Genomic DNA, 139,792 nt, shown 5'->3' with positions numbered 1-139,792 from the left:
TTTATTTGCTGTTCAGACTTATTCAATCAACCACTTTTCACTTTTTTTAATTTTCTGCTCTGCACATTGATATAAATATTCCAAATCTGAGCTGTGTTGGTTAGTTGCGACCGCACAGCTTGGAAGAGTGCACAAGCAATTCGGACGTGTGTAAGAGAGAGAGAGTGAATGAATACGGTGCGTGAGACACTGGGACACCACACCATGGTACAGTAATGTAGGGCCAGGCTCTGGGGAACTTACTGAACGGAGCAGATCTATTGAAGTTGTTGGCAATATGCCTGTGAATAACTGCTTCCCATTGGCAATCGAGAAGTTGCAATCTGGACCCTACATCAAAACTTTGAAATTCACTTTCTATGAATGCTTCTGGCCAGTGAAAATCTGTCATTCATGTTTACACGGGGTGGAATTCCCCCCTGTGCAGAGGTCTTTGCCTGAGTGGGAAATATGCTGTATACAGGTCTCATGTTGGCTTTTCACACAGGGGTGAAGTGCATTTAAAAAAAAAAAAAAGCGCGAATGTGGCTGAAACCAACTTTGGTTAAAAACATACACAGAGATTTTTTCAGAACAGTCCTTTTCTTACCATGATTTTCCCTGCTCTAATTAGCAGGCTGGCTACAGAAAACCTCCCATTATAATGTTCATGAGAGTGGGTTTACATTTGTTTTACACTTCTTAAGAGGCCTCTTCTTAAGGGGGTTTAATGTTCTCTCACCAAGAGGCGTGGGTTATGAAGCTTTAAAATAACACGCATCTGGAAAAGCCAATTAATAAAATAAAATAAAACAAAACACACATCTGGCGTGGCATTCTCCTAAATTAACAATTTATAGATAATTTACAATTCTCATGTCATTAGGCAAATGTACTTTAAATTGATTTCAAATTAGTGGGTTAATGATTTCCCCCAGGTATCATTTAAAATGGGCAACAGGCGTGGTGTTTTTTAATAAAGGGGCAGGTTGCAATACCCAACTCTTCATTCTGTAATTGAAGCAATAATTGGACTGATGGTCACATTCGAAAGCTGCATTGATCTGCGTCAGGAGAAACTGCTGACTGTCTCTATTGATAGGACCAAGAGGGGGTGGGGAGGAACTCCATGACAATACTGCAACCTTGGCATATTTTCTATTTTAGAAAATAACTTCCTTTTGCTTTAACTCCAGGAAATGGGCTAATGCATCCGATTGATTTGATATTGTTAAATAACCTTGCAATTTATAGCACTATTAAAAGTTATTCAGCAACACAGCAATCCTAGCTATAAGGGGACAATACTCCCCAACAGCATTATAATAATTCAGTGGTTGTCACATGGTTTCCGAGCTCTTAGGAATAAGAGATCAGCCCAAGGCTATAAGATTTAGAAGGCCACAAGCAGAAACTAGGTCAGTTCTTTTGTGGGGCCATGCATTATTTTGTCATCTAAAGTCTGAGAAACTAAATTTAATGCTGCAAAAACAGCATGGTCTGGTGGAGTGGGCCCTGGGCTGGGAGTTGACACCTGGGTTCTATTCTCAGCTCTGCAAGTGAGCTTGGGTAAATCACTTCACCTCTACGTGCCTCTCTTTCTCTCCCCCCTGCCCCTTTGTTCCATCTTGTCTAAGTTGTAAGCCTTCTGGAGCAAAGACCAAGTGTTTATACAATGACAGAAGCTTGGTTAATCTAGGTGCCGCTGTGATGCAAATAATGAATCTCTCTCAGTTTGGCCAGTTATTATGGGACACTTACTGGTCCTGCTAGTGTAAATGCAGAGTAACTTCATTGCCTTAAATCGCCTTACTCCTGGTTCACACGGGCAAAACTAAAATCTGGGCACCCTTGCCATGTGGTTATATATGGTGTCCATTAAAGAATTGATCCTCTGGGAAGCAAGAAATGATCATCCTCATTTTACAGAGCTGAGGAGTAGAGAGAAGAAGGCCCAGATCCTCAAAGGTGTTTAGGCTCCTAACTCCTATTGAAATCAGTGGGAATTAGGCACCTGACTACCTTTTGAAGGTGTGGGCCTAAGTGACTTGGCCAAGGTCACAACATGAAGTTTGTGGCAGAGCTGGGAACAGACTCCTATCCCTTGAGTCAAGTGCTGTAATCCCAAGCCCAACCTTCTCCTCAGTGGGACTATGAATTGTGGTATAAGTTGGGAACAGCCTGAGCAGTGTTGGGCTATTATTATTCAGCACCATGGATGGAGACTTAGGTTTAACTTAGAGTTATGGAGGATTGTACTTTTAGCACCATGGACAGTGACTTGTGAATTAAACAGCTATGGAAATGGATTTTGTTGGCAGTACATATTTGTGAAGTGCAATCTCCTGATGGCTTGCTGTTTACACAAACTCTATTACTTCCAAGCTTTGTATAACACAATTAAATTCCTCCTGTATTAAAAATTGATATTGGATGAAAAGATCAGGTATTGCGGGGGCGGGGGAGGAAGTTGGAGAGAATGTTCTGCTCCCCCTCCCCTTTCAGGCATATCGTTCCCATAAAAGCTACCATAGAGATCCGACCCACAGTTCTTATGATTAGTTTCTATCAGTGCTGTTCACAAGGTGAGAAAGATGCCTTCAAATCGGGGTGATCCCGCTAAAGATGAAATGCATGCAAACTAGGAGAAAAGCGCCCCTTAGCATCTCCTGCTCTCCACAAGTGTTGCAAACAATTTGCAGGGATAGATTTATGAGCAAGTATCTCCTCACAATATGTTTGAGCTTCAAGGACACCGAAACGGTCTATCGCTTATTGCACAGAGCCACTGCTGTGAGTACGCTATTGAGCTCATAATTATAGTCTTTCATCTTATTAGCATATGTAAGAGTTTTTATATAAATTTTATCCAAACATTCTTAATGTATTAGGCGTCCTCTTCGTGTCTGTTGTACCTTCAGGGCATAAGGAATGCTCCGCGCTTGGTTTTTTTAATGTAAATTAGACCTTAACGATGCACATAAATCTGGAGACATGCTCCTACCATTTAAAAAGGATGCCATAAGATGTATATGAAGAGGAGCTTAATGATTTAAAGCCCCATCTCTGCACCATGCAATACAATTTATTTTTATATAGATATCTCTTCCTTTGTGTGAAATATAACGACATGCTTTACAGTGAGTCAATTAAAGCAACATGGAGAATTGCGGGGGAGGGCGGAATTATGGTGAAGAAATTCAAGAGAAGTGGCATGGTGCTGGGGGAAGACATGGGCTTGGTAGATAAGATGGGGGAGCAGGAGCACCCCAAGCTGCAGAGAGCCCAGAGGAGAGGGGCAGGCAGGAGAGCGAGTTGTGAAGAGCAGGAGATGGAACTAACCCCAGACTGGAGGATCAGCACAAAACCTACCTAGGCACTACCTAAGTGGCCCGCAGGCCACATGCTGGTGCTCTGCACAAGGGTGGATTTTCCACAGAGTGGGTGGGTAGGGGGAGTTGCGGTGTTCCCACTTAGCTGCTGGGTCTGGGATCAGGGTTGGTTCTGAGGCTAGTAGCTGCATCCGAGTTCAGAGGGGCATGATGGAGCCTGTGCAGTATGGGTTTTGATCCCTTTCTGAAGCTGGGTAAGAAGTCGGTGTATCCGCTTCGTTCTTCCATTTCCCGCAGCCTGAGTGCTCCAGCTGCAGCAGTTCTCACCCTGCATAGGTGAGCATGTGATGGGCTTTGGAGCAGGCCCTTGACCACAACTGGAGTCTTCCTGTTGACTTCCATAGGCTTCCTAATGGATTAGTCCTGTCCCTGGAGAAGCCAATGACATAACGCCCACTGACGTCACTGGGTGCAGCAGTCAGTGGGCTGGCCTGGTGTAGCAGGGAGGAGAATTTGCCCTATGTTCCAGATGTAAGTGGCTGAGTTTCTTCGTGAAATTGTGCCAGGGCCTCCCGCATGCCCTAGCAGGTGACCGAGTGGTTTCTCAGGTCATGCCGATATTTCATTCTCTATGTAGATTCCTTCTCCCGTTAAAATGCATTTGATTTATTTCTGCCTTTTTGGCTTCAGACATATATTCCGAGTCCACAGGAATTGTGACCTGATGGGACTATCTGTCTTCAGCACAATGCAGTTCTCTGGCAGGTACGATGTGTGTCTGTATGCAGAGAGAGAGGAATTGCAGTTTCTGTAGGCTACCATTGCTGAAATTTATTTGCTTTCTTAATGTATAAAGACTGTCTCTCGGGATTAGCCAGGGTAGCCAACGCTATTGATTTCTCCTCTGGGGTGGGGAAGGTTGGGAGAAGAACCAATTTCAAAAGCTGCGTCAGACGTGCTTGAGCGTCAAAAAGCCTTCGTTAGGTAATCGAGGTTTTTCGTTTTGTGTTTATTGAGGCCTGATCCAAAACCTATTAAAAACACATGGAAAGACTCCCACTGACTCATTCCAAAGAGTTGGCTCTACGGGAAGGTAGAAGAGGGGAAGCATGGTCCAGTGGCTAGGACCTCTGGGTAGCTACTGCTATAGGAGAGTCTTGCAAGCAATTGACATTTAGCATCAAGGTAAATACCTTGCAACTGTGAACAAGACAAAGGCAGAGAGCTCATGCCTTAAACAACCTCCCCTTGGTTTCACCACCTTTTCCAGCTGATTTTAAAACTGCATCTTTCAGTACCCAAACCAAAGTGTTCAAGCATCAGATTTAATACATAAGAACCACCATACTGGGTCAAACCTATGGTCCATCTAGCCCAGTATCTTTGTCTTCTGACAGTGGCCAGTGCCAGGTGCTTCTGAGGGAATGAACAGAACAGGGAAATTATCGCGTGGTCCATCCCCTGTTGTCCGGTCCCCGCATTTGGCAGTCAGAGGCTTAGCCATCTTGGCTGTTAGCCATCAATGGACCGATTCTCCATGAACTTTTCTAATTCTTTTTTGAACCCAGTTACACTTTTGACCTTCACAGTGTCCTCTGGCAATGAGTTCCACAGGTTGACAGTGCGTTGTGTGAAGTACCACATGCATACCCACACTGTATTGCTCCGGGAACAGTGTGCAGCAGTGCCGATGGTAAAACTGGGAGGCAGAAAGCAGGGAAAATGGGAAGGAAACTTTATTTTACTTCAGCTCTTTCTGTCTGTTTGTTTCTCCGTCTCTCTCTCAGGTCAGGACTGATGGTTAGTTGATGCAGGGCTGGTGCTGAGTGGTTGGATATGTAAATGAACTCTCATTTTCATCGGGGATCTTGGTAACAAGAAAAAATCATTAACGCCATCAAGGCTCATCTCTTTTAACACCAGGCTCCTCTCCGGAGAATAGCTAATCGTTTCTTATAAGACTCCAGTGACTTTTCCTTAAGAACTGTGCTTGGGGGGACAATTTCCAAACCATTTTCTTTTATTTCCCAATTAAAATCTGTCACTTTTTTTTTCTCTTCCCCCTTCTAAATGAATAGCTTTCACTTCTGCTGTGCTCCTGGCCTGCAGCCGCCTCTCTCAGTTCATGCTAATATAACCCAGGCTGATTAACACAGCAGTGAAAATACAAGGTGAGTCTCATCCCCAGTCCCCGCCCTCCTCTCACTGAAATCCAATGGGGCTGCATGAGTGTAGTGGTGCATAGAATCAGATTGCATGGGCTAGCTGTCAGATGGTGCAAATCTGCAGGATGGAGGCAGTGTGGGCTAGTGAGTAGGGCAATGGGAGACCTGGGTGCCATTTCTGCCACTGCCTGCTAGGTGACCTTGGGCAAGTTGCAACTTGTCCGTGCCTCAGTTTCCCCTTCTGTGAAATGGAGATAATACCTCCTTTGTAAAGCACTTTGGGATCTATGGGCAAAAAGTGCTATGTAAGAGCTAGGGATTACTATTGGCCATTGTCTTCAATGGACCTCTGCTGATTGGCTCCAGCCCATGGGAGGATCATGTGCTTGAGCTTGCAGTGAGTTGGTTTGTTTCATGGAAACCTTGAGCTAGGCCAGAGCTGTCTTCTGAATCAGCCGTAAAGGTGATGAATGGCTTTCCTGGAACAATAGTTTTTACCTGAGGATTGGAGGAGGGAGCGGCGGGAATGGCTGGTCCCCTTGGAACAAAGGGAAGAGATCTAATTAGACAATTTGCAGCCTCATTCCTTTCTGTAGCTGTGGTGCCCTTCACGAGAGGGAGGGAGAGCGGGGGAGAGGGTGTGGGAAGGGTAGAGCTTGCGACAGGGGGAATGCGGGCAGAGGAGAAGCCCAGACACCGTGAAGGGAGGGAGCCTCGGTGAGTGGTGGAAGAGGAAGATGTGCATGGGGAGAGGAGGAGGAGGAGGTGGGGAGGAGGAAAGAGGGTGAAGAAAAGGGGAGGAAGGGAGAAAAGAGGAAGAGAATCTCTCTGAAATATCTTCTCCATCCCTCCAGAAGCCTCTAGCCTCCTCCCTGCTGAGCCCTGGCTTCTGCCACTGCTCCAAACCCTGGGGGGGGGGGGGGCAGGTATGCTCCTGGGGAAACCTTAGGAAATGTCCCGGAGAGGCAGGTCTCTCTCTAGCACCAGCATCTCTGCTGGTCACTGGAAGGAATCTTCCCTCTACGACCAACTTCAGTCTAATCACTGGGGAAGCGCTGTGGCCACCAGCCCTGCGGGTACCAGGGGAAAGACCAGAATATCCGTATAGCAGCAGCTCCACCAGCCCCTTCTGTGCCCCCAGGTGGTCCCTGCACACTGCAGCAGGGCCCTGCACTGCATGGGGGCTTCCTGCTCTCTCTGGAGCCCCAACAAATTCTGTGCCCCCTCCCAGTGATACTTCAGCTGGGGCTCTGCACACTTGGTGGAGGTAAGGACAGGAGAGGTCCGCAAGGGAATCTGACCTCGGCACCTCTGCTACTGTCCCATCCAGAAAGCCCCTTTCTGGATGGGACAGTAGCAGATGTAACTGTCCGGGAGTGCCTCCGTTATTGTATGGCTGTAACCTGGGGGAATGCGGCAAAGATCCCATTAGAAAGCCGGGTACCGGACCAAAGTTTTGTTTTTGTGCTTTAAAGGGGGAGGGGGCGCCTTGGCTGGAGCCATTGTCGCTAAATAGCTTCTTGTGGCCCTGTTGACCTCTTCTTAAATTGACCTTGGCCCCCCGCTCTCTTCCTTGGCCTGAGGGCAGTCGTGGTGCCACCGAGAACAGTGGTTCTCAGCCCACAGGCCACTTGCAGCCCGATCAGCACACAGCTGTGGCCCATGTGACATCCTCAGGTCCATATAGAGAGTATCTATGTTGTGTGGATGCGGCCCACATAACATACAGAGCTGCATATGCAGCCCACAATGGGAAATAGGTTGAGAACCACTGACCTAGAAGGACCCTCTCCCTAAACAAAGGGCCCCCCTCTCCCACCCTTGTATGGCTCGGCCTCGATACGGAAGCAGAACGAGCTGCTGCTGCTTCCTCCTTCCTGCTCTGTCGCTCCGGGAGAGCGAGCTTGACGTTAGCATCTCTGCTGCAGTCCTAGCAGGGCATGCTGCCAGGGCCGTCTTCGCTGCAGCCCTCCCTCCTTCCCTTGACGGAGGCATTGGGTCCGGCTGGATCTGTTCGAGCTCTGGACAGAGGACCGGACGCTGCTGGGACAACGGGTGAAAGATGGCCCTGGTCGAAGGCAGGTGTCCTGGCTAAGGCTGCTGTCAGAGGGCCTGGCATGCTGCCTGGGGCTGTCTGGATGAGCTTTACGTCACGCTCCCAGAGGAAAGCGAGCCTTGGCCTGTCTGCTGAGTTGTAAAGGGAAGGGGAGAAGCTTCTACGTTTTGAGAACCTTTGTGCAGCAAGCACAAATCCGGCTCTTCCCCGCGTAACGCGCTTGTGCCCCATCCCTTACACCCCCAAATGCAGAACTCTCACACCCGTGTCCTACTTGTGCAGGGCACACCTAGAGGGAGGGCGTCCAGTGGATGAAGCTCATGTGGCACATTTTGCTAGGCAACTGTTAGGTGCCTTGTTTTCAGTGCACTGTTCCTTTAATCTGATTTACTATCTGCAGCCCTTTCACGGTCAGCCACGCGTGCATTGTGCACGTTCTGCCTGGTTTTGGTGGCCTCCTTATCTGAATAATTGGCAGCGCCTGTCTGATCTCTGACTGGAGACATGCAACTGTTCTGTGTGCAGCTGCTAAAGTGAAGGCCCCGGGTTGGAGCTCTGGCCCTGCCTGGCTGCTGTCCACTGGTCGCAGTCAGAAGGTCCCCTGTGTTGGCGCTGACCTATCATGGAGCAGATCCTCAGCTGGTGGAAATGAATCTTATGCTGTTGACTTCAAATCATGACTGATGAGAGCTTGGTGGTTTGCACTGGCTAAGGTTGCAGCCCCATGATTCCAGTACCATTTTTACAAAGAGTTCTTTGTTGCCACAGCTAAGATTTCAGCGTCCTTGTTGCTGCTCCAGTGTTTGCCCTCTGGTAAAGGCCAATGATGCGCTCTCCAATTGAAGAGGCTCTTCCAGATGGAAGATGAAGGCCAACAGTCAGTCCTTCCCCCCCCCCCCCTCGAAAATCTTCACAACCCAGCAGCATGTCCTGTCCTGGCTCACTTAGAGAGATGCAAACGACGACTGTTGTGTGCAAGCCACGGCGCTCATGCTTTAATGGCACTGCAAATTACACTCATAAATTTGGAGCACAACTAATTGTTTTATAGAGTAGATGGTATCTTTTTTTTTAATCTATAAACACTCTGATACCCTGTTGAGCAAAAGGCAATTTATACAGGGTGGGAGGGGAAATCCTGCCAGAGCCAGGAAAAGGGGGTGGGTGTAGTTAACTTCTGAAGAGCACTTTCGGTGCCTTTGGGAAGAATCCGCTGAAGACCCATTCAGCGTTAGAATACAGCACAGCTGAGCACTTCCAGCAGACCGCCGAACGCCGCAGGCTTTGTGAATTGCGCTGTTGTTTATGTGACGGTAGTGCTCAGAGGCGCCAGCTGAGACTGGGGCCTGGCTGGGTTAGGTACGATACACCTGCATTGTGAAAGACTCCTGCTCCGAAGAGCTTGCAAATAGATGAGATGGGTGAAGGGAGTGTGGTGGTCCTCCAGGGTACAGATGCGGAAAGGTGTGTAAAGTATCTGTCAGCATGAGTCAGTGTATTGGACTCTGGCCCTAAGTGACTGGCTTAGGGTCGCACAGGGGAATCGGTGGCAGAGCCAGGACTTGAGCCCATATCTCCAGAGTCCCAGTCTAGTGCCTTAAGCACTAGACCATCCTTCCCCCACAAGGGCTGCATCCCACACTCATGGAAGCAAACAGTAAAGCCCCCATCGATTTCAATGGTGGTGCATCCACCTCTGTAACCCTCCAAAGGGAGATTTTAGTCCTTCTCTGCTAGCCACCTCTTGACAGCTACCAGCACTCACATCACTCGACGTTTTGGAGTCTAAACATTTTCCATGAGAAGGACTCTGCTGCAGGGCATGGGAATCCCATCTCCTCCCTCCCCACCTTTGGGATCTCTCCCTCTCTTCACCGTGAGATCAGATCATTTAAAAGACATGTTTGGTGCAGCCTCTCTGGGTCTCCTATTTATCACCTTCCCTCCTCCCTTTTTTTTTTTTTCCCTACCTGGATTCCCTGCATTCGATTGGCTTGCTCTCTTGAATTTTAAGAGGAGTGACTTTTTATGACTGACTGCATTTTAATTCTGTTTTTACTTGGCAAGACAGTTTATAAATAGAACTCCTGTATTTTATACTCTCTCGTGGCCAGGCTCTGATCTCGGTTACTCCAGTGCAAATTGGGGGAATAATTCCACCAAAGCTGATGGAACTGCTCCTGACTTAACCCTGGCGTAACTGAGCTCAGGATCTGGCCGTGAATATCAGACCTTTTGAGGCTGTGGGTTTCCTCCGGATTTTAAATAGGCAGCGAATGTGCATTTTAATAACAAATCTCCACCGTGAGTGCAGCTTCTGCTGAGTGTGCACGATTTATTTCCACATTACAAGAGCTGGAAAGGTTGGCGCTGGCTGAGCTTGATACACTGTTTTGGGTTTTGGCTTTGCGTCGGTTCAGTAGCCTCTGGCATCGCTTTGCGCGTGGGTGATGGGCTGACCGTGAAGTCAGCAAATATGGCTCTGAAAAGGAGGGGTGGTAAGTGGGGGGCTTGGATTTCAGAGTGAGAGATGCCTAAGAACTTGCCTGGAGAGAGAGGAATGTAAGAAAATGTCCTAGAAGACTAAATATGACACTTTAATAATTAGTAATAATAAAGCTTAGCGCTTAGCCACTGATTTGTGTTCAGAGCATGTTCGAACCACTTGTATGGAGTAGGGGAGTGAGTGCTAGGATCCCTGCCCGCTGTGCCCCCAGTGTGTTTGGAGAGGTGCCTAACACAAGAGGATTCTCTTGAAAATGTTACCCTGGGTCTAAATTCCATTTTCAAAAGGGATGTGGATACTGAAGCTCTTAAATCACTTAAAGGCTTTTGAAAATACTTAGCCCTGCATTGAGTGCAGGGGACTGGACTAGATGACCTCTCGAGGTCCCTTCCAGTTCTATGATTGTATGAAAATGTTCTACATTGTCCCTGCCCCAAAGATCTGGTAAGCAACGTCCCTTAGGCACATGCTTAACTGGAAGCATGTCAGTAATCCTTCTTCTGAAGCTGTTTTCTAGATGGAGGCCCCAGGAAAGAAGTAAAATCTGAAGGGTGAGGAGAAGAATGTAATCCAGATGCATGACCTTGTAGTAAATAAATACGCAGCCGCCTTGAATATCATAATCCTTCAGGCTCCACTTCAGCCAACCCCTCAAATACATGCTTAATTTCCACTGAAGTCAAGGGACCTAAGCGTGTGTATAAGTGCTTTGCTGAATAGTGATGGATGGCTGAATTGGGGCCTATTGGGCTGCTAAGGGGGTGTCTGTGACCTGGTGTGGAATAAGATGTTAAATCCATTGGTCACGGTTGCAAAGCCCAGCAGTTCAGAGCGGTTGGGGTTTAGTGTCAAGTTATTGCTGGAGACTCCCATTGGAACCACCACTGTTGTAAAAGTGGGGGTGGGGGGGAGGAAAAACCATGCTAAGAAGGGGGTGGCAGCAGGAACCCAAATCTCTCACCCCCGGTGCTAGTCAGGATTGAGCCAGAGCTGGTGGAGATTGGAGCCAGGTGATCTCACCTGGCTCCAGGCTTGCTCTGGGCTGGGTGTCTTGGGATCAGGACAATAGGTCCAGCAGTGGCAGTGTGGGTCCTGGAGGATGGTGGGAGTGGCAGCCTTGATGGTTTAAAGCTCACTGCTTCCAGTCTACCCTCCCACTGCTCCGTCTGGTGACATGTTCTCTTCCCCCACCCCAATTAAACAATGCCCCAAAAGGAGTGTTGGCCTCATCCCGTTAACATTCACCCATCAAAACACATTCTAGTGATTTCAGCCATAATCATTTCCTACCTTCTGGCATCTCTCTGCTCGTTACTGTGCTCTCCAGGCCTGCATACCGGGAGCCTTGAAGAGCCCTTAGCCCAGATCCTTCAACTTAGACTGGAATGAACGAAGCTGGTTTTGCTGAATTTTCCAAACAATTCTCTCTAACCTTGGACAACTTAGAACCCAGGCTTCTGCCCAACCGACCTAAGAATGAAACTCCCCTTTCACGCAGCCTGACTATTCTGTAACCCTCGGGTCTTGTCACTTATGAGTAACGTGAGTCGTGTCCAGTCCGGTGTCAGTGTGGGAGTCTGAAACCCCGGCTTCTACTCTGTGCTGCCGGTGTCCCTGGGTTACAATGAGGCTGATATTTACCCACCTCTGATTGGAAAGCGCTGTGTAAGTAGCTTACTGCCCGTGTGAGCTGTCGTTCGTGTGGCATGAGTTCGTTATGACTGCATTACTTACCGGCAGCATTTTACCGCTTGGATGCCTACGCTGCACTAAAACACCCAGGGCTGGCCCGTATCCGCTGTCTCCGGCTGGGGCTGTGGGGCTGTAACCTTGCAGTGTAGACCCCCGGGCTCAGGCTGGCACTAGGTCTCTGAGCCCGAATGCCTACGCTGCAGGTTTGAGCCCGGCAGCCTGAGCCAGCTGACCCAGGCAGCAGTGGGGGTGTTCTGTTGCAGTGTAGACACGCTCGGTGAGGGTTGCAGTCGATTTGCAAACGAATACTAATAAAATCTTTAGCCCACGCAGCAACCTCATGTCTTGTCTTTGTGCAGCATGTTAAGGGGACGTTATTTTTTTAAAATGTATAACGTTAACGGTTTTGGCTTGGTGCTGCTTTCGCTGTTCCTCCTCCTCCAACGCCAGATTCCCTTTTTTACGAGGTGGGTCATTTGGAGTAGCAAAAGTTAGTGCTAGAAAAATATAATCCCCTCTTGGCAGCAGGGTTGAGCTCTGCTATCTTGCAAGCTCCTGGGGCATAGCACCGTACAGCAGGGAATTTCAGCTTCTCAGCAGTGTGCGCGCGCGCATGTATAAATGTATGAAGTGGGGGAGAGGGCCACACGCACACACTCACTTTGTAATTAGAGCTTGTTTTGAAAACAATTTATTGTAATTTTGGAAAAACTTGAATCACTCTGAGGTGCTTAAAAGCAGCAGCAGCGGCAACTTTTGATTTAAAAAAATCAAAATATCCCAAATTGGCACATACGTCAACCAGCTCAATTATTTTTATATGTTAAAAAAACACTGGAAACAGCTGATGGGTGTGTGTGTATAGACATGTGTGGTGACCGCTGAAGGTCCCTTCCAGCCCTACATTTGTATGATTCTGTGATTAAAACCCAAAGCAAAACCATCCAAATCAAATCAGGTGTTCCCAGACCTAGTGACATACCAGATATGGCTCTTCAATCTGCCCCTAAGGCAGGACTGAATATGTCTAATCCTGCTACTTACACTGGTGCAGACTTCATTCTCAGCTTTTCCTTGATGGGCTGGTCGGGGAGGAGGCAGGAGAGAATTACTGGCTGGTTTTGAAAACGACTCTGATGTCTGGCATGTTAGAAGCCATTACACCAGCATAAAACTGTTTATGCCAGTATAGTTTACTCTGGTTTATCAAAGAGAAATATGCTGTAACCCTATAAAGTGCCTTGTACGGGTATCACTGTGCCCACATGAGGGTTTTTACTGGCATAACTTTGTTGGTTAAAAATCACATCCCTCATTGACCTAATTATGCCAATAAAACTTTGGAAGTGTAGTCCAGCCCTTAGTGGGCAGTGGGTGGGAGAAAGTTTGGCCTTTGCACACAGTGTCCCCAGTTCTCCAAAGCATATTTAAATATATGCTTAATGTCAAGTGCATGCTTAAGTCCCATTGACTTAATGAAGTCAATCAGTACAAGTAGATCCAGGTTTTTAAATGAACTTGGTTTTGTGACCTTGATAAATGCCCACCCACCCACCTGGCCATGATAATCGTGGAATAAGTGCCTATAAGCAGATGCTTAAGTGCTTGGCTGAACTGTTGAGGCCATGATTCATCAAGTTGTGGAGTTTATCCCATGATGGCAGAATATGTGGGTGGGTTATGGGTACACATGTGCTCCCTCTCCTTTACCAAGATCACAAAATAGAGTTCACTGGAATAAACCTGCCTCTGTTTTTCTGGAACAAATTCCAGACACTCTATATAAAGCAAGAAGGAGGCAATCAAAGAAATGAGGTTTAATGTAGTTGTCATTAGCATTCAAAAGAGGAAGCTCCTCTTTTTCCACCCCTGGAAACAAATTGTCAGCCTCTGTCTAAATACCCAGCAATGCACTGACGAGTAAATAAAAAACCTCTCAGGATGTGACACTTCTACCGCGGCATGATCGTGTTTTTATTTACTGCTTCATTTAGCTTTTTAGCAGTCGCTTTAGCAAGGCTCAGGGCTGGTGTCTGTGCTAACTTATGGCCTGTGCGATTCCACTGACTGCCGTGGGGTCTCATGGGCAGAAGTATGGTGGCTCTTATTAAAGGGCCCCTGCTGGAATAGGTGGGACTGAAATTTCTGCTGCTTAGTGGGTTGTGGCTCCCACTTACTAAAGCTGGGCTAATGGTGTGAAGGGCCAGACAGTGTGTTGCTCATGGGCAGCGGGGGAGAGCAAGCCCTACTCTCCCCAGGGAGGGGTAAGTCAAAAGGGGGCAAGGTTAAGGTGGGGCAATCGCTGCCCCGCCCCCCTCCAAGACAGGCTTGCAGCGCATAGAGCATGCTGGCAGAGGGAGAATTGCATGAGATCCTGTGCTCTGGGAACACTGTGTTTGTCTGCAGTGCAGCCTCCTCTGTGCAGCATCCAGTGCAGGGCTAATGGCTAAACCCAGCCCCCAAGCATTTTTCCTCCCCCTTCCTGGTAATCCGACTGTTTGAAGGAGTTTGCTGTGACGGTGCTTTGTCACCTCCTTGGGTGTGGGCGTTTCCCGCAACTACCCAGGCCGTTGGGTTTTACTCGTCTGCTTTGCAGCATCTGATTCACACGCGTATTTGTGGCAGAAATCAGGGAACCCCAACGATACCGTATGGCTCACTTGGCCAGTCATAACTAAGCAACACAACTCAAATGTCCGCTATTTGTGGTCAATTGAGGGGATAATCTAGTGGCTGTATAATTCTGAACATCTAAATTGCAATCTGCTTAGGGATGTTCCGTGAGCAGATAGAGGCGAAATCCATCTGGCGTGACTTGCTGGGAATTGTTCTCTCAGGCTTGGCACTTCCACACTGCCACTTGTGGGCAGGTCGGAGAGTGAAACGGCAGAGAGCAGGATTGCTTGGGGAGTGGCTGAGGGGGTGTGTGTGTGGAAAGAAACAAGGACCTTTTTGTTGCTGAGAAAGGTGTTGTCTGCCCTGGAGCCTGACAATGTCATTGGTGTGTCCAATCCAAGCAGAGCAACTGACCCCGCTTGGCCACCATACCAGTGGGCCTCATCCCTGGCCCTCTGTGGGGATGAATGGGGAATTCTGGATCTCTGGCCCCTCTGCTGAGACACACAACCCTCTTGCTATGGTGTAAATGCCTCGGCACTAGGAACAGGCCTGAGACCTGTCAAACTCGTTTCACATAGTGCACTGATGAATAGCAGCAGCTCTGTGCCATGACCCACCCAGCTGGATTTGAACTGGTGGTGTATGGGTGATGGGCTCTGCTCCCTTGAGCCATCCGTTTCACCCTCCCCTGCCCCTGGATGCTTGCAAGTGTGAGTCTCTTTCCTGCTCGCTAGAATGAAGCAGGCAGGTAGAATGAAGGACTGGGGGGATGCACCACCATATCCACATGCAAACCTGCCCAAATTGGAGCTGGCAGAGGGGCACAGTTCCCTGCTTCAGCTATGTCACTCTCACTCTCACTCCCGTCTCGTCCCACCAACCAGTCCTGAGCAGGGTGTCTCCCCACTTCGGGGAGCTGGGATCAGAGGTGAAAGGGAGCCGATATGCAAAGCGGCTCCTTGACGCTTCCTTGTCACCTCTCTTCAGCCTCTGAAATTGCCAGTTTATAGCTGCTAACAGCAGGAAGCGCGGAAATGATGTTTCCTTTGACATTTAAATTGTAGACCGCATTTCCAGTGAAATTTCCCTTCCCTGCTAGATGTTGGTTCAGGTGTTTTTTAGCCTTTTTATTTTATTAGGATAATTATTATTTGTTGTCAGGCTGCTCATGATTCGGAACTCACCGTCCTTTTGCTAGGAAGCTTGCAGAAAGCATTCTCTGCTCATAACCTTTGCTGGTGCATGGGACTCTGGCATTGGGCATCCAGCCAATGGGACAGGAACCAGCCTCCCGGCTCTCGTGTGCTCGGATCTGCAACCCCCACCAAACACAGAGTGTGCATCAGTCCAGGTGCTCTTTAGCTACTGACTCTTCAGCTGTTACCGCAGGGACTAGCTGCTAAATGAGAAAGCAGCCAGGTCTCCTGGGAGCTCCCCTTTCAAAGGGATAAAGCCTGGGATTTAGAATCCAGCCTTAACATCTCTTTATTTTAAATCCATCATTCTGTGGGATGGATAAAGGTTGGCTTGTGTTTTTGTTTTTGTTTAACGCCTCATGATGAGAGATGCTTCTTGTGAGTGCTGTTAATCGGCTGGGCTGGGAAACCATATTGTACCAGTGCAGAGAGAGACTCAGAGGCTGGAAGAGTTTGGTGGGAGGTTTGGGGATGGGGGAGAGAAAGAAAGAAGCCTGACAGAATGAATGAAGAAGGTGGCAGGCAGGTGAGGGAGGAGGGGCGGAGTACAATGGGGAGTCTGTGTGTGTGTGTGTGTGCGCATGACCATGTATAATGGGATGATACTGATTTGTGTTTTGTGTCCCGCGCTCTCAAGCCAGCCTCGGAAGAAATCCTGGGGGAAAGACCTAGTGGTTCTGCCTCCTCATCCAGTTATTTCCCACCCTGGGCTGACTGGGATTCAATCCATTGGCCCAAAAGTTCTTTGCATCTGTATCTCCTAGGGAGACCTCTGGCTGGTGGATGGCATTGCACAGTGCTGACCCTAGGAGGTCAAATGAAGGGGAGGGAAGGGAGAAGGAACCCCCACCTGCCTGAAGGCTGTTGGATGCCCCACTCCTGCAGAGTGGGGGAGGGCTTTCCGTTCTGTTGTGCAGAAGTCCGGCTGTGCAGTGAGGTCTAGCTGCCGCTGGGGAATAGCTGTCATAGTGCTTATTGGATAATAACCAGCAAAAGCTTTGGATCTGCCAGCAGGAGAGTCACAAAACACTCCGAGGAGTTTGCCATGTGCCTCGTGTTTGCTTTCTGCCCAGCGCGTTGTGTTGCGGCTTTCCTGAGAGACCCATGGGGCCTTTTCATCAGCCCAGCTTTACGGGAGAGGCCCTGGGATCCAGCTGCACGGCCAGCTTTGGCATTGCAATGAGTGTTGCCACAATTTAGCTTTGTGGGGAATTGTAGCTAAATCCCCTTCTGCTGCTTTGCAGACGTACCTCTGGTCATGTCACATTACTGCTGCTTCGGTCAGAGCCAGCTCTAGCCCAGCATATTCAGGCAAGGAGAGCAAGGGCCCGAAGCGCTGCTGGATGTTGCGGGCCCTCCTGCCGAATAAATGCTTGTCGGGATTCTTTTAGCATCAGAATCACCTGCTTCCAGTTATACGAGTGCAAAGCCAGTGGGGTGCTTTGTGAGCACGTTTTGGCCCATTGCCTTTGTTCTCTAGTATCCAAAGTGTATAGATGTGAGGAACCACATAAAACCTCCTGTGGGATCCCTTTGAAACAGACGCCTCTAGTGCTCTTCTTCGGCCACCACAGGGTACGTGTCCATCCCCTAGCTGTGGGGTTGACTGTAGGCTGCTAGCAGCTACATGGCACAGGGTGTTTGCCTGGGAACTTGTTCTGAAGTCCCATGGTCTCGGCCAGGCTTTACAAATGCCTCCTGCCGAGCTGGTCTGGGTCTGAGGAGATGCAGCTGAGTCTCATTAAGCAAGTCAGCCAAGCAGGGCAGGTAGCCTCTGTTTACACTAGAAAGACGATTTAAAAAGCTGTGGAAAGGGAGTCTGTCTGGTCTGGAAAGGAGTGAGTGATAGTGTTGCCTGGAGAAAGAAGATACATAAAGAGCTGGGATAACATGCTGGATAATTAGAAGGGATTTTTAAAATGCTGTTTAGTTCTCAATAGGGTTAAGATGTATTGGATAAAAATACTGCAGGTAGGTTCTGGACAGCAGTGCTTTTAAGTGGAAGGCTCAGTCTGCAAATGAAACCAAACCCCTTTCACATCCTTGTTTCTGTGGTGTTGAACAGCTGCCCTGTCCCGTCTGCCCTGTCTGCCAGAAGTGGTTGCATTTTAGTGGTGGGTGAGCCAATTCTTGTATAGGTGGCCTGATTTAGTTGGTGTTGGTCCTGCTTTGAGCAGGAGATTGGACTAGATGACCTCCTGAGGTCTCTTCCAACCCTAATCTTCTATGATTCTATGGAAAGATTCAAAGTGCTTTGGAATCCTTCAGGATGGGAAGGGATTCATCATTGTGAGAGGCCTGATTCTCCTTTTCTTATACCAGTGTAAACCAGTAGTAATGCCATCAAAGTCAATGGAATTACCCGGGGCTAAATCAGACCCCAGCTGATGACTGAAGTGTATGGTGTGTCTGCACCGAACAAACAAAATATTGTAACTGCAGCAAAGATGACCCTTTGCATCTATGCAGCCTCTTTCATCGGCGTCTCAAAGCACTTGACAAACGTTAATGACCTGAATCCCACACGTCCCTGCAGAGTAACATAACCCCCAGCTCACAGAGGAGGGAGATACGACACTGAGGCTCAGGTCACAGCTTTCACAAGTGTCTATGAAACTTTTAGGATGCCCAGCTTGAGTTACGTAGGGTCTGATGATTGTTTTAATAGGTGCTGAGCACTCACAACCGCCCTTCACTTCAGTCTCTGGGCCTTCACTCGCCCCAGGTCACATAGGAAACTTGGAGAACAACCAGAAATAGAACCCGGGCCTGCTGATTACCAGCTCTGTGCCTTTAAAAAGTGCTCTGATCCTGTGCTCAAACCCCGCTTGCACCCCACTGACCCTATGGACTTACTCCTGACTGACGCTGGTGAGCGAGAGGAGAATGGACCGGAAGAGCATCAGTGATGGAAGAGCTCCATTGAAATCAGTGGCCCTATATTGGGTTCCGTTCAGCAGTGCGGACTGAGGGCCCTCACGTACAATAGAAATACAATGGTGTTTGAGCGTAGCAGAAACGCTAAAAAACTAATCAATTTCTGTTATAAATTTATTACGGCTACTTATCTTTTTAAGGTTCCCCCCCATATATATTTTCTCTTAATTGACTTGGCTTTATTTAAAAATTCTGTCTCCATAAATCTTGAGCGACACTGAGTGTTGTGGAATAATGTATATCAGCCCGTGGTAACATTTCCGCTTGGCTTCTAATACTAGATGGGAAAGAATTATTAGGCCAGCTAGCTTGTCTCCGCTCCCTACAGTATATTTTCCCTTATGTTTTGAGTGGTCCAGGCTTAAATGAATTCAGGGCTTGGGGATCCCATACTTCTTACAGGAGAAGATTCCCCAGTGTTACAGACTTTTTTTTTTTCCTGATGCCCTGGGTTATTTATATTCCCCTTTACTCCGCCGACTACCCCCTGCTCCCTCCCTCTTTAGATAAGTGTCTCTCTGAGGGTTAGTATCTGAGAGAGGACGGATGGTCTTGGGGCTAAGCACCTGACTGGGGCTCAGGAGAGCTGGATTCAATTCCTGGCTCTGCCCCAGGCTCCCTGCATGACCTTTGGGTAAGTCATGTAGGGCCAGGTTGTGTGACCCCTATGCTCCCATTGGTGTCCATGAAATACTACTGATTTACTCAATAGAAATAAGAGGCTCATATTCTGGCCCTTACTGCCCAGTGTCCCTGTTACTAGTGGGATAACAATGCATTAACTTTCCCACCCTTTGTCTGGCTGGTCTATTTTGACTATAAGTTCTTTATGGCAGGAAGTATCTTACTATGCATACAGCACCTAGCGCATTAGGGGCCTTGATCTGTTGGGGCTTCTGAGCACTACCACATGGCAGATAAGAACGGGTCCAAGCTCGAGATATTTAGCTCTCCGAACCTTCTCAGACTCTGCTCCTCCAGAGCATAGTCAGCTTCACAGCTGTTCTCTGCCACGTCTGCACTTTGTTCACTTCTTTCTGGTGCGAAGAACTTTACGCTGCCAGGTTCTTATGGCTTTTCTTGTCTCAGTGACATTGCATGGTGGTCTAAATACAAGAACGGAGGTGGATCACTCGAGTCTTAAGTATTACCCAGGTCCCCGGAAAATCGAGGTTAATTGCTGAGGTTCTCTGGGGTAGGAGAACACTTTACATTGGGCAAGTTCTATGGGGACTGGTGCAGGGAGGGGCCCACACTTCACCCCTGGCTAGGTCCAGCAGCACCATTTCCAGCGATCCGCTTTTCAGAAGCGTGGCCGGCAGGCTTCAGTGGTGGTTGTGGAGCATGAGATCAGGGTGTCTTGGGACACAGCTGGTGTTGGCTGGTAATAACCGTGGAGGTCAGTGACAGCTCTGTCTGTAACTGATCAGTGAAAGAACAAGCTCAGAACTGCAGGTCAAGAACCAGCAGCTGTCCTTACCCTGGAAATCCTGATAACATAATCCTCTAGTAATACCAACATCCAACTAGCAGCTGTTGGGAGAGAGGGGGAGCAGGGAAATTGGAGCTCTGAACTGGGGGTGGAAGGAGGTGGGAGAGAAGAGGTTCAAGAAGTGAATGTCCCACTTGCTGGCTGGAAAGATGTCTGGAATCAGAGTTTTGGGATAGGGGTGGGGAATGCTCCAAAAGTGAATCCCTGAAATGAGGAGGCTAGTTCTGGTTCTGACTTACTGTGGTGGTTTGGGGTCACATTTTGAGTTGGCGTCTCCCTTCCCTGCTGAATCCCACATTTGTCGCCTTGTCCAACAAAGGAGATGCACAAAGCACTCTATGGGTCCGCTCCATGGGCTGGCTGGCTGCACTGGTTCTGTGTGTGTTAGAAAACTTCCCTCTCCCCTGAAAAGGAGCCATTTCAAAAGGACCATGCTGATCTGCTTGGCAAGGGGGGTGACTGGAAATCAGCAGTGACCCCTGGGCTGGCAGGGCTGGATTAACGCAGGGGCTTTAGGGGCTGCAGCCCAGGGTCTCGGGCTAAGGGGAGCCCTGCAGGCCCGTGGGCCGGATGGGGCCTACTGCTTCTTTTCATCTGGCCTGCGGTGCTGGCAACAGTCTTTCTAGCTACTTCCCTGAAAATCCGTTACAGGCCAGGCTGCTGTTCCACCAATGTGCATGCAGCAGATGTAAGCTGAATAATATGATTTGTGGCATCAAATCTCTCATTAACCAGCAAAGCCAGGAAATAACCCTCTGAACCATTGGGAAGCTGGGACTCCCAATGTCTCATAGCAGGTGTTTCTAACACTAGTGACTCATGAGTTATCAGACTATCCACTGGTCCCTCAGGCCATGATGGGCCACTTACGAGGCTGGGATGCTTCCAGCATTCAGGGCCGATGGGGACCTGGCTTCTCATGAGACATTAGCCCAGGGTCCATCTACAGAGCCTGATCTCATCTGTGCCTCTATCCGTAAAATGTGGGTAATGACACAGCCTCCTTTACGAAGCACTTTGAGATCTGTGGATGAAGAGTGCTCGGTATTACCATTAGGATTCAGACGTCATGAACAGTTTCCCCCTTCTTGCCTTGTTCCCCTCCCCTCGGGCCAGAGAAAGTAAGCAGGCCTGCTTAGGCAGCGTCTCTTGCTGGGATATCCCAGGATAGTCAGGGCACTGTGCGCCCGGACATACCCTGCTCAGAAGGGAGTGAGAGGCACGTCTCCACTTGAGAGGCGATGGCCAGAGAGCCTGGAGTCTAGAGTGGCTGCCCTTGCTGGACCATAGAGGGGAAGCTCAGATGCAGTTGGCATGAATTGTGACAGAGGGAAGGCTGGTTTTGGTGGGCTGGGAAAGGGGTGGGGGTTTATTGGGTGCGGGTGCATGTTACATTTTTAGCATGTGGCTATTTTTAACTCTCCCCCGCCTTCCTTAGCACCCTCCAGCCCATGAGAAAATTGCCATCAAATTCAATGCCACAGCATATTACTCACCAGCTCACTGCTGTTTAATTTAATTACCAAATGTCATTTATCCTTCCTCCTCACCAGAGAGCTACCGATTTCTTTTACGTTTCAAAGGAATCGCTGCTTATTCTACCATTCTGGGGGTTTCATGTGTAATTGTAAATTGCTGAGCCTGACCAGTTGAAAATGAGCCCTGGCGCGCTCCTCCCACGCACAGGTTAATCTAGGTCCATCTCTGGATTGTTCACCTCCAGAACCAAGAGACCTGCCCCACAGAAAAGCCCAGAGACACTCTCTCTTCCTCCCTCCCGCCCTCCTGTGTGTTCCATTAGGACTTGCTGTCTCAGCCTTTCCCTGCCGCTGCTCAGCTTAGAATGAGCTGCTTCACTCGGCCATGCCTTGCCGGGCTACGGAGCCAGATTGGGCCACGCTTGCACTCGACACTTCCTTGCTTTGCATGCAGCCTTCAAGCAGAGCGAAGTATTGCCCAGCATGAACAAGAGTGGCACAATCTGGCTCAATGTGGCAGACCCTGAGCTGCTGCCCTGGGATCTCTTCTTTGGAAGCTGCAGCCAAAAGTCGATTGAGAGAGCTGGCTAACATGGCCGCTGGGGCGCTCAAGGCAGCAAACGTTAAGTGGTAGATGATATGCTTCCCCTGACACCCCTCCCCCAACAACAACAACAAGAAGTGCAATTCACCTGTGGATCTCATTGCCACTGGATATTAAGGAGGATAACAGCTTAGCAGGATTCCTAACCAGGACTGGAGGCTTGTGTGTAACAAGCACATCCAGAGTGACAGTATAGCAAGGATTTTAAAAAAACATTGGCAGGGATTTAAATTTGTCAACATCCTACCTCCAACTAAGGGGATTAGAGTGAAATTTTCCTTTTGCATAGGTTGTCCAGCAGCTGCCTACTGCAGGGTTTCTTGCCTTGTCCTCTGAAACACCTGTTGGAACCTTTTGCTGATCTGATCCAGCAATGCAATTCCTGTTTCCGAGAAGCCCACAGCTCCTGGCCCCCCTTATTAATTGGGTCACATTCTTATCTCTCCCTGTGTCGCACTACTAGATACTTGTATCATCCTCCTCATTGATTTGAGCACCCGTCCTCTTTTTACCATGAGACTTCTTCCACCTCCCGGAGCTCCACCCTCCCCAGCCAGTGCAATATTGTTGAAAAACCAGTTTTCTATGGGGATGATCTTTTTATCTGCCAATCCAGCTCTCTGCTCCTTGAGTCTGTGTCCACTGTCCTCTGTGCAACTCGGACCCCTGGGTCCTGAGCCTTGCCCCCTATTAGCTTGCTGGATCAGCTCTTCAGAGCTGAAGAGACTTTGTTTGTTTGTTAAGGAAATTCACAAGAGGCCAGATGCAGGCAGGCACTAGAGAGAGCAAGAGCAATAGTGAGAAATTTGCAGGACGTGAAGAGGGGATTCAAAGAAGCCGAGCACTGCTCTCCACTCAGCGAGAGCCAAGTGCGCAAAACCCACTGGGTCTGTCGTGCTTGATACTCTCCCTGCTGCTTTGACACAAATCCAAAGCATCTCATTGATTTTCTGTTTTGTTCACTCTGAGCTCAGCAGTATCAAATTACTCCTGTTTGCTAGGCTGACTTATTGCCAGCCATTTCCAATTAAACTCCCTGGCAGAAGAGACTCTAAGAGGGGGGCAGATTTGTCCTCCCTCCCAGGTGTTCCCCTCCCCCACTTTGCAGTGGGACAAAGAGCCACAACAAAGAGCCCAGTGGATTAAGATCACGTTGCAGAACCCGCACAGCATCCCAGTAGGAAACCAATTCCCTTGTCTGAGCTTCCTTGTTAACGCTCTCAAGCTAAACAGGGCTGGGCCAGGCCAATGGTTCAATGAGAGACCTTCAAGGGACTTGCCAGCACTCCTGGAAGCGGTGTGAGTGACTGGAGAGGAAAGGTGGGGCTCTCAGCACTGAACTGGTGCCCTGGCATGGCCCTGGGGCCCTGTGCGGCTGGCAGGGTTGTTTGTCACATGAGGCATAATGAGACTTTGACAGACTATCTAGATGGTAAGTTCTTTGGGGCAGGGGCTGCCTTTGTGTTCCGTGTTTGTACAGCGCCTGGCCCATGACTCTGGCTCCTGGGTGCCATGATAAAATTAATAGTAATAACTTAAGTACTTGGACCCCCTCACTGCCATGTCAGAGCATTTCACAATCTTTAATGTATTTATTCTCACAACACCCCTGTGAATGCAGGGTAGTGTTATGCCCATTGGACAGGTGGGAAACTGAGGCACAGGCTAACTGACTAGCCCAAGGCCATACAGGGAATCTGCAGGGACTTGAATCCAGGTCTTCTAACCCCTGGACCATGCTTCCTCTCTGTCACTAGAGTTCCCATGACACTTTTTTTTTTTTTTTTAAGACTAAGGGACATCCTATGTACTGATCTCATTGCAACTTTGCTGACTATCCCGCCACCCTGAACTTCCTCTGAGGTTTAGCTGAATGTGGTATTCTCGCTAGAGGGACGTGGCACGAGGTGTGTTCTGTGATTCTACCTGCAACACAAGTCTGTCCCCAACATTTTGTTTCTGTGTTTACACTTTGAATGCCCCCCCATACCCTACTTATCTGTGGCTTAGGCAAGATGGATTATGCAATGTATGTCGGTATTTTCCCTTGTGAATCGTTCCTTCCAACCCCCTCATGGTCTTGATGTTCCGAGGAGATCAGCAACTCATAAAGACCGTAACGGTTCCTACAGTAAGTTTTATCTTGACAGCACCCCTCAATGAAAGGGGGAGGGAACCTGGGCGTGTGGCTTACGGTAACTTCACCAATGTTATGGGGACTCTTGCAGGGCCCGCCGTCTGCCATGCAGAGTTAGGGGAAGAGGAACAGCAATAGGCACTAGGTACAAGTCTGCTTGATTCAGTAAGCACCAGGGCACGAGTGGGCCTTTAAGGCCATCTGGTCCGCCCCAACGCTTGACTTTCTCGCCAACTCGTTCCATTTTCAGTCAAGCCCCTTTGTGTTCTCGCCCATGTTGCCCCTCGCATTTCAAGGAGCTCCCTGTAAACATCTGCGAATCTGCCTCCTTGCCCTCTTTAAAACTCTCCTGCCATGTGCTCGGCGGCTGGTGCACTGAGACAGGTGCCATGTGCTCGGCTGCTGCTGACCCATGTCGCCTCCTTCTTGCCTTGTTCTCCCCCATGGCTGTCTCCAGCTGTTGTCTCTTGTCTTATGCTTTCGATTGTCAGCTCTTTGTGTTCTGTATGTGTACAGTGCCTGGCACCATGGGTTTCTGGGCTACGGCTGGGTCTTCTGGGTCATTCCTGCAACACAAGGGACCCTGCAGAGCATCTCCTACTGTGCCAGTACTGGAAGCTTTGCAGCTTCCCAGAGCTGTGATCTATCTTTTTGTGCTGGGCTTTCCTCTTCAGCTTCTCTTTGAAAGCCCAATTTTTTTGTTGGCTGCGAACTGGGGGAACGCTATTTCCCGTCGTTTACTGCGAGCACCAGAGACACAGCCACACGCTGAGCGTTTGTGGTTCTTGGTGAACAATCTCTTCGCAAACCTTGTTTCCCCAACCTGTTGTCAGACTTATTTATTTTTGGACCTAATATATTTTTGACTCAGCTCTAACTGAATGTGTGTCCTGGAATTTTTCTTAATGATCTCCTCTGATTCATCCATGTTCGTGCTTAATTGGAGATTAATTGGGGAAAAATGGTGTTTGTGCATCCCAAAAAGGGAAACGGATCGTCCGCATATGTCTTGTGCAGCCCTGGCAAACAGCAGGGAGGAGTCCAGCAATATTTCTGGCTTGCCCTCCACCTTGATTTCAGCATCCCCGTTGCTCACCCACCCCTGTCTAGGCTTCAGAGCCTGAGCGCCAACCCAAGCTGCAACGTCTACACAGCTATTCTGAGCCTCACTGACATTGGCTGTGTAGACATACCCTGGTGGCACCAGCTTAGGTGAATCTTTTAAGAGTCACTTAATCGATGCCCAGCTCCTTCTCTTCCCTATGATCTGCAGGATTCGACCCCCACCAACATTTGGGGCTCAGCACTGAGTGCCCATGCTGGAGAGTAAGGAGGCATAAGGAACCCTTTCGCTTCCCTGCATGGGCTGCCCGCATCACAAGACCCTAGTAATGGAAGAGCAGCTATTGCCTGACTCCTAGTCCCCTTCCTGCATGGGTGGGGAGGGAACCCCCCCCCCCCAGTATGCTGCCCAGTGCTGCTGAGCTGCCAGAAGGGGATGCAAGCCTGGCCAGGAGTAGGGCTGGCTCTGGTTACTTCACCCCATGGAGCACTGGGGAAGCGGGGACCAGCCTGAGATTCTAAGTGGGTCTCGATCCTGCAACCACAGGCTGTCACTGCCGCGCATGTAGCCAAACCCACGTTAGCTTCCCCTCCCTCGCTCGGGTACCAGAACAGCAAAGTCACAGCGGCATGGACCTCAGCTGCCCGGAAGCCCGAGTCCTTGCTCCAGTGTCTAACCCGCCTGAAAATCCACGCGGCTTCGCGGCTCCAATGCCCGAGCTGGCCAGATGAAAGCTAGCTCAGCCATGCCTGCACGAGCTGTAGACACGCCCCATGGTTGCTGCGCAGACCTACCCTTAGAGTACAGGTCAATGCCTGCCCTGCTCCCCGGGGCGGGGCAGGGCAGCTGTGCACAGCCCCTTCCTCGGGCTAGGTTGCCAGCTTCATGATCCAGCCCTCTGGAGCAGCCTGTTTGTGGTGTGCTGTTGTGTTGCCAACTTCTGGTTGCGCTCAGACCCACCCTTGCACCGTAACGTCTTAGAGAAGGGCTCATGCTGCAAGGTTCAGACCTGGCTCCCCATAGCTTGGAAGGGTCTGGATTTCAAGGGGTGGCGGGAGGAAGCTGAGACCCTCGCTGGCGTCTGTCAGCTGCCTCCAATGCAGGAGCTGTAATCCCAATGCAGGGGGGCTGGAACAATTTGTACAAGTGGAGTGCTGAGAGCCATTGAACCAAACTGTAAACCCTGTATAGGGTGGAAACCACTTTGAGCTGGGGGGACAGCAGCACGCCTAGCTCCAGCAACCATGTCCCAGTGTGATCTGAGGTCCTTGGAAGACAGGTGCAGGGTGTGTGTGTGTGTGTGTGTGTGTGTGTGTGTGTGTGTGCGCACGCACGCCCAAAGGTGGCTTGGCTTCTGATTTAACACAGCTGCCTATTTACACCTTCCCCAGGAGCTCCTCTGCTGGATCGGCCCTAATGAGGGAAGAGGCAGCTTCCGGCCCATCTGCGGCTGGGCATGAGCAGACCAAGGGAGACGGGCTGCGATTTCTCTGCCAAACCTCAGGGGCACTAGCCCGTTGTGGATAACCAGAGACTCATGGTGGAAGCAGCTGAACAAAGAGCTGCCCCCCCGCCCCGGTTCTGGCCACCTACATGAGCCTCTAGCCCCTGCTCTGCAGCCCTGTAACGCTTGTTCAGTAACTGTCTCCTTTCAGTTGCTGAGTAGGGAAAGAGAAAATAGCAGAAGGGCAAGAGGGTGTTTGGCAACACGAGTCGCCTGTCGTCCCCAGCTAGAAAAGCTAAGCCAGAGGCCTGCTGGGTATTCCTCGCTCACCTTTATCACAAGCAAGGGCTAAAGGGATGATAAATAGAGGCTTATTCCAGCAAATACACCATTATCCATTAAAAAGCAGTTAATGGCACAGCGATTCAATAACCATCTCTCATAGCAGACAGGGCATTCACACTGACAACATCTTGGCTAAATGCAGAGGTTGGGCTTCTGGGGGAGGGTTGGGTGGGATCTCTTGCTGGAAGAGGGTTTGGGGGTGGGGGAAGTTTTAGGGTTGAGTGAACCTGGAGGTTTTAAACTCCTTGCTCTGCCCCAATCTGGTGACTTAGGACAGGTATTTCACTCCAGCGGCCCACAGCTCTGCCATGGTGAATGCCGACCTCCAGCATGCTGCAGCTCTTTCTCGCGCTCCCCACCTCCCCAGTACAGGCACTGGCTTACAGGCCCCGCCGTGGTCCCTGCATGCCCTGGGTGGAGAGGTATGAACACAGGGCAGGGGAATCCCTAGGTTGTGTAAATCCACCAGAGCCGGCTTGATACCACCCACCTCTGGCACCGGGGGTGTACCGGGGTAAGGCCAGAGCATGCTGAATTCTCTTGAGCCTTGAGGCTGCTGTAACCAGTGGCCATACCAACACACCCAGGTACCGTCAAGATCCGGAGGTCCGAAAGGTGGGAAGAAGCCAGCTGTGCCTTTCTCCAGATGTGCCAAGTCCAGCTCAGGTGCACCTGAAGATCTAACCCAGGATATTTAAATCTCCTTCAGACTCCTGAGGCCTGATTCTCCACAGCCTACAACCTTGGGACAACAATAAGACCCAGCTCTTGTATAGCTTCCCCCTGCCCCTCTCCCAGGAGCCCAGCTGAGTGAATGCCCTACCCGTCTGAGATGGTAGAATAGTGCCTCTGTTTGCACTCCTTGCACAGGCGCAGGGCAATGGAGAATCCAGCTCTGGGGGAGGCGTGCTTGGCAACACTAACTCTCATCATTCATGCCTGTTGCCAATTTTAACTGGCCACGCACTAGAGAAAAGGAGCACGTTTGAAATATGAAGCTCCACGTTCCTGCTTGTCTCTTAACAATTCCCATTCTTGCTGGAGCTACGTGAACCAGCTTGTCACCGAGCATGCCGGGTAGAAAATAAAGAACCTTGCAACCTCTCCCTTCACTGGTAAGATGTGGGGGAAAGCTTCAGTCATTTTTCAAGGGAGCTGAGAGACTTTCTTTAGTGCCAGTGGACGATGCACTTTTGTGGAAATTGACATAAAATCTGTTGCATGCTATTTAACCAGAGGGAATTTGGTGTAGAGGAATTGGTTGTGCTACCAAAGTGCGTTCATGATGGTGGGTAGTAAAATATTCAGGTTTTGTACTTGAGTAGCATCTTTGCAGGTGCTCACTGATTTAAGCCTTGAACCAGCCCCGATAGGTGGTGGTGGTCCCGTTTTACAAAAGGCAACCTATGATATTCAGGCCAAAATCTTCACAACTGTCCATTCGCTTTAGGAGCCTCCATTTTCAGCCTCCCCGCAAACATCTTGCACTCAATTATCAGAGGTACAGAGCCCTCAGAATTCCCGCGGACTTCAACTAGAGTTGTAGGTGCTCTGACCTCTGACAATCCGACCCCTCGGTGTCTCAAGTTGGGTACCCAAAAATGGAGGCACCTCCAGGGAATGGGCACTTGGGGCCTAAGGGACTCAGGTCCTAAGGTCACTCAGGGTGTCTGTGGTAGAGCTGGGTCTTGAACCAAGGCAACCTGCCTCCCGGTCCCTTTCTCTAATCACTAGGCCATTCTCCAACAGTGCTGAATTAACCAAAATGTACTTTTTACTGGGCCTTTTTACTCTCTCCCCCTATTCTTGGAATGCTTCTAAACCCAGATCGGGAGGGGTCACCCCATAATGGAGCATGAGGACTAGACTGTCTCCTTTACCATCTTGGGCTGAGCTTCCCTGTGCCTACTGTCCCACTAAGGAGTTTAAGCCATGACCCAAGTGATGAAGGCACCATCTACACTTAACGGGGAGACCCAAGTGTCTATGTTACTGGAGCTTGGCTTGCAAAACTTGCTTTTGCTGGTAGCTCCTTTGTACCAGCCCCACAGCGTTATATCTCGGTGAAGTCCCAAGGGATATAGTTGCTTAGAAGAAGAATTCATCTCCTTCCCTTTGGTCAATGAACATCTCTAGAGAGTCACCAGCAGCAGATACTGCTCTGGGAGGGATGCTGGCACCGGAGCAGATTTCAAGCAGCTGCAAGAACGTGGATGAAGGATTGGCAGTGAATTGACTCCTGGATTGTCTTCTCGCCTCTTGTTCATAGCTGGTTGGATCTACAGTCGTTGGCCCATTGTGAGAGGTTTGGGGTTGAGGGGAGGAAGGAGAGATTCTTGCCAACCCCAGTTCCATCAACAACCTCTTCAATTGTATCTCCCTAGCCCAAATAGTCTAATAATGTATCGATTTCTGTCTTCGCGTTTTATACAGGTTGCTGTCAATGTTGGGCACTTGAGTCAGTCAATAAGATGTGGGCTGGGGACCTCAGCCAGGATTTAATCATTACACCATCAGTGGTGACATTTCAGGCGACAGATTGCTCATTAACTGGACAGCCCCTGTTTGGCTTTTTCCTGAATTGCCTTTTGTGACCAGCTAATACTTTGTTTTTTGTTAATTCACTTGGAAATGTTGGTTCCGTTGGGCAGGAGCCTGGGATGGCCTATGGCCGTGGGGTGCAATGGGGGATGGGGGGGGTTCAATGCCTGAGCCAGGGCATTTCCAGATGAGGACCAGCACTGCAGTTGTTGAGGTCTCAGCGCCTCTCCCTGTCACGTTGCGAGCGTCATAACGTTTGGCAGAGACTGATGAATGTGTTCTCAGCTATTCCGTGCTGGGAAGCTGCATGGGCACCCCAGATGGTGATGCTGCGCTATCCTGGAGAGGGAGGGTGCGGGGGGGGGGGGGGGGGCAGAGAGATGAATTTCTCTAATCCTAACTGTAAGTGGCTAACAGCAGCATTTACTGTGCGCTAAGCGTTTAATTGTGAGGCGCTGAAGTCCATTGAGTCACCCGTGATAAAAGACCGGTACGTGCAGATGGCAGAGATTGCCGCTGATGAGCCTGTTATGTAATCGCTGAGCAATAAACAGATGAGAGGGGAGCAATGGCTCATGCTGATGGCTCGTGGGCAGGGCTCCTTGCAAATGCCGGCTGCGCCTTTTGCCTAATTTGTTTTTTGGTTTTTGATTTATTTATTTTTCCCTCTTAGGGTTTTTTTAATGTTGCTGCTAATTATTTGTGTATGCGACAGTTCCACACTGCCCTCTAAGCGTCAGCATCTGTGCATCCCACAGAGCTGCCGGTAGTGAGCTTTTCTCTCTCAGAAGCATAACCTGATAACTACAGTCTTGATTGCTGAAGAGACACTGACCCAGACCCCAGTGAGAACTATCCCTGAGACAGAATCTGTTGGGGGTCCAGGTCCAAAGCCAGTGCAGTCAAAGTAAAGATTCCTGGGGTTCCTGAGGTACCAAATGGTCTCAAATCCTCATTGAAGCTAGTTGCCAGAGGGGGCACTCGACACTTTCCAGAATACACCCATCAGCTCCCAGGATAAGGTCCTTAGTAGATCCAATCTCTTGTTTGTCCTGCGTAGTGCAGTATTGTAACACTTATTAGCTGGTCAGACCTGCAGAGACCAAATCTCTATTCCAATCCCAATTGGAATTTCCCAACATTCAGGGGATGTGCATCAGGGGTTCTGGCCCAGACCCATCTCAGCTTTCAGGATTTGATTTCCTTGGTTTCCCTTTCCCTGCACAGGATAAGTCTGTAAGGAGTCCTCCTGAATGCAGGCTTGCAGGCCCTTGGGAGCGATTCCGATGGCTAGAGAACCATGGAAGAATAAATGGCTCAATCAGTTGATATCCATACAGTGAATTGAATATGCCTGGGGCTATGTAAGTGTTAGGCATGTGATCCGTGCTGTGTGGTCGTGTGAAAGGCCCAGTACGTACTTCTAGAACAAGGCCATTCCAAGATGAGGGCGCTGAGCACTTTTCGGGATAGAGCTCGTTATGGCACGCGTGGCAAATTGCCGGTACGATTATGATGGGTCCCGCGCTTCCTCTTCTCGGGGGGGGTCGGGCGCAGTTTCCTGCCCCTGAACTAGGGTATTTACTGTCCCACTAGTAACCCAGAGAAAGGTAGTGGAGAGGGAGGGACCTGGGCCCGCCCTCTACTCCGGGTCCCAGCCCAGGGGCCCTAGGGATAGTGGTAAACCACTTGAACTAGTGCTTCCTTCCCCTGGGCTACTTCCCTTTCCTGCTCTTCAGCTTGTGGGGCTTCCTGCCCTCCCCTCCCTCTCTCTGCACAAGCTGGGTGTCTCTTTACCTAGGGCCTTGGTATTAATCTATAGAAACCTTTCTTCCCTCGACAGGGAAAAAGGCTTCTCCTTATCCTGGGACTTACATATCTCTCCTATGTTACTCTCCTGCTGCCTTCTGGCCATGCTGTATCACACACGATAGCCCGAATCAGGAAATCGGCAGGAGCAAAATGCCTTTTCCAGGTGAATATGGATTATAGCTCCATGCTATAATGGCAGCTGATGTGCCACTTTTTGGCCTTGGGCAACATTTTCAAAAGCACCAAAGTCCCATTGACTTTCAGTGACACTTGGGCTCCCGAGCACCTTTTGAAAGTGGGACTTAAGCTGCTAAATCACTGAGGCAATTCTGAAAATCTTGCCCCTTGTTCCCGTTGTGACATCACAGCTGGCTGCAATCTAGGATTAAGACACTCTGCAGTAAAATTTGCAACCCTGAGAATAGGGGGTAAGCGGGGTGGGGGTTGGCCTCTTTGTTCTGATTGTGTCAAACAGGGTCCAACCTCCTAAGATCCTTGAAGTGTTGCCATGTCCCTCCGAAAATGGGACCGTATTCAAAAATGATTTGATTTAGTAAAACCCCTTGACACATCCAATATTGGAAATGTCATTTAGACAAAGCTCCATTTTCTCATTGAAATGTGCAACAGTTTCCTGGCCTGCCGCTCTGCGAAAACTTCTAAAAGCATTCGGTCACTAAGCACCAGGTAGCGCTAGTTACTGGGTTAATTGTGCTGGCCTAATGCCTGGTGGAGGGGACCTCGTGCGGAGAAGTGCACTGAGGAGATGTCTGCAAACGTGCTTGAAGGGGGAAGGTAACCTAGGAAGTGGGCAAGCTTAACTGGAAAAAGAGTGTAGCCAAGAAAATGTGGTGTGTCCCCATCCTCCACCAGTTCAGCTCCCATGGAGCTCTGGCTGTGAAGCTAAATCTGCCCCATATCCTAGCAGAAACCTCAGGGATGGGTGGTGACCCTGCCTATCCCCCCCAGGGTGTCAATGCCCCTTGCCTCGCTGGGACAGTGTCACTTCTGCCTTCCTGCATCAACATTAGTGAATCTGGCTCTTAACCTGGAATTCCACCAGACTTTTTAAACTGATTTGAACTTCTTGGGGCGAGAAGATGGTCTTGTCCAGTGCCTAGCACAGCAGATCCTTGATTGGTGCCCCTAAGCGCACCCACAACCCAAATAATAAATCCCCTGTTTGATTCCTCCCTGAGACTGAGCCTGTGTTGTCCCACCAGCTCCAAAGACCTGGCTTTGTGTTGCTGAACTAATTAAAAAATACCAACCAACTTCACGACTGTCCCTTGGACCCGGGTTCCCAGCAGGATGAGCTAGACCTGCCCAGTGGCCTGGTGCTAACTTGTTGGTCCTGGCCCCTGCTTGCTGTGGGGAGCAGAAAGCCCTCCACTTTTTGTCCTGTCTTTTGTCTTGTGGAATCTGCCGCTTCCCCACTGAAAAGTCGTCCTCTTCCTGTTCCCGGGTGGTCCAAGAGCAAGGCCAGCCTCCTGCTCCACCTCCACCTAGAGCTGCCTCTGCGGAACGGAGCCCACGTCATTAGCAAAGCTCGAGAGACAGCACTTGCTTCCCTTCCGCTCTGAATCCTGCTGTGGCGACCGAAGGATCGGAGTGGTACTCCCTTGTATGACTGTCTGGAGGGAGGAAAGCAAGCCGGTGCAGTGTCATGTGCACCTTTGCTGGCCTCCTTCCCTGGGTTTAAATCCTTCGGCATTGCCTCTTGCTGTCCTTGCTTCTCTCCCCCCCCGTTGGGTCTCAACAGATGCTGTGAGGAACACTGGCACCAAACATGCAGAGAAAAGTTCCCCTCCAGCAAAACAGGCCGGAGAACTTCGTGTCTGGCAAACCTTATGCGCCTGCCTCTTTGAAACAGCTTCAGCATTGATTGATCCATCCATCCCCTTGCTATCCTCCGTGATCATTTTGGTCTCAAATGGCTGATTTCATGTCTCCCTGACTGCTTTCCGCCCCCCATGGTGTCCTACTTACTTTAGTATCCCTTCTTTGCTATTATCCGGTGTTTTGCTGCTCTTTCCGGGATGCCTGGCAGCAGATCACTTCCTTTGCGTGAAAAATGAGTGAGATTATTCAGCAATTTTCACAGTCCTTGGGCCGCCCTTGGTCAGGCCGGGGAATTAATATCCTCTCTCGCTATGGCCCCCTGGCACTGGCCCAAGTCTTCACGAGACATTGCAGATCTTATGCCCAGGCCTTTCTCTCCGGCGCTTTCCATGAGCCCAGTGGGCGCAGCCTCCTTTTGCAAGATGGGTATGTTCTCTACGTCCCGTTGGCGAGGGAGAGCTCTGCAGAGGCCGCTCGGGGACTCCTTTCCAGGCTGTAGAATAGAGCCAGTGCCTTTGGTTCAAAGGTCTCCTGTGGTTTTCCACTGGGTTCTCCCTGCTACCTTGAAACCTTCCTAGGATGGAAGGAGCAAAGGACAAGAGTGCCCCACTTGTTCCTCCCCGTGCTCCATCTCTGCTGTTGGTGCTGTCTGTGGGCCTCCTTCTATTCCATCACGGCTGCCATCCTGCAGAGTGTCTCTTCAAGCCAAACAACCTGTAAGTTTCTGCAAACTGTCACTCTTCAGGGGAGAAAAAAGAACGAGGAGGAATTGTGGCACCTTAGAGACTAACAAATATATTTGGGCATAAGCTTTCGTGGGCTAAAACCCACTTCATCGAACGCATGCCGTGGAAAATACAGTAGAAAGATATTTTGACAAAGTTCCTGCTCTACCTTGGTGGGTCTTGCGCTTATTAGCGGATTCGCTCGCCTTGGAGCTTCACGGCAGCCCTCAGCTTGGCCGTTTTTCTGAACCCACAGTCCAGTTCGACTCCTGTGTCCGACCAGGAGTTGGGAGGATTTGCAGGGAAACCAGGCCTGCCCTCTACTCTGGGTTCCAGCCCAGGGCCCTGTGGAATGCAGCTGTCTAGAGTGTCTCCTGGAACAGCTGTGTGACAGCTACAACTCCCTGGGCTACTTCCCCATGGCCTCCTCCCAGCATCTTCTTTATCCTCACCATAGGACCTTCTCCTGGTGTCTGATGATGCTTGTACACCTCAGTCCTCCAACAGTCCGCGTTCTTGCTCCCAGCTCCTCATACGCACACCACAAACTGAAGTGAGCTCCTTTTTAAACCCCAGGTGTGCTGATTAGCCTGCCTTAATTGATTCTAACAGCTTCTTGTTAGGCTGAAGGTGCTCTAATCAGCCTATCTTAATTGTCTCCAGAAGGTTCCTGATACCTTATCCAGGGAAAAGGGACCTACTTAGCCTGGGGCTAATATATCTGCCTTCTATTACTCTCCTATAGCCATCTGGCCTGACCCTGTCACCCCACACACACACACACACACACACACACACACACACACACACACACACACACACACACACACACACACACACACACACACCATGAAAAAATGTGGGGTGTGTGTATATCTTGCTATTGTATTTTCCACTGCATGCATCGAATGAAGTGGGTTTTAGCCCATGAAAGCTTATGCTCAAATAAATTTGTTCGTCTCTAAGGTGCCACAAGTCCTCCTTTTCTTTTTGAGGATACAGACTAACACGGCTGCTACTTTGAAACCTGTCTTCAGGGGAGGGAAGACATGGCTGTCTTCATCCTGGCAGCACCGGAGAAAGCGTTTTAATCTTCTTTCACAGCTTGGTGGGCATGTGTGTGTGTGTGTTCTCCCCATCATTTGCATTCCTCTAGCACCTCTGACCTCTGCCTGTTCTCCACACTCTTCTCCCAGCTACTTGGGACAGGACTGAGGACCAGTGCTGACCTCATTCTGAGGCTTTGATCCATTAAGAGGTCAGGGTTGCCTCTCTGGGTACCCAGAGCTCCTTAGGTCAGGGCATTGATCATGTCTGCCCTGCCTGGGTGGTCCCAGCAGCAGTGGGGTCAGTGTAAAACATGAGCTGGATACTCCAGTGGGGGAAGGGGGCTTAGGTTGGGTTGCACGGGGGCTCTGCTTGGGAACTCTCTCTAGGCCATTACTCAGCTGAATTTAAAACCCTGGCGGTGAAATCCTGGCCCCACTGAAGCCAATGGGAGCCTTGCCATGGACATCAGTGGGGATAGGAATTCACTCAGGGTGGTAGCTGAGGGTTACTTTTCTCCACATTCAGCCTGTCCCTGTTATGCTGGGAGTTGTAGGAAAAGGTCTGATTAGGGCAGCCTTGCCTGGTGGATGGGTCACGGGACTGGGAGTTGGAGACTGGGGTTCTGCTCCTTGGTCTGCTACTGACCCGCAGTGTGACACTCGGCTAGTTACTGCGTCTCCCTGTGCCTCGTTTCCCCTGCCCCCTTCTGTCTGGTTTAGTTCGTTTGCAAGGTCTTGGACAGTCCCTGTCCGTCTCTTACAGGGTGGGTGTGGGCAGGTCTATGCGTGCACCTGCAGCGCCTAGCACAGTGAGGCCCTGACCATGCTTGGGGAATCCAGCTGCTGCTGTACTAGAATTTAATAAGTGGAAGATGGTTGAGATTTCAAAAGCAATTAGTGCATTTCGTTGTGGGGGAGAGGAATGTTGACAAGTTTTTTATGGCTCCTTCTGCTCATGGTCGAAGTGATCAGCAGGGTTGAAAACCCCAGTGTCAGAGGTTGGCTGGCTAATCCAGACACATCTACCCGCTCCAGCATGAGTGGCCAGCTTTCCTCATGGACGACAGGCTGCACTGAGCTCTGTGGGGGCCATTTGGGTCCTGCTCGCAGCACAGGGACATGAGAGAAACTCACTTGCGTGCTTTGCCCAGGCTGCAACTGTGCTATGGATCAATAAAAGGCTTACAGCCCCGGGGCTTGTCAATCAACACGTACAAACTGGGGAAGGGAATGATGGTGCTGGGGGATCCTTTCTAGAATTCAACTAGCTCGGTACAAAGCTGGTTGGGTCCGTCCTGTGCAATGCAGCAGGATAAATGACCAGGAGCCTGGCTAGTTTATCACAAGACTCATTGCAGCACAGAGCCACGTAAAACTTGGGGACCTCTCAAAAGTAGATGACTTAACCCCAAGGAACTGGTGCCTTTGTTTTTAGCTCTCCCTGGCAGCAAGCTGAAAGCTTCCTCTGAGCCTCTCCGAAGGGGAATCTGCTTCCTTCTGTTTTCCAGGCCCGTCTCCTTTCTAGGGGAAGGGAAAGAGTAATAGAGCCTGGAGATGTAAATACATCTCTCACAGTCTGGCGCTGCTCTGCAGAGAACCCTCTGCTTTCCGACTGACCGGCTGGAGCCACACTAAGGCAGCGGGGTCTCCACAAAGAAACAGCCTGGCTTTTTCTCCCCAGGCTGAGACAAATCTAAATGAAGATGAAAGGCAGGTGCTGCCCAGAGCAAACATTCAGCACAGGTCTTTGCTGCCCTCCCATGCAGGGCAGACTGTTTGATCGCAGGCCACATGTGCAGCGAATGTGGTGTCCTCTGCTTTAAGGTTTGAATGTGTATTAGAAAAACAGCACCAGGGCTTCCTGACGACAAGGGCAAGGATTAGAGCAGGGGCGGCTAACCTGAGCCTGAGAAGGAGCCAGAATTTACCAATGTATATTGCCAAAGTGCCCCAGCAATACGTCAGCAACCCCCCCCCCGCATCAGCTCCACCCCCCTGCTCCCAGCGCCTCCTGCCCACCGGCTGCCCCGCCAATCAGCACCTCCCAATCAGCTGTTTTGTAGCATGCAGGAGGCTCTGGGGGGATTGGGGGAGGCACAAAGGCATGGCAGGCTCAGAGGAGTGGGGGGGGAGTGGGGGGCAGGGCCTGTGGCAGAGCCAGGGGGTGAGCAGTGAGCACCCCCTGGCACACTGGAAAGTTGGCATGTGTCGCTCCAGCCCCAGAGTCGGTGCCTGTACAAGGAGCCGCATATTAACTTCTGAAGAGCTGCATGTGCGCGCGCTCTCGCGCTCTCTCACCCATCACTTGGATTCTCTCTTACACGTCTCCACGCTTTCACATGCTGCCCCTAGTGCACGTAGAAAACCCCCGATAAAATCAGAACAGCCACTACCTCACCTTCCTTCTGGCCCTTACTCCACCATAAATATTTACTGCTCCGAAGGGCCTCACTGTGCTAGGGGCTGTACAAACCTAGAATGAAAAAAACCATCCTCTGGCCCAAAGATTACCGCTGTCCAGCGGGCGCTCTGATACAATGCGCTGTTGCTGTTCGGTATCCCGAGATGCACCACCCCATCCTGTCTCTTTAATCCAACTACAGTGGCCCACGTGTTCAAATCTGGGAGATTAGCTGGGCATCTCAAAGTGAGATTTAGCTGTCTAACGAAGTGATTTGATTTTCAGAGGTGCTGGGCATCCAGCACTCTAGTTACAGCTGCTCCTCCCTCCCCGCTCCGAATTTGGTGCCTAACTGCAGTCCTGTAGGTTGGAAAGCTGCCATCTGACCCAGTCAAACTCCTTGGCCAATAACGAGGAAACGAAGTAACTACAAGACAAGCAAGTTAGCACAGGGAGAGGGTTTCTTGTCCATAAGCTGCATCCACTCTGACTTCAACCCTAAACTAACTCCATCTCCAACTGGCCACTCCCTAGATCTGTGCATCCCACTAAATTCTGAATCTGTAGCAACCAGTTGCAGGCATGGCTGTATTTAAAGCGCCATAAGCCACAGCTGGTTGGAGCAGACGTTTCAGTAGCTTATTTTGGTAATATAAGCACTATCCGGTGTCCTGCCACCACCTCCAATAGGCTGGCCCTGGCCCCTTTGACTGGATGGAGGCCTTAGCATTACTCTGACACGAGAGGAGAGACACAACACACACGTGATCGCGGCTTCCCCAGGCTACGCCCGCATAATCGCTGTTCCCCTCACTGAGGCTGACACCCCACCCAGCTCCTGCTAAGCTAGGGTACGGTCAGACCTGTGGGCCCTGATTGCTTGTTGCTCTCCACCTGCTTTTGGAATAGCTGTTTGAGTCTTTCCTCCCTCCACGGGCCTGTTTGAGTCTTTCCTGCCCTCCAAAGGCCGTTCACGCCGTCAGTTGCGTGCTGGTGACGTGCTCTGCACTCTACAGCGTGCAGAACCAAAGACAGACCCTGCCCCAGGGGGCTTGGGCTCCGATTTTTAAAGCATTTTAGGCATTGCTGTGCTCAGTGTCACAACGCTTAACTGATTTGGAGCCTAAATCTCTTCAAAAGGGATTTAGGCGCTTAGGAGTCTAAATCCCATCGACTGGAACCCTAGAAGCCAGGACAAGGGAAAGCCAAAGGAGGGGGCAGCTCAGTGCAGGGTTCTTCGCATGTGGGGTGGGGCGGGGTTGTTACGTACCATGTATTGGTATCAGGGTCGTGACTGCCCTGCCCTTTCCCATATTGCTGAATGGGAGGGAAGGGCCAGTGTGGAAATGGCTTAGAACCCGTGTGTGTGTGTGAAACTCACGGGGAGGGGCAGGGGTGGGAGGGGAGCATTGTACAGTGCTGCCACAGGTCTTGTGGGCACCATATAATGGGCCAGATCCTCCATTGGTGTAAACTGGCAGAGCACTGCTGACCTCAGCTAAACCACTGCATGTTGACCTTGGAGGTGTGACACCAATTTACACCGGCGGTGGCTCTGGCCTAGTCACTAGCAGTTGCTTGTGCAAAGAGGCTGGAATGGGCCCAATTTTATTGTACCGGGCGGCTTTTTAATGGGGATCCAGCTGTGCACGTTGACAATCGGCATAGAAATAAAAAGCTCTCTGTGAAGAGGAGCTCTTGAAGACGTTACCCTAACCATACGAATGCTCTCTTCATTAAAGCCTTACTGTAATGAGAATTGTGTCAAAGGCTTTGCTGGAAAACCTATTAAAACAGATTAGAGCATCTATCTGTACCATAAAGAGTCTTTCTAGAAGAACTGCCCATAATTTCCAGCTGTCACACAACAAAGACACTCCTGAAATGCCCTCCAAGCAGACATTAAAACAGGGGAAGGCTCAGTGGCATGGTCCTGCTTTGATTGTTTTCAATGCGGAAAATTCTTTGACCCTTGGGCTGTCATTGTCTGTGGAATATCTGCCTGGAGGAATTACGGTTGCAGGGGTGTTGTAGCCGTGTGGGTCCCAGGATAGTAGAGAGACCAGGTGGGTGAGGTCATATCTTTTATTGGATCACCTTCTGTTGGTGAGTGAGACAAACTTTCGAGCTTACACAGAGCTCTTCTTCAGACCGGAGCCCTGTGTATGATCAAAAGCTTGTCTCTCCCCAACAGAAGTTGGTCCAATAAATGGAGCAATTAATGACCTTTCACTAAACCGAGAAAATTGTCACCTCAAATCGCAGCTGACTGTAGGGAGGAGGAGGATACTGCTCTTGCTTCCCCACTTTCGCCCCCAAGTTGCAATTCCTAGCAATTCCTTCCACCGATGTTTCAGCCAGACAAAGGCAAGTCCGATGCTGAAACAATGGGAGGAAGTCGTTTTCCCAGAGCTTGGACAAAGGATCCTAGAGTAAGAAGAGACCTTCAAAAATCAGTCGATAGTATCTGTAGTAGGGCATGGAGACTTTCAGTGAGAGCTGGTTGGGTCATGTCTCTCTTACCTGTGAAATATTGACACTATAGAAAAATTTTCAATTACAGTTTTCCATTTAAGTGTTTCAGATTTTTATATACATAAAAAAAAAAACCCCACAACCAACTTCCCCCAACAAATATCTGAATTTATTTGTACAAAACTGGATTATTTTTTTTTTTCTGTGAAAGGTTGCTACATCCGTGTCCTCTTCTACTGGGTTGAAAAAATTGATGGGGAAAAAATCTTCATCCAGCTCCGGTTGCTGCTGGAACATGAAATTGGAGAGATGAGGACAAATACTGGATGAGGGCCGAGTTGTGAGGTATCGGAGGGCGAATTTAGGAAGGTTCAGATCAGCATCTATCTTTCTATCTTTCTTTTTCTTTCTAGGTCCTAATCTAATAACTGGTAAAACAGTCCCACAATACTGGTTTTGATCCTTTTGAGTGTGGAATATAAAAGGAACACTCCTCCATATTCGGCAGCTGCTTCTGCACAAGTAACAAAAGGGGAGAGAGGCAGAGAATCGGCCTTTGTTTGAAGAGATGAGAGTGTGAAAAGGACCTTTTTCTTTTTATATAAAAGTTTTTGGAATTTAAAAAAAAATTTTCATCTCCCCCCCCCACCCCCCGTTTAAAAGTCTCCTATTGTTGGTATTTATATGGTGCCCATTACTGTTGTATCTGAACGTCTCATAATCTTTAATGTATTTATCACCCCACGCGCCTCTGTGGTAGGGCAGGGCTGTTATAGCCATCAGACAGAGGGGAAACTGAGGCACAGAGAGCCTAAATGACCTTCCAAAGGTCCCACTGGAAGTCTGTGATGGAGCCGGGAATTGAATTTCTCTTGAGGTCCAGGCTAGCACCCCAACCACTGCACCATCCTCTCTCTCTCTCTCTCTCTCTCTCTCTCAAGCCATGTTGAGGAGATGCCAGGCTGAAGAACAGACTGTCCAACGAACATGGGGCTTGGTTGTCCTGTTTCCCCCCAGGATGAGGGTTAGGGTCCCTTTGAGGAACATCATGTTGGAACGAGGGAGACCAGTGCTTTCCTAAATCAGGGCCTTCAAGCATCCCTGTACAGGACAGCACTCAACTCTGTGTTTAACTTCAAGCATGTGCTTAAATCCCTATTGAATTCATTGGGACTTTAAGCCGGTGCTTAAGTGGTATCCTGAATAGGGATGAATCTGGGCCTAAATTCCTCTTTCACCCATGAAGAGCAAAGCAATAAAAGCCTTGTTATTGTGCCAGTCAGTTGGATTTTATTTGTATGGTATGAAATGTATTTTCTAGTTAATGAACCTGCCACATTTATGACCTTCCCATTTTCAGTCCAAGGGAGAGAGAGAAAAGGAGGGAGGGGAAAAGCCAGCAGTATTTTGCCTGCAGCCAGCCTCCTGACAGCAGCAGCTGCCTGGGAACCTGCGTTGAGGGGTACGGAGAGGTACAACCGTGGGCTGCAGCCCATGGTCCCTCCCAGGTCAGCTCCCAGCCTGCCTTCAGCACACGGGCTGCCTTGATTTAATATGAATATTGAACCCTGGGGCTAGCATTGTGATGGCCAGAAAATGTGTTTCTAGAGAAACAACAGCCGGGGAGTTTGCATCGGCCGAAGGGAGCTTTAGAACCACACGGATGGGCTCAGAGGCCCAGTTACATGTTCCTAGCATGCTCTGTGGGTTTTCCAGGCTCTGTCAAAGGTGAAGAAGTGAAACAATTCCCCTGCTAAAAGAAAAGGAGGACATGTGGCACCTTAGAGACTAACCAATTTATTTGAGCATGAGCTTTCGTGAGCTACAGCTCACTTCATCGGATGCATACTGTGGAAGCTGCAGAAGATGTTATATACACACAGAGACCATGAAACAATTCCCCTGCTGTTGCCCTGCCTGGGAGCCCTTGACTCTGTCTCGCAGGGTCACGGCTTCGCAAGCTGCAGAGGGTTACTGGTGCCAAGTCAATTTGTTGGGTATGGTGACAGCCGGTTGCCTGCTTTCTGTCTAAATGGAGAACCGAACCAAACAAAACAGTCCCCCTCCTCTCTCTCCTCTGGTATGACGGGCTCCTTCTCCAGATTATCAGGCCTCTGCTCCTGCACCCCCACCCACATCTCTGCGTCATGGCCTCCCGTGCTCCGTCTCATGCCCTACCTCGCTCCCAGTGTCCCGAGCATTCAAACACTAGGAGTTGGGTCTCAAAAAAAAAAAAAAGAATCATCATGAGGTTGGCGTGAAAATCCTGGGGAGGGTTTTCATAACAATTAATAATGAATGTTGGGCTCTCTCGGCTTTCCGAGCCTTTAGGCTACACTCGGGGTCACATTTTCAAACTGAGAGAGCTGGAAACTTACTTAAAAACTGAGCCCAGAGGCTCACTGAATCACTGGTGTCCTGGAGCTGCAGCTTTAAAAAACACACCCAAAATTGTGAGAGGTGGCAATGTCCTTCATGTCGGGTGCCCTTGGGCCTGCGGCGGAAGGGCACTGCAAGGGCTAGGTGCCATTTTGCTCCTGCTTGAGCTCTCAGAACAGGGCAGCAGTGATGCAGAGGCTGCTGCAATGGGCAATATTCACCTCTGCTGTGACTCTCTTCTCCTGCATCATCCCCTGGGATGTTTCCTCCCAGTGTCGTCTCCTTACGCCTGGAAGAGCCTCCCACTTCCCCTGGGAAATGTGCCCTCCTCAGGCATCAGATCCCCTCCTTATGCCTTCCCTAAAGCCCCTCTCTGCTGGTCTGCGCAGCGTGACCTCAACGCCTACTTGTTCCTGAACTGTTGTCGCAACTTAGCTGTGTTTGAGTTAGTCTGAGCTGTTCGGGGCAGGGACTCTCTCTCCCCATATATTCCATGGATACTTCTGCTGCCCATGCTGCAGGGAGTCATTTGCTGGAATTGTCCGGGCATAGCTCACTTAATTCCCTGACGTTGCCAGGGGCTTGGACATTGGCACACCTCGGTCCTTCCTGCTCAGCCTATGGAACCTACTAATCTAGTCTCCTGAACGCTGTAAGACTTTGGCCTAATTCTGGTGGGCATGGGGTTGGCTGGGGGGTGTTAGTGGGTTGTGATAGGCAGGAGATCAGATTTGGGGAGCGCTTCTGCCCTCCAACCCTGGCACTGAGGGAGCACTATGAATAAGGCATTGGAATGAGTAGAGATGAACCCCATCTTCAGCTGAGACCTTGCTCAAAGTTTGGGGGTGTTTGTATCTGAGGGTTTGGTGAAGGCCCCTTCCTAGTACCTATAATTACTACCTGCTAGTGAGAGCCTGCGGCATGTTACCTTTGCAGTCTGCTCTAAAGCCTATTGGAGTCAGTGGGAGATCAGGCTCTCGAACGACATCATGCAGGAGAGGATTGGGGCTGGAGTATAGCGAACTCTGCTATGAAAGGGGTGTGTGTCACGGGAGCCAGGCGGAACGGAACCGCCAGGTTCCTTCAACACGTGTAAATGGCATTTCTGGTTGCACCGAAGCCCCTGTTTGGAATGAAGTTCTTCTGTAAAAGAAAACCCCAGCACTAGGCATCTGAGCTGCAGGGCTCTGGGCAGGGGCTGTAAAAGGCTGTCGTATTTTATTATTTTCCATTTATAAAGTTAATTGACTGACCTGCATTCTGCGTAGAGGCAGCTGTAGGATTCTGGTTGAACGAGTTAGTGGCATTGAGGACAGAGGCAGCTGGCTCCTCTAAGCGTGTGTGACAGAGAGGCTCATTTATGTGGTTTATGAATTATGTTTCACTAAAATTGACGGGACCATCTATTTAAAATAAATTACCGTTTAAAAATATGAAGGCTGTGTGATTTGTGAGATTGTCTTACGCGCACACACATGACCCAGAGTCTCTCCTGGGCTAAGATCTGCTCCTACAAGATGGGAGGAGGTAGCATTAGGGAGTAAGTTGCACTTCTCCTAGTGAATTTGCCTGCTCTGACCCATCCATTTAAGAGCACCCTAGAGGCTGCTCTAGGTTTAACCATCTATGGTCTCTATGGGCCTATCTTCCTGTTGTGCTTTAGCTCCAACACACGTACTCCAGTGGCTTTCAACCTGTGGTCTGTAGACCCCTGGGGGTCTGCAGACTAAGTTTTCCAAAGGGATCCGTACCTCTGTTTGAAACTTTTTAGGGGTCTGCAAATGAAAAAAGGTTGAAAGCCACTGCCCTGCAGCGTGTGGGCAGTAGGCATAGGCTCTAGCTACCCCATTAGGAGAGGATGTGTCTGAACAATGGGGTGTATTTCTGCATGAGCTAAGAGCGCTGGAGGGATCTCAGTGGGGTTGCATGGGGTGCACAAGGCACGGAGGGCAGAATTTAGACACCAGTAGGGGTCTAACCCAAAGTCTCTTCTGCTCTAGGCTTATCTGCCCATCATGATGTGTCTGTCAAATGTTCTGCCTCCTTCCCTGGTCCTCATCCCCTGCCTGTGGGGCGAGACTAACTCTGATTAACCTCTATTGTCCACACTCTAAGGCAGAGGAGTGGGGCAGAATGGGACCTCAGACTGTAACGTGTAACTGTGGGGGTAGGCAATATGCTGTTGATCGCTTCAGAGGAGCATGGTGGGTTGTTAAGGGACAGTGAAGGGGGTCATTGAGGGGCATATAGGGTTGTGCAGGGCAGTATAGGGCAGGAGAGTTTAGCTGGAGTAAGATTTTTATCCAGATCAGAGGAAACCCCAATGTGACTGTGATCTTGGGACAAACACTCAATGGTGGTCAGGAAACCGTGCCCACAGGGCCTCTTCCCATAATCCCTTGGGGCTCGATCACAGGTACTGAACTGTGGCTGCAGGAGATCCATCTGTGTCAGTGTGAGCTGGAGTCAGTGGGAGGGTCTCCTTTATTGGTGCTGCTTGCTCTCAAAGGCAAAGCTCGAGCCGCCATTACCAAGGAAAATGAGGCTGGTTTTTGGGTTGTCAGAGCCCTGAGGAAGGCTTTAGTGTCTGTGGAGGCTCCAGGACTGGCCCTTTAATCCAGGGCACTGCTGCATTCGTGCTCTGGTCAGCAGCTGGCTATTAGGAGATGAGCTAGGTAGATCCCAGCTTCAGTTGTTCCTGCAGGGCTCCAGATTCTAGACTGTCCTTAGTGCAGGACTGTTCTTGGCGGGGGTTGCTTGCAGGGCCGGCAGTGATGGCTCTCCTTTGTACTCAGTGTCTATTGTGCACTGCCTTTTCCCACCTGAACAGCTCTGTGACACTCCTCACCTTGTTCCCTGTAAACGTCTCCGCTTTCTCGCCTGCTTTCTCAAGAGCACCCCATCAGTGCTGCACTATAATTCCCAGGGGCAGTCTCCCGCCAAGGTGAGGGGTGGGGAGCTGAACTGCAGCCATGTGTCAAGGGGGTTAGTAAAGTCACCTGGGCATCCCAGATAGGAAACTGTGTCCCACAGAGCCCACATGGGGGTGTAAACTGGGCTTCCTGCCCCCGCCCTGCAGCAACCATGTATCCTGCACCTCCAGGATGATGCAGAGTTCCAGCACAGGGTGGGGATGCACAATTAGAACCTGCTCCAAAGCCCATTGAAATCAATGGGAGGGAAACGCCCATTGGATTAGGCTTTGGATCAGGCCTCTAGGCAGGGTAGGGGGCAAAGTGAGCCCCCAAGAGCAGGATGGTGGCGTACTGGGGCTGCCCACCGCCCAAGAGGTGTGTTGGCCACATACAGACAGTATATTGGCTGTACAGAATTATCAATGGACTGCGCCTCTTAGGCTGCGTGTAAACACGTCCTCAAGTCAGCAGAGCCCTTGGTTTTGCATCACACCGGTCCCACTCCTTACCTTGCTGGGCAGCTCTCCTGCATTGCAGAGAAGAACTCTAAAGGGACGTGCTGCTCACGTGAGGCAGAGAGAGAGGGGAGGCAGGAGAATGCCAAAGCCATGGTAAGTAAAATGCCACCTTGGGTTATTGTATTTTCAGGGCAAGGGGCTGTGATCCAGGACTCTTGGGTTTGACTCCCAACTCGTACCATGGAAAGACACATGGGCCAAAACTTTCCAAAGAGTCCACTAATTTCAGAGTCCTCACCCCTTTTTAGCTTTTAATTTAAGGCCTCCCATCACAGTCTTTGGTGAACCAGAATGCGCCTACCAGGATCAGGATACACCTGTCCCCCCTTGTCACTGGGCATTAAGTGCTGCTTAGGCCACAGAAACCCGTTTGGTGGGCCTGATCTTCAGCAGCGCTCAGTCATCCGCAGCTCCAGAGGAAACCCACAGAGGCTGCAGTTGCTCAGCAATAAAAAAAACAGGCCTGGGGGGGGAGTCCTTCAAACTCAGGCCAAATTAGAAGGTGAGAAACAGGAGCCTGCAATGCCTGTGGCTAAAGCCCAATTTCCAGCTTCTCTCTCTGGTAGTGGTGGGGCAGCATCTGCCATCTGTGTCACCAGTGTGTGCCATGCTCAGGGTCTGAATAGCCCCCTTAGTAACTCTGCTAGGAGCACAGCGCATGATTCCCCCCCCCCCCCCCGCCACTGCTTTGTAACATCAAAATAAATCATTTTCTATACCAAAGAGCCTGCAAGGTAATTAATATCCCAGCCATTAAATTTGGCTGTAATACGCTCAATGTTAATAAGCTAGCTAAGAGCTCTGCTGGAAATTAATAAGTTGCAAATGACCCAAGGGCTGCTGCTTCTTACCTCCTTTTCTTCCCTTTACCCACAAAAAAAAATTTTTTTTAAATCAGAATTTAAATGGAAAAGCAATTTTCATTTATGAGCTGGTATCATTATTAGTAATGGAGAATTGTAGGGACTAAAAAGCCTTTCCAGTTAATTAGAAACCTGAGCATCTCTGGGAAGGAAAGAAGAAATCCCAGCACAAGCTGGAGAGGGGGGGCAGATATATAATGCAGATCCAAAGGAAAGAAAATATAACTTACACCTATGAGAGAGTACTTTCAAATGTATGATCTTAAGGGCCTGGCTTTCCCGCAATGCGGGACTCCAGCCACCTGGGGAGAAGAGGGCTGAAGTGCAAGGAGCTGTCTCCAAGCTGTGATTGCTACATGCCCAATGTGGGGATTCCCCCTACTTCCCATGGGCTGGTCTCACTCAGGAGATTGAGAAGAGGGTGACCAATCAAGAGGATGACTGAGTGATGATGGGGGGCCAGAGAGTCGGAGAGGGAGCGGTTGCTGAGAGTAAGACTTAGGGAGAAGGCGCTGGTGCTCCATAGCAGTCTGGACGTTCTGACCCATGCTGCTCTGGCCTGCGTGCACTGGGAAGTCCCGGGGAGGGAGGCTCAGGTGGCACGTGATGGCTTGCGAGAGACGTCAGGCAGAGTTCTTAAATCGCGCAGCTGCCTGGCATGCTGTATTCGCGGGCACAGAGGCTTGTGGTCGCTCTTCTCAGAGCCTTATGCAGCAGTTTTGGCTCCTAGCTTCTTTAGTTGGTGTCCAGGTGGAGTTTCAGGTACCTACAAAGCCCGCAATGGATTGGAAGCAGCCTACCTGAAGGACTGCCTCTCTCCCTGTCTCTCACTGCCACAGCTGTGATAAGCAAGGATGCCAAGCCTGATCCCCTTTTTTAGTGGTCTGGGACTTGCTCTCCTCCACCCCCGGTCCAAAATAGCCTGAATTTGGTGACCTTCTGGGCATGTGTAACTGCTGAGTTGTGTTCCCAACTAGTAGCTGAAAAATAAGGAATAAAGCCAAACTGAATTCTTTAAGGTTTGAGCTTCCAGGGCACTCACAGATTTAATTTAGCAGAGGACTGTGAATGACATGAGTGATTAAAATTAAAGACTTTTATATTTTAAATTAAAGACTTTTATTTTAAATAAAAGTTAGTTAAAGCAAACAGACATCCCAATATAACCGTACATCACATTGATACCCACGGTCTGAGATGGAACGATGCATCTGTCCCTGGTCATCAGTCCACGGGTAAGAAAACTGGTGTCATCCTTTTTCTAATGGTACCGTCTGCCTACAAAAAGGGAGGTATGCTGATTTTAAACGCTCACAGCAACACCCCACAATTAATTAGGATTACACCAGAGCTCTTCTTCAGGTCGGTGTAAGCTCGAAAGCGTGTCTCTTGCACCAACACAAGTTGGTCCAATAAAAGATATGACCTGACCCACCATCTTTCTAATATCCTGCGACCAACACGGCTACACCAACACTGCAAATATCACTGTAGACTGTGTCCAAACTATTCACATTTCATCTAAAACTCTTATTAAACCAGGTCAAGTCAACCATCTTTACGACATCTCCTGGGGTTATGTCCTGCCTTATTTCCAGCTTGCCTCTGAGCTGTCTCACTTCACTTGACTCCTGTTTTACCCGGCCTCACTTGATTATTGTCAAGCCTATTTTTAGGAAATAAAGTTTTGGGCCTTCTTCCATTTCAAGACATTTCTCTCTAGCGTAAGCAAGCCACATTCCTCGTGGCTGCAACATGCTGTGAGCGTCTGTTCTGAGAGTGGGGTTTTGGAGAAGGTAGAGGGTGGGTCTCCCAGAGCAATGGAGTGGGGGCAAGGAGTCTTTTGGTGGCTGGCTAAGTTCCTGCTGAACTGATTCGTTTAATGCTGTTGACCTTTCATTGTATAATTAATGGTGTATTAGGGCTTTGGGTAGGCATCTTTTTAGTATGCTATAAATCAACATAAATAAAGACTGTTCTGATTAAACTCACTGCTGGAACACACCACCGGAGACTGACGCCTCTTTGGATGAGAGGAACTGGGAGGGGAATTGTGGCAGATTGTTAGCAGAGGTTAGTCTGTCCTAGGCAGTCCAGATGTGCATGTATGTCCCTCCAGGGACAAGAGCAGATCAGGGTAAACTTTTACGTTCTCCTAGGGTGACCAGAGAGCAAGTGTGAAAAATAGGGACTGAGAGGGGGGCGGGGGAGGGTATAATAGGCGCCTATAGAAGACAGAGCCCCAAATATCAGGACTGTCCCTCTAAAATTGGGACATCTGCTCACCCTACATTCTCCAAGCAGTGCCAGGATGTGTGTCTGGTCACTTCTTCTCTGACCTGTTGGCTTGTGGCTACGGGGAGAGGAAGAGCTTCTGCAAGCCCAGGAAAAGCAGCCAGAGCTCCCCAGTGTGCCTGTCCCTCTGACCCTCTCCTGTGTGCAGCCTGAGGTACCAGGTGGCAACTCACATGACATTTGGAGGGGGTTTTGATAGCTGCAGCTCTTGGAGTCACGTGAATCAGGTGAGACTCTGGTCGTTTGTTTAAAAAGAACAAAGTGAGTTTCTACCTGATGGTTGTAAAGAGAGGCTGGAAAATGTGACCCCGAATAACTTTGGAAAGCAGAAGCAAAATAAAAAACAAAACACATACTTTGGGGTTCTTTTTTAAGATCTTACGGTTTTTTAGCCAGCCTCATGATGTTTGGGGGCCCAGCTCGTGGTTTTGAACCCACAGAGTTTGACAGCTGCTAGTGCTGTTTTTTCCTAAAGTCCATGGGGCACTGCTTTGGGTGGGAGAGGCCCTTTGCTTCGTGTCTGATTCTGCTAGGCTTGCATGATTCCACCTTGTTTGACGCCCTGCCCTATGCTAGGCCGTTGCAGTGACGTTTGGACCCTTTCCTTGTATCTGGGGCTGGTTTCTCCTTCCCGTTACATCCTTGTGCAAGGACCATGGGACTGCGCCGTGCCTGCTATCAGCAATCGGACCTTCTTCTCCGTAGAGTCCCCCTCTTCTGGGATATGTTTGTGAGCTAGGCTGTGTTGTGCCCCTCTCTGTTAAACCTAGTTGGGGGGTCAGTCAAGTGCTGCTTTCGCTCAGGCCATTCTATGGGCTGAAAGGTGTCGGGGGGGGGGGGGGCGGGGGGCTGTGAGCTTGGAAATCCTCTGTGTTGCAATCGAGTCCAGGGGCCCTGACTGCAAAATGATGGTTCCTGCCTCAAAGAGCTGCCACCCTCTCATGTGGCAATGATAGAGTCGCTTTCTCCTAGCTCTGAACAAGGAGATGTATTAGGATAAGTTAAACCGTATCCTCCCTTGAAGCCGCTCTGCGTTTCCCTCTGCGTCACTGTAGAGCTTTTTGCCTTGAATCTTCCTCCACCCTCTCTCCTGCCTGGCCGCCTGCTACAGATTTCAAGAGTTAGATTGTACCTTGTGCTTGGTGCAGCTGGCATCGCCAAGCTGCTAGTACAAAAGTCAATAAAGCCAACAGCTGGTTGGCTGTTGTCAGCTGCAATCCGCTGGTGGCCGGTGATCCTCTGCCTGTACCACACAGGCTGCCCCATAGAGCTGGCTGTGGCTTTAGACCCTTTGCTGAGCCAACCCCTGTGCATTAAAGCCAGCCGGCTCTGGCCCTTCTGCCATCCCACCACTGCTTGTTTGTGCTGGGCTCTGCAGGGCTTCGCTTTAAGGTGATCAAAGAGCCATAGAACCTGCTCAGCAGGAGAGGAGAGAATGGCGCTTTATCGGTTTTGCCTACGTGAATGCAGCACTCGGCAGTGCATCGTTAGGAAAAGTAAACGGGATTGAACTGAAAGATGAAACCATGTGGGGGGTGGGTTAGTACATGTACTGCATTCCTGCTTCTGGGCCAGTCCCTTGCCTTAACCCTGGATGGGCCAAGTCAGGGCAGGATTGTCTTCAAAGCAGTCTGTGGTCCTCCTTCTGCTTTGCTATGGATACGTGGCCGGCAGAGATCACGGTTTCCAGCATGCAGTGCTCCGTGAGACAAGCTGCCTGGAAGACTGCCCGGGGTATGGTTGGGTATTAATAAAGAGCAGGGTAGCTGCAGTCAGTCCCACTGCATGGAAAATTAGTTGCACCCCTTTCTCAGCAAGCTGCAATATGGTTCTCGGGCAAAGCCTGGGTGCCGTGAAGGCCATTGGGTGGCTTTTGCAGGAGCACTGGCTTTTGTAAGCTGCACACCAGGAAGGAAGGTCTGACTCTCTCCCTCCCCCCATGCTCCAGACTGGTTTAAATTGGGAGTAACTCCACTGAAGTAAAGTGGCGTAAAACTGGTGTAAATGCAGAATCCTGCCCCAAGTTCTGCCACGTGGGCAGGGTGGCTCTGTGCCCCACAAAGTAACCTAGAGCCCTGGCGATTGAGCTGGCACCTGAGGGTTGGCGTTTGCAGTGTAAGTCCTCTGTCTGCGGGGATGTGATGAGGCCTGGCGAGCGGTCTGGGCAGTAGTAGTGCTGTGCTGAGTGGCTCCCTTTGGATGCCTGTGAGTGAAGAGCACAAGAGCAAAGAGACCTGCGCCCAGGACACGGGTGAAAACGCGCATCTCCTGGAAACCGGCTTCCTTCTAGCCGAGGCTGTAACCCCTTTTGGACGCGGCGAAAGGGGATCAGCTTGCCACTGAGCCATGTGCAAAGCCCTCCCGATTCAGAATGATGTCCCGGGCATCCTGTGGCAGCCTCTTTGCCTGTTTAAAATGCAGGCCAGGTTGGCAGAGAGAAGTTACCACCTGACGGCAGCTTGGTGACGCACAGGCTGGGCTGGAGGTTTGTTTGCTTCCTAATGGACAAGCACCCGCTTGGCCTCAGCAGAGGAGCTGAGGGTTGATAGGCTATAGAGAATGAATGACCCCCTCACCCTCTTAGATGTGGTCCTGCCAGCCCAGGAGCGAGACACAGGCAACCTAGGAGAGGCACTTGATCTGTGGGGAACTGCAGGACTTGGGCTTGCGGGGCTGTCAAGCGGAGACCTCCACCAATAGAATCCCTAATTAAAACAAAACCGAGAGAGAGAGCAAAGAATGGGAGCTTTAGGACTGTTCTACTAATTAATTAAATAGTTTAATTATTTAAACCTGGCAGAAGATCCAGGTTTGTGCGGGGGTGAGCGGATTTTAAAGTTGGCGCAAGGTGCCTGGCGGTTGGGCCTTGAAGACTCCTGTTCCCTTTTTGGTGTCAGTCATATCCCTGGATGTTGCATTTTTCTTTTGCGACCGCAGTAGTGGTGTGCTTGCTTATTAGCTCTGTTCTCCCCTCCGCTCATTTAGAGCGTGGCATGTACAGCGATCCTCCAGGAACCGGAACAGTCTCCAACTCGGCACATCATTATTCTGTCACTCCAGCTCCTTAGCCTCTCGTCTCTCCCCAGCCCATCCCTCTGGGACAATTAGGGAATAGCTTGTACATTCATAATTATGGACCTTTTCAAACGAGGATTATTTCCTCCAGTCTATCAAGTGAATACATATTTATAAGTGTTTTTTAAAAATGCGCCATCCTTTGCTCAATGGAGTATAATGAATCCATCATGTAAATACATGCTCAGGTGCAGAATAAAAATCTTTAGGGCATTTCTTAAGATTATTAATAGATTTTTTTTTTTGTATTAAACCTTTGAGATCTTGACTGCTTTTTAAACTAAAAGCAATAATGACAATAAGGATTTAACTATCCCATGCTCAAATCACTTAGCATCTCTTTCTCTTATCAAGAGCATCCTGGTGTCAGATGGACAAATAGTCTGCTTCTGCTCTCCTTGTAACCCAGGGGGAACTGCATTTACACCAGGTGCAGGAATCACTCCAATGGAGTGTCACGAGGTAGGTGCCATCAGGCCCCTCTGAATCTGGTGGCAGCTAGTTACAAAGCGAAAATGAGTTCATTGGCTGATCCAGGAAGCAGTCTCTTCCTGGGGTGAAGACTCTGAGAATCAAGGTGCAGCTCAAGGTGGCCAATTTGAAGCTCTCTTCCTCTTTGGCCTCTGAAATATTTAGTGGCTACGGAGCTTGGAGCAGCGGCGTCGCCACTCCTGGGTTCCTGAAAGCCCAGGGATTCTTGCGGCACTCCTGAGGGCTTGCCGGTCAACCCTCCAAAGCTGAGTGCTGGGGCAGAAGTTGGCTGGTAGCACTGGGCCTGCTCGGTGCTCTGTTGTCTTCCGTGTGAGCTGCGCAGCCCAGCAATCTGCCCACGTACCCGTCAGTTGCAGGATTGGAGCTCGACTTTGGCGCTGTGTATCCTTATGTAGGTTGGCCAGCCAAGTACCAGTGGAAAAGCGGGCCAGAGGGCAACTGTGGTCTGGAGGATTGAACATAGAGTTGGGGATGAGGGGACCTGGATTCCAGCACTAGCTCTGCCAGTGATTTACTGCCTGGCATTGGGCAAGTCACTTAGCCTTTCTGTGTCTTGGTTTCCATACCTGGGCCCTTTCTCACCTTGTGTATGAAGCTTTGAGATCTGTGAATGAAAAGCGCAATATTTGCTCAGTGTGCTACGTGTGTACGTGTGCTATGCAGTTGCTGCCCTAGGACAATGGGCCATTAAAATAGCACCTGTTTCACTGAAAGCACCGCACGTTCAACAGTGCTAGTTTATAAACTCTGAGCACAAAGGATCCCTCTTCTTCTGTTCTTGGTACCCTGGGGAGCTCTGTCGCAGGGGCGATCACTTTCCACTGGCTTCCTCACCTGTAGGATGAAATACCCTGAACATCAACCCTCTTCCCATTGCAACTGGCCGGGTTCTTGTGCTGTAGGGAAGGTGTACTTAGAGACGGCGGAGGGGTTAATGGGTCACTAGGCTGCTGGGTGGGGTGCAGTGAGGGCAGTTGCTTGTGGCGATGGTTAAATAGTCCCATTTCATAGCAGTGACGGAGATTGGCATTGCTTTGGATGCACAGCTGAGACAGTCGAACCTCCTGCTCTCTGCAAAACTGAGCAGGAAGGAAACCACCTTGGTGCCGCAGTTGCACTTTTTTGCATCTGGTTCCCCAGGCACAGAGGTCACAGTGGGCAAAAGACTTTTGATCCATTCAGTGCTGTCTTTCAGGAAGGCAGTGGGGTCTGGGAGATCTAGCACCAGGTTGGGAGCTGGGTGATCCTGTGTACTAATTCTTGGCTCCGCCACTGACTCACTATGTGGCAAGTAGCTTCATTTTACCTTCTGTACCTCAGTCTCCCCATTTGCACAATGAGAATAATTATACCCACCTCACAGGAGGTCGTGAGGGTTAGTTCATCTCTGTACTGTGCATTGAACATTCAATATGCAGCTTATTCTTATTAAAACCTAAAATAAGATTAGCGTTCACTGTCAGTGGGACAACTACACCTGTGATTAAATTAGGCACCTAATGTAAGTGCTTTGCTGGATTGGGGCCAGAGAGCTCAGCTGCTTGCAGGATCGAGCCCTAAGTGAGAGAGAGAGGCTCTTGTCTCCTTAATCCCTCTGGCTCTCTGCCAGGTGGAACTTGCTGGTTCCAAACAAATCCCCAGATTGACCCTCTACCCTCACGATGCCTCTCCATCACACTGTCTGGCTTGCACCTGTGAAGCATCTTTATAAGTTTCCAACCCAAGCTAGGAGTAATTGCTGATTCCTATTATGATGCTAATTAATTGAATCCATTTTACCTTTGTAGCATGCTGTTAATTAGCTTATTTATAAAGGAGAAGGCTATTTTTGGATGTTAACAGTATCCTGAAGCCAGGTTTAATGTTCATAACTGATGGTGCAGAAGGGAATCCAGAAGCCTATCTGGTCTGTACAGTTCTCCAGGCTCTGGGTGTTAAAAGGGAAAGGATTATCTTTTAGCCAGAGAAGTGAGAGGGCATTTTACAAACCCCATGCTAGGCGATTAAATAGAAGAGGGGGAAGTCTGAGGTCCACCAGTGTCCATCTCCTTACTGCCTGGGGTACTTGCACTTGATGTCCATTAAGGTTTGCCCAGTGGACATTGAAAAGAACCATAATTCTTGCCCAATATCATGAGGGGTGGGGGAAATTCTTTCCTCATCCCAAATGTGATGAGCAGCTAAACCTTTGCATGTAAGTAAGAGCTACTGAAACTGGCCATTACTCCATACCAACCAAGACGTACTGGAACAAGTCAAGATCAGGCCCTAAATCTAACCCTATTTAATAGAGACCTGAATGAGCCTTCAGCAGCCTGGCAGGAGGACATGGAGTACATAATCCCTGCATGTGTTTCTGGTCCACATGGCCAGCATTCTACTCAACCCCACTGAGAACTAGGCTGGCCCTGAAAGTGAAGGCTACGGTCCCGTGTCCCTGCAAGAATGGATGAATCAGTGAAGTACCCTCTTTCGGATGGATGGGCTGTTCTGTGTTGATGCCACTCTCAGCTGGAGAGTAAGGGAGCAGAAGAGAATAGAAACCATATAGGCTGAGGTTTTCCAAGCTGCCAAAGGGATTTGGGTACTGTTAATTTGAAGGGGAATTAGGCATCAAAATCCCCTAAGGCAGCTTTGAAAATTCCCCCCTCAAGCTGCGAGATTCTGGTGCAGATTTTGAACATCCCAAAGTTCCAACAGTGTCAGCAGTTTGGGTAAAGGGGGTGGTGTTTTGTTATCTCTGCCTCGACACGTGGATAGCCTGGTCTGTGCAGACCTGACGTGAGGAACCCTCTTCTCATTGAAAGCCGGTTTCTCTGATTGAGCTCTAGGAAGTCTGTACTTTTCCGGCTAAAATGAGGTCACCTGTATAATGTTCTTTGATCTAGTTTGGTGTTTCTCCACTGGTGGGCTGCGTCTCCCAGGGGGGTTGGGAAGGGCAGTCAGCGTGGAGGGGTCATGAGGCACCGAAAATGTTCGTGATCTAAAGCAAAGAAAATCTCTCTTCCCCCACTGCCTGCACACCCTTACCTTTCAAGGTCAAGTATTCTCTCTCAACCGCTTGGAAAAGACCCTCTCTGGTGCTAGTCTTGTTGTTAAGATCAGTGCATTTATTTTATTTCTTCTATGCTGAATGTAAGGAGAGTAGAGTGACCAGATGTCCTGATTTTATAGGGACAGTCCCAATATTTTGGGCTTTTTCTTATATAGGTTCCTATTACCCCTTCCCCTCCTCTCCCTCCTCCCCCTCCCCATGCTGATTTTTCTCACTTGCTGTCTGGTCACCCTAAAGGGGAGGAGAGTGAAAATTGTTGACTTCAGTTGAACGGTGGCCAGCCTGGAAAGTCTGAGATCTGCTGATCTAGTGGCTAGGTTTGGGTAGGGTTGCCAACTTTCTAATCTCACAAAACCGAACACCCTAACCCCACCCCTTCCCCGAGGCCCCCCGCTCACTACATTTCCCCTTCCCTCGGTGGCTCGCTCTCCCCCACCCTCACTCACTTTCACTAGGCTGGGGTGCGGGAGGGGTCAAGGCTCTACCTGGGGTTGAGGTTCTGGGGTGGGGCCATGGATGAGGGGTTTTGGGTGCAGGCTGGGGCTCCGGCAGAGGGGTTCAGGGTGCGGGAGGAGATGAGGGCTCCATTTGGGGGTGCAGGCTCTGGGCTGGGACCAGGGATGAGGGATTTGGGGTGCAGGAGGGGGCTCCAGGTTTAGGGGGGCTCAGGGCTGGGGCAGAGGGTTGGAGCGCGGGCTTACCTCTGGCAGCTGAGCTGCCGTGGCTCCCGGTCAGCAACGCAGCGGGGGGCCTAAGGCAGGCTTCTTGCCTGTCCTGTCTCCGTGCTGCACCCCAGAAGCGGCCAGCAGATTCGGCTTCTAGGTGGAGGCATGGCATGTGTCTCTGCGGGTGGTGCTATTCTTGCCTGCAGGCACCGCCCCCGCAACTCTCATTGGCTGCGGTTCCTAGCCAATGGGAGTGCGAAGCTGATGATCAGGGTGGGGGCAGCACACAGAGCTCCATGTTCCCCCGGCCCCCAGGAGCCAGGCCTGCTGGACATTTCCAGGGCACAGCACGGAGCCAGGACAAGTAGGGACTAGCCTGCCTTCGCTCTGCGGCACTGCTGACTGGACTTCTAATGGCCCAGTTGGCGATGCTGACCAGAGCCTCCAGGGTCCCTTTTTGACTGGGTGTTCTGGTCAAAAACCAGACACCTGGTCACCCTAGGTTCGGGTGTGATATGCAAAGGAACTGAAGGGAGTTAGGGGCTCGTTTCAGTGGTATTTGGCAGCCTAGCTCCCTGAGGTTCCTTTGAAAATCCCCATTTTAGGGCCTGATCTTGCCTATCCGAAGCTCCCTTTGAAGACCCCGGGCAAGGAATACAAGACTGAGCCTTACAGACTTGAACCAACACTGGTTGCAGTTGATGGGAGCCATTGGCGGATCAGATGTGCATTGAAGCAAACTGGAACTGACTGCCATGGGTTCCCCCAGCTTTCCCCTTCCCTAGTATACTTTCTCCCGTGTTGATATTATCTAAGAACAGAGCTGTTTTTGTAATGTTGCAGCCCAAAGGTGGTGTTAGGAAGGGTTTCATGAATTGTCGTAGCTTATTATGGTTTTGATTAAAGCTTTTTTAATATGGGCTCGATTTCTGTAGCATAAATCTGTTTGTTCTCTTTTGGTAAATGTACTTTACAATCTAATTACAGTGGACTTTACAGCCTTAGCTGAGGGACAGGATTAATTACACTCTGCCCTTGCTTGTCTCTGGGTGGCTTTTCTAATTTTGTAATTTATTTCTTTTCATGTCCTTGCCCTGTGAAGTTAAGGAACCAAATTAAAATCATCCGAGAAGGTCAGGGTGGCTCTTTTACAAAACCTCCTCAGTGGCTTTTTGGCATCATAGCCCCAAACTAGGGGCTGTTACGATCCGAGTCCCATTTGATCTGGATCGTCAAAGTTCAGGGGGCAAGGGTGATTCTCCAAAAGACTTTAGTTCTGGACCATCATTAAAAATAAATGTAAGGAAAGTGTCTTAAATACAATATTGTCTAAAAATGGATTATTATCTGTATCATAGCACCTACAGTCTACCAACTGAGACTGATGTCCCGTTGCATTAGGTGCTGTACATATGTCAGGAAGAGCTTAAGGTCTAGATAGGCAAGACAGAGAAATGGTAGAAGAAAGGAAGGGTTATTGTCCCTGCTTTACAGCTGGGAATTGGGACCCAGAGAGTTGAAGTGATTTGCCCAGGGTCACGCACTGAGTCTGTGTCAGAGCTGGCAACTGAACCCAGATGCCAGGCCAATGCCTTAACCACACAACAATCCTTCCTTCCAGTCAGATTAGAATATGCTATCTTGACATTGTTGAGGATGCATCTTACCGTAGGGACACGAGCAAAGCGTGACAAATCAGGAGAATTTCAAAGCGGGGGTTGCACGATAAGATGAGCCCTGTGGAAACGGTCACAAGGAGCCCACATCACACGTGACTGGCGGCGTGTTTCATGATCAGCCGTAAACTCACACCAGGCTTGTGGGAAGATTTCCCGATACTTGAGAAATTGATTCTCATTGGCAGCCTAAAGCTCCAGCATAGCGGTGGCCTCACGTGGGTTGGCCCGGGAAGTGGCTTTTGAGGAGGGGTTTGAAGGGGGATTCTTGAGAAGCAGCAGCGCCAGGCAGTATCATGTGCTGGTTAATAATACGAGAGGACTCCATGTTTCTAAAACTAGACTGGCTCTTTATTAAGAGAACCATTTATAGAGATGGTGCAACCGCAGACAGCATTCCAGCCATGTGTACACAGACTGAGTGCCAGGTGCCTTCTCCAAACTCTTCCCTCCTGTAACCTGAGCTCTTTCTGCCAGGTTCCATGCTACAAAAGGGGCAGCGCAGAAGGAGGTGTGAGGGCAAGAATGGGAGAAGTAGATAGCAAGGGGAAGTGGTAGCATGGGAAACACTGCCAGGGCTCTGTTACAAAGCAAGGCTAACCTCTCTAAAGGGAGATTTTCTGTAGGGTGAGTGGGGTTCACACTCATTAGAAGAGAGATTTGAGCCATTTCTTTGTGGGCGGGAAATACACTCCTTTCCCCCTGTGAAATGGGTGTATCTGATGCATGGGGAAAGGGCTCATATTTCCTGACCCAATTGGGGTAACACATACCCTAGCCTTCCGGGCCAGCGGGCATTCACTTCTCTGTCCCTGGTGCTCTTTGTTTTAACGTGATTTGGTCACATCCTTGTGTCTAGAGCTTTTGCCATCTTGTACAAGACACTGTTCCTGAACTCTCAGTGGAGTGATGGGTGCTTTAATATTCCCACACCACTCGCGTGGAACAGGTCACTGGGTCCTTCAAAGCACATGACCACAACCTCTTCCAGGAAGGGGCCTGTCAATGGGAATTCACCAACAGTTCACCCTTTGTCAGCGGCATTACAGTGCTTTTACAAGCTGTTTGTGAATTGAGCCTTGCAATCCCCCGGGGAAGGTAGGTAACTAGTCTCCTCCTCGTTAGACCAATAGCCTAAATGAGGCACAAAGGGTTAAGGGCCTGCTGTTCAGAAGTGCTGAGCACCCTGCAGCCCCCGTTGGCTTCAGCTGAAGTCGAGCGCTCGGCACTTCTGGAACTGTAAGTTGTAAGCATTGCGGTGCGGAGAGCCCATGGCAGAGTCGGGAATAGAACACAAGAGTCCTGGCTGGCAATCTCCACCCTAACCACTAGCCCACACTGCCACTGTTTAGAGAGTGGGGAGAAATAGATCCTTCCAGCTCAGCAGACATAATGTATGGCCCATTTCTCCTCTACCTGCAGATACTGGTGTGAGCTGAGAAAGTCGGGGTGGGGGTGCTGGGGAAACGCATTGGCTATTGAGCTGTTGTATGACTTTGCTATTCATCATGGCCAAAGCCAGATAAATCAAACATAATTACAGTGCTGTTTCCAGTACCCATCCTGAGCCAGGTGCAGGTTCTTGTTAGTCAGGAGCAGGGATATTGGGAACGAGTAAATCCATGGGCCTTTTATAGAATTGCCTAAGGAAACAGGATACTGGCTGCTTGTAACTGTGACACTTGGGGCCAGGGCTGGGTCCTAGGGCTTCACTTGTGTGGCACACAGCTGGCCTCAGCTCCCTTTGTAACACTGGAGGCTTCCTGGTTGTTCTTACAGACCACGCTCTTGTGTTGCCCTGCTTGTCCCTCTTCTTTCCAGGATTCGCTCCGTTCAGAAGTTTAACCAGCCGCTGGGTCGGCTCTCAAATAGGTCTGGCACCGGCTTCGTATTTCAGCCTCTGGATCCCTCAGACCAAGAGGGAGCGGAACTGGGGGCTGCAGGCACCTCTAGGTCCAACTGTTTTCTAACCAGTTGCCCTCTCTGAATGTTTTGCTGTGGACACAGCTCCTCCCAGATGAAATGTCCTGCTGCCAGCTGGACACAGCAGGTAGTGTTCCGTGCTGCTAGAAGGGGGTGGCGTATTTGTCCACCCAACATGGGTGGAGTCGTTTTTTAAGGTGACGTGCGCAGGGCACAGAGAGAATTCCCCAATAGCTGGGGCTCTGGTGGTTCGTGTGACAATTCACTCCCGTTTCTGAGGACCGTCCCCTTCTTTCCACCCCCGCCCCACCTGCCACTTCCTCTGGACCAGTCCTGTCCAGCGAACGCACGGTGCGTCTCCCAGACACTAACCGATGCTGAGCAATGTTGTGTTGCCTTAAAGGAGTGGCTGATTCTCCCGAGCGGTGGGACATAATGGTGAAATGAACAAGGGGGGAGAGAGAGGGAGGCCCCAGTATCTCTTCCCGCCCTTGCGGGGGAGGGATGGACTGTCCGGCTCTCGGTGGTGCCAAGGTGTACGGGGGGGCAGGAGGAGTCTGGAGCTGGGCGGGCAGATAGGAGCTGACTGGTGGAGACAGCTCTGTGACCCTGAGGCCCCTCAGATGCCTGCTTGTAATTTACTGGGGCCCTGCAGCTTATTAACTGCAGCCCGCACATGATTAATGACTCTCTTGTTTAATGCAAACAATCCCTCTCCCGCTGCTGCTGATCTTGCTCTTTCCTTGGCCCTGCAGGGAGGGGCGTGGGCAGCTGAGCTGACTGTGTCGCTGGGGTGGGAATAAGGGCTGGTTTGGGCCACAGCCCATCCCTGCTCTCCTCTGCTGGCTGCTCTGCGTGTCCCTACCCCCCGCTCCCTGTTCTCCTTGCTTTGCCCTGGTCTGCCTGGCTCCCCCAAGTTGTCCTTTTCCCTGCTCTCTGGCTGGCCCTTCTACTGCTACACTTCCTCTACCTGCTTCCCCCCGTCTCCTCCCCTCCCTCCTCATAGCCTTATTAACAACCCCATTGGTGTGCACCATCTGTTACACACAGAGACTAGACCCAGCCCTTCCAATCGAAGGGCCAAATCTGGCCTGGTTCACACCTCTCGCTCTATGGTAGACAGATACGCCCCAAGGACAGGGTGGAGAGGGGCCATACGGGGAGCCCAGCGAAGGGGGATGGTGCAGGGAGAGGACCTCCAGCGGGGTTTGTTTCTTTGGGTGGCCTTGCTTCAGGGTTACTTGCTCTCCTGGTGAGGAGGGCGAGGGGTAGGGACTGGCACCTGCATGCGAATGACTGGTGGAGAGTGAGGCAGGGAGCAGGATGGAGAGGAGATAGCTGGGCAGGGGCCGACAGAGACTGAGGATAGGATGGAAGGAGGGAGATGAAAGGGGGAAGGGAATGGAGATGGCTGATGGGTTTCAGGTTTAGAGGCTCAGAGAAGCCCTGGAGGCTGAGATGAGGCCGGGAGAGGGCAGGGAAGGAGAGGCTGGAGAAGTTTGCCCTGGTGAGCTCCTGAGTTGAGAGAGGAGGAGCCAGAGAAGAGCCAGGAGGGCTCCAGGCCAGGAGCTCTCCAAGGGCAGGGGAAGAAGAATCCGTGGCAAGGAAGATGGTGGAGGTGAGAGGAGAGTGGTCCAGCATGACCTCTCCCCACTGCACCCTGCCATGCCTCACCCAGCTGAGCTAGGGTTGCATTTCTGTACCTGGGCACCTCGTGCTCTGCCTCCAGGAATCCCAGCCCAGGGGCTCCAGCTGCAGCTCAGTGATACCGCGGGAGGCCTTCACTTAATTGCACCTAACTTATGCAGATCAATACCCTTGTCAATACATATGCCTCTAGTAGCTTCACACTCGCAGCTTAAAATGACCTCCTCAGTCAGACACTGACCTAATTACAAGTGAATTTCTCTCCAACTTCATCTCCTCCATTTAGATGAGAAACGCTGGGGGCGTAGCAGGGGAGCGTGGAGTGGCTGCAGGTTGGAGTGGGGCACAGCGGGGCCACCGTTGGTCAGATCATGGTCAGGGTGGGGTGCAGCTGGGCTCACAGCAGATCCAAGTGGGATGCAGGGGGATAAACAGCAGTGGTGGGTTTGTGATAATAGGCCCAATCAGAAAAGGGAGCAGGGCACAGTGGGCTGCACAGACGGGCAGTGCAGAGACACTACAGCATGCATGGCAGGAGAGGCTGGTGTGTCAGTGTGTAGGAAGCGTAGGCAGAGGTGGGCGCTGGGGGTGCAGCGTGATATTAGGAGCAGGGATGCGGTAGCCTGCGTGGCAGGTCAGATCGGGGCAGGTGGTAGTTCAGAGCAGGCTGCGCAGCTAGTTCCAGGTGAAAACACCCCTGTGCCTTGGCTTCCCCACTGAAGCAGTGGCTGGGGAAGGAAGGGCAGCCCCAGTCTAGCCGTGCCCCTGGCAGAGGTCTCATGTTTTATGGGCTGAAAGAGATGGGGGCACAAATAGGCTCCTCCCGCACCTGCTTGGAAACTGCTACGGACGCTGATCATTTTGCTTTGAGGATTTGACTTGGTGCCCTAATGATTTGCAACAAAGAGTTTACCCGGCTGTTGTTGCCAACTCCAGCAATTTCATCTGTTGTTTTTCATAAAGCCCCAGCCCCTGGAGTCATGTGAATACCCCATCATCTCAGCTTTTATTTTTAATACGTTACTAGCCCTCAAACGTTACGGCCCTGTATCTGGTGGTGTCTCTGCTCCCCGATGGATGGCTCACGTACACACGATGCATTTCACAGTGACTGGAAACTTGCTCCTGGTGAATATTTGAGCTGTCAGAAGTAGTGGCGCTAGGAAAGCACAAACGCTCCTGGAAAGTGACCTTAAAAGGATTATGCCGCAACTGTTTGGAAAATCACTGTAGGCTTCAAACAAATCATCCTGAGCAGTTTCCCTTCCCGCCTCCTCAACCCCTCCCGCCATTCCGATGTATTACGAGAGCTGTGGGAGTGGTTAATGAGTGGGAGGTCAGCCTGCTCCCAAGGGGCAGTGTTGGGCGGTAGGATGGGTCTGAGGGGGGGGCTAGTCTGAGTTTCTGCCGGTGATGTTGTGTTCTCACACCTAATTTTAGCAAGCTAGCACCAGCCCTGCCAGTGCAAGTCTGTCTACCCAGGTGGGGGCGGGGGGGCTCTGCACTCTGCTATTCCCCCTCCAACACCCTCACCGGTATGCAGGGGATCAAAGGGTCCTGTTCCCACTCCCCCGCCCCAATCTAGTCAGTGGGAGTTAGGCCATTAAGTTCGATGGCAGCCAGAGTTAGGCCCTGGTCTTGCAGGGTCGTTCCAGGTAACCACAAAGGGCTCAGAGTTCTGGCTCCACTAGGGCTGCGCATGGGGAGCGTCGGATGAGTCTGGGGAATAGAGGGTGGGGGTGGCACGTGCTGCCAGCTAGGAAGAGTCAAAGCAGGGCTCGAGCTGCCCTCATGCGCAGCCACAGCAAGAGGCCACCCTTTCCTCGGGGCCCCAGCATCCCATCCGCGCTCTGCAACTAAGAGTGGCCCTGTTTCCGTCGTCAGGAGAGAGACCGTCACTGCCTGGTCCTCTCGCCCACCCAGCCGCAGGACTGAATGGGGCGACCAGACGTTCCCTCCCCGCGGGTCAGGGCCGTGCAAAGCATAAGGCCGGCCTGCCGAGGGGAGCGAAGCAGCAGGAGCCCAAGCGGTGCTGCTAGCCAGGCCCTGCAGAGCGACTGAGCTGGGGCTGGGTCCCCGAGGCCGGGAGCGAGCGCGGGTCAGGTGCAGAGGCAGACGGGGGAAGTTATTAATTGCTCGGCGCTGCCATGTTACATGGCCCATTTGCAGCTTTTCCTTGTCTGTTTTGAAACTGTGAAATGAGGCACAGTAATCAAGGAGGGTTTTAATAACCATCCTGGCTCTGACATTTAAATTACAGATGGCATTTTCAATTAAACAGGCGCTCTCAGCAGGTTTAATTTAGCTATCAGTTCTGCTCTGTTCTTTAAGTGCTTTCTTACAAACAGTGATGAATTTCAAACGTGTTCCAACAGTGGGAGCGGGGGCTGTGAGGGGGCGGAGCCAGCCACTGGAGAGGGACCCACAGCCGGGGTGGGATGCGACAGCTACTGTCCAATATCGACTTGTTCGCAAAGTCCCTCGCACACCCAGCTGCCTCCAAGACACTCGCGGTAAGTGGCTGTACACGTGTGTGCACGACACACTCGGTCGTCTTCCTGGCGCTGATGCTCTGTCCCTCGCACGCCATTCCCGTGCAGCCGCCCCCTGTGCGCGCGTACACATCTGTGCACCCACATCCTCTCACTCACTACTCCTCGAAACACAGCCCATGCTCCTCTTTCCCAAATACAACCCCCCGACAGGAACACTTTTATACATCCCCCCCCCCACCCCCCTTGTCATTAGCTCTTCTGCACAAACCAAACGCCCTCTTTCAAGCACTGTGCTCCTAGCAGGAGCTCTGGTATGATATGTGACGGGGTTAATCACACGGACACCCACAGTTTCCATCATGTGTACAGTATACAGTCTGTCTCTCTCACACACACGGACACCCACAGTTCCCATCATGTGTACAGTTTGCAGTCTGTCTCTCTCACACACACACACGGACACACACACACGTTCCCCTCTAAACCCCGCCCTGTTGGGCCTGGGGCCTCCCAGACAAGAGCGAAGTTCTGGCCAGCTCTGCAAACAGAGAGAGCAGCCAGAGGAGACCAGAAGGCAATTGGTGGGAATTATCCATTAACACTTCCTGGGCTCCCCGATGCCTGTGCTTTGCTCTCTTTGTTAGTTGTTGGCTGGTGACCTGTTGAGGCAGCTTTGTAAGTTTTTACAGTCCCTAGAAGCTGTAGCTTCGCTCCTAATCCCCCGGGGGGCTGTTCCCCAAGGGAGGCTGAGGGTGGCGAGCCCAGGACTACTGGTGGGAGCGGAGGAAGGGCACTGGTGGCTAGGGTTAAATTTCTTTGGCTAGGGTTAAATCTGCTAATGGAAACCCTCCCCCTGCAGGCCCAGTTCTGCCCTGCTGGGTGCCCTGGGCTGCCACTTGCCCAGTGCAAAGTGTGTGGGACTCTCCACTGGCTCTGCGAGCGGCCCTCCGAGGGAAGGACACTGTCCTGCCACGAGGAGAAGCTGAACCGGTGCCTCTCCTCCCTAGGTGCTCAAAGCCGCAGTTCTGGTACCTGGAGCGGGGCCTCAGGAAAGAGCCTTAGGCCCCTCCCCATGGCCCCCACTCTGCTCGTTGTTACATTAATTCAGCCTTGGGCCCCTCAGCCCTGATTTGGAGGGTCCTTCTCGGAATATAGGGATTACCAGCTTCCGAGCCCTGCAGTGCACAGCTATAGGAGAACATGCCCCTAGGGAAAATTGCCTCCTGACCTCCACTAATGAAAGATTGGCTTATGCCCTGAAGCATGCGGGTTTCTACCCCTCCATAGCCAGGTCATTCAGTCTTCAGCTTCTCCCCACGCTGGCCTGGAGGGATTCCTGGGTTGCTTGGGGCATGGCTCAGCAGGATGCTGTCCTCCATGTACTTAACCCAACATCTGGGGAAAGGTGCTACCTCTGTGTCAGGGTGATGACCAATGCGGGAGAGGACTAATGTGGAATAAGGAGACTGCAGCGCATTAGGGGAGCCCGGGAGAGACCCAGAGCAGAATGAGAAGATTGTTTCACAGCAGCTGTCACAAGCAGCCTCCCCCTTTCTCTCTGCTGTAAAACAGGGTTCGATAATTTCATCACCGCTAATAACATTCCTAGCTATACAAGCTAAGATAATGATAAGGGTAATTGAATCTCATGCTTCGGGGATAAGCCGAGCTCCTGCGGGGGATCAGGAAGGAATTTCTTTCCCCCTTCCTCTGTGCCGCAGCTTTGCACAGCTGGCCACGTGCGCTGGAAGGCTTGGTGCCTTCCTTGTCCTTGGGCTGGGGCAGGGGCTGGAGGCAGGGCACCAGCCTTGGTGAATCAAATGTCCCCCATGGCAACTCCTGTGTCTCTCGGGGACCATGCCCCCTAGTGCCCCAGTCAACGGAGAGGACTGAGCTGGTGTCTGCCTCATGCTGGTGCAATGCCAGGAAAACAAAGCCAGGCAGAAAATCGATCCTGTAATTGCAAACGAGAGAGGTGTGAGGATGGAAGTGACTGATGGAGGCAGTTGGCATTTCAGGGCTTTGGGGAATTATTTGGTTGAGCGCCAAGAAACTTGGCTGGTACCAGTCTCTCCTTTTAAGGGCCTGTGTAAATGGAAAGAGGATGGGATGAGCCTCTCCTTTGGGAGGAGCCAGAGAAGTAGTAACATTCTTCTCCAGCTTTGTTCTCGCAGCTGGCTGGTGGCAAGAGCTGCCCCAGCTTTCAGCAGCTAATTGAAGAGCTAGGTTGGTTGGGCCCTATTGCTTCTTGTGGACTTGTTTTGCAGCCGGGTCATCTTGTACCATGACTGCATGCTCGGCAGGCGCAGGCCGCCTCCATCAGTGGATAGGAGATGTTCCAGGGTTGATTGGGTACTGGTGCTGGTGATTCAGTAGCGGGCTCTCTTCCTGTACTGCTGAGGTCTTTTGGATGAGACCTAAACCCTTGAGTCTGACCATATGTAGTTTTGTTAAGCTGGAGGGTGTTTGGTGGCTGCCAACCAGTGTGTCTTTTGATCCGTGGGTGGTAATAGGCCTCACTGAAGCTGTGGGGGTGCTAGTCACCTGCATTCAGGTTAATTGATGGAGCAATTAAATGCCCCTTTGTTTAGAGAGAGCTGAAACAATAGAAGCCACTGCCCAAGGTTATGGACTGCATGGGAAAACCTGAGCAAGAACTAACTCAGGGAGAATAAGAAGGGTTTCCCTGGACTGATTACCAGCACAGGGGTTAGACCTGAGTGTGTAAGAAGCAAACAGCACCTGAAAAGGCCTGGGCAGCACTGGAGAGTGTGGCTGTGGGAAGAAGCCTAGAGGGGGAGAGCTTCTTTTGGACACAGGACTGGTTGGAATGGCAAGCTTGGATGTGTGAGCAAGGGCGCTGTTCCTGTTTTGTTCCTACTGTGTTCAGAGAAACAGGACTTTGTTTATTGACAAAGAATGTACACAATATTGCATCAAGAATATACCTGCCTCAATGTATCCTCCTAATGGAAACAACACAGCAAGGCTCCGAATATTGGCTAACCGCTTGGGCCAAGGGACAAAATCATTAAAGAGCCCATGGCATTTTTCACAAGAGGTGGCGTGTTACCGTCAGTATCCTGGCCAAATTTCAACTCGGGTTGAACATCCTGTCCATTTAAATAACTCATGCAGTTTCAACTGGATACTTCTATTTTTCTTCACGTCCTGTCTCAGACTTGTAGAATCATAGAATATCAGGGTTGGAAGGGACCTCAGGAGGTCATCTAGACCAACCCCCTGCTCAAAGCAGGACCAATCCCCAACTAAATCATCCCAGCCAGGGCTTTGTCAAGCCTGACCTTAAAAACCTCAAAGGAAGGAGATTCCACCACTTCCCTAGGTAACGCATTCCAGTGCTTCACTACCCTCCTAGTGAAAAAGTTTTTCCTAATATCCAACCTAAACCTCCCCCACTGCAACTTGAGACCATTACTCCTCGTTCTGTCATCTGCTACCACTGACAACAGTCTAGATCCATCCTCTTTGGAACCCCCTTTCAGGTAGTTGAAAGCAGCTATCAAATCCCCCCTCATTCTTCTCTTCTGCAGACTAAACAATCCCAGTTCCCTCAGCCTCTCCTCATAAGCCATGTGTTCCAGTCCCCTAGTCATTTTTGTTGCCCTCCGCTGGACTCTTTTTCCAATTTTTCCACATCCTTCTTGTAGTGTGGGGCCCAAAACTGGACACCATACTCCAGATGAGGCCTCACCAATGTTGAATAGAGGGGAACGATCACGTCCCTTGATCTGCTGGCAATGCCCCTACATGCTTTGTAGCTCCACATATGAGCAGCTCTTTTCACCTGGAACGAGCCAAGTGTGGGAAAGGAATGCTTGTGAGTGATATTTGAATTTTGCAACAACTTTATTTCACCTGTATCCATGCCCTTTAGCATTCAAATCCTGCAAAGGAGTTGACTCATAGGAACACGTGGTGAAATGGAATTTTAAGCGAATGCTTCTGAATATTCACAGAATGCAAATGCCAAATTCATCATCGCAAATGACAGCACTGGAAACCGGGGATCCAAAGAGTTCCTCTGATCCAATCAAGGGTCTGGAAACCTACCAACTGACCTACATGTTCAATCAAGTTGGCATGGATTTCATATATAAGAAAGCGCAGGCCAAGAATCCTTCATGGAAATTATTCAGCAAATAATTGTGAATAACAAAATTTGCGCACACAAAAAAAAAACAAAAAAAAAAAACCCCAAACCCTGATTTTTGATGATTCACAAACAGGGGTAGAAGGCAAAATTAATTTAAATAAATGCATTTGTTCTGCATTTTTCTCCCAGCTCTCTCTCCACCCCAGAGGTGGCTGCAATTCCACAGCCTATGAAGTGATCTTGTTATATCCTTGCTGACTTCAAAGCAGTGTTGTGGGCTTCATGACTTCACTTATGCTTGTTGTGAGACTTACAGCATTTTGAGGTGCTGGGATGAAAGGTGTTAACGAAGTGCATGGCGTTATTCGTCAGAAATGAACACCACGATGATGTGACTCAGCTCAGTAAGTTCTTCCAGCCCCGGGCTCGTTTCAGAGCACTGTGATGGGGAAGGTGGTACTGGGGCAGGGAAGCGGAGGAGAGACTAGCAGACTGGCACAGAGTCACATGCTCTGTTCACACACCTGAACACACACCTGTTCATCTATTCCCCTCCATCTAGCTGAGTATGTATATCTCCCCCCCCCCACACACACACTACTGTAATACCTGAGCATCTTCACAACAGTTCTCTGAGGCACGCCAGTGCTATGATGCCCATTGTACAGAGGGCAACTGAGACAGAGAGAGACTAAATGACTGGCCCAAGGATACACCGGGAGTCGGTGGCAAAGCAGGGAATTGAACCCAGGTGTCTTGAGTCCTCAGCTAGCACCCCTGGATCATCCTTCCACTCCCCCTGTCACTTCCTGCTGTGCCTTTCCTTTGCAGGAGAAAACTGAAGAAGGAAGGCGCCATGCATGCAGACAGGTGACAACGGCACTTGGGGATTAATTGGGAGAGGAGTGAAAGGCAGCACTGTAGCGGGATGGAAGGACCTTTGGACTCTGACCCATCAAATACCAGGATCCCGAGTCCCTCCTGGGGATGCATGTGCCTCTGGAGTGCTCTGAGCTGTAGTGACAGATGAAGCTTCCCCCCCCCCCCCCACTAGCCATCTCCTGGGTGCCGACCCCTCCCGCATGGGGCTGGCAGTGAGGGGAGGATACACAACCATCTCTGCATGCACCCATCTGGAATTCCCCTTATCTGGGTGAGTGGAGGAAGGACTTCCAGATACCTTCCTCCCCAAGTGAAAAGCAACCTCCAGCATGACCTGAGCTCTCCCTGAAGTTCTCTTCCCAAGACCCCTTGTGAGGCACTGAGACATGAGCCAAGGGACGTCTGTGGTGTCAAGCACCTACTCAGATACCAAACATCTGAGAGGGGATTGTATTTAGCTGGCCAGGACCAAGCCAGCAAGAGAAGAGCTCCCAAGCAGCATGGTCACGATTGTGATCAGTGCAGAGCAGCTGTCTGCAGAGCGAGGGCTGTGATGGGGCAGGTCTGGCTGCCTGGTGGGACTCCTCAAAGGCTGATGCACACTTCCTCTCCCACGAAGCAGTCAAACCCCTGGGCCTGCCCTGGGGCAAGTGGCAGCAGAATCTTGCCCTCTGATTCCACGGGCTTTGTCAGCAAAACCCTTCAGTGTTTAGAGTCTCTCTGTCCAAAGCCCACTCGGTGCATATGGCTCCAGCAGTAGAGTGAATGGTGGCAGCTGTCAGAACCTCCCTCTTATCGGGGGCGGGGGCCGGTTCCCTCAATGCGGGAGGCAAAGGGGCAGAGAGACAAAGCGGGAGGGAGAGGAGGAATAAAGGGGGGTGGGTATAAAAACCAAGAACAAGGAAGATAGAGAAAGAGTGGCAAGAAATCCAACAGGGAATCAGAGAGAGATGGAGGTGAAGAGAGAATGACGGGGGCGTGGGGGAGATGAAGACTGAAAGGGCAGACTGAGAATGAGGAAATGAAACAGCGATGGAGATTAGGGGACAGAGACTCAAGGTCTGAGCTCCCTGGGAAACACATTTCTGTGTGCAAAGGGGGAAGTGGCACAGCATCCAGGAGGGGGAAAGTCTCCATAAGCTACTCCAGACCAGCTCCCCTAGTTCAGGAAGGTCTGTACCCCTTGCACCATGCCCTAGCTGGCAGGCTGGGAACAGCTCACCCACCTCCAGAGAGCTGGGCTCTCCACTGACATGAAGTAGAAGGGGCAAGTGATTCATCTCTGGCATTTGTAAAGCACTACTCACCATAGCGGGGGTGGGCACAAGCCCATAAGGAAGCAGGGGATGATCCATGCACTCTGAGTCCTACACTAGTGAGCTCTTCCATTCCCAGCTGAAATCCTAACAAGTGGGTCAGTCCAGGTGCCCTGATGTCCGTCGTCATCCTCCTGAACTTGGAATGGCCCAGCGCGGGGATCTAGCCTGGGGACGATTGCTGGACCCAGGATGCTGTCATGGAAGCGCAGAGGCATTCGGGCGCTCCAGGACACTTACCTATCCTGGACCTGAGGTCAGTCTTGAGAACCGAGTGGGATGGTCCAGCCGTTCTCCCTTGGAGCCCAGCACAGGTCTACATATGCCTGTCGCTTCTCTTGGGCTACTCGACTGCCCTTTCTATTCCAGAGTGCCTTTTGGTGGGCCTGAGATCTGGAGTTTCCGGAAGAAGGGCGCCCAGCTGAATAGAGCTTTTCCTGGAAGCAGCAGCCGACAGGGCGTTGGTATTAATTTCTCCCATTAGCAACTGTACATTATTAATGATCCTCCTCTGACCCAGCGCTGGGCAAAGGGTTTCCGGTTCATTATTTACTAATCCCGTCAGAAGCTTTAAGCGCTTTATGAAAGGCTCCCTTTAGGAGCAGGAGAAGTTTCTCCCTCTGGAGCTTGACTACGAGAGTTGCTTGGCACCTGCAGTTGTATTACTTATTCCTCATAATGAGGCTGCTGGAATTGATTTACAAGGAAGGCAGTGAAAGGAAAAGGCCCCAGCCTTTAGGGAGCGTAGTGTGCTGGGTCTGCTGTGGCTAAGAGCAGCTTGGGTGGTCAACATGCTCATCTGGAGATCCACCATGTTGGTTAGCTCGTGACTTGATTGACTGATACTGGATAGATTCAATTCAAAGGGGAAGGGAAGGAGGTAGTGTCCATAATAGCTGCAGAGAGCATGCTGGGAAAGGCACACATGAAAAAGAGTGGACATAGGCTGAAATGTTGGTGTCATCTGGCAGCCAGGGAGAAGATTGCTCTGGTTAATGTTGGTGAGACGGTCTATGTTCCTGATTAACTGAGGGTCAGGCGTCTTGGTATAAGAAACTCTGGGATTTTCGTGGTCAAAGCCCGGTGTTTCATGGAAATAGTGGGATTTGTGTCCTCCTTTTGGTTTCCTCCTTCGGTGTTGTTTCACATTCATGCAATACAAAATCTGGATTCCCGTCTTACAGCATCTGCTTCCAGTACTCGGAATTTCTTGCAGGGCACCTTGGCATGGGCTAGCTACTCTGCCTGTTGTGAGCAAGGGTCTAATGCTTGGTTGTCTGTCCCAATGAAGTGGTTAAATCTGTACATGTGTACATGGACCCATGTGTGCAGGCAGTCATGGGCGTACACGCGTGCTGGCAGCAAAGTCAGTCTATTCTTTGACCTGGCCTTTCTCCTTCTCTCTTCTTCCTCCTTTCTACATCTCATTCCAGCCCCAATGGTTTGAGCAAACAGAGCCATTATGAACTGATACCACCATTCTGTGGAGGTTATTTTCTATTGGAGCTAATTGTCCTTATCTAGCGATTTGCAGACACACACATTTGGTAATTTTGTAAGGTGGGGATGTGATAGTCTGGAGCAGCTAATTGGTCTTCGTGGTCTCCAAGGCCAGCTTCAGACTCTTGATTACCTATGTGGATGAGCCAGGTAATTACCGCTCTGCGTATTGAGGAAGGCAGGCCTTCCATAGGAATAAGCTGGGCTGCAGGGTTAATGAGTCAATTTGAAGGTGCTCTCCCAAGTCAGTAGAGAGGAATGAATCACAGAGCATCAATTGCTCTGGAGGGGTCAGAACCTGAAAACCAGCAGTGTGGCCTAGTGGGGAGGGCCCTGGGAGGTGGGTCAAGAGACCTGGTTGTATTCCCAGCTCTGCTGTGTGATACTTTGTCTCTGTTTCCTCTCCCACTCTTTAGTCTGGTCTACCTAGTCTGTGAGCTCTGCTGCAGGAAATCTCTTACTATGCGTTCGTACAGCACCAGGCACAGTGGGACCCTGCCCTCCATCGGGCCCGTTTAGGAATACACACTATTACTAATATTAAATACTGCCAAATAAAATAAAGTGGACCTGAAATCCACACTGCTTCCTCTGCAACAAGAAAATGTTGGTGTGATTGCTGTGATATAACAGGCTGAGCAAGCTCAGCTAGAATGGGTACGGTGTGGACAACAGGACATCCTAGTTATGAGGTCCTGGCTGTTAGCAGGATTTAAAGCTGCGTCGGTTGAAGACTAGGGTCAGAAGGGGCCTGATTCTCTGTGCTGCCTTGCACCTTTGTCTTGCTGTTTACACCTGTGCAAAATGGGTGTGAACCCCTCTCCCTTGTGGAGTGGAGAATTCTGGTGGGGGGAGCATCTTGCACCTGCTTTGCAGAGGTATATATATGGGCAAAATGTGTATCACATCCCCCTCTACTGATGGATCCGGTAGAGGATAATTACCTACTACTACTGCTAGCTAATGGAGTCGCTCCTTGAGCTCCAGGGGCAGAGGTCTGTGCTGCAGCAGTGAGGACACGGGGGGGTTGTTACAGCTACCCATGTTACAGGGTAGTGGAGGATGGCACTCATGGAGTGTCCCCATGCTAGGGTGTTAGCGCTTTTCCTGGGCTGGGGGTGAGAATTGTATTCCAAGCATTGCATGTATTATTTTCTGTTTCTCTGAAGCTGTGGGTTTGACTGACTGAATAAGCTTTTAAGTCCCAATCTCCATAATTAAACAGGTAGAACGGAATCGATTCCGGTCGGTGTCATTAGAGATGGATGTTCCTCTTCCCGAGCTGTTGGCTGCAGGCAGAGCAGGATGCGAAGGGCCGGAACCAGGGGGCTGGCAAGTGGGTTAAAAAGGAATCTGTGTCGGAGGCAGGAGCTGGAAAGCAGACCTGCTGAGCGGCTTTCTGGCAGGTACCCAGCGATTTAATGATGTGGTTAACATCTTAATAGCAGGGTGGCGTGTTTGCGGAGGAGGGAGATGGCACCAGCCCGTCGGGATTGATGGAACTGGCAAGAGGTTAAATGTTTACAGGAGATTCATGCGTTCAAGGGACCCCGCCATCAGCATGGCCATAAACCTCAGAGGCCCAGGGACACTCCCAGGACTAGGCCCTGCAGTGCAACAGCAGCCATGCACCCCAGCTCTGCCTCTGCGCCTCAATATTAGCCCAGCACCCTTAGACACTATCTGGAGTAACACACAATTCTGCCCTACACCCTAATGTTATCCCTGTACCAGGAGCCCTCCCCATATCTGACCCCTTCACATTGCAGCAAAATATTCTCCGATGCGAGCCCAGCCTCGCGCCCTGAATGCAAGGTGGCAGAGGTGACTATCGGTGAAAGGCTGATAGCATCCCTGGGAGCAGGGCTAGCCTTGTCAAACCCTAGTGACGGCTTGGGGGCTGGCTTGGCAACTCATGTGCCAGGCCAACTCCCCCTACTGGGATGGCAACAGTCCTGATGTAGAGAGATGACCTGAGAGAAATCAGAAATTCAGAGCCTACCTTCTCCATCTGTAACAAACAGCTTTGTCTCCCCCGTGGTCACAAACTCAAATGCCTTCCTCTTCATTGTATGGCAGCTGGGCCAACTTTGCCTTTCTTCAGGGCCATACATGTGCCACAGGTGGTGGGGGAATGGACTGTACAAAGTCTTGTTTAGCATGGGCTGGTTGGTTAGGAAGGATGGTCTAGTGGGCAGGGCACTGTCCTAGGGCTTCATAGATCAGGGTTCAATTCCTGGCTCAGCCACAGACTTCCTGTGTGACCTTAGGCAAGTCACTTAATCTACCCTGTGCTCTGACCTCCATCTGTGAACTGGGGTAACACCAAGGGCACCCCCAGCAACTTTTCACCGGGTATGCACAGCTACACTCACCATGTAATGGCAGATTGGCTCCTGTCCCACGGGGCTGGGCCTGCAATCCTGCTCTGGACGTTTGTGACCTGGTGCAAGGGGCCACCAGGCCAAATTTCAGTGGCATCGTGACCTAGCATACAGGATCCTAGCGCCACTCAGTTCTGACCTGGCACTGGGTTGTAACAGCAGTCACTGAAATTTGGCCCTGCAGCCCTCTCCATCACGACAGAGGGGCTGCGGGGCTAAACCTGAGTGGCATTGTGACCCTGCATGCTGGGTTGTGATGCCACTCAGTTTGAGGGTCCTCTCAAATGGGGGCGCTGGGGCAAACTGCCTCTTTAGCCCCCACTCTGGGCAGCCCTGCCCTCAAATCGGTGCCGCTCCCATGGTACATACCATTAGTGACGTGCATACAGCTGCTGGCGCCCCGGGTAATACTTCTCCACCTGGCGGGGAGGAGCTTGCGAGGCTAAATCCACTGACAATTGTGAAGCACTCAGATACTCTGGTTATGAGCGACGTATAAATACCAACCAATCAAGGCAGGCGAGACAAACACTCTACTGAGGGCATCATTCCCCACAACTCACTAGGGGCCTGTCATGTGAAGTCTGGGCATGCTCAGCACTGATGTTGCTAATTATCCTAGGTGGTGGTAGCTTTAAAGCTCTTGTGTCTACCTGTATGAGAATCCCCCAGGGCACAATTAGTGCTGTAAAAGAGCATTGTCCTTAGTACTGGAGACACAGGCAAGAAGGAAATTTCATATATTGGTGAAATTCCCCCTGCATAACCATGGGAGGCTGGCTGAGCCAAAGCCTATTAAATTGAATGGAAGACTTTCCTTGTTGGCTTCAGTTGGCTTTGGCTCAAGCCCGAAGTGGGCAGAGTTAAGGTGAAATTCAGCGCTTTCACACCCTGCCTTGCCTGGCTTTGCAAGGGTTGTTTTTTATTTATCAACTCCAGCCGCCTCATATCGATTTTTACCCTCCTGTATACTCTGCCACTTTAATAAAACGTGACCTAACGTGGGCACAGCATAAAATCTGTGGGCTGTATCCGGCTTATTGTCTGCCCTATGACCAGCCCGGGCTCCACTGAGCCAGGATCATAGCCGGCATGCAGGCGGGTGTGATGTGTTTGTGTGCGCTTCTGCAAAGCACTGGCCTTGCACCGCTGCTTTTTAAAAGTTGCTTGGAGACCAAACTCAATTTTATCTAACTCGGCTGGATCTGCAGTGCAGAATTCATGGTGTGAGCAGAAAGGACGGTAGGGGTTTTTTTATTATTATTATTTTCAAGGTTTTTTTTTATTTATTTTTACAAGGAAATAATTCATTTTTCTGCTGTTTGAAGAAGGCAGTAATTGATCTAGGGCTTTGCCGCTTGCCTCCCAGAACGGTTTCATTCTTAATGTAGGAATAAAACTCTGTTAGGTCAAATACACGGCAATAAATACAAGAAGCACATTAGCTTTAATATATTGGATTATTCCACTTGGTGGTGACGAAAAAACCAAGATCTAATTCCCCCGGCAACGCAAGCAAAGAAAATCACTTTCCCTGTCCATTTTTCACCTCCTAAGTCATTTTTGTCTGTCAGTGCGAGCGCTGCGGGCCTCAGATGGGCTCCATTTTTTTTATTTTGAACCGGTGTGAAAGAGAGAAGTATTTCCTCTAACGCCAACTAAATCGGCCACAAATTCACTTGGCGCCTTTTATTTCTGGCGGTTATGGATTCCCTCTCTGGCAAGGCACTCGGTGCTGTCAACACAGCGGGAGCGGTGATGAACTGAACAAGGTGTTTGCTTGGCTACTGCAGGCAGGTGTGGGAGAGTGACTCAGAGCTGGGCGTTCTCCTCTCTCCTCCCGACCCACCAGTGCCTGCTGGGACTCCAATGCCAGAGCACCTCTTCTAGAGCAATTTGCAAATGTGTCATCCCATGCCCCTGGCTTCGATCTGGTGCCACGGTGCTCCAGGGCCACCAGCGTCCACTGGAGGCCGCCATCCTGTGCCGCCATTTGCCATTGCCGTAGTCTCTCTCTACGTGCTGTCTGCTTCCATCACACGCTACGTTCTTCCATTGTCTCCCATGACATGCCGTGGTCTTCCACTGCCAGTGTCTTTCATCAGATCTCACGGTCTCTGCTGACTCTTATGGCATGGTTTTCAGTGATATCTCAGGGAAGCAGTGGTTTCCGTTCCATCTTTTACAGTCCCAGAGGACCTGCTCCCCTATTTCCCGTCAGTTACCTGGTAACACGACAGGAGAGGGTGCAGGAAAGCCAAAGAGGCCAGGCTGGAACCTTCTCGTTACATCCCGCCATCTTTGCACGGCGGGTGAGAAACCTCCCTCCCTCCTGTTCCATTTGCACAACCCCTGATGGCGAGGGACGCCTGGAAAGCTGCCTGGGGGGGCTCGCATGGCTAAATGCTTCTTCGCATTAAATTCCTCCGTCCTGCCAGTTATCGGGACACCAAAGCAGGCCACCTCCACCTGGTCCCTCTCTGCCTGTATTTGTCTAAGATCAGACTCCACAGACATCCTGCTGGCAATTAATTGGCTTTTGTTCAGCAAGAGTGAACAAGATCTCATCTTAATCTTCTTCATTATTTCTCCTTGTACAGCAGAGTCAACACAAGATTAGGTTTAATTTACCAAAAAAAAAAAAAAGCCAAGTCATTACTCATCTCTGGATCGGGATGTTATCTGCTTCGCTTTGCAATACTCGGCATGGCAGTGTGAACAAGAGGAGCTGCTAGTGGCTGCAGGATCCTGGGGGGATTCCACTCACGTGGCTCTGAGATTTCCCTCCCAGCCCCCTTGGGAAGCTCCAGCTTCCGGGGGAGAATAATCTGTTTCTCAGAGACAGGAGGCTCAGCACAGCAGAGACATTCCGCTCTGATCTCCTGGGTCCGCTGGGGATGGAGCGGTGAAAGGCAAGAAAATGAGTTGACAGACTCTGCCTACCTGATAAAGGATCCCCAGGGATATGCCCTGCATCCTGCTGCATTGCCTCATCGCAGCACGGGCAGGGCTGGCTTCCACTAAACAGCCCCTCCAATGTGCCTCCCTCTGCCCTGGGCTAGAGAAGCTCCCTTAGGGGTGAGAGGTGAGTTCCGTCTTTGCCCTCCCAAGCTGATGTCCTCCGTTAGGGTGATGGGGTTTAGGATGTGGGCGCCTGCCCACAGGGCCGAGTGGCCCTGGAAAAAAAAATATCTCCAAATGTAGGCAGGTCTGGTTTGGTTCAAGGCAACTCAAAGCAGGGGAGACGCCACTGATAGGTATTCCCGACAGGACAGCCTCACGCTGTCTGGAGTGGTCCTGTCGCAAGGGATCCAAAGGGGTGGGAGGTTGGCTTCAGAAGTCAAGGAGTTCTTGGGGTGTGTGCACGCATGCCGGGGGGAGCAGCTGTAGAGATTTGTGTGTGTGTGTGTGTGTGCGTGCACACTCTCTCTCTGTCTCACAACCAGTCTGCTTCAGGCCCCAGCGCAGCAGAGATCTGGCATGACAAGCATGTCTCTTTCCCCCCCCCGGTGGCCTGCCCGACAACGTTGCGTGCATCTCCATGGAGCACAGCTCCCAAGTGCTACCTGGGAAAGTGTCTCATTACCGAAACCCACTTATCTCCACTGCGGGATCACTGAGCTTCTCCCCTACACTGTGATTGAACACGTCCCCATTCTCCCGTCAGCCTGGCCCGGCACTCTCTTGCACTGATTTCTTCGTGGCCCTCCCTTTCTGTCGTCCCCTCAAGAGTGACAGGTGACTTTCCTGTTTAATGGGTCTTTTATTCCCGCAAGAAAAGCAGCAGTGACTGGATAACTTTGGGCTCCTCAAACGATGCAAAGGAGGTTCTCCAAGGGCACGTGTCCTGTATCCAGGACTCGGGCTTCAGCATGCATTTGCCCCTGGCAGGCGTCTCACCAATAGGCCAGGCCCAGCGCGACTGGCTGCAGGGGGGCAGGATGTGAGTGAGTTTTGCAGTTGAACTCAGCCAGCAGCGTGCGTGTCTGTGTCTCTCTCTCTCTCTCTCGTGTTAGCTAAGCTCCCTTTGCTCATCTCTGCTCAGCAGGACGGGTGCAAGACAGTTGATTTTTCAGTTCAGGGCGTGAAATGAAAAATCACATCAAATCTATAGAGTTGCCAGGGCTGGGTTTTTTTCTCCCCAAAATAGAAAACTACAAAATGTTGTCCTGGGTCAAAAGAAATATTTTGTTTCAGCCAAAAGTTGTGCCTATTTGGGGGTCACATAGGTTTGGGCTGCTTTTTGCCCTTTTAAAAAAATAAATAAATCTAACAAAATGTGCGAATGACATTTGCTTTGAAACAGGACGTTGTTTCAAAATGAAAAGGTGAAACGTTTTGTTGCCACAAGGTCCAAAGGAAACATTTCAACTCCCTTTAGGCGACAAAAAACAACCTGGGGGTGGTGAAACTGTTGGCTGAATTCCACCCACCTTTGCAAATCGTTGGTTGACCCCAAACTGCCCTTTTCAGGGAATAAACTATTTGTCTGAGTGCCCCAGAAAACCATCCATTCCTGTAGCATTAGCATAGCTACTCGGAGCCACTCCTCCGTCAGGCCCCAAGACAGCTAGTCTAAAGGGCCTGCACTGGCAGGTAATAAAGCATCCACTTGCCTCTCCCCCCAGCACCCTGAGCCTTAGCGTACACCAGAGTCCGTGTCTCCCTCCTGCACAGCCAGGACCTTTGGGTTGAAGTGCAATATCAAACAAGTGCAATCCATGTCCTGGTGAGTGTGTGGTCAGACTGGTGCTGCTAACCTCTGAGTCTGGGCTCCACGCAGATCCCTATGGCAATCAGCGGATGCCTCAGCTCGTGATGCAATCGCAAACCAGCCTAGCGCTCGCACATCCAGGATCGAGAGGGACCTCTGTGGGTCCTGAGCAGACTGCTCAAAGGCACTGAGAAGAAACCCAAAGGCATGTGTCCTGCAGGCGCCGTCTGTCAAAAAGGGCATGTATAGAAATGAAGATGGCACCATAGGCTGATCAGTCTCCCACTGATAGGTACAATCCAGAGAAAGACACAGACAGGCCACTGCCAGCTGTGACTTTTGCCAACTCATAAGCAGGGTCACGGGTCAGTACTTTGAGTAGAGACCTCTAGGGAAAAGCCGGGTGCTGCAGAAGTAATGCTGGTGGTTGAGTAGACCATACTTTTATTCCTGCGTGGTATCAAACCAATGCCCGAGCATAGCGCACGAGGGTGCCGTGCTGCTGGGGGTTCCTTGAGTTGAGTGTCTTGACCTGTGGTCAACCACGCTCTCGTTGCTCTGTTTTTGGAAGAGTGAGATGTTAGCCAGGACACAGGGATTCAGTTCTGGCTGGGTTAACTATGTCATTAAACTTCCCCTGTAATTTGAACTAAATGTAATATAGTCTTTCCCTTCCTATGCTAAACAGCTGTGTGGTGATGAAGTGTTCCACCCCAGAGATAGCTGCATTCATGAACAGGGAAAGCAAGATTGCCCTTCGGTTAGCAAAATGCTTTGGGATTCCTTTGGCTGAAATGTGCCATGGAAATGGAGACTGAATATTCCTTTAAAATTAGGATGTGCAGAAGAAAAGGAAATTGCTGAGGCCAAGCTACGTCTTGGGGGAGACCAGCTTCAGGAATTGGAAACCAGAATCAAAATACAGCATCAAATTTAAAACCTCTTCAATTATTCCAGATACTTTGCACTGCAGTGTTAACAGCTCCCAAGGAAAGAGTCCAGAAAACCGGAGAGCTAGAGTCCTGCTTCGCTGAAGCTATAGCCAGAGTGCCCCCTGCTGGCACTGGTGCATTATAACGACCTCTGCCTGCGGCTGTTAACACACCGCCAAACTGGGAGTATGGAGAAAATGGCGAGAGCTCGGCTGAAATCTTGGCACTGTTGAAGTCCCTGGGAGTTTTGCCTTTGATTTCAATGGGGCCGGGATCTCATCCCCCCCAGCTTTGGAGAAACGCAGGGATTAAAACCCCCCAGCACTCCAGCCATCAAGGGCATGGAAATAATAATAATGCCTTTATACAGCTCCTTTCCTGGGATTCTTAAAGCACTCCACAAAGGTGGGAAAGAATCATTAGCCTCACTTCATAAATGGGGAAACTGAGGCACGGAGCAGGGAAAGTGACTTGCCTAGTATCTGAAGGAAAATCTGGGGCAGGGCTAGGGACAGAATCTGGGTCTCTTGACTCCCAGTACCCTTCTCTAACCAGCAGCCTACACTGCCCCCTTAAATGTCTTCATGATAGATCCCCAGAAAGGACAGCAGGGGATGGACACGTCAGGGATAGGGTGCGGAGGTAGGGGTAACTTGGCATCAGAGCGGAAGCATATCCTGGCTACCTGGGTGTGCTGATGCCCAGCTCCCTGCCGCTGCCTCAGAAAGCCACTTCATTTAAAGGGAATCAAGCTCCTCAGGAAACTGACTGAACCAGTTGAGCTAGAGAAACACCAGATCGATTTTCCCCTCTCCTCCTCCTGTTTCTCCGTCCCCCGCCCAATCCTGAATCCAGGCAGGGGAGCAAACTCCTCCATCTGGCCACAGAACTCCCCTGTGGCTAATAATAGCTGCTTCATGTAGAAAATTCAATTAGGCCCAACAAAGAGACGAATGTTAGTGCTTCCTTGGCATGCCCCATCCGGTTCTGTTCTGTTCATCCGCAAGTGGCTAGCTGCAGGGGCTATCATGAAAGAACCCTTTCAGTTCTTGTGGCATTTATAGCTAGGGCTGGCTGGAGAGGGCTTTTCAGAAAGGAAACCTGCAGTGGGGATCTAGCCTGGTGATTGGCCATTGTGTGCATCGGATGCCACGTACGAGATGGCACACCAGCTGTTGTGGATGGCTAGGGGTTGAAGACAGGCTGTGTCTAGCGCTTTTCTCCTGGCATCTCCCTGAGCTGTCAGCAGGTTCGTTAAAGATTGACTTTCTTGCGAGAGAAAGCAGGGTGTTAGTGCCGGTTTCCTGGCCACGTTTGGGTAACCGTTGTTCTGCTTTCATAAAACCACCCCCTCATTCATCCACTTCTGCTGCAGGTTCCGACTAGAGACAGCAGACTTCGCCATTTCCTGACATAGTTGCTGAGGGCTTGTTCGATTGCAGCCACGGTACGCCCCAGAGGTGGCTGCAGTTGTAATTTGGGGGGGTCAAAGGCACTGTGTAAGTGTGAGCTGCCATTACTCTCCTGGCTGCTCTTGGCCCTGGTACAGGCAGGTGCTTCACTCCTCCAGTCCCGATTTAAAAGTAGGTCTGTTCCAGAATGGCAGATGGTGGCATGTAATCGAGCCTGGGGAGGAAGACTTTGGTGTTTCTAAGCGTTGATGTTCCAGTAATGACAGGGTTTTGTATTTGTTTTACTGGGGGGGTGAGTTTGTTTAAGGGGAAAAAAGCAGAAGACCAGAAGAAAGAACAACAAAAGTAAAACTGAGACGTCTTTTACACAATCACCTCAATTTAGGCATCCTTAGTAGACACGTCCTTAAGTGAGGGGCCTTTAATCCAGCCATCCTTAATATGTATGTCCTTAACTGAAGCATCCTTAGCCCTTCCATTTGGAATCATCCCCCCATTTATTCAGTGGTGAAGGTGGGAGGGAATTGCTGGGGGGGTCGCGTTGGTTTCCTGGGAGGCAGGGACACAGTGTAGCAGCTGGGGGTGGGGGGGGGTTCTTGGACCACGGAAGGGGGGAAGCTGAAGCAGCAGTAGGTAGAGTGGGAGAGGTGGGCAGTGGAAGTGGGCAGGCACCAAAGGATCCAGCTGAGAGGAACCCAGGGAGGATGTATGCTGGCTGCCGCTGCACCAGCTGGTTGAGGGGAGTAACTGCCATTGGATAAGTGCTTGGGGTGAGAAGGAACTTCATCCAAGCTGACTCTGCCGCGAGCATTGGGTAAGGCAGTGTGGTTGAGTTGATAGGGCACTGGACTGGGACTCAGGACACCTGGGTTCCATTTCCAGCTGGGCCACTGACCTCCAGGGTGACCTTGGGGAAGTCATGTCTCTGGGCCTCAGTTTCTTCTTCTGTAAAATGGGGAAAATGGGCTTTGTAACGTGCTTTGAGATCTGCTGATGGAAAGTGCTATTGTAAACTCTTTGGGGGCAGGGCCTGTCTTTTTGTGCTGTATTTGTATAACACTTTGCACCGTGGGGCCTTGGTCCATGACGGGGGGAGCTAGGCACTATGGTAATACAAGTAATAAGTAAAAGCTAGGTGGTGCTGCTATTTACAGAAAGGGCAGGAAACCCTTTGGTCACTGAAGCTGTCCATGGCTCAGCACTTCAATGGCACAGTGATGTTCAAGGGGGAGGACCCTTCTGCTTCTTTGTCATAGGTACATTAACTCCCAGTGGGTCCCAAGTATGACACTGATGGTGGTGTGTTAGCCCCAGGAATTACACTGAAGCCTGTTACATGGGGCAGCCCAAGGATCCAGCCATGCTCAGTTGGCCTAGAAGATGTGCGTTGTGAACTGGGGGACAGTTGGATCTCTGAAGAGAGGGGTTGGGGGGGGGGGGTCCTTGGGGCCGATTTCATTGTTGGCTGCAGGAGGCAGGTATGTGGGGCTGGCTGCAAAGCAGGGTCCTGGAACACTTTTTAGAGTGGGGGTGCTGCACCTCACCCTTAGCCCCCCCCCACTGCACCTAGAGCTGGGGCCAAGAGCAGGGCCGTGGCTCTGGGAGGGGGGATGTGGACAGGAGTAAGGGGGCCACGGCTGGGGCCATGGGCAGAGCCCTGGGCACGGGGCTGGCAGCTGGGAGCCCGCATGCAGGGCTGGGAGAGAGCCCCCAGTTGCAGGGCCAGCAGCCGGAGCCCCACATAAAACCTGGGGGTGCTGCAGCCCCGCCCCGCACCCCTGGTCCCTGCACCTGTGCTGCAAAGGGGGGCAGATGCAAAGCATTTAGACCAGACAAAGGGACAGGATTTTCAAAAGTGCCTAAGGCCATGTTGGCATCCCCAGTGGCACTGCTCCGGGGAAGAGTGGACGCTCCTCTATCGACAGGAGGGTTTTTTCCGCTGATGCAGTTACCCACCTCGCCGAGAGATGGGAGCTGGGTCACTGGAAGATTTCTTCCCTCGGCCTCGCTGCGTCTGTGCCGGGGCTCAGGTTGGCGTCACTCCCTCAGGCAGGGCGTGAAGTTGTTCACTGCCCTGAGCGATGAAGCTAGGTTGACCTAATTTTTCAGTATAGACCAGGCCTAAGGGAGTCAGGCACCCAACTTCCATTGCCTTCCCAGGGAAGTTAGGGGCCTAACTGGCAGAGGTGCTTTTGTACCCCCCGCCCAGCAGCCTGGCCCCTGGCAGACTGACGGGTGAGTTGCTGTCCTTACCCACCAAACCCGGATGCGTGGCGTGAGCGGCTAGAAGGACAACGGAGAGCAGCGGGGGGGTGGGGGGGGGTGCTTTCAGGCGTTGGGGCGAGCTCAGAAAATCCACATCGTGGACCTGTTGTGGTACCACAGAGCCATCTGCTGGGCACAGGAGATGCCAGCCGGGCACCGTTATGGAAGGTGGGACCCTTCAGCTAATCCTTGTCCCTCAGAGCAGGAAAGCCTGGGCCTTTGTCTGTTCTCTTACACCAGGTGTAAATCAGGAGTGGCTCCTCTGTCTTCAGTGGAGTGACACAGAGGTCAAGCTGGTGAGAGGGGGAAATCCAGCCCCCTGTCTAAAGGCGGCAGGGGGCTCTGGAGTGCAGGCATAAAGAATAGGCAGGACCCCACTGGGACCAGAGTCACCCCCACCCTCGGATACAGGCCCAGGGCAGGCATGGTGGTAGCACGAGAATCCCCCCGGAGTACGGGTCAGGGGCGTTTCCGGGAACTCCCTCTGGAAATGGGTGGGAGTCGTCCCCAGCCAGGCTCTCCAAGCACAGGGCCGCTCCTCCTTTGCCCAAGGATCCTGTTTACTCTGTTGTTCCCCACAGGGCCAGGCTGAGCCACTGGGCCTCCCTCAACCTCCCCGAGGGCTCCTGCTGGCCCATCCACAGGGACTCTTGGACCTCAGGACTTCCCTTCTGTAGACATGCACTGTCAGCCAGTGGAGCGATGGGGACACCCGGTGCCTGAGGAGGTGAATGTCAAGCCTGCCCGTGTTTCGTGTGTTGGGACCACAGGAACCAGCTCAGGTGCAAGGGCTTGTATCATGGCTGGTTGCACGGATCCCTCTGCTGCCTGTATCAATTCCCTAGGGATATTCCAGGCTCTTGTCTCTTCCACGGGGGCCGGCAGCTGATAACTGGGCTGGATATTGACTAGCACCATGCTGAGCAGCTGAGAGAGCCCCTGTGTGCAGTAGGGCTGGGTACAGAGACCTACCCAGCAAGCAGGGAGTTAACACCAGGCTTCAGTCCCCCAACTAGGGCAGAGTTGTGAAGCAAGGGAGGGGACTCGAGGCCCAGCCAGGGGCTCCAGGAAAGCCTGGGTTCCTGGGAGGCAGGTGGCAAGAGGTCTCAGACTCTGAGCAGGCAGAGCCTCGTCTCCCATTCGGCAGGGGCCAGCTCACAGCCCGAGGTGAGCCCTTTGTACGAACTGTGTCTTGGCTCCTAGAGCCCCAAGGGAGGGAAGGGGACGGGACGTGTGCTGAGTGAAAAGCTCTTGCTGGCCCCGGACCGGCGGCTGTGCTCTCCCAGCCCCCTGGCCCCTTCGCCCAAGCATAGCCCGCTCCTTAGTGGGACGGGTATAGCTGGGATGTTGGCACGGGCCCTCCCTGTGGGGGATCCAGCATTGAGGAAGGAATCCTGGCCCCGCACCCTTTGGCTGGAGGCAGCTGCCATAGCCCAGCCCCACCCATGTATCACAGGAGGAAAGCATGCTGAGCCCAGAGACACAGACACACCCTCCAGGCGGGGCTCATACACAGTGCTTTTATTTGTGGTCTTCAGCCAGAGAGACCATCTGGCTTGGGACAGGGGCCTAGGATGCAAGAGGGGCCCACGTGTCCAGGTGCAGCAACTTGCAGAGAGCCTGACAGAAGGCCGGACACACGAGGTGGTGGCTCAGAAGCACTTGCCCAGGGCTTCCTTTGTAATGAAAGAGGGGCCGGGGCTCGAGCAATTGTTTTACTTCCATAACTGACACGGCAAGGCCAGCGGTGCTGGGGCTCTGAACTCCCTCTTTGAGCTGCCCCAGCATCTCTGGGCTCTGAACTGCCAAGCCCAGAGGTGCCGCCCTGTCCCAGATTAAGCACTGCTCTTGCCTTTTGCAGAAGAAACATGAGCGTGTTGCATTGGCTAATGGCACAGTTTGGTGCTAGGGGTTATGGGTGCACTGTCCTGACAGCAGAGGCAAAGAGGACACTCTTTCTCTCCAGCCACCCACTCAGCCTAGGGAACCCCTGTGTTGAGACCATAGAGCCATGCCTCTCTCTTGAAGCGTCTAAAAGATGAAGCCTGCATCCCTCTCAAAATGGACTGTATCTGATGCTGGTAAGTGGCACCGTGAGAGTCACTGTTCAGTGCAGCTGCTGGGGAGGGAGGTTTAGGGTCTGAGGTGACGTCAGCCCAAAGGAGAGGGAGGGTCCTGGAATTATTTATAGCCAGCTCGCTCGTTCCCCCTACTCCAGACTTGGCACCACTCCAAAGCGACGCTGGGGCTGGCTGAAAGGGCGTTGGGCGAGTGGGGCAGGGGAGAACAGTGAGGTTTTTTAAAGCTTTCTAAGGGTTGGTACATTAATGGACCCCAAACCAGCTACTCCCAGACTCTGCATAACCCCTTAAGGGAAGGGGCCGCCTAGGCTCTTCCACTAGGATTGGTTGCCGGGTGGTGGGGGGCTAGTCTCGGCTCAGCTAAGTTTAGGACTTTCTGTTCGGTGTTGTGGGCATGGCCCAAGGCCGTGTCAAGAGGCATGAAGGGGGAGGATGCACGTACGTGTTTTCTGGCACATAGGTGTGTGCCTTCGAGGTGGATCTGTGTTTCCAGAGGCCCCGTGGAAACAGCCAGGTTTCATCCTTGGGTAGGTGACGGTTAGCAGCAGCTTCTCTGGGCTCCAAAAGCCTGATTAGCACGGGACTCGCTGCAGGCCCTGGGCAGTGCTCAGAGGCTGCAGTGGGTTCTTAGGCTCTGGAGCATGTGACTTTCTGCATTGCCCGGCCTTCCTTTCCGCCTGTTATCTCTAGCATGCGACGTTAGAGCCTGGGCTACATCCCACAGATACCATCCCCAGGAGCTTCAAGCCCAAGAAATGCCAGAGGCATCAGAAGGGGGAGTCCAGGAGAACGTTCCCCAGAGGAGGAGAGTGAGGGCACTTGGGGAGGGGGCACGGGGCTAGCATGAAAAGGGGAGTGAGGAGGATGGAGAAGAGCAGGGGGAGATGGAGGTGGGGCAGAGCGGGGTACATGGGTGAAGTTGATTTGCAGAGGATGTGAACCTGTTACAGCCCTTCCCACCCAGGAGCCTTGGGGCTGTAGCTCAAGCGATAGCCGGTCACACCTTGAGCTCTGGTGGTCCCTGGTTCAATCCCTGGTGTGTCAGCTGAGATAGCGGCTCTCATGTATGCCCTTCCCTGGTACGTGGGGTACAGCACGCAGAGGAGGCTGGGAGAGAGAGCGCCAAGGTTCCCAAGGGATGAGGCAGAAGATGTTCTTGAAAGGAGGGTTCCTCTAAGAATCTCCCCCTGTCCTGCCTACAAAAAGCGAGAGCCTGAGGTCAGGATTTAGCCCAGTCTAGAGGCCCACTGGGGAAGCTGGATCTGGTTCCATTCACACTTACTCTCTCTTTCTCTCTCCCATCTGGATTATTTCCAGCTGATCTGCCTGGGCTCAGGTCCTGGTCTCTCTCCAGACTTTGGCTTATGCTAGCTAAGCTGCTTCATTTTTAACAAACTAGACACGGCTCCAGAGCAGTCTCCACCTTCATCTCTATGTTCCCTTCCTGGGCCCAGCCTAAGACAAAAGGCACCCTCCTCTCTCTGCTGCTTTGCATTATTATTAATAATAAAGAAACCAGCCACCCAGCAATGCAAACTTTAATGAGCTCTTTCTCCCAGGAGGTAGGCAACTGTTGTTGTTATAGATGGGGAGAGAAGCTAAGTGACTTGCCCCAGGCCACAGAGGGGCTCAGTGGCAGAACTGGGACTCAGGGCTTCCTGGTCCTGTGTTGAGACCATAGGGCCATGCCTCTCTCTTGAAGCATCTAAAAGATGAAGCCTGCATCCCTCTCAAAATGGACTGTATCTGATGCTGGTAAGTGGCACTGTGAGAGTCACTGTTCAGTGCAGCTGCTGGGGAGGGAGGTTTAGGGTCTGAGGTGACGTCAGCCCAAAGGAGAGGGAGGGTCCTGGAAATATTTATAGCCAGCTCGCTCGTTCCCCCTACTCCAGCCTTGGCACCACTCCAAAGCGACGCTGGGGCTGGCTGAAAGGGCGTTGGGCGAGTGGGGCAGGGGAGAACAGTGAGGTTTTTTAAAGCTTTCTAAGGGTTGGTACATTAATGGACCCCAAACCAGCTACTCCCAGACTCTGCATAACCCAGTGAGGAAAGATGGGACACACACACACGTAGTTATATACTCTCAGCCTGGCGCTCCCGCCTCATCTCTGGAAGCAGCGTCATGCAGAAACCATCCAAAGCCCATGGAGGACCCAACGGGTCAGCTGTGGTGAACGGGACCCGGTCTAGCTTGAGGGGCCATGGCCCAGGTAGGGCTCCACCATCACACTGCTGTTGGTCACGCGGACCCCGTACCATCCTTTCCAGAAGAGTGTGTCCTGGCCTCCGTGTTCAAAGCGCACAAAGCGAGCCCCGGGGCCGTAGTCAGAGAAGGTGTGGGAGAGCTGAGGGGGCAGAGCGAGAGACAATGGCTTCCTGGAAGTCACAAACCACCCCTGAATCTCCCCTCGTGGAGTGAGGCTTTGAACCCTGCCCTGCGGGGATGGGGTCACTAGTCGCTATGGGGAGATGGACTATCTGAGGGTCTTCGGGCCCCACTGCTACGCTGGGGCCATCAGCAGCTTTCCCCTTCCGGCCCACTTCCCTCTCCCGCACCCAGTCAGGTGGGTGGGTTGGCAGGTCACTGAGCTGCATGGAACCCAGCCTCATGGTCACAGCTGCACAAGAGGAGGGAGACCCCCCACACACACACCCAGCCTTCACCCCATCCTGCTCCTTTCACAGCTGAGCTCACCAAGGGAAGCCCCTTCCCATCCGGCTTTGCCTGCGGCCCCTGGGCATGCGCTGCCCTGTCCTGTTGCCCTGGCTCTGCCCAGCCGCTCGCCGGGACTCACCTCGGTCCAGCTGGCAGCGTTGTCCTGCGGAATGGCGACGGTGTCGCTCTGGTACTCGGCCAGGACGTCCTCGTGCTCCGACAGCAGCTTCACGTGCAGCTGGTAGAGGCAGCCGGCGTCGCTGCGACCCGCGTACCTGCAAAGAGACCCGAGCTGCCAGCCTCACCCCTCGCGGCCGCTCCGCAAACAGGCCCGGCGCTGAGTAGTGCGGCTGGGCCCGGGCTGGGCACCGTTGTACGGCAAGCACAGACAGGGGCAAGCCATGTCCAGAAAGCAAAGCCCCAGCTGCCTGGATTACTGTGAGCTTGTTCCAGGCTCCCACCGCTGCTAGCTGTGGGGGAGCGCTGGTGTAGACACGGGGCTGGTGTTCTCCCCAGTGCGTCTGCAAGAGGCACGAAGCACTGACCTGCCACCTCTGCTACCACTGATGGACCCATACCCACGTAAGCTATGGTGGGAAATAGGGGTCAAAGAAGCCCAGTGTAGACACAGCTCCGGCCTCTCCTCATCTCCCTCTCTCTGCTTCCCTTGGCCTTTCCCCTCTCTCCCTGCCAGCCCAGCACAACCGCCACCCCCCTACTTACCAGTCCTTTACCACAATTTTAGGCTGGGTTGTGTCCATCAGCTCCTCCCAGTAACCCTCAGCCCTGAGGTCGATGACCTGAGACTTGCGGCACCACCTGGAAGACAAGAGGTTACCGGGTGAGCGCAGCCCTGTTTCCTCATATGCCAGCGTCGAGTAGAACCCAGCCAGAGAAGAGGGCAGCCTTACTCGTAGGAGGTGACGAAGTATTTGTGGACTCCATCACTGGGAAATTCTTTTCCAAAGTCTCCCGGCAGGTCCTCAATTTTCCAGCCATCACCTCCGTTCTCCACTTCCCCCCAGTGCTCTAAATTCTCTGCAGGTAGCAGAACAAGAGAGAGGCTCTGGGTTATAGTCACGTGGCTTCAAAAATCTTTCACCTTCCTACGTGGAGATTTCTTTAACAGATCCAGGCAGGGAGTTCGACTTGTGTTTGTGCTTTACTCCACAAGCGAGCCTATTGACTATCTGCAGTGCAAGGTACTGTTTGGTAGGACTGTTATAATCTGGCCCTCGATTCTCTGCACCAGGGCTCTCTGATCATTGCCTTAGCAGCCTCCCTTCACTAGAGAGCCCTGCCCAGCATTTCAGACTGGTCTAGGTACATATTGCAACAGTTAAACTACAGGTGTGATGTTAAATTGCTGTGACTTTGTGTGTGGACCAGGCCTTAGAGAGATGTTTGTGGGGTCAGATTTAGACCAAAAATGCCAGGTTGGTAAAAAAAAAAAAACCACCAAGCTTTTACAAACCCCAACATTGATTGCAATGATTCCGTGATCATTTAAACAAGTCCAATGAAAACTCTGTTTGTTGTATTTCAACATTCCCAGGGCTGCCACAGTCGATTAGTGCAGGAGAGGACTGATCCGTCTCCTTCTCCAAGCTGAAATCAAATGCACACAGCTAACACTTGGCATCAGTAGGGACAAGCTCATTAAAATTTTTAAAGCTTTCTTAAAGCGTTCATAAGAGAGGTAAAGGTTTTCTTTGTAAAGTTGGAGCCAGGATTCCTTGCTTAGCCTTGTTTAAACCCTCCTCTAACGTGGTCAGAACAGACCAAAAGATCCACGACCACCACCCTTCCTTTTGGCTTGAGCGTTTTCAGAATTATATTGGAAAGTTGGGAGCAGATCTGCTCAACTGTTGGTGAGTGATACAGCCAGAAGCAGTGTGATCCAGTGGTCTGTAGGCAGAGCAGGAACCAGGGGTTCTTGAGCTCTATACTCTGCCACAAACTCACCGCGTAGCCTTGGGTACGTCATTTAAAAGCAGATTTTTCAAACAAGCCTGCCCATGTTCTCCTTTGAAAATTCCCCTTGTTGTTTTTGTTTTGAGACCCCAATAGTAACCAAACCCTATGCAGAATCCTGGCCCAATGGAGACCCTTTGAAACCAACCCTGTAAGTGAACTGCCACTGAATCCAAAGCAGAACCAAAAGGCACCCAGGTCTCAGACCCTGCAGTCCTGTGCCTTGACCAGCACCTCGTCCTTCCTCCTCTTTGTAAGCTGGAGTGGAAGCTCCCAGGTTGTAGGGGAGGGTGGCTTACAGGACTTGGGAAGGGTAAAGCACCACAGATGGTAGTGATGTTGTTATGATGCAGTGGCCGCTAACCACGTGGACCTGAGCACGTGCCCCCTCCTGGAAATCCCAGCATGTGCTTGTGTAAAGAGGATCCAACACCTGGCCATCATCCCTGTTAATGGAACCCCCAGGCCAGCTGCTGTTGATTTAGTCTCACACGCAGTGAGACAGGTGCTGCATCTCACCCCAACCCAGGGCCTCTTAAAGTGACCAGAGCTGCACAATGCTCAGGAACCAGCCCGGTCCTCCCCTCGCCGGGCGAGGGTGTTACAAAGTTCAGTCACTCGCCTTCGCCGCAGGGGTTCTTGATTAAATTCCTCTTCCTCTGACTCAGGAAGTAGAATGTTTGCCAGTTCTCGGCCTCCTCTTTAGGCTCTGCCCCGGTGAAGCCATCCTGCTGACACTTCAGGGTCCAGAGAGCTGCTCCATCCACGAGGTTCTTCCACTGGCAGCAGACCAGGCGGCACGCCAGCACCAGCTCCACCGCGGGGATGGAGGCCAGGATCTGGATCAGGACGGCTTCGGGGAGGGAGTCCATCCTCCGGCCAGGCTGGGCGGAGCTCTCTGAAAGCAAGGGGAGAGGAGTTACACCCCTTGAGCAGGTAATTGGCCCATCGGGGCTGGTATCCCACCTTTTGGCAGTAGCCAATGCCTGCAGCCTGAGAAGAAGGAGGAAAAGACAACCCAGCCCATCTTGCAGCAGTGTCATCACGCACTAGTGTCCAAGGGGGAACGAATTCCTCCTGACCCCGAGCACCTTGTACCTTGAAACATGAGACTAGGTTATTCCTATATTAAGTTCTCACAGAACTGCAAGAACTTTCTTATTGAAGCCTCTGACTTCTGGCAACAGTGAAGTAACAGAAAATTAAAATGTAACAGCCCAAGGGTGAAGCCTGTGAGTGCTTGAGGTTGGGCATTTTCACTAGCCAGCCTGTGCCTCGGGAGTGCAATCCTTCCAGAAATTTGCTTATGCAGGAACCTGGCTGTTTGTAGCAAGAGCTGCGAGACACCTGGCCTTGCTAATGGATTCACTTCCAAATGAAAAGCTGCAGGCATCTGGGTGTTGGGTTTCCCTTCATAAGATGACTAATGTCTTGGTGTTTGCCATGTAATGGTGCCCAGATACCATGGTGATGGACACCCTGTAAATCCTTGACAATGCGTCAGATTTAGTTGGGCGTGTTCGAAATTTGCAAGCCCTTCATATCACAGTGGCCCCTTTGCTCTCATGTGACAGGACAGAATGATGCACTTTGTGTAATGGCATATATCTCAATCGAGTCCCCTCTGACTCTCCAGTCCTCCCTCCAAGGCCTAGGAATCCTAACAACAGGGTCAGAAGTGTCCCTTAGCACTCGCCCTGCTTCAGTGTGCAGACTCGGAAACCTTCCTTGTCACTGAGCCAAGCCCACCCCTGCAGGCCCAGCCTTTGGAGCCAACTGTGACAGAGTAACCGGAGATGAGTGTGCGGGTTCCAGACCACGTCATTCATATGGGATGCACCATGACGGTGCTTTTATCCCATCTGACTCCTGCTGTTGAGGAGCAGCTGAGGCTGCAGCAAGGTGCAGTCTGGAGGAGGACCTGACCAGATTGGCCAGGAGCAAATCATAGCTTTCTTCTAGCGCTAGGCTCTATTCTGTCCATCTTCGGAGTGCTGCTGGGAGCGAATGGAACCAAGCGGGCAAACCTGGCATGCCATTTGGAGAAACCTTGGCAGCATTATACAGCCAGGCCGCCCCCACCAAGTGCTGTCACTTGAGTAAGGCAGGGCAGGATGCAGAGGCCATTGCTGTTGGTATTCTGAACCCAAAAGCTCAGAGCTCCAGGTGTATCCCATCTGCCCTGCACTGGCATCAGATGGCAAAATTCCACAGCTACCAGGGGCTGTATCCGCACCCTGCCACCCAGCCAAGTTACAAGCTCAGCGTTTAACACGAAGGAAATTCCTGAAGGGCAGAACAGGCCAGACTCGGATCATGCAGGCTGCAGTCCCTGCTGACTTCATCATCTGCAGCAGCTTTGCTGCACCCTCCCTGACAAGCTCACTGCATCTCCGGACTAGCCAGACTCATCGGTTCTCCTTCAATTTCACCGCCTTGCCCGAGTCTCGGCCCCCGCTCTGCTTTCACGTCCTCCCCTGTCCCCTCCCCAAAAGTCTCCCCTTAACTTAACCTGAGTCCATAATAAATTGAACAACTTCCGATTCCCGTTCTTTCCCTATTGGGGGGCATACCCTGGTCTCCTCTGCCAGGTGCCCTGCCCTTCCCAAACCTTTCCTGTGCCTTGTTCCCCTATCTGCACAAGCCTTAAAGGTGCACTCTCTGCCTTGCAAAGAGAGCAGGAGCGCTGCAGGGTTAAAGCACCTGTCCTAACAATGCCCGTAACACACCAAGGGTGCTGCAGCGCTAGCCGAGGCTGCTGTGCAAAAGGCCTGCCTCTCCAGCAGCATTGCAGCCCTGCAGGGAGAGAAGAACAGGAGATGCTGAGACGCTCCTACCTCACTTGCTGCTCCTGAGACGGCTGCACCGTTCTGGATTGGTCTGTCGCAGGCAAGTAACTAATGCTGGCTCCGCTCTGCTAGAGCATGGAGCTGGCAGAATGGGTTCCTCTCTTAAAGGGGCAGCGCATCATCCGCTGCAATCCAGGAGGCTCTCGGGTATTGGCTCTTGGGATATTGCTGACCTGGCTAGAGTGTTACTAGGGGTGTGTGCGTGAGTCTGGGAGCCAGGGACTCCTGATTTCTAATTCAGGCTCTGTGTGAGCTTGGGCAAGTCACTCTGCCTCCTGACCAGTCAAAGGGGGAGGGGGTGTTTACACCTACCTCCCAGGGTGTTGGGAGGATGAACGTGCCCTTTGCCACCCTGTATTGCCCCGGCATTAGGTGTTTCATACAAGAGCCCAGGGCAAGGGGAGACCAAACTGCACGTTAATGTGAGGGGCTAAATAGGGCCTGCTGTGCAGGGCTCACTCCAGCTGTATCCTGGATCTATCCCTGACGCTCTGCTCCCCACCTCCGGAGGGCGCTGCAGCATTGGGGGTGCTTGCCCACTTTGAGCACTGGCTGGGGGGCACCCGGTGGCTGTGAGATGCAGGTTCTCATGTACCACACTGCTGAGGGTGGTATAAACAGCTAGATAGATAGAGACTCCTGTGGGGTCTGGCTCTCTAGGGGCAAAGAGAAATCCCAGCTGGGGTGTAGGCCAATGCCACCTTCCATACCCAGCTACTAGGGAATGGGAGAGGCTAAGACCCAGCAGCTCATCCTCACAGACTCTAATGTTTTGTGTTAACAATGAACCACATGAGTAAATTCAATCTCTAAGTGCAATTGACGTTCCCTTCTCGAATCTGCCCCCTGCCTTACTGTTGTTTTCTACATCCGTTTGGGGGCTCTCCTCATCCCCTTGGGAGATCTGCATAACCATGCCTCAACTCCAGTTTCCGCCTCCTCCCACCGTCTCATGCTCCTCTCTCCTCCCCAGCGGCAGGCAAGCAGCCACATTCTCCAAAGCGGCCGCGAACTTGTGGGCACCTCCACTTTTTGGGTGCCCAACTTGAGACCCCTTGGGCCTCCTTTTCAGAAAGGTCAAGTGCCTGCAGCTGTGATTGCAGGAGACCTACTCACATGCATAGAATTACTAGCGTGCGTAAGTGCTTTCAGGAGCTGAGCCCGCGCTAGTTGCCTGGTCCAAGTCGAGTGACGGGCGGAAAGAGAATGGGCCCCGTAACTCTTGTCGTTCTGCATGCAGGGCTCAGGAATGTGCTCGGTGCTTTGCCCAGTAAAGCCAGCGCCAAGTGACGGTGATTAGCCACAGGAAGGACAGCGTTTACAGTAAGAGCATGATGTGGAGATTCAGTTTTGTTAAGAGCAAATCTTTACAGCTCCTAGGCACTTAGCATTTTGATTGGTTTTGGTATCGATGGTGAAAAGTAAACTGGGTTTGTAAAATGATTTCACTCCTAATCATCCAAGTGTGATTAGCAGCTATGGGGGTGGAGAGGGGTTTGTTTATAACTTTTTTTTTTTTTTTTTTTTTTGGTCCTAGACATCCCCTTACCTTCATTTATCTAAATCATGTTTCTCGTTCTTTAGTTGTGTGAATGCCCGCTCTGTGCTAGATGCTTTCCAAACACTTCTGCTCCAAGGAGCTCACAGTCCATGGCAGAGGGTTGGGCAAGAACAATAATTACTTGCATACATAATTCACAGAAATGGTTCCTCTTTGTGAAGGTTTTTTTCTTTTTTAATAATGAAACTTTTTCCTTCATTTTGGTTTTATTCTTCTGCCTCTTGTAACTTTAATTCCTCCCTGTTTAAGTACATTTTTCCTTGAGATGAAGCAGATTCCTATAACAGAATAGCCAGATCCAAGTGATAACAGACGCTGTAGGTACTATGCAGGGTGCACCCCCCGGCTGTCCACCCAGCTCGGGCCCAGTCTACGCGAGCAGTGATTTGCACCGTGGTACAGCGATACTGGCCAAGCACGCCTCTATCAGCACCACTGCACTTCTGTCTGCACAGCCGCCTCTAGTGTCCGGCCTGTCTGCCGGCGAGTGTAGATGCAGGTATACAGGCTCACTTTTGCTGGTACAGGTTAGGGGGCCTGCAGCCACCTCCCACCCCGACCTGCAGGCCCCCTAACCTGTATCAGCAAAAGTGAGCCTGTATACCTGCGTCTACGCTCGCTGGCAGACAGGTCCGACACTAGTCACGCTTCATGATACCCCTGTCCGACCTAGCCAAGCTGCCAGGAGTTCCTAGCGTAGCTGCGGCCTGGGTGCTGGTACCTTGTGCTTGTCCCTCTAGTACCCAGCCCCTGTCTCCCTTTCTCACTCTTCAGCTTTATGGTTTACTGGGGCTGTGGTAGCGCCCAGGAACCCCAGTCGTGGCCCACGACCCCGGTGCGCTCGGTGCTGTACAAAGACCAGCCCCTGCCCTGGAGAAGTGACTGTGAGTAGAAAGGAGAGAGCAGGGCTGGCTGACCGCCAGAGGGAGCTCAGGGCCGGCGTGACGATCGCGGCACAGCGGCAGTTTTACTTTCCTTCTCCCCGGACGGCCGCGGCAGCTGGCCCCGGCTCCTGGACGCCGGGCTCTGGCGGGCGGTGAGCTGGCGCGGGGCAGGAGGGAAGCGGGGCTCCGGGGGCGCCCCGCGGGGGTGGGAGCCGGGGCTCCGGGGGCGCCCCGCGGGGGTGGGAGCCGGGGATCGGGGCGGACGCTCTGCCGGGGTGGAGGGAGGTCTGGGCCCCGCGAAGGGAGAGGTCGGTTCGCACTTCCTGGCCCTACCCCGGGGGAGGAGACGCAGGCGGCGGCCCGGAGCCCGGCTGCAAGAGGCCGGGGCAGCTTGGCCCGGCCGGGCGGAGACCGGGTTCCTCCGCCCGGCAGCTGGGCAGGAGCCGGGGGCGAGGGGGCCCCGCTGCTGCCCGTGTATGGGGCTGGGGGCCGGGATCCCTTGCGGGGGTGAGTGGGGCTCCGGGGGCGGGGAGGGGCTTTGCATGGCCGAAGGGAGCCCGTGGTGCTGGGCACCCCCCGGGTGGTGCTGGGCACCCTGACACATTTCCCAGGCGCCAACTACTGGTACCAGCTTGGAAATGCAAAAAAAAAAAAAAAAAAAACACCCCAAAAAACAGATCATTCCCCCCCCCCTTCCCGCAAGGCAAGCCTGCCACAGCCCCAACCACAAGGCAACTTCGCCTCCCCCCACCTTTGAATGGAGTTTCGCTTTAGCACATGGCTCAAAGTCCAATGTAGCGGTGGCCTAAGGGCCAGATGTTCAGAAATATGGAAGAGCTTAAAGACATAGATAGATGCCGTGGGGGGGTTTCAGAATCACCTATGCAGGTTAGATGCCTGACTCCTATAGGGGCTCACGCATCCAGCTAAGCCCCATCTGCATTTTAGACACCTAAATATCTGGCCTTAAGAGCCTTGCATAAATGGGACCACAGTTCACCCTTGGTGAGAGAGATTGGTGGCGATCAGGTTCCATTTTTGCCAGTGTAGCCACAGCCTCAGTGCAGCACTCTGGGATGTCTGCCTAGTGCAGTGCTTCATAAATCTGACTTCCATGTCCTAACTCCCTTTCCTCCTCCTGCCTTTCCCCTCTCCCACCACAATTCAATGGGAGACCTGCTCTGCTTATTGTGTTCACACCCTTTCTGGGCGGAACGTGCCTGGTGACACTCTCCCTGGCCTGCATTACAGGCTGCTGGGGCCCAAAGAAAGATGGCAAACATCGGTGACCTGCCCGAAGATGTCCTGGTGGAACTCTTTTCCCTGGTCCCCGCCCGGGAGCTGATCTGTAACTGCCGGCTTGTCTGTGTCCTATGGCGGGATGTGATCAACTTAGCCACTGTGTGGAAACGCAAGTGCCAGCGGGAGGGTTTTAATCATGAGAAGTGGGACAAGACTGTCCAGGACTGGAAGATCTTCTACTTCCTCTGCAGCCTGAAGAAAAACTTACTCAAAAATCCCTGTGCTGAAGGTTTGTTCCTTTTTATTGGAAAGTGGGGGTGGGAGGGGAATTCCCCAGCAGCTAGGAGGCTGGTCAGTTCATAGCCTTGCCCAAGGCCTAATCTTTCAGGCCTCGCCTGCGCTGTGGATTTGGCCTGGCTACAGCCATCTGTGTTTGGCTACTGATCCAGCTGCGCTGGTGCAACCGCTAGCGTAGGCTGGTAAAGCTGCACCTGTAACCAGGACAAATCTCCAGCATAGGCAGGGCCTCGACAGCATGCAAGTGGGTAGCCAGTTTAAATGACACGGTGATAAAATCATCGGCTGCTGCACCCTTGGTCCCTCCACTCCCCCCAACCTGCGGTGGCCCCAGTGTAGCTGAGCAGTGGGGAATTGTTCCTCAGGTCGCTCTAGGATAGGCAAAGGGGTTTGGGCAGGCTCGCGCTCCTGTGGAAGTGTGTAGCGGGAGCCTTTGGTACAAGGCTGATGTAAAGGGGCAGCAGCACGTCGGTTTGCTGGGGGGCCTGGTCTGTGCTCCAGCACTTGGCTGTGAATGAATGCTGCTGTTTAGGGGAGTACTGGCTGACGGCCAGGCTCGCCCATGGAAGAAATGGGTAGATTAGGCCGGAGGAGACTCTGTAGCAGAGAAACTAAATACACCTTGAAATCACTGGGAATGGATTCCCAGTCTGCTGCGATATCCCGGGGACAAAGCTGCCACCTCCCACCCCGCCACTCGCTTTTTAAAGTGAAAACTAGATGCTTGCGGAAAATTGCGGTGGGGGCTGAAAACTTCACGTTCTCCGACCCTTCTGCTCTCCCTTTTGGGGATTAGCCCTCCGTTGGGTGGCCTCACTTCCCCTTTCTGATCCCTTCCTAGAGAGCTTTCAGTTCTGGAATCTGAAACCGAACGAGGGAGATAAATGGAAAGTTGAGGACCTGCCTGGGCATCACGGAAGAGACTTTCCCAGCTCACAAGTGCGCAAATATTTTGTCACCTCTTACGGGTAAGAATCAGATTCTCGTGCTCTGAAACTGGGCCTGGAGAGAAGAGGGCACCCTGGCTGTTTGTTTGAGAACGGGTGGAAGCGGGTGGAGCTGGGCCCAGGAATAGAAAGAGGAAGAAGTAACTAGTTACCTTGTGGAGATACAGGGGGAGTGTCCTCTCTGCCCTCTTATGAGGCATACTGCCACCCAGGCAATGTCTCAGGGGCATCCAATGGCTACAAAACCAGTAGAGGTTTTTTGGTGGAGACGGGAAGCTCCTCACAGATCAGATTTTTGTTTCTTTTCTGATAGAAGCATTGGCCAAACAGCTTGTGTAAAGGTTTGGGAAATGGGTTATAACCTAGACAGAAGCTTTCCTCGCAGTCCTTTGCCGGTAAAATGGAACGGAGTTTGTTACTAATCTGGGGATGAGCCCTGGGCTTTAACTAAAGAGAACCACTAAACTCCAGTGGAGAGATGAAGAAATAGGCTCAAATACAAGTTGCATGTGATGCTAAAAACTTATATGATCTGTTCCCAGGAAGTGTCTAAAGTCTCAGCTCATTAACCTAAAGGAAGAGGGTTACTGGGATCAGCTGATGGATGAAATACGGCCTGATATTATGGTCAAGGATTGGTGAGTGCGTGCATAAGAACTAGGCTCTCTGCATATGCTAGGACGACTCTGGATTTCAGCTGGGATGACATCAGTGGAGTTCTTTGACTCTACCTCCGGGGACTGTAAAGATTTAATAAAGAACAAGTCAGACTTGGGTTCTGTTCCTGAGTCTGGAAGGGGTCATGATCTAGTGTTGAAAGTCACAGAGCCAGGACTCCAGAATTCTGTCACTGGCTCACATGATGTCCGTGCCTCGGTTTCCCCTCCAGGGCATGATGATACTCCCCGGTCTGTACAGCTCTTTGAGGTACTCTGAAGAAAAATGCTAGGTAATAGTAATACCACCTTTGGGTTACTACAGAACTGGCGATGCCATTACAGATAAGGGGTGCAAGCTGGCTTTCCCACCTCACTGGTAGGCTTCAGCTCCATTTCCGAAAGCTTATGCTCAAATAAATTGGTTAGTCTCTAAGGTGCCATAAGTACTCCTTTTCTTTTTGTATAAAATGACTAACCCTTGCCATGCCAAGAGCAGGGATGGCTTGTCTCTGGCAATGGGCATCCCCAGAAGGGTGACTGTCCCGGCAGGTGTGTGTATCTTCCCAGTGCCTGACCTCTCTCTGTCTCTCCAGGTATGCTGCCAGGTTTGACTGTGGGTGCTGTTATGAACTCTCTGTGCAGCTGCTCTCTGCAGACTACATCGTCCTTCACGAGTTCCGACCCGAACCAGTAGTCATAGAGCAATGGAGTGATGCTGAGTGGAGAGAGGTGAGGAATCCAGGGAGTAGCTGTGTGGGCAGCAGCTTTAAATCAGTGTCGTGTTTCTAACATGTGACTCTAATCTGAACAGTGGCGGGATAGCAATGGGTCCTCCTTCCCCAGCACATCTGCTCTCTGTGGGCATCCAGCCCTAAAGTTATTCCGTAGTGGCCCTGCAGAAGCCACACAGCTGTGTGAGAGTGAGCTAGGTTCAGTAGGGATTGCAGATGCTCAGCGCTTCCCGCATCTATTTCAACATGGAGGGGTGAAATAAATGCCGAGCGAATAGGGAACATGACCAGTCAGGTCCCTCGTGCTTTGTGTGGACATTCTTCTGATTGAGACTGGAGCAAAGCTACTTCTTGAACCTCACCAACTTTATCATGAGGTTTTGAGGGCCTTGTCTAAACAAGAAAGTTGCACCAGTTTAATTTTGAATTGGCTCTTAAACCATTATAGTTAAACTGGGGCAAGACACTGTGTAGACACTATTTTGGTTTGTTTTAAAGCTGTTCCTAATCTAACTAAACTAAACAGATAAGCCACTCTTACTCTGGTGTGCTCTTACTCTAGTTTATTTTAGCACCTGAAGTTATACTGGAACAATTTTCTTGTGTAGATAAACCCTAAATTTAAGGGACACTGGCCGCGTCTGTTCTGTGTATTAGCCCTGACTTTGCAGCTTTCCTTGTGTATAGGAGGGTTTGCTCTTGAGCATGTAGGCTGGCTGCTGGCCACAACTGATTGAAATCAGGGTAATTCCCAGTGTAGACAATGCGATTGTCAGAGGAATCATTTTTATTTTATGTTTTAAACAAATGTCCTGACTGTTGCTAACCCTATTATTAAAACCTGAGCACTTTAAAAATTGAATGTGCCTATTCCTCTTCTAGTTTGGTTATTTTTCATCATGGCGAATGTGAAGCTAGACCCGCGTAGTTTCACTTCTGTCTCCTGCTTTTAGCAAAACTTTTTTTGTTTGGTTGGTTTGCAAGGCTTAAAGGAGAACATTTAAAATCCAAATACTTCCAAATAAACCTGCCACTACAGGAATTTAACAATAATCACACTGTAAACAGATTTCTCTATCTCTGGCACCAAATCACCCATCAAATATTAATTGAAAAGCTTTGAAAATTGATCTTTGTTCCCCTCCCCTGTAATGTCATTTGTTTTCTACACTGTGTAAGCTGTGAATCCAGTTTAGTTTCACTTTCAGGCTCTTAGTTCTTCCTGTTTGGGTTGCTCATGCTGCCAGGAACTGTTGGCTAACAACCAGCTATTCCACTGGCATTTCCAAATCCTCTCTGAACATATATTGCTATAAGTTTTTTGTCAAAGCAATTTTTTATTTGTATAGAAAAGCCAAGCTGAGTCAAATGTCAGTAGTTCCTCTTTAGTGTGTCTTTAATTTTGCATCTGAGTTCCCTGCACCCTTTGTTTTAAGGCCTGTGATGTTCCTCTTTCCTGAAAGTATTTTCAGGTGCCTGCCTTGGGCCTCAGCCTTACTTAAGATGGGAGAGGCAGCAGCCAGAGGAGTGATTGCTAAGCAGCAGCTGGCCCTGAGTGAGGGGGGAAGGGGAGCTGATCTGTCAGAAAAAGAAGGGAAGTTTGATAAAGGTGACCAGAAAAGGATTAAGAAATTGGGTGTGTGCTTTGTATGACTTAGATAAAGAGCTGAAGAGGTAGGGAGGGTGGAGGGTGTTTCTCTGCTTGCTTTTCTTAACTTTAGACTTAGGAGGAAGATTGATTTTTCCTGGCAGCGTAGCTGGGGGAGAGGGTAGATCTCAGAGGTGGCATTTTGTGGGTGCTCACTTTATTTCAATGTTTTCTCAACGCGGCGGCGGGAGGGAGGATAAACCTCCTAAATGTGAAGCCAGTGTAACTGGTGCAGTGACGTCAGCCTCAGGCCTTGCCTACGCTAGAATGGTTTATCAGCAAAGGTGGGCTTAAAGGGAGGGCCAGCTTCCAGTCACCGCAGCGTGGGGTTCAACACGTGGAGCAGAGCGGTCGCTGCTGCAGCGACAGGGGCATCATGGGCCTGTTGCTGGAGGACTCTTGGTACCAGTGTAGGTAATACAGCATCCACACAGGCACTCTGCTGGTACAACAGTCCAGGTGGATGGGCTCATGTCACTCAAACTAGTGTAACTTCACTGGCGGGAGATCAGGGTTGTGCTGGCAGGACTCAGATTTGAGCATAGACGTGTGCACGGCTGTGCCGCCAGAAGCCGAGTTTTGCTGGTAAATCATCATCATCAGTTGTTGCCACAGTGCCTCAGAGCCTGAGTCAAGGACCAGGACCCATTGCGTTAGGTGTGATGTAAACTCAGAACAGAAAGACAGGCCTTGCCCCACAGAGCAGCCAGTCTAATATAAGCACATAACAGAGGGATCCAGACGGGCTGCACAGGGAAACAATGAGCCAGTACTGGCCAGCAGGATAGGCAGTGGTTGGTGCACACCAGCAGCCTAAACCTAGTAACCTAGACCAGGCCGCGGTGATTTCATGGAAGATGTATCAAAATCCCTGCAACTGGTTTGAAACCATCAAGTGATGATTCTTCACCTGCAGTAGCGTGAGTGGGTGCTCAAGGTCCTGATTTAGCAAGGTGCTTACATCCTTTCCAGTGCCGTGGCTAGGACAACAGTGGTTAAACGCCCCAGGCCCGTCTGCACCACTTATCCCCTGCCACGATGAACTGAATGTGGGAGAAGTTGGGGTCTCTAGTATCCTACTGTGGCCATCAAGGAGGCTTGCAGGCTAGACAGGGCCTGGATTTTTGATGTGGAACTTTATTTTAACCTTTTCGGGCCTTCTGTCTAGAGCAACACAAGCCTCTCTCTCTTCCAGCTGAGAGAGGATGTTCATGAGCTAATTTCTGCACAAGGTCAGAGCTCTTACTTTACCATAGGGGATGCCTACACTGTTTAAAACCCCCCCAAACAAACCCCCACGCTGTAGCAGCACATCTCAAAGCCTGGGTCAACTGACCTGGGCTCCTGCTACAGGGCTACAAATAGCCCGCTTGGGTGGGAGCCCAGGCTCTGAGACCCACCTTCTTGCTGGGCTGACCTGCCTCTGAGACTGGCTGCCTTGGCTTATTGTTGAGATTTTTGCAGTACAGACATGCTCACAGTCACAGGACTAGGGCTGAGTTCCTGAGGCAAAATGAAAGATTTTTTTTTTTCCCCCCCTTTCTTTCCCCTCAGATCTCTTACACCTTCCACAACTACAAGGCTGGAGTTCGTCACATCCTGTTCAAACACGGAGGACAGGACACCCAGTTCTGGGCAGGATGGTATGGGTGCAGAGTGACAAACAGCAGCATCACCATTGAGCCAGGGATGTCACCATAGAGAGGCCATGGGGCAAGTGCCGGCTCGGGGCTCTGGAATCAAAAGGCCACTCATAGCTCTTGAGGTAATCTACGTGAGCTCTTCCAGTTCAGACTTGGGCTGGTGTCAGCGTTTTGGTTTTTTTGCTGCCCCCAGCCTCTCCGTGACTGTATTTTCATACCCTGTCTGAAGAGCAAGTGCTCCTGGGTAACACCAAGCCGCCTACAAGCTCTGCCCTCTGAAGTGACTTGTCTTCCCTGCGACTCCACATTCTCCTCATGCATCTCTCACCAGGGACATCAGCCAGGCCAAGCAGCCGAGTGTCTTTCCCATGACAGGGAGTGTGCTCCGGGGCTCCTGTCAGCCAAGGAATCTGCCTCGTCTAACCTGCAAGGCCTTGGCTGCAGCACCTGTTTAAAGGAGACCTTCAAAGGGGGCAGGAACTGAGCGTTTCTATAGAATATCTGACAGGTTTAAGAGCTTGAGGGGGCGGGGGGAGGATGTAACAGTGTGTGCTAACTCAGCACCCTGTCCCTCATCTCCTCCTCTGTTCACACTAATTGAGCTTGGATTGAAAGACAGGCCCTTGGCAGAGGAGGCCAGTTAACTGAGTGGGGGTAAGGCTGAGGGGCTTGGTGGGTGGAAATATCTCCAGCAGCTACACCCATGGAAGGAAGAGGGGGAGCCTGGAGGAAGGCAGAACTGGCTGCTACTACTCCTGTCCCCCTTTGCTTCTGGGTCAGGGTATGCTGCCGGCTCGCTGTAAACCGGGAATGGACCTTTTTGGACTGATTGGGGTATGGAAATCATGTGGCGGGCCATGAATGCTCACGAAATTGGGGATAGGGGTGTGGGAGGGGATGAGGGCTCTGGGGTGGGGTAAGAAATGAGGAATTCAGGGTGCAGGAGGGGGCTCTGGGCTGTGGCAGGGGATTGGGGGACCCTCAGGGGTGCAGGCTCTGGGCAGTGCTTACCACAAGTAGCTCCCGGAAGCATGTTCTGCTCCGGCAATGAGGTGGTACCAGCAGACGGGGCAGTGTGCAGAGCCACCTGGCCACGCCTCCACGTACTACGTAGGAGCCGGGGGCGGGGGGGGTCCATGTCGGCTGAGTCCTGGGAGCCGCCCGGTGCTGGGCAAGCCCCCACTCCCCAGCAGGAGTGCCGGAGCAGGGGAAACCCCCGACCTCACTCCCCAGTGGGAGCTGAGAGCCAGATTAAACGGTCTGACGGGCCGCATATGGCCTGTAGTTTGCCTATTGCTGCTGTAAACATAAAATACAATAAACCAGGGTGGTGGTGAAGGAGAACTGGTGTGGTTGTGGTCAGTGGTTAAGGCCTGAAGGGACTCACAGGGGACCACATGTGGACAGGGACCTTTTGTTGTTTTCCCTACTTTACTGTGGCACTTTGCTTTGGGACACGAGCTCTCTCTCCCCCTAAATTAGGAGCTAGGGTTGTTTTGAATCTTTCAAGAGCTTTGCTTCCAACTGTTAATAGTCTGAATTAAAGTGCTTTCTTGGTATCTCTAATCAAACACCTGGGTTCTCCAGGCAGCCACAGATGCTTCCTTGGAAAATAAGGTGAGACTCTTATGTGTAGTGTGTAAAGCAAGCAACAACAAAAAATTGCACAGCCTCTTTTATATGCTGAAAAGAGAATCAACTGACTGGACCTAAGCCCTCTTCCCCCTGTATGTCACCTTGCCATGTTTCCTACAGCTTGGAAAGAAACTAGATCCTGATTTCAGCCTTGGGTGACAGCTGCAGATTGACTAAGGAAAGTGAAGCTGAGGAGACCAGGTTTGTAGCTCTAGAGAACTCTCCCCCTATACGCTAGCCCTGGGCATAATTGCTTTCGTGTGTGGATAGAGGGAAGGTGCAGAGTGATCCTAGCACCAAGGAAAGGGAGTTGGGGGTGAGGAAGAGAGGGGTTATTTTTCTCTTCATAAATTGTCTGCCTTACACCTGAAGTGCTTATGCTACTGGCTAGCCACTAGGAATGAATAAAGTGATATGTATATTCCTAGTCTCTTTCTTTACTCTCCTTTGTCTAATGGAGTTGTGCTCTCGGATACTGGGAGTAGGGCATCAGGTGATTCCACGCTGGCTATCTGACTGATTCGTCATCAAGGGAGCTCAGTTAAGTAAAGGTGTTTCTTTGCCAACACAGTCTAGGGGCCAGTAGTCAAACGATGCTCTTCCCTTTTCTACCCTCACCACTACAAGATTCTGTGGGCCCCTTTGAGGCCTTCTGCAACCAGGGTTTTTGTAAAGGGTGTTGTATAGACTTAAGTGAAATCCCACTCACCACTGCTCCCAGTAAAGTCAATGGGAGTTTTGCCATAAGTTTCAGTGGTAACAGAGTTGAGCACCTTCAAGTGCTTTTTGAAAACCCCTCCCTCAAACTCCCCTTGTAGGAGCACAGACAAGGAACAGACTCCAGGTTGCAGAGTAACAGCACTGCACATCAACGAGGGCCCTGACTGGGGGGGGGGCAGCAGCTGAGCAGCAGATGGGCCTATGCTATATGGACAATGCATCTGCCTATTGTTTCCCCCACAGGATGGAGTGGAGACCCTTCATAGAGAGGCGAGAGGCTGGTGCTGTACCTTTGCCATGGGAACCTCCTCTCCTTGAGAGAAGCCTGAGTGGTGGCAGCATGTCACCGAAGTAGCTGTGATGTAGACAGGGTGTGTCCCAACACCTTGTGCACACAGCCCTAGTTTCCTGGGGATCCATGGGATCGGAGGGCTGGATCCCTCTCCCTCTGGCGCTGTATATGTACAGGAGGAGATTGGGACTCCAAAGGAATCCAAGGGACATTCTCCACCCCTCCTAGAACTTTCCCATGGGGCCATCACTTGTGTCTAACGCTGAAAATGGAGAGCAAGTCTACTGGGTGCAACGGTGCCAGTTATACTTGGTCACAGAGTGACATGGTCCTCTGCCCAGTACAGTCCTGTACATCTACCACACCGGGGGAGGCTGCCTTCGACACAGTTCAGGCTAGCTCCGTGATGGTAGAACTCACTCAGTATTTATTGACAACTCTACAGATCACTCACCTCACACTGGACACACACTGTAGATAAGGCCCCACTCATCCCTGCTGTAAGTCGAGCGATTTCAGTGGAGTCACGCGAGCTTAGGCTTCCAACAGAACGCGCCCAAGTTATCCAGCTGGATGCTCAGAGGTACATACACAGAATGGACATGCACATACAAGTACCAATGTGAAATTGAGCTGCCCTATTAAGGCTTAAATCGGGATCATAAAGAGCAAGGGAGAAGTACACTGAGTCCCACTTGCAGTTTACACTACATCCCTCACTCTTTGCAACTGTGGATTTGCTGTGACAATCTCCGTGTACGTACACACACACACACACACACACACAGCCTGTTCACATGTAGGAGTCAGTTCTATGTATAGTGGTAAGAGCACTTTAAACCCATAGGCAGCATGGCCGTCAGGAGCTGCTCAAAGGACATTAAGTCACTTAGGAAGCCAGCTGAAGAAGCACCTGTTAACAAGGTAAGTTGCATCCCCCTAGAAAACACTGGATTCCGCTGGAAGATCTGAGGCTTGGCCAAGGTTGAAGGTGATGGGAAGAGTCAGCATCAGGTACCTTTGTGGGCTCTTTCTTCTACATAAAGCTGCATCTAGGAGAGAGTAACAGAAGGGATCCACAAAGGTAACCCTGCAGGGTAACCTAACAGGGCGAGTGTAATAGCCCTGGCAGTATTGGTTTAATACCTTCTTAGGGGAACCGTACTGTAGAGGGAAGAAACCAGACAGGTCTTCTATTTGTATGAGATGGTGTGAGCTGGTGCTGTGGGGCAGCAACAAAAAGCTAAGGATTCACCCCATAGATTTATTCTTGCTCTAGGGCCTAATCCTTCACAAGGATAGTTCCCAAGGGGAATTCTGGATGCTGGGCACATTAAAGAGGTGTATTATGCCCCGAGTATTAGTGGGCAGGGGTTGCAATAAAAAACACAGCTTTGACAGATGGGACCTACAACCCAGCCCTCCAGCAGTGGCTGTGCCATGGCCTCTCTCACCTCTGACGAGCAGGGTTGGGTGTTCTTTGGCTTGCCCATTGGGCACTTCACTCCACGGCCCCCGTACATGCAGATGGGCTGAACCAGGCTGAACTTACTGGTGATGGGATAATAGGGTCAGTGCATCCTGCCACAAACAGGTTTTGTACTTTAGCTGGGGAAGGTCCTGCCCTCCCACGCTTGCCTGGGCTCAGTGCACTCATTAATACCAGCCTCCTGTGTCAGCAGCTCGTGCTGGGGTAAGATACATCACAGTAGCGTTAAGCCATTGCCCGGTAGATGACGGCAGCAGGAGACAGGTTCCCCTCACCCCAGGGAGTTTGCATAGATTGATGTAGCGCTCATGCCAGCCTGGGCTAGAGCGCTCCGCTCACCTTTAAGATATCTGAGGTCATGGTCTTCAGGGGGATTAGCCGGGGGTCATGCATGTGCACGTCCTGTTCATCTGCCAGGATCCATGGGAAATCCTGGTGGCAGGAATAGAAGAGGCTTCCTCAGAACAGGGGCAATGAACTGCAGAAAGCACCCTCCCTTTCTGGGCTCCTCAGAGGGCTGGAAATGGGAGCAGCGGTGGGTGGAGGCAGCAGGGACCCACTACTGCCCCTCCCTCTGGCCTTCTGCACCCCACAAGTGCTCCCCCCATCCCCTCCTTCCCAGTCATGGGGTCTATGGTAAAGGAGTAAGGAGGGACTGGGGGGGGGGAGGGGGAGAGGGGAACATGAGGATTTGAGGGGGACCATAGATCAGGCTGTGGGAGGAGCAGAGACAGAGCACACGCCTCAGCAGAGGGACATGAGGTGGGCAATCCAGCCTGGCTGGGGGGGTAACAGGGAGCCCACAGCTTTAAAGACTAGTTTATACTGGAAAACCTTGCTAATCCACACACTGACAATGCCCACCCCGCCCATCCCTCAGCCAGGGTTTAAAAGCAGAGGCTGAGCTGAGGTCTCCAATTACTAAGGGCTCATTACCCTATGCACGCAGAGACCTCAATCTCCTCCTCCAATTCCCTCCCCAGACCTCCACTTTCAGGCTTTACCTCTGCACTGGGGCTACAACATAAGAACTCAAAGTGGGTTACGTATCCCATAGGGGAGAGGGGGCTCAGCACCTTGCAAGATCAAGCCCTTAGTGACTTGCCCATCTGGAGGACAGGTATGCTATTTCCCCAGTGGGGTGTTGTAAAGATGTACCAGCTAACATGCACGTAGGCTGCTGGCCTGTCCACCCGGCCTTAGGGGCATTGCCACCCTGCCTGCTGTCTGGTTCAGGGCCTTCTTCATAGGGTTTCAGCTTGAGTTGTTTCACGTATAACTGGTAAATTCCACATCTCAAACTAGTCCCCTTCCCCTGACCCAGGGGCTGCCAGTCAGCACCTCCCATGCCTGGCGGCTCTTCCCTAATCCTCCTACAGGTCATCTGCCTGGGATCTACCTTGCTCTAGGGCAGTGGTTCTCAAACTGTGGGTTGGGACACCAAAGTGGGTCGCAGCCCCATTTTAATGGGGTCGCCAGGGCTAGCTTAGACTTGCTGGGGCCAAATCCTGAGCCCCACTGTCTGCCTGAGGGCTTCAGCCTTGGGCAGTGGGGTTGAGATTACAGTCCCCCTGCCTGGTGCCGAAGCGCTTTGGCCCCCAAATCCTGGGTGGCAGGGATGAGGCAGGCTCTGACTTCAGTCCCTCCTCCCTGGGTCATGTAGTAATTTTTGTTGTCAGAAGGGGGTCGCGGTGCAATGAAGTTTGAGAACCCCTGCTCTAGGTCCCACCTGAGGAGCCAACCTACTTCCTATAGCCCTAGTCCAAGCGTCTCCAACAGGAGCCTTCCTACTCCCTGCAGCTCTCCCAACTGGGCTACTTGTTAGCTTTTATAATCACCTGATCAGTCGCAGGTGTGGCTGGGCCCAATGCCCCTCAAAAGGCCAGACACCTGCGACACTGCATGTAAGTTTCAAGTGCAAAACTTCACACCTTCCTTGTTAAGGAGAGGTCTTTGGCGAGCTCTCCTAGACATCAGGAATTGCTGTGGCCCAGCCCTTCCAGGGAACGATAATATAGTCCCCCCCTTGATGAAAGGAGAATCCAGAGCTGCAGCACCTTAATTCGCTTCCATCCTTCTTTACTGTGCAGCTCACCGCAAGCAACAAGCAGACAGAGGCATCACCTACCTTTATCACCTGGATCTTCTCCATGTTTCGTGTGGCAGCCTCCCGCGTATGAACCAGGACAGTGAAGGTGCAGCCTACAAGGGAAGGGGCAGAGATGAGAGGAAGGCACTGTAATCATATGGCCAGAGGCCTGGGAGGTAACAGGGGCCAGGGTATTATCTAGACAGTGCCCAGACAGAGCTAGCTCCTCTGTGTGTTTCATCCACAGCTAGGTAAATACCAAGACATGTTCCTTTCCAAAAGGGACTGGGAAAGTAACCTGTCATTTTCTGATCTCTCTGGACTTTGCTAGTGCTCTCCTTAGCACCACAATTCAGAAACCGTGGACTCCTCCATGGTCTCCACCTTCCCCTCTCCTGTAAACCTATCGCCACCTCCCGGCCCCTGATGCAACTGGCCCAGGGCACCTTTTATAGGATTCGGATTTTGCTCCAGTGCTTGTGATCAAAATTTTTTTTTATCTTCACCTCTTGAGCAGGATGCTCTTTACCAGTTGGCTGCTGTCTTCCACCCAGAGCTGGTTGCATTTCAGTGATGCTGCATATGTCTAATATGCACCATGCCCTGTGATCTTTTGGGGATTAAATCCCCTGTACCTTTTTTTAATCTCCATTTCTGCCTGTCTGGGTGGCAGTGAGCCCAGCTATGCAAAACAAACTCTCTCTAGTGTGTTTGTCCAGGAAAGACATTTTACCACCCCTTATGCAAAGAAAATCCGGCAGCGAGGCTATCACTGGAGCAGCAGTCAGAGCCCTCCCTATAAAGGGAATGCTTTCAGTCCTACCTGGGGGGTTGTTGTCAAGCACGGCATCACACACGCTAATCTTCAGGATGAAGGCACGGAGCAACTGCTCCACATGGGACAGCAGCGAGTCTGAGCTGGGGAGGAGACAGAGATCATTAGGGGAGATCCCTGGCCCAAAGGGAGGGGTAGTTGTTTCTAATATCAGCTCCCAAAGTCGAACACAGGGAGAGGGAAGCAGGCACTGGCTGCACTGGGCTGGTAGGAGGGAACCTTTACCTGATGGAAAGTAGAGGTGGCTGAGTGATCTCAAAGACAAATCTCTCCACTGGATGGTGCTCTTTATCCAGGATTACTACCACCACCTTCTCCACATCATTCTGCAAGCACAGACACCAGGTCAGGAGCTCTCCGCCAGACCGTCCCTTTTCCTCTGCTCCCCCATCCCCGTCTCTGACGCTCCCTATGAATCAGGAACATACTTATCTGCTCTAACCCCACATCCCTTCAGTGTTTTCTCAGTGCTTTAGAAAGGCCGCTGGATTGCTCTGGCTACAATCAAATGCCCTATCAGTTTATTATTGGATACGAGATCCCTGTTGGGGGACTACCCCAAGACTTGTAGGGAGCTGCAATCCACCAAATGGGACATTTCCTGCTCTGGCTACTGCTACGTGGAGAGGCAATGTGCAGCCATCATAGGCTTCCACTTCCCACAGGGGATTAGACACAAGGCATGCAATATATACACTCCCAACTCATGGACAATGCAAGGCAGAGGACAGGTCACACACTCAGCCCAAGTATCTTGGAGCAGTACAGTAATACTGTGCTTCCACATGCTCAGAGCAAGAGAATCCACAAAGGGAGCGTGTCAAAGAAGCAGAGTTCAAAGGGGCACCAGTAAGGCAAGTTTGGCTCCATAATTTAGTTTATGTAAAAATAAGTGTTTAAAAATCCTTAAGCCAACAAATTATTATTTGAGTTACAAAGAGTGCTTAAAAAAAATAAACCAATGATATTCCCCTGGAGCGTTGGCTACCAACTACTGCAGCTTTGTGGCTAATGCTCAAAAGTGAAATTGATGAAAATTAACCAGGAAGTGAAACTGCCCTATTTCAAGCCTCCAAAGGGAGAGGAATGCCAAACTGCGAAGATTAAAAAACAGACCAAGGCAATGAACTGTGCACAGCCAGACCTCACTGTAGGATCGGGGCCTTAAGCAGGTGTCTAACTTTGCTTGAATTAATAGTCTCCCTCACTTCCATAAGGCTGTTCACATGACTAAAGTTACTTGTGACTAAGTGTCTTCAGGATTTATAACCCCCCCCCCTTTTTTTTTTTTAAATATAAAGTGTTTCAGTTTTAATCATTTGTAACATACCATAGTTAAGGACATATATATATTTAGCAGTCTGCTGGTGTCCCTTCACCTGTTTCAACCTAAATAAATGACCACCACCAAACCTGGACCCTGGCTGTGGGGACTACACCAGTGGTCCCCAAACTGTGGGATGCATCCCTCCTAGGGGGGTGCAGAAGAACTTTGGGGGGGGGGAGGTAGTGGCAGACCTGGGCCAGCCCCCAAGGGGGGCAGGGAGAGAACGCCACGCAGCCCTGCTCTGCCCCCAGCTCTGCTCCGGCCCTGTCCCCAGTCCCGCTCCCAGCCTCGGCCCCCAGCCATGGTTCCGGCCACAGCCCCCAGCCACAAGTTCGACCCCTGGCTGTGGCTCCGTTCCTGGCCTCAGCCTCGGACCCCTTACCACGTTTCCCCACTCCCCCCGGGAGCTGCGTCCCCGGCCCCCAGAGTGAGGTGCAGACAGGGTAAAGGGGTATGTGACCGTGAAAAGTTCAGGGACCACTGCTTTTTACAAATCTCTGCACCAAACAGAGAAAACATGATTGCTTACAAATCCTGTTTCCACAATATCAAGACAATTTATTTTAAAGTTCTCTATTTGTGACTAGTGCATTTGGGGCGGGGGGATGTGCCCAGCACGAGGTCTCTGGCATGGCCTCACCTTCTCTAACAGTGGCTTCACACAGTGCAGCGTGTCCTGGATGTACTGATTCAGCTCTGGATGACAGGACATCTGTGCAAACAGAATGAGAACTCAGATCAAATAGCAGAAGGGCTGGTGGGCTGCAGGGCCTCAGGGGGTTGCTACTGTGATGGAATATTTTACCACTAGGTTGCCAGTTCAAATCCAGCAGAGGTAAGTGGTGATTGGAAGTTGTTGGCATCTGATGACTATGCAGTGGCTTAGGGGAAATAAGTCTAGTGGTGTCTGCTGACAACTAGCCCAACCAGTGTCCACCTCACAATTGGTCTTTCTTAGAGACAGTCCCTCCCAGCCAGCATTACAGCACACTGGGGGGGGCAGCATGGGAGAAATTTGTACTGTTGTTGCCTGTGATCTATCTGTTCTGTGCATAAGTGAAACGCTTCAAACTCCAGCGTTGTTACTTCATCCCTTTTCAGGACCACTCAATTCACTTTGAAAATAATTCAGGGTTTGCGTTTGTTCAAATATAAGCTAATTCAGTTAGGCACCAGCCAGAACAAATTAACCCCTAATATTTCATTCATGGCCACAAATGCCATTCTAATAGCACCTCCTTGAGCCTAAGCATTAACAATAATACCTGCCTCTTCTATAGTGCTTTTGAACATACAGCATGCTCCCTGCTTAACTGTGTATTTCCTCATAGCCATAGAGCTACAGGAGAGACTCCTACCTGGACTGGTACATTGTATTTTTTCCTCTTCTGAAAGATCCCAATGGGGTAAACTTCTCTAACATAAAGGATGAGGTGAACAGCCACTTCAAGAAACTCGGAGAGAACATCTGCAACCACTGGAGAACAGAACAAAGAGGTGGTAGAGCAAAGCAGGTGAAGAAAAACAAGCCCAGCAAATATTTCATGGCTGCAGGAATCTGTTGGTTAACTGCTGCCCATGATCATCATCTTATCTGTACACTGCTTGTTTTATGAACTGCAGTGACATGACTGTCCTCCCAAAGTGTTTTACCCTTGAGATCACGGCATTCACCACTGAGATGTAACCACCTCTAGGGTGGAATGCGCCAGCCATTTAACACCACAGCAACACTATACAACCATTTATGACCGGAAGTAAAGAAGAATCCTGTATCCCGTTGAAACTGCAGGTGAACTGGAAGAAGTCAGAATTTAATGATACACCCATGTAAAGATATTATAATTATGCAAGTTGACAAGGATTATAAGTGCTCCTTACAGGTCTCACTTCCAAGTAATGAGACCAGAGCTACCCCTGCTTAGATTGTGAGTTCCAAAGATCACAACAGGGCAGCTGCAGTGGTCATCTTAACCTCTAACCTGCAATACTACAACCCACCAGCAAGGCATAAAGGTGTCCCATTTTCCCCGTACATGTTTCACCCCATTTGCAGCAGTAGCTGAGGGGTAGAAGACCAACACTCCAAGGCAGAGCCAGCTCTACCTCCACATGACTCCCTGTGCCATCAAGAAGCCTCGTGAGCTTCTGGAGAGCAGTGTGCTTTGCTACCTTGTCCAAAGTTGAGATCCTGCCGAGTGAGGGTGGTCATCTTTCCAGTAACCTGGGAAGGAATTGGGAAAGGAGTTTTTCCTCTCAGCTCATGGCGCCATTCAGATCCCTCTCCCCAGTTACCTCCATACCCACAGCAAAATCCACACTCTAGATATTTGTGCGCACACTAACTGCTATTACACAAACCAACAAAGGTCCTGATTTCCAAAGGCTGCATAGCCCCCATCTACTTGAATTGCCATGGGGGTTGCTCGCAGATCCGATCTCGGGAACCCAGTTAAAGCAATAGTGGGTTACAAATCATAATTTTGCACAAGATGACATCCGTCCTCGTGTTCTTGATAACGCCTCAAATTGCAAATCTGAATGTACTCAGATGGGTTTCTGCTGTTTGTGGGAGTGCTGTTTGTTAGTTAATGTTTTGGGATGTGTGATTTTGTTTTGTTTGGGGGTGGGGTTTTTGTTTTTTTGCATTAGCCTGGGCAATGAAAATATGCTAGTCAGTTTCACAGTTTTGTCCATTTCCCTTTCTGGTTCTCCTGCCCTAACAAAATGCAGCAGTGCTTGAGTTGCAAACACTGCAGGGGAAGGATTAAAGCCAAACAAAATTGTATTGACATGGAAAAAAGTATTTTATAATACCAAACTCCCCTCCCCTATGAGGTATTTATACGGCCTCTGTTACACAGTTGCTGAGCACCTCACAATTATTAATGTATTTATCTTCACAACACTCTAGGAGGTAGGGAAGTGCCATTATCTGGGGAACTGAGGCAGAGAGAGACTAAGGCCATAGATTTTAAAGGTATTAGGCAGGGCTGCCCTCAGTGTTGCAATGCCTAACTGATTTAGAAGACTACATCTCATTTCCAAAAAGGATTTAGACACTTCAGAACCTAAATTCCATTGATGGTCACCAAGCGCAGCAACACCTAAATACCTTTAACAAAAATCTAGGCCTCCACCCCGGGACATACAGGGAGTCTGTGGCAGAGCAGGGAACTGACCCAGCTCTCCAGTGTCTCATGCTTGTACCTTCAACCTCAGACCATCCGTCCTCGCACAAAGACCCTAATCCTGCAGACACCCGAGGACAATTGCAGGACAAGACCACAGTTTTTAATCCCTAACCCTCCCCCCGGCCCCAACATAAGGTTTACTATGGTGAGGACAGAGGGCCATGGGTCTGACCTGGGTAGCCACCAAGATCGACAGGAGTCCTTCCCTCCATTACAATGGGTTTTGGATCAGGCCCCAGGTGTGTCCCTGGATTACAGCAGATAGGAAAATGTACTGAGCCACTCAGCCCAATGCAGGGCTCTTGTCAATGGGTTTGGGAGGTCCCAGTGGATGGAGGGTGTCTGAGTTCTTAATGATGCTGTTTGGAAGCTGAGCGTCTTGTCAATGGAGACATTACTACTACTTTAATTTGGTACCATCGGATTTTTTTTAATATATATTTTCAGGGCAATTGGCCAGACAGGAGCCTGAGCAAACCTGGGTTTGGCAATTGGGGGCAGTCGCTCGTGAACCCAGCAGTGCACCCCTGTCTCACCCCCCCGGTGATCGGTTCACTCTCACGGCACAAGGTCACCCCTGGTAGGGCTTCTCCCGGGCAGCAGGTGGGCGGCTTTGCCCCCCACACCCACCCCTGCGCTGGGCACCTTGCGGGGGGAGGGCGGGGTATTTCTGTGAGAAATTTGGCACCTTCCAGTAACAGGGTCGCATGTGGGGCCCCCCCACCCTGGTCTCATTTCAGGGCAGACGCAGGACCGAGCCCACCTACACTCCCTCCCATTCCAGGGCACATTCAGTGCCCCCCTCCCCCGTGCCCCCCCTTTCGGGGCACCCCCAGAGCCCCCCCCCCCAATCCAGCCTCCTCTCCCTTTCGGGGCACCCCCAGAGCCCCCCCACCAATCCAGCCTCCTCTCCCTTTCGGGGCACCCCTGGAGCGCCCCTCCCCCTTTCGGGGCACGCGCGGCCCCCCCATTATAAGCCTTTATCCCCCCCGGGACCCCCTTACCGCGGGGCGGCGGCCGCTCCCCGCCCGGGGCCCCGTTGCCAGGCTCGGGGGGTGTCCGCCCGGCGCGGCCCTTTGACGTGCCTCGCCGCCCCTGCCTTCCGCCGGGTCCTAGCGCCCGCCGCGCTCAGCTCCCGCGGCGCCCGGCCGCTCACAGCTGGGGGGAGCCGGGGGCCCTGGCGAGCTTGGTGTGGGGATCTCCGGGTGGGGGTCCCCCATGGGCGGGAGGCTCATTGTGAGCCCAGCTGCGCGGCGTCCCTTCCTCTCCAGAGTGCGTGTTCCCACGGGACAGGCAGGGCCTGAGCCAAAGGGAATGGGACTGGGAGCCTGGCAAGGGGCTTTGAATCAGGCCTTTGAAGGGGAGTCCCGGGGGGAACCTGTGGGGTTCAAAAATCACCTTAAAAACAAACACGTTTCAGAGCTCTTTCCTTAGTACCACGCTTGAAATTGAGTTTAGCACTAACATGCTTCTCTTCATCTGATGGTCTCATTTTACAGGTAGGGAAACTGAGGCACAAGGAGGTGAGTGACTTGATCAAGGGCTTTCAGTGAGTCCCTTTCAGATTTTTTTCTACTCATTTTTAAGCACCGTACGGATGTGCAATGCTGCACTCAGCGGTGGACATACTCTGGAATTTAGGGCCCAATCCTGCAAACCATTATTCACACAAATGTTCCCATTGATTTCCCTAAGAATTATTCCTGCCAACGAAGGTAAAGGTTTGCAGGTGTGAGTTCTTACATTACATAAGAAAATATAGGAACAGCATTTCAGCTTTGTCATATAATCATACAACCATAGAGTGAGAAGGGACCGCAAGGATCTAGTCCAGTGGTTTTCAAACTTTTTTTCTGGTGACCCAGTTGAAGAAAATTGTTGATGCCCCCAACCCAGAGGGGGCTCAAGGCTGGGGCAGAGGGTTGGGTGTGGGGCTGCAGGGTGGGGCCAGGAACGAGGGGTTCAGGCTGTGGGAGGGGGCTCTTGGGTGGGGCAGGGGTGTGGGAGGGGGTCAGGGCTCTGGGTGCAGGCTCTGGGGTGGGGTCAGGGATGAGGGTGTTGGGGTGCAGGAAGGGGCTCCGGGTTTAGGGGGGCTCAGGGCTGGGGAAGGGGCTTGGGACACAGGGTTGGGGTGCGGGCTTACCTCCTACGACTCCCGGTCAGTGGCGCAGCTGGGGTGCAGAGGCAGGCATAGTGCCTATCTTGGCACTGCAGACCATGCTGCCCCCCAGAAGCGGCCAGCAGGACCGGCTCCTAGACGGAGGCACGCAAGTGGCTCCAAGCAGCTCTCGCCTGAAGGCACCGTGCCGCCCCCCACCCCCAGCTCCCATTGGCCAGTTCCCAGCCAATGGGAGTGCGGAGCTGGTGCTCGGGGCAGGGACAGTGTGTAGAGCCCCATGGCACCCCCTGCCTACAAACCGGACCTGCTGCTGGCCACTTCTGGGGCGCAGCGCGGTGTCAGAACGGGTCAGGACTACTAGGTTTTACTGGCCAGCTGCCAAGGTCCCTGGGTGCTGAGCAAGGCGACCCAGTACTGGGTTGTGATCCAAACTTTGAAAACCACTGATCTAGTCTAACCTCCTGCTAAGATGCAGGCTTTGTTGTGTCTAAACCAGTGGTTCTCAGACTGTGGGTCGAGACCTCAATGTGGGTCATGACCCCTTTTTAATGAGGTCGCCAGGGCTAGTGTTAGACTTGCTGGGGCCCCGGGGCTGAAGCCCAAGCCCCACTGCCCAAGGCCAAAGTCCAAGGCCTTCAGTCCTGGGCAGCCGGGCTCAGGTTAAAAGCCCCCCACCTAGGGCTGAAGCCCTTGGGCTTTGCCACTCTCCCTCCACCCCCGCCTGGAACATCAGGGCTTGGGTGGGCTCAGGTTTCGGTCCCCCCTCCTGGGGTCATGTAGTAATTTTTATTTATTTTTTTTTGTCAGAAGAGGATCACGGTGCAATAAAGTTTGAGAATCCCTGGTCTAAACCATCCAAGACAGATAGCTATCCAGCCTCATTTTGAAAATCTCCCTCTTAGGGGGACACGTTTAGATCAAATTTGGCCCCAAATTCTGCTTCTTTAAGTCAAAATCCTTTAAACCAGTTTGAAGAAAGACTGTGACCAACAGAAATATCTCCATTCATTTTTTATTAATTCCACTGAATTTTAAAAAACCAAACAAGTAAACATTCCCTTTGGTGTTTACAGTCCACACTGGGCATCCTTGTGTCACTGCTTGACAGCCAGAAAGCAAAATTCTCTCTATACACATCATAAATAAAGACAAAGGAACTGACTTCTGTGATTTTCATTGTCTAAATTTAAATGCAAACATTAAAAACAAGTTTTCAGAGTCTATCATTCTTAATAATCTAAAGTGATATGAGTAGCACAGGAATGGAGAATTAATAATTAAATATATATACACACACATACACACACACACTATGAATTTTGTTGCATCAGAGTCCAATCACCCTTGATGAGAGGCAGGATGGTCCAGTGGTTAGAGCAGCAGCCTGGGCACAACACTGGCCCAGATGCACTGCAGTAGTTGTGCCGCTGTAGTGTAGACATAGCCTTAGTGGCTCTGTGCCTCAGTTTCCCCATCTGTAAAGTAGGGATAATAGCACTTCCCTTCCTCAGAGTGGTGTTATGAGAATAAATGCATTAAAGATTGTGAGGTGTTTAGATACCACCCTGTAGAAGTACCTTAGATAGATTAATTCTCCTATCTCACTCAGTCATTCCGCCTTCTAAATTTTCAATACCATATTTAGTTTGACCGGGGGTCATTACATTGCACAGTCACTTCAGATTTCAAATACTCCACTTTTGTGCACTGGACCCTTTTACTACAGCGCTGATGGCGCAGGAGCCGAGGAGGAAAGCTTCTAGATCTAAAAAAGAAAAGGAGGACTTGTGGCACCTTAGAGACTAACCAATTTATTTCAGCATAAGCTTTCGTGAGCTACGGCTCACTTCATCGGATGCATCCGATGAAGTGAGCCGTAGCTCACGAAAGCTTATGCTGAAATAAATTGGTTAGTCTCTCCAATGAAGTGAGCCGTAGCTCACGAAAGCTTATGCTGAAATAAATTGGTTAGTCTCTAAGGTGCCACAAGTCCTCCCGTTCTTCTTGCGAATACAGACTAACACGACTGCTACTCTGAAACCTTCTAGATCTAGTGGGGCTTTTCCGGGTGCTGTTTTAAAATCTGTGGATTGGGGGACACGGCTCTGGTGAAATCTAGAGTCTTTTGCAATAGGCCTCTGCAGTACCAGTTTCACATTCTGCATGCCAAGCTTCAGCCCTCCCAGTGCACATCTTCTGGGCCCAGTCCTGCTCCTAGCGAGGCCAATAGCAAAACATCGCTTGGTTTTAACAGGATCAGAACTGAGCCCTTTGAAATGAATGAATGCAAAATCCAGCTGTGCGCTGAACATTATGGCTCAGATCTGAATCACAAAACCAGTGAGGCCATGGCAAATTAGGGTTGCCACACAACCCAGGGGTACTTTCGTTTGCCCAGGCGCCTTAACTCCTGTGAGTAGTTCCAAAGCAGTCAGCAGGATTACTTCCCTGAGGAAGGAATATTCATGAAGGAGGAGGGCAGGACCAGGCTTTACATTAGCTCCACAGAGCCCCAGTGATCGCCCCCAAAAGTCCGTGGATCTGCCAGAAATAGAGAGCGTGAAGCAAAGGAAGGAGGGAAAGGATGTGGGGGAGACCATCTGAACCGTCAACCACCTCCTGAGAATTAAAACAATGTCTGTGCCAGAAGCAGCGAGGGGGAAGTGAAACCCCAGGTGTGTCCTGGCTTTGGAGAGACCAGGGTGGAAGAAGGGGGTGGCTTTCTCTTCTCTTCTCCCTGCCAACACAGATGTCCTCAAATCAGGAGCTCGTGGGGGGGATTTCCCCCACTTTTACAGCCTAGTATGATGTGTGTGGTGTGTGTGTGTGTGGGGGGATCATCAAACAGCTTAACAACCCCCCCCCCCATTTGTTCCATCCCATTTGGCAGCAATGGAGACTAATCTCTTTGGGGACCGAGCCGGGGCTCGCGGACGCGGGACAGACGCTCCCCCAGCTGAGCAGAGCCTTGATCTCATTGTGTCTTGCGGCTCGCTGCACCGTGACTCCGGAGGCGGCCCCAGTCCACTGGGACGCGCTGCGGGTGTGAACGGGGGCGGGAGCAGAGCCCCGGGCCTGCAGCGGCTGCAGGCAGGTGAGGCGTGGAGCTGGGCAGCCCCCCCGGTCCCACCTGGCTCCTGAGCCTGGGGGACTTCCCTTCTCCTTCTCGCAGGCCTGGCATCAACTTCTCCCCCGGGGGGCTCCCTCCTGCCTTTGTCTCCTTGCCTTTGTCTCCTTCTCTCTCTGGGGACCACCAGCTGGGGGAGCAGCCCCGCGGGGGCGCGCCGGGGCTCGGGAACGCGCACTCTCCCTTGCCTCCTATTGCAACGCCAGCCCTTGTGTATCTCCGCACCCCACCCCAGCTCTGTTGCTAGCAGCTCCACCTGATCCCCCTACCCCGCCCCCCTTTCCGGACTGCGCCCCCCCCTCCCCTGGGCTTCCCAGCTCCTCTGCCGGCTCTGCACATTCCCCCACTGCCGCTCGCCTCGCCCTCCCCTGTCTCCTCCTCTTCTCGAGTGTGGACAGCCCCCCGAGCCAGGCAGATCGGCTGCTCCCTGCCCTTCCAGCTGACTCCAGAGCCGAGGAGCTGCAGACAGGTAGGCAGCGGATCTCTCCCTCCCTGCACCCCTGACCTTGTAGCTGGGCTCAGTCCTCTTCTCTGGGGCGGGGGCAGGGAATGGGCAGATTCTCTCGTCCTCTAGAGGGGCCCCCCCCCGCTCCTCACCCACACACCTTTCCTGCCCATCCTTCCCTCCCCGTCTGGGAATGAACGACTGAGCCGCGGCACAAACCCCTCAACTTCCCGAGGCTGCCCCGACCCCGATCCCGCTCGCTCCTGGCTAGCTGGATCCCTTCCCCCTCTGGGGTTCAGCGCCCCGCATTCACAGCCCCTCTGGAGGGGGCTCCCCATCCCCCCCACACACCTGGGCTGCTCGAGATCCCGCTCCCCCCATGCCACTCTCTGCTTTGGTCCAGGTAGCCTTTGCTGATTGCAGTTACAGCTGCTGATACTTGGGAAGGGGGTGGGCGGGGGGAGAGGTGACCCCTTTACATCATGTTCCTGCTTAGACTCTCCCGGACTGGGGGGAAGAGGGTGGTGGGGAAGGGGGGGGCTCACGCTGCTGATCTCATGTTTTTGGTTGGTGCCAGTCTAAAGTCACTTTTAGCCAGCGATGGCTAAGCTCGGGGGAGGCAGGCAGCCAGCCAGCCAGCCTTCAGCTTTCACTGCGATTACATGATCCCTCTCATTAGTGCATTGTTTGATTTGTTCTTCAACCTCCCTGTGCCTGATTCCCCCCGGATTTGTGGCTGGTGCAAAGGCTGTGGATGGGATGCAGCTTCATCCATTCAAAGGCACCTCAGGCCCGGTCTGTTCTGAGTCTGGTCACTCACCGGGGTTTATTAGTTATTTCATTGCTTATTTCACACCCAGGCCCATTGCCAACAGGGTTCGTTATTTCTGCTGTGGCGGGTTCCTCCGAGTCAGCATGATACAGTAACTATCATCTGCACAACAGATGCCAGTTATGTGCCTTACTGCAGGGCAGGAAGGTGGTGGGACTCAAGAACCTGAAATATTTATAAAGCATCCCCCGGATTAGGTCTGTCTAGCTAGCTGATTGGGCCATGACTACTGGGGTCAGTCCTTATGATTAATCATCTGCTTGCCCTCGTCCCCGTTCATGCTGAGAATCAGACACAGTTGCTGTTTCCCGGCTATTTTAAATCTTAATCACTTAGAGGCTCTGGGTCACTTTAAGATCCTGGTACTCCATTCACGTTGTCTTCCTGAGTTTGCTTGTTTTTGCTTTCCACCCTTTGTTTTCCTCCATTCAGTTATCCAGCTCCCTTTGCACCTAAGAGTAACTACACTGTCCCATTGATCCTGGACGTCTCCTCAGCTTGCACTTGCTCCATTGTGAAAAGTTACCAAGATGGAAAGCTTCTGTTTTCCTGGGGGGGTTTTAAGCTACTTTATTCACAGAGAAACACAGGCACACACCTCTCTCAATTGCTCCCTGATTGTCCTCTAATCTTCTTCTGCTGGTGAAAGTGGGGCTGTGATTCTGAATTAAATGATTTTGGCATAAGCTATTGGCTTATTACAGCTGGTAATTCATCATATAGAATTTATGTGACATTCATCCAATTCATACCTGAAGTCTTCCATCAGCATAGAGTTTGGATGGAAATTGGTTTGTATTTTCATTACATTTCCCTTTTATAAACCTGTGTATTTCTCTTGTGAAATCTGATTTTAAAAATCAACACTTATCACCCAAGGAATAAGGTCAATGTCTTGCTCTAAATGAGCTGATACATGGAGACAAATCCACCCCCTGAAATGATCAAGCATATGGGGTCAAATCCCCCCTGGTGTAACTCCACTGGGTGTTTTTTATCAGTTGTCTGAATGCTTTTCAGTGGCGCGTGCGGTGTGCTTTCCTATTGATCGTCCCCCATTTGTCACTCTGCTTTGTGCATGAAATTAGAGATTCTTCAGTGCCGTGGTGACAGCAAGTGACTATATCTTGGATGCTAATCTCTAACTCATTGCCATTTTAATCTCATTATTGGGAAGAGGAGACCCTGTTTGATAGCAGGTCACACATCTCTCACCAATGACGGCTGTGTCAGCCGTTTTGTGAAGGCCCCGGGGGAAAGCAGAGCAGAGGGCACTGCATATTCATCCAGGTGCCCCTCTTCCATTTCCGTACCATGTCCTATCTGTCTGTTCTACCTTCTAGGACATTGGAGGCTCAGTCCTGCAACCCTCTTGATTCCTGTGAGTGCTATAGCTCTTCTGACGTCAGTAGGGTTACTCACATGCGTAAGAGTTATTCCCAAGGGTACGGGTTGCAGGATTGAGGCTCAAGGTAATAGGAAGGCAAGGCCCATCTCCAGCACCGCTCAGAGCCAAAGTGTAAAACCCTGGAGGCTAGTGGTGACCTGACGGCAAACATATAAATGCAAACCTCCTACAGTACGTGAGCTGCTGAAGATGGGATTTCTTGAGTAACTTTAGACGTGTGACACTGCATCTCTCATCAGGTCTCAGGAGGGCATCCCAGCTCTACCACTGACCTGCTGTGGCAAGTCACCAATGCCAACGGTTTCCAGTGGTCACTGATTTTCAGTGCTCCACTTGAGACACCGTGAGGCCATCACAACCCCAGTGGGAGCTGTGGGTTCGCAAAACCCTAGAGACCTGATTTGCCCTGGGTTGCAGCTTGTGCAGTCATTCCTGCCAGTGCAAAGTGAGCACGATGTGGACATAAAACCCTGCCCGTTTGGAATGGTAGTATTATACACTCACTTTGCATGAGGTTTCGTGACGACCCAAGGTGCAGGACAATGGAGAATCAGGCCCCTTTAAGGTGCCTTGGGTTGAGCATGCAAAAAGGGGGATACCCAGAATTAGGTGGCACTTTTGAACCCCTCTGTGCCTCTCTCCACCCGTTAATAAAACAGGGGTAATCTTAAGGAGCTGCCTCTCAGGTGCATTGTGCAGCTAAGGTCCGTAAAGCACTCTGAGATCCTTGGATGAAAGGGGCCATGGCAGTGCAAAGCCTTTACATTAGCCGCTGTGGGCCAGGCAGCAGGGAGAGACCATCTCTGCCATCTAGGCTCAGCAAGAGGCTGCGTAGTGTGTGTGTGTGTGTATTTTTAGGTGTTACTGAGTATGATGCAGGGGGCTGTGAAATGGGACAGGCATGTATTTTCCCAAAGCCCATTCGGTTCTGTGTCAGATTCACAACCCTTCCACAATCACAATATGGGCCAAACTCAGCCCTCATACAAATGAACTAAATTTCCGATGAACCCAAGGGGAGCTGTGAGTGTTTTGGGCATTGCTAAATTTGGCCCTGGGACTTTCTTCTGTGTAACAGTTTTTGCAGTAACTGTAAAATGCCACACCGGGTTAAATAACGACAGAGTGAGAAAGAAAGATTAGCAGGAGCTGCAGAGAAGAAGGCTCTTCACCAAATTTGGTGACCAGGGACAAGGAGGAGCCCAGGGGTGGACAAATGAAGGGGGAGCAGGGTGGGGCTCAGGGTGGGGAGTGAGGAAATGAAGCAAGTTCATGGACTGTTTGGAAAAGGAGGAGGGCAGTTTTAAAGTGGATCCTGAAAGGAACAGAGTGATGTGCGCAGGTGGTTTGTGCTTCTTTGTTTACGCGAACCAGGTCTGAAAGAGGATGCCTGGGCTGTCAGCGCTGGCACGGAAGCTGTCCCGACAGAAAGCTCTTTACAAAGTCGGTAACAGGAATATGCAAAAAATGCTCCAAGCCAGGGACGAGGCAAGGGGCATTTCCTATATCGGGGAGGGGGGTGTTTGAGATGAGTGCATATAAGTTGGGGATGCTGGTGAAGGGGAGAGAAACATATGGATCTCTCCCCGGACTGCATATGAAGTCCCCTGCACTTGCCTGCAGAAATAGAAAACCAGATGGAGAGAGCCCCGGCAGGGAAGAGAAACCTCATTTATCTGCACAATGCCATCCTCCTAACTCCAGCCCACACACTGTATGTCTGCTCGTGCAGACCAGAGCTTACCCAGTCTATTCTCCTCCAGGCCCTTCACAGACCATCCGTCACCCCCTGGATCCTTCTCTACAGTGAGCCCTGGCACGGGGAGTTGGGATTCATTGTCCATCACGGCTGCCAGGCACGCAGGCAACGTGCACAGATGATGCAGGAGACATGTACATTTGTCTATCCCTGCAGCTTATGTTCCTCTATCTGGAGCGCAGTGAGAGCTGTGCCGTGTAGCACTCCCACAGCGAATTAAATTCCTTAAAGCCAGGGATAAATCTGGCCCAGAGTTTCTGTTCAATCCATTTTGATTCAGCCCTGGAACACACAAGCTGGTTTCCTCTGTGCTGTCTGTCCAGCAAGAGTCCCAACATTCTTTGTTCATGGGCTCAGAGCTCCTGCTTCCCTTCCTCCCCACCCCCCATCTTCCAGATATGGAGTGGGAGGCAGCGGGGGGCAGGGGGGAATTGTTAGATATTTGAATGAATTTGGCATTGGTCTGATGTCTTTGCTTTATCCCCAAGGAACCACCTTTAAGTTAGGGGCAGGAGATGGCTGTATTTCAGTGGCACTGTAGAGGAAAGAGGATCTAGGGTGTGGGCCAAGCAGCACTGAAGGAGGAACCCTGGGAGCAGCCAAGCCTGGGGGAATTTTATAACCTTTGTTGATTAAGCCAGATCCCAGGAAGGAGGTGAACTTTTGTGTCTACACTATGTACAACTTTGTTTCAGAGCAGGCGGTTGAAGGCATCTCCTTGCAGGGCCAAATTCCACTCTGACTTAACCCACCATGTGAACCTACTGAGGTCAATGCAGAATTTATCCTGTTATGAAGAGAGTGGAGTGGAGGTGTCAGACTGATGCTGGCTGCTATGTCTCTGAAATGCACAGCACAAGGGACTTGGTGAGAGGCTACGCTGGAGCTTGGTTTGGAGGGAGGAGGATCAGGAGCCAGACTGGCTGCTGATGGGAAGAGCAGCAGCGGGAGGCTGGAGAAGATGCAGACCGGTGTCCGAAACTAATGGGTTTGTCTGTGTAAAGCAAGGGATACTGCAGATGGGAAGGGAGAACTTGCAGACTGTGCAGGGAAAGAGGATTGGGCCCAGGGAGATGGGAAGTAAAGGTAGCATCCGGATCTGGGCATATGACTGGGTAAGGCAGAAGAGGATGCACTGTATGGAGGAGTCCCATGTTGACAAGGGGCATTGTAGGAGTTGCCCTTTAATGGAGCAGCAGTTCCATTAACTCGGGGCTGCTAGAATTTATGCGTTTGTCCTTAGAGCCATGCAGGCAGGAAAGCAGCATAAACACTTCTTAGCTCGTCTGATGACAGGTGCTGTATAATATAACGTATTTATTAACTGCATTATTATTGCAAACCTGTGCCCTCTTCCCTACGCCCACAGATCTAGTGCAGAGTGGAGGTATCACTCTGGCCCCTGCAAGATTCCAAACTGTATCGTGCCCTCAGGGAAGCTGCTAGGTCCAGGGTCTGTGAGCTGCACTTTCCCAGTTGGTGAAGAGCTGCAGTGAAGTTCACAACAGCATTTAGCCCTGCAGGGGTTTTCTGCATCTGATTCTTTGTCACCAGGTCCCCAAAAGAGCGCATGGCTGGGGTAATGTTCACGTGAAAAGCAAAGGGCTCGTGGCTGCACTAGTGATTGTGATGTGCGGCCCAGGCTAGAGCAGTCTGTTTAATCCACTCTTGACACCTGCTGTTCCTTCCGCTTGGCACCCTCCCATTTCTGCTGTGGATGAGAAGGTGAGACACTGTTCCCAGTCCTCAGAATTCAGAGTTGCCAAGATCCAGCTGGTTTGCTCTAATTTAAAAAAAAGATGAAATTGTTCTGGACAGGGAGATACTGTTTTTGCTCAACAATATTTATTGTTTCACTGGCCTTGGAGTGGGAACTGCAGATGCTTTGCTAAATGGATTCCAAGTTGTAACTCTAGATTTTGCATGAGCCAAAATGAAATGCTATTTTGTAGCATGACTCCGTCGGCAAATAAGATATTCCAGTGCCTCGCAAAGCAATTCGTAGACAAGCGGCTTTCCTTGGTCATTAGCAGCCCTAAATAAAGGCATGGGTTCTGTCTACATGAACACTGCTTGGGCCTGAACTTCCAGGGGAGGGGGCTTTTCCCGATGGCAGTGGGAAAGTATGGAAGGGGTTGCCTCCTTCCACGCTCTAAAGACCCACATGGAGTAACTGCAGGAAGGTTGTGGCCAAGCTTGCTGGGGAATGAATAAACAGGGCTTTCACTAGGGGACTGAAGAATTCCTTCTTATGAGCACATCAGTTGCAGAAAATCTGCATACAATCTGAATACAAAGAGAAGTAAATAATATTCCTTTGCCCTCGCCATTCCTTCTAAAGATCTCAAATGGCTTTACTGACTTAACAAGCCTCCGGATGCCAGTGACACAGTAGCCCCATTTCACAGATGCGGAGACTGAGGCAAGGAGAGGTGAAGTGACTTGCCCAAGGCCACAGAGTGGCAGAGTAGGGAACAGAACCCAAGAACAGCAGCCCAGAGTCCCAGTCCCAATTCCCTATACTGCACACGAGACAGCCCTCCCACCCTTGTCAGTCCAACAGATGACTGGAAGCATTCGTTTGCTGCCTGGCTACCCTTCAATGGAACACTTCCAGGGTTTACTCAGACCCTGCTTTTCTTTAGCTTCCCTAGGGCAGCACATGCTGGGCTCCTGGTAGCACCTCTGGAGCTGCCCCGCCCCAGGCCCATTGCCTGCCCTACAAGGCCACCGGCTGCTTCCTGTTCTGTTCATCTTGACATCTTCATCTCAAGCAAGCCAGCCATGAGGAGGCCCAGAATGTCAACCTGCCTGGCAGGCAGCTCCAGCACAACAGCTGGTACTGGACTGCCCCACCATTGCCCGTAGGAGCCAGGATCGCATCTCTAGCTCCTCAGATGGCAGGAGGTAAAAGAGAAGGGTAGGGGGGCTAGTCAGAAATCAAAGGGAGGCATCACCATTGATTAATGACCTTCATTTGCACATGAAACTGGAACCTCTCCTCCCCTGCAGGCCTTGCATGTGCTGCTGTGACCAAGGCTGGAATAGGATGAGGTAACCAAGGAGGAGGGACTCATTCATTGCCCGCCTTGAGCCTCTCAGAATCATAGAATATCCGGGTTGGAAGGGACCTCAGGAGGTCATCTAGTCCAACCCCCTGCTCAAAGTAGGACCAATCCCCAACTAAATCAATCCAGCCAGGGCTTTGTCAAGCCTGACCTTAAAAACCTCAAAGGAAGGAGATTCTACCACCTCCCTAGGTAACCCATTCCAGTGCTTCACCACCCTCCTAGTGAAAACGTTTTTCCTAATTTCCAACCAAAACCTCTTGCACTGCAACTTGAGACCATTACTCCTTGTTCTGTCATCTGCTACCACTGAGAACAGTCTAGATCCATCCTCTTTGGAACCCCCTTTCAAGTAGTTGAAAGCAGCTATCAAATCCCCCCTCACTCTTCTCTTCTGCAGACTAAATAATCCCAGTTCCCTCAGCCTCTCCTCATAAGTCATGTGCTCCAGCCCCCAATCATTTTTGTTGCCCTCCGCGAGACTCTTTCCAGTTTTTCCACATCCTTCTTGTAGTGTGGGACCCAAAACTGGACACACGCTGTGTTCTCATTCAGTCCTGAATCTTGGCCTTCCTCCCACTCCATACTGCTGCAGTCCTGGCCTCCCCCCTATGCTCCATGTGCATCCAGTCTCAAGAAACCTCCTCATTTGCTGCACTCCTGCCTGCATGTTATAGTCATTGAACCCTGGTGTCCCAAGTGATGAGAGGTGAGGCTAAACTGCCAATGTGGGTTCTGGACTCCAACTTCCCCCAGAGGTCAGGGCTCTTCCTATCTGGTGAGGTTTGGTTTTGGAATGTTGGGCCGACGCTCAGTTTGACTGAAATCAAAGAAACTGCCCATTTATGCCATCCGAGGAGCAGGCCCGGGGCTCTAGCCTGGAATGTCCCCTGTACTCGTTGGTTCTCAAACTCACTCCTTATTCATGTTAAGTCAGCATTCCCTGAACAGGAGACTCTCTATAGCACAGAGCAACTGCAGAGCCAGTGTTTTCCCACGTAACAGGCTCATTGATCGGACAATGTCTTTCCTTTGGCTATTTTCATTGATGCAAGGTTTTGCGAAATGCAGGAGCTGCAGGGATTGCATTCTCTTTGCCAGAAGACATTGAAGGGGTGAGTAAGTTCAGCATGTGATGATACTGCCTTCCGGGCACCCTCCTTCTGCTGCTCACCCTCTCAAGTCAGCATAGAGGGCAGGAGTGAGCGTCAGAGCACCTGGATTCTGTTCCCAGCTCTGCCGGTTTGTGATGTTGGCCAAAGCACTTAATTTCTTTGTGTCTCTCCCTGTTCCTCGAAAGGGGATCACAACACTTGGCAGTCTTTGTAAATCATGTTGAGAGCCTCAGATTAAAGCCATATTCAATTAAACTGAAAGGCAGAAGATTTCAAACAGATAAAAGGAGAGGTGCTCTTTTTTTTTTTTTTTTGCATACTGCACGGTTGGCCTGTGGAACTCATTGCCACATGATATCATGGAGGCCAAGAGCCTAGCAGGGTTCAGACCAGGATGAGACTTTTATAAGGCTAACAAGAACATCCAGATTAGTGCTATTAAGGGATAAAAATACAATCCCCCAAGGCTGGAGTGCAGCTGTGGGTCCAGTGAGTGTGCTGTGTTTAAAGGGCTGATCTCAATCCTGGTGTGGGAGCAGGGAAGATAGAGGGGGGTTTTGTGGGCTCTATAAGGCCTGGATTCTTTGATGAGCTTGATGTTGATTACATGTTTATCTCAGGTGCAGCAAGGCGCCCAGGATTATGGCATCTTCCGTCTGCTCCTTGTCCCCTTTCTTTTTCTTCTGTGTCCTGGTTCTCTCTGACATCTGCCCAGTGGGCTCCTTGGACCCTGGCACCCAGGACAAAAACATCCCAGAGAATAACAACAACCTTCAAAACCAGGAGCTGTGGCAGCATCAGCCCCAAGCAGGGCACCACCGCAGGCATGGTGGAGCCAAGAAGGACAGGGCCCATGGCATGCCTTCCAGAGGGCAGGTATCTGGAGAGGAGGCCCTCAGGCTGGCAAGTGGGACTCCAGCAGGAGAGGACCAAGGAGCAATCCAACGGCCTGCTGCCCTGAAGCAGCAGAAGGACGTGTTTCTGGGCTTTGAGTTCCCATATCCTGAGAGGGAGAACCAGTCCCCTGGGTCGGAGAGGGGGAAGAAGCAAAACCGGGAGCACCGGCGGCACAGCCGCAGGGAGAGGCTGAAACAACACCGAGGTAGAAGAACCCAAAGGGACCCGGGTCTCCTGGCTGCTTCAGAGGGCAAAGTGTGTGTGTGTGTGTGGCTGGGGAGGGGCAGTGTGTGTGTGGGGGAAAGGTGGCTTTGGAGGGGCAGTGTGTGTGGGGAAGGGGCGGTGTGTGGGGGGAAGGTGGCTGGGGAGGGGAAATGTGGGAGCGAAGGGCAGTGTGTGTGCGGGGAGGGTCAGGATGTGTGTGTGGGGGAAGGTGGCTGGGGAGGGGCAGTGTGTGTGTGGGGGAAGGTGGCTTTGGAGGGGCAGTGTGTGTGGGGAAGGGGCGGTGTGGGGGGGGAAGGTGGCTGGGGAGGGGAAATGTGGGAGTGAAGGGCAGTGTGTGTGCGGGGAGGGTCAGGATGTGTGTGTGGGGGAAGATGGCTGGGAAGGGGCAGTGTGTGTGTGGGGGGGAAGTTAGCTTTGGAGTGGCAGTGTGTATGGGGAAGGGGCGGTGTGTGCGGGGAAGGTGGCTGGGGAGGGGAAATGTGGGAGTGAAGGGCAGTGTGTGTGCGGGGAGGGTCAGGATGTGTGTGTGGGGGAAGGTGGCTGGGAAGGGGCAGTGTGTGTGGGGGGGAAGGTGGCTTTGGAGTGTGGGGAAGGGGCGGTGTGTGGGGGGAAGGTGGCTGGGGAGGGCAAATGTGGGAGCGAAGGGCAGTGTGTGTGTGGGGAGGGTCAGGGTGTGTGTGCCGGGGAAGGTGGCTGGGGAGGGGCAGTGTGGGGGGGAGTGCATCAGGGTGTTGGGGTGAGGGAGGAGGGTGATTGGGAATGGGCAGTGTGTGTGTGTGTGTGTGTGTGTAGAGGGGCATGGGAAGGTGTCTGGGGGCAGTGTGTGTGGGGGGGAAGGTGGCTGGGGAGGGGCTGTGTGAGGAGGGGGTCAGTGTATCAGGGTTGTGGGGGTGAGGGAGGAGGGTGATTGGGAATGGGCAGTGTGTGTGTGTGTAGAGGTGTACAGGGGCATGGGAGGGTGTCTTGGAGCAGTGTGTGTGGCTGGTGTGATCCGGCGCATGGGCATATGTACAAAATATGCACAAGAAAATGTGAAAACGTTGAAATCTCAGGTTGTCACAGTTCATTGCTGTTTTGTAAAAATGATCTGATTTTGGGAGGGAAGGAAACCCTGACATTTCATGGGGGTTGGGATGTTTTGGCCTTGTTTGGGGGTCTTATTGTTGTTGCTTTTCCTCAACTAGTCCGGTTTACAAACACATCTCAGCAATGTTCAAAACCTCCAATCCTGACCTTGGAACTTTACCAGAATTGAAAATCAATACGTACATACATACATAAAGCAATTTTCATCCACATTATTTTTATTTATTTATTTAGCATCAAAACTTGAATTCTCACGATTTTCAGTCAAGCCAACTTAGCAAAGTGCTGTGAAACGTAAATTTTGCAGGTGCAAAATTACACTAACAGAATTAAAAAGTCACTTTAATGTAACAAGGGGGCTGCTTTGCCTCTCAGTTCAAGCTGTGTATATGCACGACTCCACGGGCCAGTTTCTCAGCTGCTGTAAATCAGCATCGCTCTGTTAGAGCTATTGCAGCTATGCCAATTTACACCAACTGAGAATTTGGCCTCTGATATTTCCCTGGGCTCACCTCAATCTCTTTCTGCCCTCCCTAAAAGAAAGAGCCCTTGGTTGCTTTCTTATGGGGCTGACTGCTTCACACAAGGTCTAGGTGGGAGAACACAGAACACAGTAGCTGGTTTCAGGCAGTATTTTTCCTGGACAGTTGCTATCTTTCTGTGTAGACATTAAATTTAACTTAAGGTGTAAATTTAAACTGATTTAGTTAAACTTGTACAAAGGGCTGTGTGGACGATCTTACGCCAGTTTATCTTAAACAGTCAGTTTGGAACAGATTTACACGGAACCAATATAAACTCCTCTCAAGCTGAAATATGTGTGCACACAGTGCTTTGTGGTGCTATATTGCTTTCAAACTGATTTAAATTAAACTATTACAGCTTACTAATGAAGGGTGGACTACTCAAAAGCACTCAGCCTTATTCTACTCCTATTGACCACAGTTGGCATTGGCTGAATCTCATAATATAGTTTTAAATCAGTGGCCATGCCCTGTTTCTTTCTATGGAATTCCCAGATAAGCTCTTCAGGGCAAAGGTTATTTTGTTGTTTGTACAGCACCAAGCACCATCGGCTGCCGGGCCTCCTTGGCACTTCCACAACACAGATTATTAATAATAATAATTAATAAATAATAGTCTGTGTCAGCCCCTTCTGAACTGAGAGATAGATTTGGAGTGAGACGGATTTGAACTGCTTTTCCCACCCTACAGACCTTAAGGTCCAAGTGCATCTGATGTCTGTATCCAGATTCAAAGGCTGCAGGTGGTGTTGTGGTGTAACTATCCCCAGGGGAAATTCTGTGGCCCCTAGCAAGGAAAAGGATGAGGAAGATGATGTCATTGTCCTTGTCACCTTCTGTAGGCAAAGGCCCTGACCCTGAGCCAAGCTCGTTGTATAAGAAGCCTGAAAACTTTGAGGGGCAGTTTCAAAACCTCCAGGTGGAGGAATTCACGGGTCTGGCTCCCACGGTGCTCCTCTTCACCATGCTGGAGACAGCAGTTTCTACTGAGGAACCACCAGCTCTTCCACCCACGTCCCTTCGGCCCCAGGTAAAGGTGCACCTGTTAAACGCACTGGACTCTCCACCACTGCCACTGGCTAGAATTTTCAAAGCAACCTAAGGGAGTTAGGTGCTCAGCTCCCCTAAGTCATGCTTGGTGGTGGTATAGAGGCTGATGGTGCCTTGCTATCCCCACCTGGAGACAGCAGGATCCTGGGAGAGGAGACAGGTAGCTGCTTGGTGCCCCCATCTCCCTCACAATGATCAGCTCTCTACTGAAAAACACCCTCTCCCCAACCAGTGTGAGACCCCAAGACTTCCCCATGAGCTACAGTTCCCTCCTGCCCCTTTCAGGCATCTACTTTCCAAGTGTATTGTCTGACACAAAAGCTCTCCTAAAAAGTGCAGCTCCTTTCCTTGGAGACACCAGAGCACCTCCTCACTCAGGAAGATCTCCTCCTTTGATTGAGACATCTCTCCTCACCCCTGCTAGCCACTCAGCTTCCCAAAAGCGCCCTGGCATAGAACAAGAGCTCGCCTTGAGAGACAGCATGTCCCAGTGGACCCAGGATAGGCCTAGAAGCCAGGAACTCAGGAATTCTCGCCCTGGGCTCTGTCACTGACTTGCTCTAGAGCCACAGGGTAGGATTTTCAGAAACACGCAGCGTTGACCTAACTACTCCTGTTGAGGTCGCCAGGAGTTTAATCCTTGGCTTCACTGGGAACAGAGTGAGGCCAATGCTGAACAATCTGCGAGATGGGGGTAAAAATCCCCACTTCTGGGGGGTTAGTGTCCTTAAAGTACATGCTGAAATTTGCCTGCGGGGCCCTACAGAAGGGCATACTATTTACTGCTTTGCTTCTTGTCACCTGCAGGTCCGTGTCAGGCAAGACGGGGACGTGATGCCCACCCTGGATATGGCTCTGTTTGACTGGACAGATTATGAAGACCTCAAGCCAGAAATGTGGCCATCTGCCAAGAAGAAAGGTATCCGACTTCCATGGGATCTACTATTGCTATGTGTGCCCTCCAACATCCCTCTAAGGCTTGGGGTTCCCAGCTATCCAGGAAACGGAAGGACAGACTTGGGGGGCTGGGGAGTAGGAGAGACAGACAAAAAGCTTAAATGGTCTTATTGCATCGGTTGGATTTTGCAGCTGATTATACCTAACACACCCCTGCTATGGCTGTACCCAGAGGGCGTGCTTGTCAAGATGAGGATTAGCTTTATAAAGTTCCATTTCTCTACTGCCATGCAAAACGTACTGAATCCTTTGTCTACCACGAAGGGCATTTTGAGGGCATAGGGCATAGATTTGCCAACTTCTTCCTTTTATTTTATTATCTGACACACATCGTGCTCTAGTCTGTTCGAGTCTCCACACTGAGCGAACTACATCTCTGCTGGATCAAGTGATTTATCTGATACTGTCAGGTTCAGCTGGGAAGAGAACAGTGTTAGTGTCAACGGCTAAGGAATCTGTGATCATTTTTCAAGAGCTAATCCATGAATCTAGCCATTGAAAGTATTGTTTTTATAACTATCTCCATTAGCTGGGGCTGATTCTTTTGACTCCCGCTAAACCCTCCCTCTATCCGCTTGTATTTCATGTTCTGGAGCAATTTGCCCTGAGCTGGTCCAGAAGATGTGGTTTGGGTTAGGTTCAGTCTGAGGGAGATTTCAATAAGCAACAAAGCCTGTGAGGAGCAGAGATGAGACTTGAACTGTAGAAGTTTGGATCCAGATCAGAACGTCTCTCAAGTTTGAGGCTGTTTGGATCTAGGGATGGTTTGGTTCTGGGCCTACCTCTAGGAAGGAGTGCTGATCTCAGAAGCTTTCAAAGGCCTTCTGTTCCCCGTGAGCAGTGCGGGTCCTGGTCATTTGGACTAGTGAGAAGGAACATGGGAGAAGGTCAAAGTAGCTTAGCACCTACTAGAGAAATGCTGCTCCTTAACCACCCCATTCGGCAGGAAGGTTCAGGCTGCTGGAAAAGGTACAGCCCCATTGAATTCCATCAGCTATTTGTTCTTCTCCCTAGAGAAACACCGTAGTAAGAGCCCCAGCAGTGGAAATGAAACCATGGCAGCTGAAGGAGAGCCATGTGACCATCATCTTGACTGCCTTCCAGGTGAGCACCAGCCTCATAAAAACAAATTTCGTTCATTGCAGAGTTGGTTGCAGACTCTGGAGTGTTTGGAATCCAGCCCTGGATTCTGTGGCTGGGGTCGGGGGAGGGAGGGGTGACATCCCCCTCTAATTTATCCTAATTTTGAGAAATGGATGGTGTGGCAAGGTGAGTGTGGAGTCTGCTGTGAACATCCATGTTCAGACAATGCATTGGGGCTGTGTCCTGGAGGAATTCCTGCTCAAGGCGGGTGCAGGTGGGGAGATAATTCAACAGCATTCTCTCTCCTTTTGACCATCTCTTGATGGCTCGCTCACTGTGTTGGCAGGATCCTGCTGTGACTTGCGTGAGCACCTCTGCAAACCGCACAATCGAGGCCTTAACAACAAATGTTACGACGACTGCATGTGCACTCAAGGTGAGTTCAGCTCATCACTGGTGGGAGACTCCCCAAGTCCTTGCTTTCTGTTTATCGCTGGTTCAGTGGCTGGCTACAGAGATTATAGCGGGGAAGTGGGGTCTAGCAGTTTGAGAGCCGGGACCCCTGAGCTCTAATCTTGTCTCTGCCATTAATTTATTGCATGTCCATGGTCAAGTCATTTAATCTCTCTATTTCCTTACCTGCAAAGTAGGGAAATTAATCCCTCCATTCCAGTCTCGGCGGAGGAGTGTGAGCAATAATCCATTAATGTCTGTAAGGGGCTTTGAAGATGCACCGTGCTATATACTTTCTAGGTAGATTTTTCTCAGAGGTGTACATGGTAGCAGGATATTCTAGACCCAGGACCTTATTCAAACATGATGCTGCTCTAGATTGGCCTCAGGAGCATGCTCCTATGGAAATCCCAGTGGGGCTGCCCCAGGCCCTGTTTCATGTTTAGGCTGGTTAAGTTAACGACAAGTATGTCGATATCCCATGAGATATGGTGGTAGGATAAATTTGGAGTTGAGCGAAGCTCTGATCATATGTATTTTTCTTATGAGGGAACTGAATGGCCTGGGGGCATTGGTAATGAAAGGCAGAACCTTTCCCCTCTTGGTAGACAGGTCTGAATGCAGCTCAGAGCAGTGGTATCCAAATACAAGTGCCATCTGCTCAGTGACCTGTGACATCAGTCTAGTTCCCAGTGGACAACTGCCCACATCATAAAATCCATCACTCAAAGGCAATTTTGTTGGCTGTCTCGTTGCAGAAGCCAGGGAGACTGAAGACCCCTCTCACCCCTGAAAAGGTCTCTCTCTAGGGGAAGCTTTCACTGCCCAACCTGTGCTGTCCCTGCTCTGTGGAGCAAAAGAGGACTCCTGTTCCCCGGGCTGTCCACGCAGCGCCTTCCAGCAATACCAAGGGCCAGCCCCTAAGTTAGCGTACCTCATTGTCTTCAGTGGAGCTACCTGGATTTGCACCAGCTGGCCCAACATTGTAATTACTGTGACAGACCCAGACCAGTGGGGTACAGGAGTCCGGTCGAAGGCAAATATACTGGCCACTGGATCAATAGTTTTCTGTTCCCTGAGTGACCAGAGCAGGAGCTGCCCTAGAGCAATCAGGAACCTACTAGAACCAATTAAGACAGGCAAGCTAATTAAGATACCTGGAGCCAATTAAGAACTTACTAGAATCAATTATGGCAGGCAGGCTCATCAGGACACCTGGTTTAAAAAGGACCTCCCATCAGTTTGTGAGGGGGCATGCAGGGAGTGAGAAGGCAGGCTGCTGGAGGACTGAGGAGTACAAGCGTGATCAGGCTTCAGGAGGAAGATCCTGCAGTGAGGATAAAGAAGGTGCTGGGTGAAGGCCATGGGGAAGTAGCCCAGGGAGTTGTAGCTGTCACACAGCTGATACAGGGGACATTGTGGACAGCTGCTATCCATAGGGCCCTGGGCTGGAACCTGGTGTAGAGGGTGGGCCTGGGTTCCCCCCAACTCCTGATTGGACACAGGAGGAGTTGACCTGGTCTGTGAGAAACGCCAGAAGGGAAGGTCTAATTTGGAAAGGGATCTGGCCTGTTCCTGACCCACTAGGTGGGACCCAGAGGCTGCGGGGATTGTTCTCCATTTCCCCCATGCTGGCCAGTGACGAGGTTAGCTGAGTGGATGGCAGGTTTGAGCCTCTAGCAGAAGCAGCCAAACTGAGGGCTGCCGTGAACCTCTGAGGCGAGCAAATCCCCCCAAAAGCCCAGGACCCACCATGGCAGAGGAGGAACTTTGTCACAATACTTTCCTAGTTTGTAAAGCATGTTTCTGATTGACAAGAGGCTAACTAAGAAGAGGCACCAAAAGACAAATGTGCCATGTCCCAGCCACAGCTGAATTACCTGGGCAAATTCCCAGAGTGAAACACCCTTATTAGGAAGGCTGTTCATTGGTATCTTCTTAAAACAGAGGCTGCTTTCCCAGTATACAGGTATTCTTCACCAAAGGCTACCTCAACCAGCATCACATATTCCCTACACTTTAGGACTTGATCCAAAACCCACAGAAGTCAATGGAAAGACTCCTATGGACTTCCGTGGACTCTGGATCGGGCCCCAGTCACTGCTGTCAGAAGCCTCTGCCTCCTCTCGTGAAGTTTAAGAGCGATAAAGTAGCGAGGGGAGCTCCCCGACCATTGCTGCTATCACAGCCACACGTTAACCCTCATTTCCCAGTGGAGCGATCACTTAGACAGTAATAGGAAGTAATCGGGGGAGACGAAGCAAAACTTCTTATGGATTTTCCTTACTGTTGTCAGTGCGCTTTATGGAATTTCTGAAGAGCCTGTGAAACGCTCTGTCAGCACCAATGAAATCTCAGCCGTAAACGAGCAGACGTAACCTTGGATCAGTGAGCTAAATAGAAGCAAGAAAACAATAAGCCCTACGAGGTCCAATGTAGGTTATGGGACTTCTCTGCCATTCTGGTCCAAATGGCTCACCCAACGTTATGTTCATGGGACAGTCCCCATTGTGGTGGGTTCTGCCATTGACCCTGTGTGTCACCATGAGTCACATGTGCTCACGGCTGAGATTGACTCTGCTTCCGCTACTGTAAGATGAGGACCGGCCTAATTCCTTGAAAGCTCTATTCACCAGCACACACGCAGACTCCAATACAATTCTTTGTGTGTGTGTCTGCGCACGCACACCCAGATTACTCCCCAGAGCAGTTGGACCATCTCACACTCCTCATCTGTGTCTTCCGTGCAGGGCTACGTTGCTACGCCAAATTTCACCGGAACCGAAGAGTGACCCGGAGGAAAGGGCGTTGTGTGGAGCCGGAGTCAGCCAGTGGTGATCAGGGATCGTTCATTAACGTGTAGAAGGGGGCTGAGATTCATTTCCCAGCCTGGAGGGTCAGGAACGAGTTATTTATAACTAGCAGTGGGGAGGGGTGGGGAAATTACCAAATGATTGAAGCTGCAGGCTCTGACCGGGCGGGGCCCCAATGAGACTGATTCTGATGATGAGATGAGGGTAGCTGTTCTCAACCTTTTCTATCCCAGGACCACCACCCCCCGCCCCCCGGACATCTCTCCCATCTCGCTGGGACCCCCTCTCCCATCTAGCAGAGGGATTGTGGTCCCCTGACACCTGTTCATGACCCTTGAGTCGAGAGCCTCTGAAAAAGTGGAAAGGGGCCTTATATCCTGCTGAGAGGGAAAGAGAATACAAGACTCTCCTCTCACTGCAGCTAAAGTTGCTTCCTTTAGGTCGAATGGAAGCCAGGGCTTAAGTCTTTCCCCTTGGTTATTTCTTGTGAGAAGACTGGGAGGAGCTCCCCTAGGAATCCTGGGTTCTGGGACAGGTGGGTGGGTGTCCTTGTTCTCTCCTGCTTGGACTATATGGGAGATCAGAGAAGATGACCAGGAAATTGGATACCCTGAGCCGGACCATTGCATGGGACATGCCCATTCTCTGCAGCCCTGAAATTCTTGCTTTCCCTATGGCTTATCGCCCACAGCCAGTCAGTCTCTTTTCTCTGCCTAGGACTGTGGGACAGTGATGCATGGCTAGGCAGTGCTTTAGTGATACCTCCTGCCACACACTAGACAAACACCTGCCTTCGCTGGTGACTCTGTCCAGAACCCTCACTTCAGTGTCTGTGTGGGGTAATTTGGAAGATAAGAACCTGAACCTCAGCCGGTGTATGTGGCTGCAGCTCCACTGACTTCAGGGGAGTTGGGCCCATTTTACACCCCACCTGAGGATCTGGGCCTAAATGTGCAGGTGATGAGTCACTGGATCTTAGATCTGCTCCTTGCTTTGCCAGAGACTCGCTGTGGGGCCAGGGTGAGTCACTCTACCGCTCTGTGCCTCTGTTTCCCCTTCTGTAAAATGGAGATATCTCCCTCCCTCCTTCAGTTCATTCATGTTGGTGACCCACTTTTCAGACCCTCAGGTGCACTGTGCTACAGAAGGGCAAAGTCTAGTTATTGCGGTTGGCGAGGGGTGCCAGCCGGCACGCTGCCTTTCAGAGGACCAGTTGCTCAGCATGCAATCTGATCTGAGTGACCAGGCAGGTTCATGATGGGGCTCTTGGCAAGAGGACTCCATTGGGGGCTGGTGCAGTTAGCCAGAGGGTCTGTCCCTGGAGTCAGCACCGCGGCATTGGGACACGGGGAGATGTTGGTTTTGCTTTTCTTCAACCAGCAGCCAAGGCTGGAAGGAGGGTCACCTAGCCATGAGGCCATGCCCTGTTTTTATTCCCACTGCAGTTAGCAGACTGTGTTCCCGACGCTGTCCCCTCCCCATCCCTTCCTCTCTCTCCCATGGAGGACAAGCTGGTTGGGACGGGCTGAAGATAACATCCTGACCTGCAGCTCTCACTCATTTGGTTCTCCTTTGGAGTGTGGGGTTTTTTAATTATTATTTTTAGGAGTTTTCTGGGGAAATGCAGTTTTCCTAGTGAACAGACAATAAAGTTTCCGGTGAAGGAAGGTGGGGCAGGGCTGTTACCTTGTAGTACATCCTGTGACGTGTTGCATGCGCATTTGATTGCGATGTAAATAAAGAGATGATAGTTAGCCTTTCCCCAACTCTTTCTGCTTCCTTGCCTGCCTCCATCCCTGGGACAGGAGCCCACCAGAGAGCCTTTGTGAGGCTAGGTCCGTGACCTCTGAGGAACACCTAGGTGCTTCTGACAATGGTGCATAGGAATTGCGCTACTCTGGGGCTCCATCCAGTCCCGTATACCATCTCCAGCATAAGCTGCTTCAGAAGAAGATTGGAAACCAGCCTGGCACTAGGCAGCTATGGAATAGCTGGGATGATTTGATTGGGGATTGGTCCTGCTTTGAGCAGGGGGTTGGACTTGATGACCTCCTGAGGTCCCTTCCAACCCTGATATTCTATGAATACCCTGCTCAAAGGTTTCTTCCCAACTCCCAATAGCTGGAGTCTCTTATGCTCTGACGTATGAGGGTTTATAGTCCTTCCAATATTCTTTTTGTTGTTCTTGCCATTATAACTCTGGATACGCTTGTTAGGCATATAAATGTCCAGTTCTTTTTTAAACACTGCTAAGTTCGTGATCTGCATAATATCTTGTGGCAATGAGTTGCCCAGGCTAACTTCACTGTGGGAAAGAGTGGTGTTGGTTAGACAGTAGGTGTCATTCTCCCTGAGTCAGTACTGGGTCAGAAGGGTGACCACACGGCCCAGGACAGTCCCTTTTTTACGCCCTGTCCCTGCCATCCCAACATTTTTTTCGAAAGGAGGCATTTGCTTTTGCTGACTTGATCGGTTGGCGGAACAAACAGGACAAGTGCCCACTTTGGTCAAAGTGGGGTGCAGTGTGGAGGAACATGTGTGGGGCAAGCAGAGATGCCAGGCTCCCCCCCCCCCCGCAGCGGGGGAGGCAGAGCTGGGGAGGGAAGGCAGCATTGCAGCTTTTGGGGGCGGGGAGCAGGATTCCAGGGAGCGGGGGGACAGCCTCCTG

At 51.2% G+C, this 139,792-nt stretch overlaps 4 protein-coding genes across 7 annotated transcripts; 2 read left to right on the top strand and 2 right to left on the bottom strand.

Moving 5' to 3' along the window:
- Positions 1 to 84,906: 84,906 nt before the first annotated feature.
- FBXO2 (F-box protein 2) lies at positions 84,907 to 93,099 on the bottom strand. The gene is made up of 6 exons (XM_074975084.1): positions 92,959 to 93,099; positions 90,744 to 91,019; positions 89,059 to 89,185; positions 88,871 to 88,966; positions 88,287 to 88,422; positions 84,907 to 87,836 (listed from the first exon to the last, which is right to left on the bottom strand). The coding sequence occupies exons 2-6, from the start codon at positions 90,991 to 90,993 to the stop codon at positions 87,678 to 87,680; spliced, it is 768 nt and encodes a 255-aa protein (XP_074831185.1). The 5' UTR covers positions 90,994 to 91,019; positions 92,959 to 93,099; the 3' UTR covers positions 84,907 to 87,677.
- Positions 93,100 to 95,429: 2,330 nt separating this feature from the next.
- On the top strand, positions 95,430 to 103,452 carry LOC142000737 (F-box only protein 6-like). 2 transcript variants are annotated; one of them, XM_074975247.1, is made up of 6 exons: positions 95,430 to 95,567; positions 96,667 to 96,946; positions 97,796 to 97,922; positions 98,444 to 98,539; positions 99,154 to 99,289; positions 102,494 to 103,452. In XM_074975247.1, exons 2-6 carry the CDS (start codon positions 96,688 to 96,690, stop codon positions 102,638 to 102,640), a joined length of 765 nt encoding a protein of 254 aa, XP_074831348.1. In that variant the 5' UTR covers positions 95,430 to 95,567; positions 96,667 to 96,687; the 3' UTR covers positions 102,641 to 103,452. The 2 variants fall into 2 exon arrangements, with proteins under 2 accessions (XP_074831348.1, XP_074831349.1); XM_074975248.1 differs by lacking the exon at positions 95,430 to 95,567 and adding an exon at positions 95,837 to 95,922.
- Positions 103,453 to 105,642: 2,190 nt separating this feature from the next.
- Positions 105,643 to 115,254, bottom strand: MAD2L2 (mitotic arrest deficient 2 like 2). Of its 2 annotated transcripts, none has more exons than XM_074975249.1 (9): positions 115,168 to 115,254; positions 113,142 to 113,193; positions 112,328 to 112,446; positions 111,610 to 111,681; positions 109,868 to 109,968; positions 109,631 to 109,725; positions 108,847 to 108,920; positions 107,058 to 107,150; positions 105,643 to 106,281 (listed from the first exon to the last, which is right to left on the bottom strand). In XM_074975249.1, the coding sequence occupies exons 2-9, from the start codon at positions 113,179 to 113,181 to the stop codon at positions 106,240 to 106,242; spliced, it is 636 nt and encodes a 211-aa protein (XP_074831350.1). In that variant the 5' UTR covers positions 113,182 to 113,193; positions 115,168 to 115,254; the 3' UTR covers positions 105,643 to 106,239. The 2 variants fall into 2 exon arrangements, with proteins under 2 accessions (XP_074831350.1, XP_074831351.1); XM_074975250.1 differs by lacking the exon at positions 115,168 to 115,254 and adding an exon at positions 114,336 to 114,393.
- Positions 115,255 to 119,725: 4,471 nt separating this feature from the next.
- On the top strand, positions 119,726 to 138,867 carry DRAXIN (dorsal inhibitory axon guidance protein). 2 transcript variants are annotated; one of them, XM_074975094.1, is made up of 7 exons: positions 119,726 to 119,878; positions 128,657 to 129,138; positions 131,611 to 131,798; positions 132,626 to 132,737; positions 133,790 to 133,879; positions 134,205 to 134,294; positions 137,062 to 138,867. In XM_074975094.1, the coding sequence occupies exons 2-7, from the start codon at positions 128,679 to 128,681 to the stop codon at positions 137,172 to 137,174; spliced, it is 1,053 nt and encodes a 350-aa protein (XP_074831195.1). In that variant the 5' UTR covers positions 119,726 to 119,878; positions 128,657 to 128,678; the 3' UTR covers positions 137,175 to 138,867. The 2 variants fall into 2 exon arrangements, with proteins under 2 accessions (XP_074831195.1, XP_074831194.1); XM_074975093.1 differs by lacking the exon at positions 119,726 to 119,878 and adding an exon at positions 125,438 to 125,578.
- The last annotated feature ends 925 nt before the right edge of the window (positions 138,868 to 139,792 follow it).

The sequence above is a fragment of the Natator depressus genome, chromosome 18 (genome assembly GCF_965152275.1).
Source record: "Natator depressus isolate rNatDep1 chromosome 18, rNatDep2.hap1, whole genome shotgun sequence".
In the NCBI taxonomy this organism is placed as follows: Eukaryota; Metazoa; Chordata; order Testudines; family Cheloniidae; genus Natator; species Natator depressus.
This window is presented reverse-complemented; position numbering and strand designations above follow the sequence as displayed.

What these genes read in the sequence shown, in the direction of transcription:
- FBXO2 (XM_074975084.1), bottom strand. Translation starts at nt 90,993, where the DNA reads ATGGACTCCCTCCCCGAAGCCGTCCTGATCCAGATCCTGGCCTCCATC. An exon ending in CAAGAACCCCTGCGGCGAAG is followed by an intron (nt 89,186 to 90,743) that starts GCGAGTGACTGA and finishes TGCTACCTGCAG; the next exon opens with AGAATTTAGAGCACTGGGGG. An exon ending in AAAATTGTGGTAAAGGACTG is followed by an intron (nt 88,423 to 88,870) that starts GTAAGTAGGGGG and finishes GTCTCTTTGCAG; the next exon opens with GTACGCGGGTCGCAGCGACG.
- DRAXIN (XM_074975093.1), top strand. An exon ending in GAGGCTGAAACAACACCGAG is followed by an intron (nt 129,139 to 131,610) that starts GTAGAAGAACCC and finishes CACCTTCTGTAG; the next exon opens with GCAAAGGCCCTGACCCTGAG. An exon ending in GCCATCTGCCAAGAAGAAAG is followed by an intron (nt 132,738 to 133,789) that starts GTATCCGACTTC and finishes TCTTCTCCCTAG; the next exon opens with AGAAACACCGTAGTAAGAGC.
- LOC142000737 (XM_074975247.1), top strand. Translation starts at nt 96,688, where the DNA reads ATGGCAAACATCGGTGACCTGCCCGAAGATGTCCTGGTGGAACTCTTT. An exon ending in CAAAAATCCCTGTGCTGAAG is followed by an intron (nt 96,947 to 97,795) that starts GTTTGTTCCTTT and finishes ATCCCTTCCTAG; the next exon opens with AGAGCTTTCAGTTCTGGAAT. An exon ending in TATTTTGTCACCTCTTACGG is followed by an intron (nt 97,923 to 98,443) that starts GTAAGAATCAGA and finishes ATCTGTTCCCAG; the next exon opens with GAAGTGTCTAAAGTCTCAGC.
- MAD2L2 (XM_074975249.1), bottom strand. Translation starts at nt 113,181, where the DNA reads ATGACCACCCTCACTCGGCAGGATCTCAACTTTGGACAAG. An exon ending in CCACCTCTACTTTCCATCAG is followed by an intron (nt 109,726 to 109,867) that starts GTAAAGGTTCCC and finishes TCTCCTCCCCAG; the next exon opens with CTCAGACTCGCTGCTGTCCC. An exon ending in TGACCTCAGATATCTTAAAG is followed by an intron (nt 106,282 to 107,057) that starts GTGAGCGGAGCG and finishes ACTCTCTCCTAG; the next exon opens with ATGCAGCTTTATGTAGAAGA.